Genomic DNA, 121,896 nt, shown 5'->3' with positions numbered 1-121,896 from the left:
ACATCAAACAGCTGTCCATCCTAGATGTTAATGAATGTTCAGAATGATTAAACTTGAATTTATAATTTATGGAAGGAAAGGTAATCCACTAGAATGGGTACTACATAAAGAATTAATATTGCATATTCATATATAATATATATATTTATACATACATATTTGTGTATGCATACAGACACTGAAGCAGCAAGAAAATATAGTAAAACGCTGCTGGTGAATGCTTCCTTGCCATTTCCACATTTTCTTTATTTTCATTTCCCTTTTCACAAGACTTATGTTCTCACCTTTATTTTGCTAATCACATTAACATTTATCATGAAATACTATTTCATGAATTTCTTTTTTTAAAGAAAAATAATGAGAGTAAATTTAGTTTAGGCTGACCAAATAAATAAACCCTTCCTCAGAAAAAATGAAAGTTCAAATGCACCTCAAAGTTCAACTAGAATCTGCTATTTATGTAACCCTGAGAAAGCTATTTGAAACTTTGTCTCTGCTCATCTGTAAAATGGAAGTGTAAGTCAAAACAACTGCTAAGATTTCTTCTAAATCTAACACTAGATGGTTGGATTTTCCATTAAACCCTTAAAGTTTCATTAAGATTTGGCCTGCATGACTGTTACAAGAGGTGTTATATTAAATAAGGAAAATATTCCTTAAATATTAAATAAGGAAAAAAATCCTTAAATAATAAATAAGGAAAAATACCATGCTGAAATGATAATCCATAGTGCAGCTAGCCACCACAGATGTGTTAAAGTCTATAAACAGACACACTCCCCCTCAATACACATACACACACATTCAATACCATCATAGGGCCAGTGTTGCTCAAATTTCAGCAATTTGAGTTTCATGTGGAATTTGAGAACCACCTAAAGTTTTATTCACTTAAAAGTGGAAGTTACCTCATTTTTTAAAATCAGACACACCCTAAGCAATCAAGAGCTTGACTATGTTAGCTTTATGTATTTTTCCTAATAAAATGTATTCAATAAAATAAATGCTGTCAATAAAATAAAGTACAATTAAATAAAATTCCTCCAAGTACTATCTAGAATTTGTTACATACCTTCAATGATAAACATGCTAAACTTTGGAAATACCAGAGTAGCTTATGAAAATTAAGGATATACACACTGGTGTAGAATTTAAGATTTTGTGTTAAAGGAATGTATTGTAAAGTTTCCACTGTATTTATTAGGATAGAAAATCATCAACTGTTACATCCACTGCCTTTCATTAGTTATAGAATCTGACTCCACACATTATTTTCAAAAGGGAGCAATAGGGCCACCTGTTAATGGGTAGAGTTTTCGTTTTACATATGAATTGGCATAAATCCCACTCTCGTCATGCCAAGTGTTGATGCCAAATCTTTTGGAACCATCTAGATCTGTGAACTGAGAACGGCATTTTCTGTGGACAATTGAATAATCATCATCTTGACAAGGATCACCCTGGGGGGGGAAAAGATAATTTTAATATTAAATGACTGAAATATGTATAAAGGAATGATTTCCAAAAGTTGATCTTTTATGTGTTAGTCTTATTATGATCAAAGTTTAATTTTCAAACAATTGATTAATATAATCTCTCAAATTACTAATCACTTCTTGTATTTGGCTATTGTACTTATAAGCATTTCTAATTATGAATGATAAGTCTAATGAATGATTGTCTTAATTATAAAATTATAAATTATTATATGTGCAAAAATTTCTAAACTATAAATATACAGCATAAAGAAATATTTCTACATAAGACAAAAACAATTACAATTTAACTACCATTTAACACTTTTTATATTAATATAATTTTTCCAAAACTAATATCTTGGATTATATTTTTATTTTTTTACCTTTTTAAATATAAATTTATTTATTTTAATTGGAAGCTAATTACTTTACAATATTGTAGTGATTTTGCCATACATTGACATGAATCTGCCACAGCTGTACATGTGTTCCCCATCCTGAACCCTCCTCCCACCTCCCTCTCCATCCCATCCCTCTGGGTCATCCCAGTGCACCAGCCCCGAGCACCCTGTCTCATGCATCGAACCTTGACTGGCAATTCGTTTCGCATATGATAATATACATGTTTAAATGCCATTCTCCCAAATCATTCCACCCTTGCCCTCTCCCACAGAGTCCAAAAGACTGTTCTATACATCTGTGTCTCTATTGCTGTCTTGCATATAAAGTTACCGTTACCATCTTTCTAAATTCCATATATATGCGTTAGTATACTGTATTGGTGGAGAAGGCAATGGCACCCCGCTCCAGTACTCTTGCCTGGAAAATCCCATGGACAGAGGAGCCTGGTAGGGTGCGGTCCATGGGGTTGCGAAGAGTCGGACACGACTGAGTGACTTCCCTTTCACTTTTCACTTTCATGCATTGGAGAAGGAAATGGCAACCCACTCCAGTGTTCTTGCCTGGAGAACCCCAGGGATGGAGGAGCCTGGTGGGCTGCCATCTACGGGGTCACACAGAGTCAGACACGACTGAAGTGACTTAGCAGCAGCAGCATACTGTATTGGTGTTTTTCTTTCTGGCTTACTTCACTCTGTATAATAGGCTCCAGTTTCATCCACCTCATTAGAACTGATTCAAATGTATTCTTTTTAATGGCTGAGTAATACTCCATTGTGTATATGTACCACTGCTCACTTATCCATTCATCTGCTGATGGGCATCTAGGTTGCTTCCATATCCTGGCTATTATAAACAGTGCTGCAACGAACATTGGGGTACATGTGTCTCTTTCAATTCTGGTTTCCTCGGTGTGTATGCCCAGCAGTAGGATTGCTAGGTCATATGGCAGTTCTATTTCCAGTTTTTTAAGGAATCTCCACACTGTTCTCCATAGTGGCTGTACTAGTTTGCATTCCCACCAACAGTGTAAGAGGGTTCCCTTTTCTCCACACCCTCTCCAGCATTTATTGCTCGTAGACTTTTGGATAGCAGCCATTCTGACTGGCATGAAATGGTACCTCATTGTGGTTTTGATTTGCATTTCTCTGATAATGAGTAATGTTGAGCATCTTTTCATGTGTTTGTTAGCCATCTGTATGTCTTCTTTGGAGAAATGTCTATTTAGTTCTTTGGCCCACTTTTTGATTGGGTCATTTATTTTTCTGGAATTGAGCTGCAGGAGTTGCTTGTATATTTCTGAGATTAATTGTCAGTTGCTTCGTTTGCTATTGTTTTCTCCCATCTGAAGGCTGTCTTTTCACCCTGCTTACAGTTCCCTTTGTTGTGCGGGTTATATTTTTAATAACCGCTATCAGGTCATACTTGCAAGTAAATGCCAAGCTGGAAGTTTCATCCTATGAGAAATTTACCTCAGTATAACCCAGTATAATATTTAAGGTATTTATCCTTAGAGTGGGCTTCCCAGGTGGTGCTAGTGGTAGAAGACCTGCCTGCTAATGCACGAGACATAAGAGACACAGGTTCGATCCCTGGGTTGGGAATATCCCCTGGAGGACAGCATGGCAACCCACCCTGGTACGCTTCCCTGGAGAATCCCATGGACTGAGGAACCTGGCTGGCTACAGTTCACAGGGTCACAAAGAGTCAGACACAACAGAAGTGACTAAGTACACACGCATCCTTAGAGTACATCATAAAAACCTCTATCGTAATAAAACAAGACACTATCACTTCCACTTCCCAAAGGAAATACTGATTCACTCAGATTACATCAAGGATAATGGCAGACAAGAAACATAAAGCCCCTGTAATGATTACCTAATTTCTGCTTTAAATTGATACTAATTTTAAAGCACTAGGACAAAATTGAAATTAAATCACCAAAACTATAAAACAATGAAAGAACACCAAAACAGTTCTAATCTTAGATAGGCTTTGTTGAAAACAATTGAAAATTCTAATCTCGTAATAATTATGGTATCTATTTATTTACTGAGTGCCTATTATGGTCTGAACATGGTAGTTGAGTATAACTTTTAATCCACAACTGGCTTTGAAGTAGGAATTATTACTCCCACTTTACATGAAGAAAATATCATTTGCTTAAAATCTCAGGTGGGAATCTAAATAATGCCAGTGATTCAGCCAGGGCTTCAAGCTGTCTGCTTGTAAGACACATTAGTGCACTAGCACCTTCATGAAATTCTTAATAATTCAAAGATAAAATATATAAACAATAAAATCTGAAAGCTACATAATATCCATGTCACTTTCTATATAGTTTGGGGCTTTTGCTTTGTGTTGTTGGGGTTCTATTTCTTTGAGGTTTGTTTGTTTGTTTTGGGTCAGGTAGAGATCCTTTAAATGAGATTAGAGCATCACTTGCCAAACTGCCCTCTAAGTAGGAAGCAGGATCTCCTCGTTCCTACCCCTGTTGCAGTGGAACTGAGGAGAGTTTCGCGTGTAAGTCAACACCTTCCTTTAGCATCTCCTGGGCAGAGGATGATATGTTTTGATGAGATGAATGATAAGAATAAATGTGATGTTTTAGGAGAAGTATTCTGGCAGCAGAAGGTGCTAAAGACTGAAGATGAAAAAGACTGGATCCCAGAGCTATGATTAGAAATGGATCTCAACAACTTACATGTCATTAACTCACAGATGCATAAACAAAATGTGGTCTATTCACACAATGGAATAATTTATTTGGCCAAAAAAGGAATAAAATACTGGTAGTTCTATAGCATAGATGATCTTTGGAAATATGCTAATTGCATGAAACTAAGCCAAAGCCAGATTGTATGATTCCTTATATGAAATGACAAAATAGGCGAGTCCACAAAGAGAGAAAGTTGCTTTGCCAGAGGATGGTGGAGGGGAAGGAATGAGGAGTGACAGTTAATGAGTGTGATTGGATCAAAAGGCACCAAGATATGTGGCTCAACATTATTTGTGGGTTGTCCCCATGGACTGCAGCCCACCAGGCTCCTCTGTCCATGGGATTTTCCAGGCAAAAGTACTAGAGTGGGGTGCCATTGCCTTCTCCGATCCAGATAAAAGTAGCATTTAAATCGATGGACTCGGTAAGGTAATTTGCCTTCCCCAATGTGGGTAGGCATCATCCAATCTGTTGAGGGCCTGGATAGAAGAGAAAGGCAGAGAAAGTAAGGATTGGCTCGTTTTGCTTGACTGCTCGAGCTGAGATGTTGATCTTATCCTGCTCTTTGGTGCTTCTGGTTCTCAAGCACTGGCTTTCCTAAGATTTCAGCTTTGGTTTGTTTCTGTAAAGAAACCTGACTGGTACACTGGGTACGTGGTTTCTTTGGGGGATGATGAAAATGTTCTGAAATTGACTGAGGTGATGAATGTATGACACTGGAGATATATTTTTAAAAATCACTGAATTGTACATTTTAAAAGGGTGAATCTTATGGCATGTGAATTAAATCTCAGTAAATTATATCTCAGTAAGGCCATTATTTTTTACAAGTGGATAAGAAGGGGTAAACAATGCTGAAGTTAGGAAAACTAATTAAGAGAATGTTTGCTGCCTGTTAACACACATAAAACTGAATGCCTCCCATGATCAGAGATGGTAAACCAACCTCCCCACCCAAAAAATCCCCACACAACTGATCTGTAGTATTTGACAATTTCTTCATTGTCTATACTCCTACCATGGTTGATTTCAAGTGAAGTCAGAGTGAACACTGAGTTGGGAATACATGAACATACTCATCTCATCCAAACTTTAAGAGGTGACTCCAGCTCACCCTCAATCCACGTTTCTCATTTCCCATTAAGCAGCAGCCATGCGATGTGTAGATTAAGCCCCCTCTAGGTCTAGCGGCAGAATCTAACTAGCCTAAGACAATCAGGATAATCTCACTCTACTCTCAACGACAGTGATTAGTTCAGTGTTAGACATGTGACTTCAGTTTGTCCAAACAGCTTAAAGCCTGAGACTTCTGTTCAAGGGTTTGGGGAAGAAAACATTCTTTTTTCACTACTGGATATAAATAAGGGAGCATCTAGCTCAGGCTGCTGTTGGCAGCTGCCTACAATCAGTATAGCATGAAACCAATACCATAAAAAGGCAGATATGAGAGTCAGTAAAAAGTATGATGACATTGCTGTATCAATCCTTTCCTGAAGCCAGGCTTTTCAAAAATATATGGGCCAATAAATTACTTTTACTGCCTAATCTAGTTTGAGTTGGTTTTTGTACAACCTACTAAAAGCATCCTATCTAATATATACGTGAATAATCTGCAATATTGGAACACTGAGGTACTGAGATGTAGAGCAAGCAAATGGGTCAAAAACAAGGGAGATGGAATTATATAAAAAAAGTAGGAGTAAAGGCAAGCAGTAAAAAGGTTTTCAAAAATAAGAACAAACTATTAGAAACCATGAGGGTATAATTACTATAAGGAAGAAGAATAAAGTGTGTTTTTCAAAGTTTAGTACAAAAGGCACCAAATAGAATAGAAAAAAGCAGCTTCATCAACCAAGATGATCCTACATCAAAGGACCTTTTATATTGACTGCAGCTCATACCCAAGGCCAAATTGAGATGCTGGAAGTTTTGGACGAGCAAGTAATTTGGTCTACCTCTGAAACTAAATATATAGGGAGGTAGTAATCATTTCAAAATTGTTAGTAGTTTTCTCTTTTCATTGTATGTAATCACCCATTTTCCCAACGGGTGATCAAAATTTGTTTTAGAAAAAAATGACAAGGAGCAAAGTAATATCACCTTCTAATGCAAAATGCAGTTTTTCCTAAAGACAACAGCCTTGCAATCCAATGCACACTCTTGAGGATTTTAGACCATCAATGACCATACCTGGAAGATTCAAATCATAGATTTCTCCAAGCATGGAGAGAAAACATTCTTTGCCATGAAGCCTTAAACAAGAGTTGGAATAGAGAGTAGGAAAATACAGAAGTCTGGGGCATTGTAGAAAGATGAAAATAAGGGGAAAGCAAAGAAGGACAGGAGAAATAGTTGATGCATTTCCCAGTTTTCCCATCCCTAGACTTAAATCAGGGCTTCCCTAGTGGCTCAGACAGTAAAGAATCTGTCTGCAATGAAGGAGACCCAGGTTCAATCCCTGGGTTGAGAAGATTCCCTGGAGAAAGAAATGGCAACCCACTCTAGTATTCTTGCCTGGAGAATTCCATGGACAGAGGAGCCTGGCAGGCTATAGCCCATGGGATCACATAGAGTTTTACATGACTAAGCAACTAACACTTTTCACACAGTTTCATAAACTTCCCCGGTGGCTCAGTGGTAAAGAATCCACCTGCCAATGCAGAAGATGCAGGAGACGTGGCTTCAATCCCTGGGTCAGGAAGATCCCTTGGAGGAGGAAATGGCAACCCACTCCAGTATTCTTGCCTGGAAAATCCCATGGACAGAAGAGCCTGGTGGGCTATAGTCTATGGGGTCGCAAAGGAGTCAGACACAGCTGAGCTTGCAGCACAGATTTAAACCAGATAGGGTCTCATTGATATGGACAGAGAGAAGTACATTAGATACATGAAAATAATGGCAGAAAGGCATAGGGGTCTCCTGGCCCTCATTTCTCATGAGATCTTTAAACAGACCACCTCTCACGCTGTTCTTTCATTTGACTGGGGCACAGCCAAACCCAAACCAGTGAAGCAGCCTGGTCAGGCAGAGGGAGGCCTGAGAATTATCAGTCCTGATGCAAGTTTGGTATTCTGTGGCACAAACAAGGCCCTGAAAGTAGTTGCAAGTCTGGAGAGAGGGTTCAACTTTTAGCTGCAGAGCTGAGCACTGAAGCTAGGTATTGAATGGGAATCACAGAAGGCTTCTGTGGGGTCAACAGTATCTATGGAAGTGTAAGTGAAGTTGAGTCATCTCAGACAAGCCATGGGGGCTCCAACCAAGCCCGGAGAAAAAGAGTGGGAAATAGAAAAAGACTGAAAGACTCACAGACTATAGCCACTTATCCCAGTAAGAAAAAGAGCAGCCAGATAGACTTGGGATATCATCCCAGAGACTAGATGTTGATGGAACAGCTACACAACTCTTTGTGCCTGCCTGGGCTTCCTCACAGCATGGTGACTAGGTTCTAAGAATAAGGTTGGCACAAAGAGAACAGGAGGAAGCCGCATTGCTTTTAAACAGCTACTCCAGAAATCATATAGCATCACTTTCATCACAGTCAGAGTTCACCCAGATTTGGGGGGAGGTAACATGGACTCTACCTCGCAAAGTGAAGAGTGTCCAAATCACATTGTAAGAGCACACGCCATGGCAGCACACGTGGCAAGCATTTTGGGAAAATAGCAATTTGCCACAGGGAGGAAAGCAGGGTGTGTTGGGATTGCCAAGACCACCACTAGATTCAGTGACCTTCTCAGAGGGCTCATGAAACTCAGCATATAATTGTACTTGTGACTATGATTAGGGCTTCCCAGGTAGCACTAGTTGTAAAGAATCACCCTACAGATGAAGGAGACACAAGAGACATGGGTTCGATCCCTGGGTCAGGGAAGATGTCCTGCAGTAGGAAATGGTAACCCACTCCAGTGTTCTTGCCTGGAAAATCTCATGGACAGAGGAGCCTGGCAGGCTACAGTCTGTGGGTTGCAGAGTCGGACATGACTGAGCAAATGCATGCACGCACTTGGCTATGCTTGATTACAGCAAGTTGATTCAAAGCAAAGTGAGCAAAGGGAAAAGGCACAAAGGCTAAAGTAAAAAACAACAAACAGACAAAAAAACAGGTATGAAATTCTGAGATCAAAAACCTTCCCCCAGTGAGTCACATGGGATGCACTTGATTCCCTCCAGCCATGAGGTATGAGATGCTATCTACCGGGGAAGCTCATTAGAGACTCCAAGGCCAGGATTTTTCTTAGGAGCTGGTCACATAAACACCCTCTGCCTAGCATATACCAAAATTCCAGACTCCTAGAAGGAACATAAGGCACATTGTTTGTGCCAACAGTTTAGACACTGTGAGCTACTTTCATTAGGGAATTCTTATCTCCACATGCCAACCAAAGGCCAACCTTGTAAGCAGACCTTTTAACAGATAACAGTCTCAGTTCTTTTCTACACATTGAAAGTGGGAGAGGATCCCTGAGAAAGTGAGTTTTTTTATTTTCAAGAAAGATTCAATTTTCTTATAGGAGCTATTTAAATCATGGAATCAGACTACGCTTTATGTTGATTACGAATTTGTATTTTCCCACTGGTGATGGGCTTAGGAAGAGGGCCAATGATCATTTAGACATACTTCCTCTGCATATGCGAACTGCAGACAAATAGAGTTTTGACACCCTAACATAGTATTTAAAGGATTACTCAACATCCATTAAGTGGGTTGGGAAGAAGTGTTTAGAAATTGTATATAGAAAGAGATTTGTGAATTATCTCACATTATTGGTTGACCCACTATTCTGGCGCCACACAGACCCTGAGTTCTGACAAAGTACTCTTAAGATAGGACTATCACTGAATTGTCTGAATCTTCTGGATACATAAGGGTAACAGAATTCGTCTGAAGTGTGGAATGGGTGGGCAACAGAGCACAGCAGCTTAAGCAGAGCTGTACTAGAGGAGACATTTCACAGGAAGAATTTAGAGGATGTACCAGCCTAACTGGGGATAAAGAATCAAAGATGCTCATACCTTCAAATCTGGATGACTGGGAGAGTTCTAACACCATTAAAAAGAATTAAAAAGACACGGAGATGAGGAGGACTTGTTTAAGGGGGCAAATGATGAGTCACTTCTCAGACATTTTTAATTAGGGATGATATCAGTACAAAATGCTTATTTGAAAGGTAATTCTGTTGGACAGATGTCCTAGAGAGAAGTCAGTGCCCTATGCACAGCAGTGCTGATTGATTGGGTAAAATAGTGATAAAGAATATCACTAGGACCATGGATTGTATTTGAATATGAACTCTGGCTTTCACAATTATCCTGTATCAATTTTCTGTGAGGCTGAAAACTTTACCATGGCTATGCGTCTGTTATTAAGAAATGCACGTTGAATTATTTATAGGTAAAGAAGCACAAAGTTTCCAATCTACTCTCAAATGGTAAATAATTGGTAACTACTCTCAAATGGTAAATAATTGATTATATGGGAGCTCCTTGCGCTGGTCTTATAAACTTCCTGTAAGTTTGAAATTATATAAAAATAAGTTACCCCTCAAAAGTCATGGTTACAGAGCCGTGGGAGTGGATTAATTTTCTGAGATTATATAAAATGAGAGGAGCCAATATATATAAAATTCTGGGACCCAATTCTCGGGAATACTTAAGGCTGGCTTCAGAAAGAAGCCATGAAAGACAGAGACAAAAAGCCATGGAGAGAGCATTGCAAAGCCAGAGATGCTGAAGAAAGGCCGGGCACAAAGAATGTAGTGGTAGCCAATGACTACTCACTTCCAAAGAGGCATCATAGAGGGCACGACCTGATAAAACACAACCAACTGTAAGAATCAATCTCTTGTCATCTTTGAGTGTGCTGTTTCAGGGAATGGTTGGGGAAACTGAAACTTCCTGACAGAAGATGGGGAAAAAGTGTCAGAGAAAGGAACACAGAGGGCAAACAGGCCCTGTAGCAACAGGAACTACTAAAGACTCAGCAAGAGAATCACCGTACAGAAAATCTGCATTAAGGCTAATAAAGTTTTCTTTTTCCTTTCCTTCTCTTTTTCTTCCTTCTTCTTTTTAACAGATAACAGAAAAACAGGTTAGGATATTACAGAAGGGTCCTCTTGAGTGCCCAGTCAACCTTCCCTCATTGCGAAAGACAAGTAAGACATGGTTTTACTACTTACATCAGTAAAATGTATCAGTAAGTGATGGGTATTCAATTCTTAGAGTCCCATCCCTTTCCCACCTGATTCCCATAACCTCTAAGCATCATTTATCTTACAAACCATTTTTTCAGGATAAAATGACATTGCTGTTTCTTAGTCAACCATAAACCCAGTCCTTACCCATTTCTGTGGTTTCACTTATTCTTATTTGATTTCATCCTGTTTTTTTAGGACTTTTTATTTTTCATAGTTTTATTTCTCAAGGTCATTTTCAGTTTTAGGCCTGCCTTCCAGAATATCAATAACTCTACCTAATTTAATATCACTAGATAATTTGAGGGCAGTCTCAGTTCCTTAATCTAGAGAGCTCATCCATAAAAATACATAATGGGTTATGTTTCCTGCCCAAATCAGTCACTGCGAACTAACCTTGTGTCCACCATTACAGATAGCTATTAGCCACCTGGCATTTATACAGCAAAGATCATTCTTCCTTAGCATGCCTTTAAGCATCCTCTTTTGGTGTACTCCATTTACTCTTTAAAATGTATGGAGGCAACAAGCTTATTTATCCAAATGTCACACTGGATGGAATTAAAAGAGATATTACAATAGATTGCTGTGATATTTTGTTTAATTTCAGTATATATCACATATAAAATTATTCCCTACTTACATGCACTTGACTGAAGACCTGTCTTCCCCTAATAAGGCTGTCTTCTAAATATACACACAGAGTGATGCGGGAAGAAAAGAACAATTCCCCTACAGCCAAAATTACTTTACTGACTCTGGGAATCACAGGGCATAGACATTTTAGACAGATTCCTTTGTTCATTTTCCTACATTACTTTTAAATTGATTTCATTTCTATTGGATATTTTTTCCTCAATGATTGAATAAGAGTAACTGGCAAATGCAGCTGTAAAGAACATGCAAATAGTTGGAAATATTTTTATTATCTATTTAAGAAACCTTTAGTATATCTTTTTATTTGGTAAAATTTTACAAAGGAGAAACATTTGTAACAAATAAAGGTATTCAACTAAAGAAAAATAGTCATGGGAAGTTCAAGGAAGTATAGACTGTGAATATAAGTATAAACATCTATATCATTAATGAGTTAGGGTTAGAGTCATCCCAAAGAAAAATATGGAGGTCTATATGAATAGTCACATCAAAAAATAACCAGACTTTTCAGTGCTCAGTCATGTCCAACTCTTTGTGACCCCATGGACTGCAGCATGCCAGGCTTCCCTGTCCATCACCAACTCCTGGAGTTTAACCAAACTCATGTCCGTTGAGTCGGTGATGCCATTCAACCATCTCATCCTCTGTCATCCCCTTCTCCTCCCACCTTCAATCCTTCCCAGCATCAGGGTCTTTTCTAATGAGTCAGTTCTTTGCATCAGGTGGCCAAAGTATTGGAGTTTCAGCTTCAGCATCAGTTCTTCCAATGAATATTCAGGACTGATTTCTTTTAGGATTGAATGGTTGGATCTCCTTGCAATCCAAGGGACTCTCAAGAGTCTTCTCCAACATCACAGTTCAAAACCATCGATTCTTTTAATTTTATGGCTGCAGTCACCATCTGCAGTGATTTTGAAGCCCAAAAAACTAAAGTATGTCATTGTTTCCATTTTTTCCACATCTATTTGCCATGAAGTGATGGGACCAGATGCCATGATCTTAGTTTTCTGAATGTTGAGATAGAGAGGATAGATATGATAAATAGATTATATATCTTATCTATCTCTCCATCTTATCTATGTGTCTATCCATCTCTATATCTAAATAAAGATCAATGAGAGAGGCTGGGGAAGCCTATATGAGCAACTGCCAAATGATCCTAGGTTAAAGCTTATCGTTGTTGCTCAGTCGCAATCATGTCCACCTCTTTTCGACCACATGGACAACAGCATGCCAGACTTCCCTGTCCTTGACTACTTCCTGGAGTTTGCTCAAACTCATGTCCATTGGGTCAGTGATGCCATCTAACCATCTCATCTTCTGTAGCCCTCTTTTCCTTTTGCTTTCAATCTTTCCCAGCATCAGAGTCTTTTCCAATTAGTCAGCTCATCACATCAGGTGGCCAAAGTATTGGAGCTTCACTCTTCAGCATCAGTCTTTCCAATTCAGGGTTGATTTCCTTAAGGGTTGGTTGACTGGTTTGATCTCCTTGCAATCCAAGGGGCTCTCAAGAGTGTTCTCCAACACCCCAATTAGAAAGCATCAATTCTTAGGCCCTCAGACTTCTTTATGGCCCAACTCTCACATCCATGCATGACTATGGAAAAACAATAGCTTTGACTATATGGACTTTTGTCAGCAAAGTAATGTCTCTGCTTTGTAATAGGTAGTCTGGTGGTGGTGGTTTAGTCACTAAGTCGTGTCCAACTCCTGCAACCCCATGGACTGTAGCCTGCCAGGCTCCTCTGTCCATGGTATTCTACAGGCAACAGTACTGGAGTGGGTTGCCATTTCCTTCTCCAGAGGATCTTCCTGACCCAGGAATTGAATCCAGGTCTCCTGCATTGCAGGAAGAGTCTTTACCAACTGAGCTACAAGGGAAGATTTTTGTCAAAACTTTCCTTCCAAGGAGCAAGTGTCCTTTAATTTCATGAGTGATTTTGGAACCCAAGAAAATAAAATATTTCACTTTCCCCCCATCTATTTGGCTTCCCAGGTAGCCTAGTTGGTAAAGAATCCACCTGTCAATGCAGAGTATGTAAGAGACACGGGTTCAACCCTTGGGTCAGAAAGATCCCCTAGAGTAGGAAAGAGCAGTCCAGCATTCTTTCCTGGGAAATCCCATGGACAGAGGAGCCTGGAGGGCTACAGTCCATGGGGTTACAGAGTCAGACATGACTCAACACACACATATTTGCCATGAAGTGATGGGGCCAGATGCCATAATGTTAGTTTTTTTGAATGCTGAATTTTAAGCCAGCTTTTTCACTCTCTTCTTTCAACCTCATCAAGAAGCTCTTGTTAGTTCCTCTTCACTTTCTGCCATTAGAGTGGTATCATCTGCATACCTGAGGTTATTGATATTTTTCCCAGCAACGGTGATTCCAACTTGTGATTCATCCAGCTTGCCATTTCACATGATGTACTCTGCATAGAAGTTAAATAAGCAGGGTTACAAAATACACAGCCTTAATATACTCCTTTCCCAATTTTGAACCAGTCCATTGTTCCCTGTCTGGTTCTAACTGTTGCTTCTTAACCTGTATACAGGTTTCTCAGGAGACAGGTAAGGTGATCTGGTATTCCCATCTCTTTAAGAATTTTCCACAGTTTGTTGTGATCCACACAGTCAAAGCCTTTATAGCATAGTCAGTGAAGCAAAAGTAGATGTTTTCCTGGAATTCTCTTGCTTTTTCTATGAGCCAATGAATGTTGGAAATTTGATCTCTGGTTCCTTTGCCTTTTCTAAATACAGCTTGTACATCTGGATATTCTCAGTTCATGTACTATTGAAGCCTAGCTTGGAGGATTTTGAGCATTACCTTGCTAGCGTGTGAAATGACTGCAATTGTATGGTAGTTTGAACATTCTTTGGCATTGCCCTTCTTTGGGATTGGAATGAAAACTGACCTTTTCCAGTCCTGTGGTCACTGCTGAGTTTCCAAACTTATTGGCATATTGAGTGCAACACTTCCACAGCATCATCTTTCAGGATTTGAAACAGTTCAACTGGAATTCCTTCACCTCCACTAGCTGTGTTTCGTAGCGATGCATCCTCAGGCCCACTTGGCTTCGCATTCCAGGATGTGTGTGTCTAGATGAGTGACCACAGCTTCATGGTTATCTGGGTCATGATCTTTTTTGTATAGTTCTTCAGAAGGCAATGGCAACCCACTCCAGTATTCATGCCTGGAAAATCCCATGGACCAAGGAGCCTGGTAGGCTACAGTCCATGGGGTCGCAAAGAGTCAGACACGACTGAACAACTTCACTCTGTGTATTCTTGCCACCTCGTCTTGATCTCTTCTGCTTCTGTTAAGTCCATACCATTTCTGTCCTTTATTGTGCCCATCTTTGCATGAAATGTTCCTTTGATATATCTAATTTTCTTGAAGAGATCTCTGGTCTTTCCCATTCTATTGTTTTCCTCTATTTATTTTCATTGTTCACTTAAGAAGGCTTTCTTATCTCTCTTTGCTACTCTATGGAACTCTGCATTCAGTTGCATATATCTTTTCCTTTCTTTCTTGCCTTTCAGCTCTCTTCTTTTCTCAGCTATTTAGAAAGCCTCCTCAGACAACCACTTTAACTTCTTGCATTTCTTTTTCTTTGGGATGGTTTTGGTCACAGCCTCCTGTACAGTGTTACAAACCTCTGTCCATAGTTCTTCAGGCACTCTGTCTACCAGATCTAATCCCTTGAATCTATTCATCACCTCCACTGTATAGTCATAGGGGACTTGATTTAGGTCATACCCAAATGGCCTAGTGATTTTCCCTACTTTCTTCAATTCAAGCCTGAATTTTGCAATAAGAAGCTCATGATCTGAGCCATAGTCAGCTCCAAGTTTTGTTTTTGCTGATTTATAGAGTTTCTCCATCTTTGACTGTAAGGAATATAGTCAATCTGATTTGAGTGTTGACCATCTGGTGATGTCCATATGTAGAGTCATTTCTTGTGTCATTGGAAGAGGGTGCTTTTGCTATGAGCAGTGTGGTCTCTTGACAAAACTCTGTTTGCCTTTGTCCTGCTTCTTTTGTACCTTAAGCCCAAACTTGCCTGTTATCGCAGGTATCTGGACTTCCTGCTTTTGCATTCCAGTTCCCTATGATGAAAGGACATCTCTTTTTGGCATTAGTTCTAGAATATCTTATAGCTCTTCAAAGAACCATTCAACTTTACCTTCTGTGGCATTTGTAGTTGGGGCATAGACTTGGATTATTACTGTAATGTTGAATGGTTTGTCTTGGAAATGAACTGAGGTCATTCTGTCATTTTCTGGATTGTACCCAAGAACTACATTTCAGACTCTTTTGTTGACTTTGAGGGCTACTTCATTTCTTCTAAAGGACTCTTTCCCATAGTGGTAGATATAATGGTCATCTGAATTAAATTCACCCATTCCTGTCCATTTTAGGAAATGTGGTCTCTTAGAACTGGGAGAATGCCATGAGACTCAGATTCAGAATTATTTGCCTATAAGCTACAAAATCATGGCCATATGTACATGTTTCAGGTCAGCACACATATGTACAACACACATTGAGATCTTTCAGGTATGAATATACATCAAGGAAAGCTACCATCTCCTTCTGAACCCAAGTAAGAGAAGGCTGTTTCTGTGGTTAACTAGAAGCAGGATTTTGAAACACCTTGACATCAACCAAAAAATACTAGTACAATCATGTGACCTCTCTTCCTCCTTCTCCAATTCCACTCCCTCACCACTACACCTCTTTTGCAGAATGTAAACTTCTCTCTCATTTCATTTCAGTCAACAGTACATAATAAGATAAACAAGAGTATTCAGCAAATGGCCATGATTATTCTCTTTGTAGACAGTGAGTCAGAACCTTAACAGAAGAAAAAAGAGAAAATTAAATAGTGGATATATTAAGATGCAGTACAAAGTGAAGTAGTACTAAAATAAAAATCATGAAGACACATTATGGACTCTGAAACATTACCTAATTAAAGTTCAACCTTAATTTTTTGGATGAAAGCTTGGCAAAACTACAGTCTGTTCTAGACTACAAGGCTTACACATGATTATTCAGTGTGACCAGATTTACAATGAACAACTTTTCATGCTATTACGTTTTTAAAACAATAATAATAACAACAAAAGAACAAGAAAAAAAATAAAAAGACTATCTACACTGGAATTATGGAAGATCACAGGGAGACAGAATGGAGCACAGATACAAAGAGAAGGACTTAAACAGAAGTGGTAATGAAAGCTAATTTAGTTCAGACAGGTACCGTTTCCCACAGAAACCCCAACCTGTTCTAGACTCACTTTCTGACCCAGCTATTGGTGGTTTTCGGTAAGTCACTCTTTACCTTATCTTCTTTTTAAAGCCCCTGTTAGACATCCCTTCCTGGGAAGCAGGAAACTAAGGGTAATTCCAGCCTTTAAGGAGTTTATTTCATGTTTCTGAGCCTGATCGAACAATAAAAGGCTCTTGATGGTGCTCAAGGTGATTCCTAGCTGAGGTGAATCTTGGTTTGGGATGATATCAAAGTGTTTATAAATCAATACACACCAAGCAGGATGGGCAAGTTTTAGATGCCCCTATCAGGCAGGTGTTAAGCTACCAGAAAGAAAATCCAGGCTCGGCCCACTCAGGCATGAGGCACAGAAAGCCCAGTGTCTAAGGCCCATAGTATTTTAAAGTTCCCACAAAAGTGTTTAAATTTATTTTAAAATCAGAATTTTCAAAGTGACTATAACAATAATGTGAATGTACTTGGTGCCACTAAATAGTAAACTAAAAAAAAAGGTTAAAATGATACTTTTATATTCTATATATGTTTTACCATAATGAAAAATGCAAATGCCATTTCAAAAAACTAACTCTATTAAATGATAGAAACTCATATTGAAGCCAGGAAATGATGCCAGTAATTTAATACCCATAAACATCTCAAGGCAGTAGGCAATGGCAGCTATTATACAGAAAATTTTGCTTAAAATAGAGTACCAAAGTCCAAAAGTATTTCTCAGGAAAAAATGAGTGTTGTATGATTTAGTTTTATGTGATAACACCCACTGGACTTCCCTAGTGGCTCAGCAGTAAAGAATCTGCCTGCAATGCAGGAGACACAGGTTCAGTTCCTGGGTCAGGAAGATCCCCTAGAGAAGGAAATGGCAATTCACTCCAGTATTCTTCCTGGGAAATCCCATGGCCAGAGAAGCCTGGCAGACTATAGTCCATGGGATCACAAAAGAGTTGGATATGACTTAGCATCTAAACAATGACAAAAATAACACCCATAGTATACTGACAATTTCAGGAGGGTTAACAATAACATGATCACATAACATGGCTATAAAATACAATAATATAATCACAAATAGTCAAAAATAGGCAAACAGGCAAAACAGTATAAAAATATAAAAGAAAAAGATAGGTAATCTTTACAAAATACCAATGAGAAATGCGGCCTAAAAATACATCTCTTCAATAAGCCTTTAAATTAACAAAAATGAATATAATCCAACCTGGATTATATTTGCCTTTATGGCAATACAGTTGTAAAATAAATTAATTTTTTTTCTTTCAGTGGAAGAAGGAGCCCATGAAAGTCCTTAGGGCCCAGGTAAGTCATAATGCACCCCTGGGTCCTGGGAGTCCAGAATCCTGGGCTACTGAGGCAGCAGGGTTCTGGAGAACACAGTTCAGTTCAGTTCAGTCGCTCAGTCGTGTCCGACTATTTGCGACCCCATGAATCGCAGCACGCCAGGCCTCCCTGTCCATCACCAACTCCTGGAGTTCACTCAGACTCACGTCCATCGAGTCCGTGATGCCATCCAGCCATCTCATCCTCGGTCGTCCCCTTCTCCTGCCCCCAATCCCTCCCAGCATCAGAGTCTTTTCCAATGAGTCAACTCTTCACATGAGGTGGCCAAAGTACTGAAGCTTCAGCTTTAGCATCATTCCTTCCAAAGAAATCCCAGGGCTGATCTCCTTCAGAATGGACTGGTTGGATCTCCTTGCAGTCCAAGGGACTCTCAAGAGTCTTCTCCAACATCACAGTTCAAAAGCATCAATTCTTCGGCGCTCAGCCTTCTTCACAGTCCAACTCTCACATCCATACATGACCACAGGAAAAACCATAGCCTTGACTAGACGGACCTTAGTCAACAAAGTAATGTCTCTGCTTTTGAATATACTATCTAGGTTGGTCATAACTTTTCTTCCAAGGAGTAAGCGTCTTTTAATTTCATGGCTGCAGTCACCATCTGCAGTGATTTTGGAGCCCCCAAAAATAAAGTCTGACACTGTTTCCCCAGAACACAAGTCCACAGCAAATTTCTAAACAGCACAGAAATATCAATATTTTAACAATGCTGTATCTGTACCAGGGCATAGAATCCCGGTGACAGGATAGGTCAATCCTACCATTGTTGGGAATATTTTAAACAGATACAGCCTCTTTCTTACCTACTGGCCAACACTGCTTAGGTTCCTTGTAATCAATTTGGAATGCATGCCAGCTTTAATACATAACTCTCTAAAAGGTTCCTCAGTTTTTTATCTCTGAAAGAACTGAGATATGCAACATTTTTGGCTTAAAGCTACACATATGCCTGGAAAGATAATTCAATAGACAGCTCTATTTAGGAAAAAGGATGGTAATTCACACAGTAAAGACCAATCTTCTTCTTCTAAGTCGCTTCAGTTTTGTCCGACTCTGTGACCCCATAGATGGCAGCCCACCAGGCTCCCCGGTCCAATCAGATGTACTCAAATGGCAGCTGCACGGCTGGGAGGAGCCATGAATCTCCAAAATGCTCCCACCGAGGGACTGGTCATTTGACTCAGTCTTTGGTCCTACCTTTCTTTCCTACTATCTTGTAGGCTGACATCAACACTCATATTTAGAATCTAGCCAACACTCTCACTTACCATTTTTTCACCTTCTCAAGTCAATGGCTTAGATTCCATTTTAACACCTCATTCCCATGACCACATCTTGGGATCTATCATTCCCTCAAATTGTTCTAAATCAGAAATATCAATAAATTCCAGTACATCCCCTTCACTCACTACCTCTAATTCTTTTAGCTCTCTCACTCCTTCACTATTGCCATGCTTGTTCTTTTTTTAATTCCCCAGATTCCTCAACTTCCTGAGTTTGCTAGTCCATGCCTGAAATAGTTATTTTCCTTACTAATCCTGAGTGTGCTCAGTTGACTCTCCACCATTACCCTCTCCTCACTTGTCCTTTGTCTAAAAGATTCATGTACCCTACAAACATCCAGTCTTAGACCAATCTTCTGATGTAATATCTCTGTGACTTTTCCTTTATTTTGGTTCTTTGGGAGAAGGATAGGGAAGATTTTAAGAGAAGGTATCTTTCATTGAAATTAAAAACCCCCTTTAGGAAGTGGAATTCTGAAGAAGTAACTTGCAATTCTCTTTCATTTCCCTCCTTAGAAATAATTTCATAGCTTCCTAATATTTTGGATTTATTCATTCATATGGGGAGATAATTTGCATTCCCTTAAGACTTCTTATAATTCTATCCTACTTTATGCAAATATGAATTAAACAAATGTAAGAGACCACAATATAAAAATTTATAAAGCCTCAATTCATGCACAAAATTTGAGATAACACAAATCAAAATATTTTATGATTTCTTCAGAAACTGCATAATTGCAAAAGTGATAGGCAAAGTGAATGGTGAGTTGTATTTATGCAAAGGCCACATGGTAAGGTCTCTAGCAAGTAAAAAATATTCTCTTTATTTTGTCAGTATTTTATGAATTATACTTTTTTATGTGAATGATATCTTCTGAGTTCAGTCACTATTCTGCTATTACTTAACCATTCACTGTCATTACAATTTAAAATAGTTGTTATATTCTATAACAATGTAATGCAAGCATTAAATGCAAGTGCTAGAAGCAGTACTGAAAACATGCCTCAAAGTCAATTACTTTGACAAGAGACTTAGAAGTAAATGAACAAAACTCTAAATAAAGCCAAACAACTGCCATCACATGCTGCAAGCTGTGCTGTTAACGTGGAAACAAGCAACATGAGAAATACTAGACATAATGCTGAAAAAATTAAAAGCACAAATACATAACACAGTGGCTGCTAAAGAGTTATCCACCCAAAAAATACATCCCACATTCTTTATATTTATGCTTATGGGAAAATTAGTCCTTTGGATTTTGTGAGTTTTTAATTATGTGTCTTGCAACTTCCTTTTTTTAGAGATGGGGCCAAATCCCATGCAAATAAGGAAATGAGCCTGAAATTCATTTTTAAATAATACTCGTTTCCTTGTGGTTCTGATTATAAACCACCATGCTTGCTACACTGAAAAATACTGAAAAGTATAATGATGAAGGAAATCACCTAGAATTTCACCATTCACTAGCCAGCTTTTCTAGCATTTAACAGTTTCTTCAGGCTTTTTTCCTCCATACTTTTGGATAAAAGTATGGAGGAAAAATATACATACAATTTTGTATCTTAATGATTTTTCTTGTCCTTAAATAAGAAGATTTATCAAGACACTAAGAACTATCCATGGACTTTCTAAAGTGTGAAATATATAAGTACATAAAATATCTCATTATATGATTACAACCTATTTAATTAGTACTGTCAGAAAGGAAAACAAAACTTTCCTTTACACTTAGATTCTTCTGATTAGTCTAAGAATTAAACTGACATAAGACAGATTAGCCAGAAAAAGTCTAATTTAATTTCATACATACAGGAACCTGACATACATGAGAAGGTTTAAAGACAGAAAGATAAAATGAGGTATACATGTCATCCTGAGCTAAGGAATGGGATAGAGGCCTGGGGCTTCCAAGAATAGGAATTGTCTTATTTCAAGACAATAAGAGCAGATGTTTGGCCATTAGACATTTGCCCTGCAATATAGATGCAGCTACTTAGCTAAAATTTATCTCCAGTAATAACTTTTTTTTCCCCTGAGAAAAATTCCCAATTTTAACTCTTCTAGGTAGTTAAAGGAGAGTAGGTTATCTTAACCCACAGGGTCTTTGGCTCAAAAAAATCCTCATGCAGGAGTGATACATTTTTTGGAAACTCATTCTGAATCCCTAGAGTACTGTACCCAATTCTAAAACATTTCCAAGTTTGCCATAATAAATAATTCAATGATGAATATCATTGGATATAAACTTTATCCCTGGATTGAATTATTTTTCTTGGGGAAATCCTTAGAATTATTAGATCAAATAGTATATCAATTCATATTGCAAAATTCCTTTCCAGAAAGACAAGCAAGTTACAATATGTCTGGTAATAGAAAAAAAGAGCAGCCATCTCACCCCAGTGTCATTCAATAGACTATTATTATTTTTAAAAATATCATTGAAACATGTATAATATCATATAAGAAATGAATCGCCAGTCTAGGGTCAATGCAGGATACAGGATGCTTAGAGCTGGTGCACTGGGATGACCCAGAGAGATGGTATGGGGAGGGAGGTGGGAGGGGGGTTCAGGATTGGGAACACATGTACACCCGGGGCAGATTCATGTTGATGTATGGCAAAACCAATACAATACTGTAAAGTTAAAAAATCACCAATTTTACTAGCAAAAAAATGTACTGTTTTAATTCACACATTCTGTTATTTGTAGACTGGGATTTGCCCTGTATTTGTCAGTTAACTAATAATAATTATTTCCTAATTTGTGAATTGTGTTTATATGCCCTTGGCTCATTTCCCTATGGCTCTAACAGTTTTCCTGCCAATAAATCTGAATTCTTTATATATTAAGCATATTAATCCATAAGCCATATTTGCTTTTCTAACAGCTTAATTTCTATTTTTTAATAAGCAAAAATAAATAATATTATAACATTAGTAGTATCAGGAATCTTTTATTTCCATAAATGGTTATGCCACTGTTTCAAGAAACTTTTGATTATTCTCATCTGTTTATACTCTCAAATAACTTTCAGAATCTTAGAGTTCTCAGATAGTAAAATCCATTGGGATTTTTTAATGTAATTATATTAAATTTATAAATTTAACTTATAATTAATTGTTTTCCAGTCCCCTAAACAGTAGTTATTCCCTTGTACTTGAGATTTCTGTTTCAGTTACCTTTGGTGTGTATTTATTAAAAAAAAAAAAAAAAACACCCAAAACGTAATGCCTTCAAATAACAGTTTATTATTATTTTCTTGCAGTCTCTTGTGGTGTGTAGTCAGATGACAACTGAAGCTTCAGTCTATGCCCACTAGGCTGGATGTCCAAGATGGTTTCACTGTTCATTAGTTAAGCTCATCATTATCCCTCCTCATGGCCTTTCCCTTGAGCAGAGTAGCCTAGATTTCCTAGCCTCGTTGGCTCAGGGCTCCAGGAATTGGAAGCAGTCTTATTAAAGCTAGCCTAGATTTGGCATAGGGTTACTTTTGTCGTGTTTTATTGATCAAATCTGTCACCTGACAACCGTGATGCAAAAGATGGAGGAACATTTAACTCTTGGTGGGTAAGTAGCCTGTCTACCATCTTTGGAGAGGCGCTTCCACATTTTCTTTATTGATCTTTATCTGAGAATTTTCTTCATAAAAGTACTTAAAATTTGTGTTGCTATAGCAATTTGTATATTTTTTTCTTTTATGGCTTGCTTCCTAAGCAGTTATTGCTAATATGAAAGAAAGATATTATCTTTGACATATTTATTTTATATTCAATCACCTTACTAAGTGGTCTAAACTGATTCTAATTACTTATTATTTTAACATCCTGGTTCTCCTGAAAAGAAATCATACTATCTGAAAATAAAGATTTTTTTCTCCTCTTTTTCAGTAGCTAAGTCTCTTATCTATTGCACCAGTTAGGACTTCTAGAACAAGACTAATAGGAAGCAGCCTTGTTTTGCTTTTGTTGTGTAATGTTTTAAGTACAAGTATACTGAAGTTGTAAACTGGACATATTTTATCAGCATACATATTTCCCAGGGCTAAATTAAACCACTTATTTTCATATGCTAATATAATACAAATGAAGAGAAAGGTAGATTCTTATTCTAGATAAATTGAATTTATGGAGCAGGACAATAAAACAAAGATGAAGAAGGAAGTAACTAATATATTTTAGATACTGCAATATTTTCTCCCTGAAATCTATAAACTTGTTCCCAAAATAAATCATAACCATAAAATATTCCATTAACTCCCACAAATAGCTAATATCTCTAAATATAAAACATCAGAAATCTCAACAATTTGTCCCTTCTTCTCAAGCTTGACTATTTACACTAGATGTAAAGAATCATAAAGCACAGAAATATTAGAATATGGATTTTCAGCTCTCTTATACTCACAAGTGGCTGATATTCATATGGTGGAGCATATTCTTCAGCATATGTCGTCAATGTACACCTAAGAAAGATAAGTCAATATCTGAGAAAAGAATTACTCCAAAAGAAAAATATCTTAATTTTTTAGTAGTATGTGCTTTAAACAAAATAAAAATATTTCAAGGAAGATTAGCCCTAATAAAAATTTTTAATTTTTTTTAATTCCCAGGCCTCATTTATAGTGTTAACTATCACCAGCAAGGTACCTTCCTTCAATTACTTCCAATACCACCAACTATTCTTCTGTACTAATGATATGCTATCACGTCCCAAAGCTCAGGTGCATTCCAGACAAGGATTCCCTTTTCCACTCACTTCCTACTTTTCAAACTTTTTGACCCTATACCCCATGTTCTCTGCTAGATGGCAACTGAAAAATAATACACAACCAGGTAGTCTGAGATTACATAGTTTCCCCAACCTCCACTCCATGAAATACATAGAAATGCTGAGTGAAATACATCCTTCTTCCCCAAGTCTACAAACACAGCCTAAGACTCAAAGCTAGAGTTTGAACTGCCTATCAAGGGCAGGAGACATGACCTTGGGTTCACAGAAGGTACAGAGCTAAATTGCTACTTATACAAAGGAGTCTGTAAAGGCTGTACCTCCATATGTGTGCATGCTAAGTGTCCAACTCTTTGTGACCCTATAGACTGTATCCTACCAGAGCTAAACTACTGCTTCCAGTCAAGAGTCTGTAAATGTTGTACCTACATATAAAAGAGACCAAAGAAACTCTAGCCATCAGACTAGGGAAACTTGCAAGAAAGTTTCTCTCATCTGGTACTCAGAATAGGGGAAAATTTTTTTCTCCTATGAGAAATTACTGTCCTGATTCTGCTCCTGGCAATATTATGGGATTAGATGGTCAAAGAAATTCATCTGAGAATTGCAAACCTAAAAATACCAGGAAAAAGGACATTTAAACATTTTAACATATGACTGAGCTGATGGGAGGGTAGAGAACAAGTAGAAGAATTCAAAAATAACTAGGATGTCAACTAAGAATGGTTACTGGGTACAGTTGCTAATATTTATCTGGTGGTAACCACCAACTAATTACTGTCAGACTTTCAAGATGTGATTTCCAGAGGCACAACATTAGCATTATCTGGGGACTTGTAAGAAATGCAAATACTTGGATGTCACACCAAGTCCACTGAATTAGAAATTCTAGGAGTAGGCCCCACAATCTTCTTTAACAAGCCCTTTAGGTCAGTGGTCCCCAACCTTTTTGGTAATAGGGACCTACTAGACTGGGAATGGGGGGACATGGTTTGGGGATGATTCAAGCACATTACATTTATCATGCATTTCATTTTTATTATTATTACATCAGCTCCACTGGAGACCATCAGGCATTAGATCCTGGATGTTGGGGACCCCTGCTCTAGGTGATTCTAAATATATGAGTATTGGCAATGAAAAGAACAAAAATTAGAAGTGTAACTTTCAAACCAACAAATAGGATATTCTTTAATATTTTTAAAGAACAGTCTAATAGAAAGCAGGAAAGGATTAAAAAAAAAGTCAAAAATTTTTCTGCTCAGAAGACAAATTAAAATCATAAAAAATTAACACCTTGGCAATCACAAAGAAAGTAAAGGAATTAAACCCATCAGTGAAAATATTTTCTCAGACTTAAATTGAAAATCAAGTTGTATTATATAGCCCAACTCTATGGGGTGTTTTTTTGTTTTGGTTTTGGTTTTTGGTTTTCAAGTATAGTTATCTATAATATTATATTAGTTTTAGGTACAGCATAGTGATTCAGTATTCTTATAGATTATACTTCATTAACAGTTTTAACAAAATAATGGCTATAATTCCCTGTGTTGTACAGTCTATACTTGTTGCTTGTTTATTTTATACATAGAGGTTTTGTATATCATACTCCTATCTTACTCCTCCTCTTTTCCTTCTCCCCATTGGTAACCCACTAGCTTGTTTTCTATGGGTCTGTTTCTGTTTTCTATATACATTTGTTTATTTTTTTACATTACACATATAAGTGATAACATACAGTATGTCTTTTTCTGTCTGACTTTTCTCACTAAGCCTAATATTCTCTAGGTCCACCCATGATGCTGCAAATGGCAGGATGACATTCTTTTATGGCTGAGTAAAACATACCATTGTATATATATGCCATATCTTTATTCATCTGTTGACAGACATTTTGGTTGCTTCCATATCCTAGCAAGTGTAACAGTGCTGCTCTGAACATTACAGTATATGTATCTTTTCTTTTTTTTTTTATTTTTTAAATTTTAAAATCTTTAATTCTTACATGCGTTCCCAAACATGAACCCCCCTCCCACCTCCCTCCCCACAACATCTCTCTGGGTCATCCCCATGCACCAGCCCCAAGCAAGCTGCACCCTACGTCAGACATGGACTGGCGATTCAATTCTTACATGACAGTATACATGTTAGAATTCCCATTCTCCCAAATCATCCCACCCTCTCCCTCTCCCTCTGAGTCCAAAAGTCCGTTATACACATCTGTGTCTTTTTTCCTGTCTTGCATACAGGGTCGTCATTGCCATCTTCCTAAATTCCATATATATGTGTTAGTATACTGTATTGGTGTTTTTCTTTCTGGCTTACTTCACTCTGTATTATTGGCTCCAGTTTCATCCATCTCATCAGAACTGATTCAAATGAATTCTTTTTAATGGCTGAGTAATACTCCATTGTGTATATGTACCACAGCTTTCTTATCCGTTCACCTGCTGATGGACATCTAGGTTGTTTCCATGTCCTGGCTATTATAAACAGTGCTGCGATGAACATTGGGGTACATGTGTCTCTTTCAATTCTGGTTTCCTCAGTGTGTATGCCCAGCAGTGGGATTGCTGGGTCATAAGGTAGTTCTATTTGCAATTTTTTAAGGAATCTCCACACTGTTCTCCATAGTGGCTGTACTAGTTTGCATTCCCACCAACAGTGTAGGAGGGTTCCCTTTTCTCCACACCCTCTCCAGCATTTATTGCTTGCAGATTTTTGGATCGCAGCCATTCTGACTGGTGTGAAGTGGTACCTCATTGTGGTTTTGATTTGCATTTCTCTAATAATGAGTGATGTTGAGCATCTTTTCATGTGTTTGTTAGCCATCTGTATGTCTTCTTTGGAGAAATGTCTATTTAGTTCTTTGGCCCATTTTTTGATTGGGTCGTTTATTTTTCTGGAATTGAGCTGCAGAAGTTGCTTGTATATTTTTGAGATTAGTTGTTTGTCAGTTGCTTCATTTGCTATTATTTTCTCCCATTCAGAAGGCTGTCTTTTCACCTTGCTTATATTTTCCTTTGTTGCGCAGAAGCTTTTAATTTTAATTAGATCCCATTTGTTTATTTTTGCTTTTATTTCCAGAATTCTGGGAGGTGGATCATAGAGGATCCTGCTGTGATTTATGTCTGAGAGTGTTTTGCCTATGTTCTCCTCTAGGAGTTTTATAGTTTCTGATCTTACATTTAGATCTTTAATCCATTTTGAGTTTATTTTTGTGTACGGTGTTAGAAAGTGATCTAGTTTCATTCTTTTACAAGTGGTTGACCAGTTTTCCCAGCACCACTTGTTAAAGAGATTGTCTTTACTCCATTGTATATTCTTGCCTATCTTTTCAAATTAAGGTTCCTGTTTTTTCTGGAAATAAACTCATGAGTGTAATTGCTGGATCATAAGGTAGTTTTATTTTTAGTGTTTTGAGAAAACTTCATACTGTTTTCCACAGTCTGTACCAATTTACATTCCCAAGAGTGTGCAGGGGTTCCATTTTTTCCACATTCTCACCCACGTTTGTTATTTGTGTTATTTTTTAATGATACCTGTTCTGATAGGTGCAAGGTGATATCTCATTTTTGTTTTGATTCAGTCAGTTCAGTTCAGCTCAGTAACTCAGTCATGTCCATCTCTTTGCAACCCCATGAACTGCAGAACAGGCCTCCCTGTATATCACCAACTCCCAGAGTCTATCCAAAACCATGTCCCTCGAGTTGGTGATGCCATCCAACCGTCTCATCCTCTGTCGTCCCCTTCTCCTCCTGTCCTCAATCTTTCCCAGCATCAGGGTCTTTTCAAATGAGTCAGCTCTTCGCATCACATGGTCAAAGTATTGGAGTTTCAGCTTCAGCATCAGTCCTTTCAAAGAATACCCAGGACTGATCTCCTTTAGGATGGACTGGTTGGATCTTCTTGCTGTCCAAGGGACTCTCAAGAGTCTTCTCCAACACTACAGTTCAAAAGCATCAATTCTTCGGTTCTCAGCTTTCTTATAGTCCAAATTTCACATCCAAACATGATTACTGGAAAAACCATAGCCTTGACTAGACAGACCTTTGTTGGCAAAGTAATGTCTCTGCTTTTTAATATGCTGTCTAGGTTGGTCATTACTTTCCTTCTAAGGAGTAAGCATCTTTTAATTTCATGGCTGCAATCACCATCTGCAGTGATTTTGGAGTCCCCCAAAATAGCCACCTTTTCCACTGTTTTTCCATCTATTTCCCATGAAGTGATGGGACGAGATGCCATAATCTTAGTTTTCTGAATGTTGAGCTTTAAGCCAAATTTTTCACTCTCCTCTTTCACTTGCATCAAGAGGCTTTTTAGTTCCTCTTCACTTTCTGCCATAAGGGTGGTGTCATCTGCATATCTGAGGTTATTGATATTTCTCCTGGCAATCTTGATTCCAGCTTATGCTTCCTCCAGCCTAGCATTTCTCATGATGTACTCTGCGTAGAAGTTAAATAAGCAGGGTGACAATATACAGCCTTGACGTACTCCTTTTCCTATTTGGAACCAGTCTGTTGTTCCATGTCCTTTTCTAACTGTTGCTTCCTGACCTGCATACAGGTATCTCAAGAGGCAGGTCAGGTGGTCTGGTATTCCCATCTCTTGAAGAATTTTCCACAGTTTACTGTGATCCACACAGTCAAAGGCTTTGGCATAGTCAATAAAGCAGAAACAGATTTTTTTCTGGAATTCTCTTGCTTTTTCCATGATCCAGCGGATGTTGGCTATTTGATGTCTGGTTCCTCTGCCTTTTCTAAAACAAGCTTGACATTCTGGAAGTTCATGGTTCATGTATTGCTGAAGCCTGGCTTGGAGAATTTTGAGCATTACTTTACTAGCATGTGAGATGAGTGTGATTGTGCAATAGTTTGAGCATTCTTTGGCATTGCCTTTCTTTGGGATTGGGATGAAAACTGACCTTTTCCAGTCCTGTGGCCACTGCTGAGTTTTCCAAATTTGCTGGCATTTTGAGTGCAGCACTTCCACAGCATCATCTATCAGGATTTGAAATAGCTCAACTGGAATTCCCTCACCTCCACTAGCTTTGTTCGTAGTGATGCTTCCTCAGGCCTATTGACTTCACATTCCAAGATGTCTGGCTTGAGGTGAGTGATCACACCATCAAGATTATCTGGGTCATGAAGATCTTTTTTGGACAGCTCTTCTGTGTATTCTTGCCACCTCTTCTTAATATCTTCTGCTTCCGTTAGGTCCATACCTTTTCTGTCCTTTATTGAGCCCATCTTGGCATGACATTTCATTTGCATGACATTTCATTCCCTTGGTATCTCTAATTTTCTTGAAGAGATCTCTAGACTTTCCCATTCTATTGTTTTTCTCTATTTCTTTGCATTGATCACTAAGGAAGGCTTTCTTATCTCTCCTTGCTATTCTTTGGAACTCTGCATTCAAATGGGTATATTTTTCCTTTTCTCCTTTGCTTTTCACTTCCTTTCTTTTCGCAGATATTTGTAGGCCCTCCTCAGACAGCCATTTTGCTTTTTTGCATTTCTTTTCCATGGGGATGGTCTTGACCTGTCTCCTGTACAATGTCACATACCTCCATCCACAGTTCATCAGACACTCTGTCTATCAGATCTAGTCCCTTAAATCTATTTCTCACTTCCATTGTATAGTCATAAGGATTTGTTTTAGGTCATACCTGAATTGGTCTAGTGGTTTTCTCCACTTTCTTCAATTTCAGTCTGAATTTGGCAATAAGGAGTTCATGATCTGAGCCATAGTCAGCTCCTGGTCTTGTTCTTGCTGACTGTATAGAGCTTCTCCATCTTTGGCTACAAAGAATATAATCAATCTGATTTTGGTGTTGACTATCTGGTGATGTCCATGTGTAGAGTCTTCTCTTGTGTTGTTGGAAGAGGGTGTTTGCTATGACCAGTGCGTTCTCTTAGCAGAACTCTATTAGCCTCTGCCCTGCTTCATTCTGTACTCCAAGGCCAAATTTGCCTGTTACTCCAGGTGTTTCTTGACTTCCTACTTTTGCATTCCAGTCCCCTATAATGAAAAGGACATCTTTTTTGGGTGTTAATTCTAAAAGGTCTTGTAGGTCTTCATAGAACCGTTCAACTTCAGCTTTTTCAGCATTACTGGTTGGGGCATAGACTTGGATTACTGTGATACTGAATGGTTTGCCTTGGAGACGAACAGAGATCATTCTGTAATTTTTGAGATTGCATCCAAGTACTGCATTTTGGCCTCTTGTTGACCATAATGGCTACTCCATTTCTTCTGAGGGATTCCTGCCCGCAGTAGTAGATATAATGGTCATCTGAGTTAAATTCACCCATTCCAGTCCATTTTAGTTCACTGATTCCTAGAATGTCAATGTTCACTCTTGCCATCTCTTGTTTGACCACTTCCAATTTGCCTTGATTCATGGACCTAACATTCCAGGTTCCTATGCAATATTGCTCTTTACAGCATTGAACCTTGCTTCCATCACCAGTCCCATTCACAACTGGGTGTTGTTTTTGCTTTGGCTCCATCCCTTCATTCTTTCTGGAGTTATTTCTCCACTGATCTCCAGTAGCATATTGGGCACCTACCAACCTGGGGAGTTCCTCTTTCAGTGTCCTATCTTTTTGCCTTTTCATACTGTTCATGGGGTTCTCAAGGCAAGAATACTGAAGTGGTTTGCCATTCCCTTCTCCAGTGGACTACAGAAACAGATTTGCATTTCTCAAATAATTAACAATGCTGAGCAACTTTTCATGTGCCTCTTAGCCATCTGTGTGTCTTCCTCAGAAAAATGTCTATTCAGGTCTTTTGCCCATTTTTTAATTGGGTTGTTTGTTTTTGATATTGAGTTGTATGAGCTTTATATATTTTGGATATTAACCCCCTGTTGATCACAGCATTTGAAAATATTTTCTCCTATTCAATAAGTTATCTTTTCATTTTGTCAATGGTTTCATTCACCATGCAAAAGCCTTCAAGTTTTATTTGTTATCCTATTTGTGTATTTTTGCTTTTATTTATTTTGCTTTAGGAGACAGACTCCAAAAAGCACTGCTATGATTTATGTCAAAGACTGTTCTGCTTATGTTTTCCTCTAGGAGTCTTACGGTATCTGGTCTTACGTTCAGGTCTTTAATCCATATAATTTATTTTCTGAATATGGTGTTCGAGAATGTTTTAATTTCATTCTTTTACATATAGCTGTCCAATTTTTATGTCCAGCACTACTTATTGAAGGGAGTGTCTTTTCTCCACTGTATATTCTTGCCTACTTTGTCATAGATTATTGGACGATAGATGCATGGGTTTATTTCTAGACTCTCTAGTTTGTCTCACTAATCTATGTATCTGGTTTTATGCCAGTACCATGCTCTTTTGATTACTGTGGCATTTTAGTAGATTCTGAAGTCAGCAAGAATGATACCTTCAGCCTTGTTATTTTTTCTGAAGATCATATTGGCAATTTTTGCCACACATTAACACACATTAGTCTTTTGTGGTTCCATATAAATTTTAGGACTATTTGTTCTAGTCCATGAAAACTGTCATGAGTATTTTAACAGGGACTGCATTAATTGCTTGCTTTGGATAGTATGGCCATTTTAACAATATTAATTTTCTAATCCATGAACATGGGTTATCTTTCCATTTTAAAATATCATCTCTAATTTCCTTTATATATTTTAAATATCATCTTCAATTTAAATTTATAAAAATATCAGTGTTTTATAGTTTTCAGAGTATAGGTATTTCACCTCCTTGGTTAAGTTCATTCCTAGGTATTTTATAATTTTTTATTCAATTTTAAATGAGTGCCCCCCTTTTTTGCTTTCTCTTTCTGAAAGCTCATTATTAGTGATTAATAATATATAAATTTCTGTATATTAACCTTGTATCTTACAACTTTACTGAATTTATTTATTAGTTCTAATAGTTTTTTGTTAGAGATTTTAGGGTTTTATATACACAGTATCAGGGCTTCCCCGTTAGCTCAGATGGTAAAGCATCTGCCTGCAATGCAGGATACATGGATTCGATCACTGGGTTGGGAAGATGCCCTGGAGAAGGAAATGGCAGTCCACTCCAGTACCCTTGCCTGGAAAATTCTGTGCATGGAGGAGCCTGGTAGGCTACAGTCCATGGGATCGCAAAGAGTTGGACATGACTGAGCAACTTCACTGGTTCACTGGATACACAGTATCATGTCATCTGCCAATAGTAACAATTTTACTTCTTCCCTTCCACCTTGGATGCCTTTTATTCCCTTTTCTTATATGACTACTGTGGCTAGGACTTCCAGTACCATGTAAATAGAAGTGGCGAGACTGGGCATCCTTGTCTTGTTCCAGACTCTTGGCATATATTGGGGCATGAGCTGTGGTAGACTAGCCACGGTCACAGTACTGTTCTGGGCTGTCTCTGAGGCATTGCTTGAGTAAGCATTAACAATGGCCATTGTGCCTCCACTGAGAACCAAGTTACTTTTGTATCCCATGGCCAAGCTTTATCCCTGGTCTTGGCAGTCCTAGATCTCTGTGATGTGAAGTAAGTGAGGCTAGAGCATTTGCTCAGCTCAGGCTTGGGCACATGCCAAAGTGTTTGCAGGAAACTCAGCAACCACTAGAGCTGTTTTTGAAGGACTTCCAATACCATGTAAATAGAAGTGGCGAGACTGGGCATCCTTGTCTTGTTCCAGACTCTTGGCATATATTGGGGCATGAGCTGTGGTAGACTAGCCACGGTCACAGTACTGTTCTGGGCTGTCAGCTGACCTCCGATCTGCCTCAGAATCCAGGCTTCACATAACCCTTCTATTAGTCTCAGCGGTCCTCCAGCCAGCCAAGGGGGCTCATCTCTCCTTTTCTGAGCCCTAGGACTGGGGTACCCAATGTGTGACTTGAACCATTCAGTCTCTGGGACATGTCTCCACTCATGCAATCTTTTTCTTCTGGGTCCCCTCCCAGGGGCACAGATCCCAGGTTAACTGCTTTTCTTTCCTCTCTACTTGATTACATGTGCATTTTTGTTATAGTCTTGGTTGTACAGAGGTCTTTCTGCCAGTTTCCAGTTAGCTTACAGTGAGAATTTTTCCATGTGTAGATGTATATTTTAATGTGTTCATGGGGGGAGGAGAGTTCCATGTCCTCCTACTCTACATCTTGGTTGATCTCCTCCCAACTCTATGCTTTTTACACCTAAAATAAAATTATTTTCCAAAAAATGTTTGAAAATAAAAGGATATAAAAATATATATCCAGCAAATATTAACCAAAAGCAAGTGTTCTTATTAATATCATATGTAATTGATATTGAATCAAAAATTATTAATTATAAAGATCATTACCTACTGATTAAAGGAATAAGTCACTAAAGAAGACATAATAATCCCAAATCAATAAACCTAACAACACACAGAATATGTAAGACAAAAAATGACAGAATCACTAGGATAAAATGACTAATTCACAGTTATAGAGGAAGAATGTACCACATGCCTAGAACTTGGGTTTCTTAAACCTAAATCTACATACAGCTTCCAATACCGTATAGATTAACAGCAAACAAAATCATGTAAGTGATGATGCATAGAGTGTAACAGAGGCTAGAAAAGACTACAAACTTCTGTTTACACATAGGTGGGAGAACAATCCAGAATCAGCAGAACCAGATCCAGAGCCCTTTAGGAGCAAAATCACGCAAGGATTACATGGAAGAGGAGAAAGAGAAATACTGAAAACAAGTTGGGAAAATGCTGAAAACAAGCCTGAGACTAGAGAATTTGAACAACGGCTTTCTAAGAAAGCTGGGCTTTCCTGGTGGCTCAGAGGTTAAAGCGTCCCGCCCGCAATGCGGGAGACCTGGGTTCGATCCCTGGGTTGGGAAGATCCCCTGGAGAAGGAAATGACAACCCACTCCAGTATTCTTGCCTGGAGAATCCCATGGACGGAGGAACCTGGTGGGCTACAGTCCATAGGGTCTCAAAGAGTAGGACACAGCTGAGCGACTTCACTCACTCTTTGCAAGAAAAAGACTTGGAAAGTATGCAAGACCACAATAACAGTCTTGGGAAGGCACTGCCTCTAGTAAACCAACAAGGTAAAGAAAAATAAGAAATTAAGCCCACAAGTTAAGCGTCCTAGAACCACCATTCTTTCATAAAAGATGCCATTAACGAAATAAAGCTAATTTCACTGATTCAACAGAAGAGGGCACTCCTGAACCAAGATACTGAGGAAACTGCCCAACTTTGACTCCCTCTTTGTACAATTACATGGTTGCTACTATTCCAAGAAAACTCAACATACTTAAACAACAAAAGGCAACATTACTATGAGAAGAAAACAATAAGTGAAAATCAAAACTAAACTGATGGAAATCCTCCCAAGAAATATTTTCCCAAATGGTGACAGAAGTTCTCCATCAACATTTCTATTCAATGAAGTACTAAAGATTCTGGCAGATACAGTAAAACAAGAAAAAGAAGCACAAATATACTAATGTGAATGGAAGAACAGTATTCTCATTTTCCAACAGATGATAAGGTTGTATGTTAGACTACCCAAAAGAATCTACAAATCATAAAAATAGGCAACTTTCAGGGAGGTTGTTAGATATAAGATCAATACACAGAAATATAATAGCCATACACCAATAACAAGAAATTAGTAAGTGTGGTAAAAGTGGTAAAATCCCACTTACAACTGCAATAAAATCTCTGAGCTTACTATAGGAATACAATGGAAGATTGACATTTATGAAGAAAATGTATAAAAGAATCAAAAGGACATAAAAGAACTGCTTTATTTATAATGAATGACTTAACATATGTTACATATGTGTATGTGTGTATATATAATTTCTAAAAGGTTTAATGTCTGATATTTTATATATAGGTCTTGATTAAATTTTAATTTAAAAATTCCATAGCTCAAAAGACAGTATAAACAGTTATAAGACTAGAAGGAGTTATTATAATATAAAATTAACTAAAGCAAGATTAGCCCAGATTTTTAAAATTCTTGCAAATCAATAAAAGACAACATCTCATAAAAATGGGGTTTTTAAATAACCAGTCAATTCATAGTAGAAAAATCAGAATGACTAATAAAATTTTAAAATTAATTAAAGCTTAAAATTCAGACAAATTTAGTGATTAGTGAAATGCAAAGTAAAACTACAATGATATACCATGTTATATCCATTAGATTGGTAAAAACTAAAATTTTTCTAAATGTTGATAAAAATATAAAAGAATGAAATATTCATACACTATTGGTGGCAATATTTTTACAAAATTGAAGATGCACACCTCTTAATACTCAGGAATTCTGAGTATAAAGAAACCCTTGCATATATATTGAAGGAGACATATGTACATGTAAACATATTCAGTGAAGCCTTATTTGCAATAATAAAACTTTGGAAACTATCCAATGGGTCCATCAACAGGGTGATATATTGGATAACTAGATAAATCATTTTTTAAAAACAATTATAAAGCATATGTGATTAAAAATATTAACTTACATTGTAACCAGATAATGAGTTGATGAGTGTTTGAAAGTATTTTATTTGGAAATATTCCATCTTAAAAAATTTAAGTGTGAATAGATGGCTATGAATAAACTTATTCTCCTGTTTTATTCTCACCTGATGTTATGACTCAAATATGATTATTATTCAAAGTTTGCTTTCGGCAGGTCGACCTTGAAAGCTAGCACTGGGCATTTTTCAACTCACTTAAAGCAGGCAGAAACCCATCCCCCGAGTTCAGGCCCTTTTGAGTTCAGTTCAGTTGCTCAATTGTGTCCAACTCTTTGTGACCCCATGGACTGTAGCACTCCAGGCTTCCCTGTCAATCACCAACTCCCGGGGTCTGCTCAAACTCATGTCCATTGGGTCAGTGATGCCATTCAACCATCTCATCCTCTGTTGTCCCCTTCTCCTCCTGCCTTCAATCTTTCCCAGCATCAGGGTTTTTTTCCAGTGAGTCAGTTCTTCACATCAGGTGGCCAAAGTATTGGAGTTTCAGCTTAAGCATCAGTCCATCCAATGAATATTCAAGACTGATTTCCTTTAAGGTGGACTGGTTGGATCTCCTTGCAGTCCAAAGGACTCTCAAGAGTCTTCTCCAACACCACAGTTCAAAAGCATCAGTGCTTTGGTGCTCAGCTTTCTTTATAGTCCAACTCTTACATCCATACATGACTACTAGAAAAACCATAGCTTTGACTAGACAGACCTTTTTTGGCAAAGTAATGTGTCTGCTTTTTAATATGCTGTCTGGGTTGGTCATAGCTTTTATTCCAAGGAGCAAGTGTCTTTTAATTTCATGGCTGCAGTCACCGTCTGCAGTGATTTTGGAGCCCAAGAAAACAAAGTCAATCATTGTTTCCATTGTTTCCCCATCTATTTGCCATGAAGTGATGGGACCGGATACCATAATCTTAGTTTCCTGAATGTTGAGCTCTAAGCCAACTTTTTCACTCTCCTCTTTCACTTTCATCAAGAGGCTCTTTAGTTCTTCTTCACTTTCTGCCATAAGGGTGGTGTCATCTGCATATCTGAGGTTATTGATATTTCTCCCAGCAGTCTTGATTCTCATGATGTACTCTGCATAGTAGTTAAATAAGCAGCATGACAATGTACAGCCTTGACATACGCCTTTCGTGATTTGGAACCAGTCTGTTGTTCCATGTCCAGTTCTAACTGTTGCTTTTTGACCTGCATACAGATTTCTCAAGAGGCAGGTTAGGCAGTCTGGTATTCCTATCTCTTGAAGAATTGTCCACAGTTTGTTGTGATCTATACACTCAAAGGCTGTAGTGTAGTCAATAAAGCAAAGTAGATGTTTTTCTGGAACTCTCTTGCTTTTTCAATGATCCAATGGATGTAGGCAATTTGATCTCTGGTTCCTCTGCCTTTTCTAAAACCAGCTTGAACATCTGGAAGTTCATGGTTCATGTATTGCTAAAGCCTCGCTTGGAGAATTTTGAGTATTACCTTGCTAACGTGTGAGATGAGTGTAATTGTGCAGTAGTTTGAACATTCTTTAGGATTGGAATGAAAACTGACCTTTTTCAGTCCCATGGCCACTGCTGAGTTTTCCAAATTTGCTAGCATTTTGAGTGCAGCACTTTCACAGCATCATATTTTAGGATTTGAAATAGCTCAACTGGAATTCCATTACCTCCACTAGCTTTGTTTATAGTGATGCTTTCTAAGGTCCATTTGACTTTGTATTCCAGGATGTCTGGCTCTAGGTGAGTAATCACACCACTGTGGTTATCTGGGTCATGAAGATCAGGCCCTTTTCCATTTTTTATCACCTCCAGGCATAGAGTCTGATACAAGGTAGACACTGGAAAGTATTTACTAAATGAATAAAGCAATAAAATAAATTAAAACATAAATATAGAGAATTCAATTCAATGAGAATTCAAAGTAAACAGAGGTAGAAGATTAACTGAAAAGGCAATGATATAGCTAGACAACATGGAAACTTTTACAGTACTGAATAATGAGTTTCAGTCAGTTATGGCTACTTATAAACTCTTAGTGATTCTCCTTTTCTTTTCTATAAATCTGAAGAAGAAAGTAACAATCTTTAAGTGATGTATTTAATCGAATTATTGTTTGAGGATAAAAATATTAAAGACCAACATGAATCTTCCTCTCAGATATCAGCTTAAAGCTGTACCCAAATAAAGAATATAAGGAAGGAAAGAAAAAGTTCATAGAAGAGAAATGGCCTTCAGAGAAACTCAGGAAAGCAAAAGGTGAGCGAGATGAAGGAAGCATTGGTTCTTGGCATATCCAGGGGAAGGGGTATTCTGGCTCATGAATAGAACAGAGCTGGAACATATCAATGTCAGGGCTCCAGTCCAACTTATGGCAGACAACTTTGACTTTAATTCACATCTGGAGTCATAGGAGCAAGCCTATGCTATGCCTCCTCTACCACTCCATCACCATCCATAGCCGAGAGGGCCAAACATCAGCCTCCAGCCCATGTCTGTCAGAGCTTTCCCCTGAAATATCTTAAGAAACACTAATGGGAAAGGGTCACTCTCCTGTGATGAGAATCATGGGCTATAATGTCCCTGTCCTAAGAGGGAGCAAATGAAGCCAACAGGAAGAGAATCCTGGAGGTTTTCTAGTCCTAATTTCAGCAGTCTCTGAAGCTCAACTCTTCAGTGCACTTTCCCAGAGTTCCATGAGGTACTTGGGTGCTGTTTTCAATGAACTCCCTTTCGGGCCCAAGGTAATTTTAATTGTGCCTTCTCTTACATACAGCCAAAAGAGTCCTATTACATTCAGGCATTCAAAGTCTGAGGCCATTGATCACTGTAATCATATAGCTAATCCCCTTCACTCTGATTCCAAACAGATTGGCAACCTTCTGATTAGAGTTTGGCTTTTTATACAGTTTTTTTTTTTTTAATGCGAGAGAATGCTTTTATTAGGCTGACATGACTGGTATGCTTGAAGATTTTATTTCCCATTATAAATTAACTAATTAGAATTCTGGCTTTTCTTGTAAGTTTAATGTGTACAACTCAATTTCCATGAGTCAGATAAATTCTGAAGCCTAGATGAAATTGTCTTTCTGGAAATGTAAAACTGAAGACCAGATGCTGGTAAATTCACCAAGACATGCCATGCTGAAAGGACACTTGGAAGTTCACCAGCTGGCTTTAATCCAGCACCACCCACAGTTTGCCCCTCATGCCCTCTTCAACCTTTAACAGTTGAAACGTAGAGAACAACTAAAAGTGTTTTGCAAGATGAGAAAGGAAAAGGAGTCTGTTATGGCAGTTATCATTAAAGCCGTGTATTATTTAAAATACCAACACCCAGTAACATCAGTGATAACATGTATGACTCTATAAGACGATGCACCAAAATCTAGGATAAGATGATATACCATGGAATCACAGCTTCTTAAATCTGGAAAAATTTTAAAGGTTAACTACTTCTTTTCTTTTTTGTCAAGAAGAGGGGCAGATTTTTTCTCACCCCACTTCCCAACAGCCAGAAAAGTGACATGTGACATCTATTCAACTAATCAGATGGTCCCACCTAAGAACCTGAATCTAAGTTACCAACTCAATTAATGAATTAATTTGGAATCAATCCAATCACTGACAGCAGTAGAAGCAGCATCCATTTTTAGAACGAGTATAGCCACAGAGGGCCTTGAATTCTACTTGACGCTCTGTGATACAAGGGAGGGGAGATCTTATAGCCACTCTGGGAAATCTGTCTCACCCTCAACAAGCAACCATCATTTTAAAAAATCTCCTATCAAGCTAAAATGGATATCCCTGTCATTTCCTCCTCCTATTTACTGAGGAAGCTGTGAAGACAAATCTGATAGTTCTTCCACAACTGCTGAATGCCAAGACTATTTTTCAGAGACCAACCTTGAAAAAGCTAGTGAGCAAGAGGTGGGGAAGAAAGAAAAAGTGGAGGATAATTTGAATCTGCTTTTACTCCTGATCCGACCCAAGCCGTGGTTTAGTTCCATAGCAGCTTAGAAGCAGTATTCCCCTCTCATGAGGAACACAGAACTGAACCCCAAAATTCTAATCTCTGCTTTTACAAGCAAGTGGTCATGGGACTTTTGGCAAGTAACTTAAGCCTTCTGCATCTTAATTTCCTTTATTAGTATCTGACCCATATGTATTTATAGAATGGATGGATTAATTAATGAGGAATTGGAGTCCTTTATTACCTCTGTGCTTTGATTTATTCATCTATACAATTAATAAAATGTCTATCCAAATGGCCTTATAATGATGTGAGGAGGAAAATGATAGAGGATCATGCATACTTTGAAGGATATGGAGTGCTCTTATCCATTTAAGCATGAAAGACAATGTACTAGAAGGGTTAAGAACAGACCCTGCAGTCAGATAGACCAGACACGAAGTTAAAACCCAGCCCTGGTGCTTATTAAGTAAGGACCAGAGGAAATCCTGGAAAGTTACTTTACTTCTCTGAGCCCCTTTGTAATGGAGATAGTAGCAATATCCATCTCAAAGAATGAGGATTAAATGAAATAAGGTATGAAAACCCTTAGCTCAGTGCCAGAGTGTGTACTTAATTAACACTAAAAGAAAAAAAAATACTGTAATGATACTAAGTAAACAGAAGAACATGATTTACTTTTCATTTTAATTGTATTATTCAAGCTGCTTAATGGAGAACAAACTGAAAGGGACAAGACTGGAAGCAGAGGAACTAGTTAAGATATTTGTATTAGCAACAGGGTCTGGGTCACTGACTCTTCTCATCCTCCAGTCTCAAATATCCACTTGCTATCTAACATTTACTTTTCCTCCCATCATCACTGCCTCAATGAATGGCCCCATTAAGCCCTTGCTGCCTAAGCCAGAAGCCTGGTATTCAACTTTGAATCTTCTCTACCTCCATAACTAACCAATCATCAAGTAAATGTTTATTACTCTCTCTTAAGATGTCTAAAATCTGCGCCCTTCTTTCCCTCCATGACTACTGGAAAAGCTCAGGCCTTTATTGTGTCTTGCCTTGATTAGTTCAGCAGTCTTTTGACTGTAGTCTCAGGTACCTACCAATCTGTTTTCTGCTTTCTGAACACAAATCTGATCTTTCCTACCCCTCAGGTGAAAACTTTTCATTCCTGCCTGCATGATAAAGACCATATTCCTTAACATAGCTTTCAGGCCTTGCTTTGTCCCCAGCATCTCTCTCCAACTTTGGCTATCACCAGGGCAAATGTGTACTCTGAGCCAGGCATGTTCATCATAGGTCCCATGTCTGTATGGCCAATATTCTCTGCCTGCACTGCCCTTCTCTCCTGTTGATCTCAGTTCAGTTCAGTCGCTCAGTTGTATCCAACTCTGTGACCCCATGAACTGCAGCACGCCAGTCCTCCTTGTCCATCACCAACTGCCAGAGTCTACCCAAACTCATGTCCATTGAGTCGGTGATGCCATCCAACCACCTCATCCTCTCTCGTCCCCTTCTCCTCCTGACCCCAATCTTTCCCAGCATCAGGGTCTTTTCAAATGAGTCAGCTCTTTGCATCAAAGTATTGGAGTTACAGTATCGTGGTCAAAGTATTGGAGTTTCAGCTTCAACATCAGTCCTTCCAATGAACACCCAGGACTGATCTCCTTTAGGATGGACTGGTTGGATCTTCTTGCTGTCCAAGGGACTCTCAAGAGTCTTCTCCAACACCATAGTTCAAAAGCATCAATTCTTCGGTGCTCAGCTTTCTTCACAGTCCAACTCTCACATCCATACATGACTACTGGAAAAACCATAGCCTTGACTAGAGGGACCTTTGTGGACAAAGTAATACCTCTGCTTTTTAATATGCTGTCTAGGTTGGTCATAACTCTCCTTCCAAGGAGTGTCTTTTAATTTCATGGCCGCAATTACCATGTGCAGTGATTTTGGAGCCCCCCAAATAGTCAGCCACTGTTTCCACTGTTTCCCCATCTATTTCCCATGAAGTGATGGGACGAGATGCCATGATCTTAGTTTTCTGAGTGTTGAGCTTTAAGACAACTTTTTCACTCTCCTCTTTCACTTTCATCAAGAGGCTCTTTAGTTCTTCCTCACTTTCTGCCATAAGGATAGTGTCATCTGCATATCTGAGGTTATTGATAGTTCTCCTGGCAATCTTGATTCCAGCTTGTGCTTCCTCCAGCCCAGCATTTCGCATGATGTACTCTGCATAGAAGTTAAATAAGCAGGGTGACAATATACAGCCTTGACGTACTCCTTTTCCTATTTGGAACCAGTCTGTTGTTCCATGTCCTTTTCTAACTGTTGCTTCCTGATCTGCATACAGGTTTCTCAAGAGGCAGGTCAGGTGGTCTGGTATTCCAATCTCCTTCAGTATTTTCCACGGTTTATTGTGATCCACACAGTCAAAGGTTTTGGCATAATCAATAAAGCAGAAATAGATGTTTTTCTGAAACTTTCTTGCTTTTTCGATGATCCAGTGGATATTGGCAATTTGATCTCTGGTTCCCCTGCCTTTTCTAAAACCAGCTTGAAGATCTGGAAGTTCATGGTCCACGTATTGCTGAAGCCTGGCTTGGAGAATTTTGAGTGTTACTTTACTAGCGTGTGAGATGAGTGCTTCTGTTGGTCTAGCTAATTCCAACTCCTATTTCATGATTCAACTCAGGTTTCACTATGTTCACCCTAGCATGTTGTAGGGTATAGAGTGGCTTTAGTTCAGTTCAGTCACTCAGTTGTTTCCAACTCTTTGAAAACCCATGGATTGCAGCATGCCAGGCTTCCCTGTCCATCACCAACTCCCAGAGTTTGCTCAACCTCATGCCCATTGAGTCAGTGATGCTATCCAACCATCTCCATCTCTGTCATCCCTTTCTCCTCCTGCTTTCAATCTTTCCCAGCATCAGGGTCTTTACCAATGAGTCAATTCTTCACATCAGGTAGCCAGAGTATTGGAGCTTCAGCTTCAGCATCAGTCCTGCCGATGAACATTCAGGGTTGATTTCCTTTAGCACTGACTGGTTGGATCTCCTTGCAGTCCAAGGGACTCTCAAGAGTCTTCTCCAACACCACAGTTCAAAAGCATCAATTCTTTGGTGCTCAGCTTTCTTTACAGTCCAGCTCTCACATCCATGCATGACCACTGGAAAATCCATAGACTATACAGACTTGGTCAGCAAAGCAATGTCTCTGCTTTTTAATATGCTGTCTAGGTTGGTCACAGCATTTCTTCCAAGGGGCAAGTGTATTTTAATTTCATGGCTGCAGTCACCATCTGCAGCGATTTTGGAGCCCAGGAAAATATAGTCTGTCACTGTTTCTATTGTTTCCCCACCTAATTGCCATGAAATGATGGGACCAGATGCCATGATCTTCATTTTTTGAATTTTGAGTTTAAAGCCAGCTTTTTCACTCTCCTCTTTCACTTTCATCAAGAGGCTCTTCAAATCCTCTCTGCTCTTTGACATAAGGGTGGTGTCACCTGCATATCTGAGGTTACTGATACATTTCTCCTGGCAATCTTCATTCTAGCTTGTGCTTCATCCAGCCCAGCATTTCACATGAGGTACTCTGCATATAAGTTAAATAAGCAGGGGGACAGTATACAGCCTTGATGTACTCCTTTCCCAATTTTGAACCAGTCTATTGTTTCATGTCCAATAGATTGGCTCAACCTCTATTCCAACTTCCCTTGTCTTTCTCTACTTTGAAGACTTGTAGCCAAGGGTGGCCATGTCATGATTTATCCAATAGATATAAAATGAAGATCCTCTTCATTTTCCAACGTCCTCCTTTCTAGAACAGATTGCTGTTGGGAGACATAGTAACCATCTTGAGACTATGAGGATGAAAGCTAATTAGCAAAACTGGTAGAGAAGAAAGACAAAAAGACCCTGTATCCTTGATGGCATTGTTTAGGTGCCACATCAGTCTTGAGCTTCCTTATATTTCATGCCAAATGACCAAATTCCTTAATTATTTAAGTAGCTTCTAGTTAGGTTTTCTATCACTTTCAGCAAAGTATATCTCCTACTACTACACAAGAAACGACTAGTTATTTTTCTGTTGTTTATGTTGAAAGAATAAACTCAGATATATGGAACAAATAAAATTTGTTTAGGCCTAATAATTTTTGGAAGCTATTTGAAAGTGATATATTGTTCTTACATGTTAGGGTAATAAGTTAACTATGTGAGCAGTAAATATGGGACCAAATTAAATATGGATAGTAGCAAAGATTTCTGTAATTCTGGAAAGTTCATATTCTTGTGAAATCACCTCTGTGGCTCAAAGATGCATAGTGTTGTACTATCCACTGGGACCCACTGAAGACTTACTTTAAGTAATTATAAATAACAATAAATTTATGACAATTACATAAACTTCCAATATTATAAAGATTAATACAAGCTCATCATTAATGGGCATAGGAAGGAAACAGGATTAAGTACAAATTACACAATATTGACATTTTGAAAAACTTTACCACTCATTTGTTTTATTAGCTCATCAGTCTCAAAAGTTTGAGCTGCTTGCATGCCTTATGGATTAGCTATGACAAAACTATACCTATAGGCCAAATAATGGTATAAGTAGCCATATAATCATGGTAGTTAGAGACATGAAGGTTGTTTTCAATTACCTATTGCTGTGGCTTAAATGTTCCTGGCTTAAAATAACAATCGTGCTATTATCTCTGATTATTATGTGGGATGGTGAGCTCCACTGGGTGGTTTTTCTGCCCCATGTGATGTCAGTGAGAGCTAAAGTCATTAGGTATCTGACTACACTGAATAGTTCACTCACATGGCTGGCAGCTGGTTTTGTCTGTTGTCTGGGAAGCTCAGCTGGAGCTGTCAAATACAGTGCCTTTGTTCTCTTCCATGTGTCTTGGTTACTTACAGCATGTCAGCTAGAGTCCAAGAATCAGAAAGCAGCAACTACCAGTCCCTTTAAAGTCTGCACTCAGAAGTCTTAGGACATCAGTTTTGCTACATTCTACTGATCAAAGCTAGTCATAAGGCCAGACAAGAGAGATAACCTCTGCCTCTTGATGGGAGCATGCATATACAGAGAGAGAAGGAACTGCTGGCAGCCATCTCTGGAGACTAGTGACCACACTTTCACCAGTACTTCCTTCAAGAGCTTAGTGCTCAAGGCTAAATGTAGCAATTATCATCTCTGAGTTAGCAAAAGAAAGTGATATTCAGATATCACCTAGTTGATCTATCATTCAGAGAAGCAGCTTAGTAGAGTAGCTAAGACCATGAACTTTGATGTAAGAACTTCTCAGTTCAAATTCTGGCTCATTATTACTTACCAGCTTGAACATGTTACTCAACTTCTCTATACCTCTTATTTTTTCCCTTCATAGAATGTGGATGATGACGGACTCAACTCATAGTGAGTAAATGAGTCAGTATATATAAAACCCTTAAAATGGTGCCTGGTACGTAATAAACATCATATAAATATTTGCTATTAGTAGTGTTACTCTTAAGTTATAAATTATGTAAACTCCATGAAGAGGAAAAAAAGAAAAATACCAGCACAGGTAAAAAGAATATAATCAAACTCTTTTCCCACACCTCTGTTCAGTTTCATTCACAGACATGCTCCACTAGCAGCAAGATGCCCTCTATAACTTGTTACCTGGAACACCAGAGGGCACTTTGCCCAAAACTCTGATTACTATACTAGAGTGCATTCTGATTGGCCTGGCCTGCGTCATATGCCCAGGTGTTTGTGGGTTTGTGAGGAGGTGAGAGTGGAGAAGAGAATCATCCCATTCATCACACAGTCTAATTGGATTGCACTGAATGGGAGAGAGAATGTTATCCAAAAGAAGAAAGTTGGACACAGAAACAAAAGGTCCTACAACAAATAAGAAGAATGAAAAAAAGATATATACCTGCACATTCATAGCAGCACTGTTCACAATAACCTAAATGTCCATCAAAAAGATGTGGTACATGTATACAATGGAACATTACTCAGCCATAAAAAATAAAGAAAAAATGCCATTTGCAGCAATATGAATGGACACAGAGATTATCATACTAAGTGAAGTAACTCAGAAATAGACAAATACCAGGTTGGCCAAAAGGTTTGTTGGATTTTTCCACAAGATGGTATGGAAAAACCAGAACAAACTTTTTGGCCAACTCAATACTATACATCACTTACACTTGGGGTCTAAAATATCACACAGTGAACTTCCTATTTACAAAACAGAAACAGACTCACAGACAGAGAGAAACAGATTTGTGGTTTGCTAAGAGAGAAGGATGAATTTGGAGTTTGGGATTAGCAGATGCAGACTGTTATGTACAGAATGGATTAAATGACAAAATCTGAATGTAATATAGCACAGGGAACTATATTCAATAACAAAAAAGAATATGAGAAAGAACATACGTGTGTATATAAATATGCACATATACATCTGAATATATATATCTGAATCACTTCGCTCTACTGTAAAAATTAACACAACATTGTAAGTTAACTATATTTTGGTAAAATAATTTTTTAACAAAAGAAAGTAAGTCAAGAATTGAATTCAGATGCTAACAAACATAAAAGGGGAAATCAACAGTAACACAATAATAGCAGGGGACTTTAACACCCCACTTTTGCCAATGAATAGATCATCCACACAGGAAATTAATAAGGAAACACAAGCCTTAAACCAGATGGCTTAATTGATATCTTCAGGACATTTCATTCCAAAACAGCAGAATACACTTTTTTCTCAGGTGCACATGAGACATTCTCCAAATCACATTAGTTGTTGTTCAGTCACTCAGCATGTCTGACTCTTTGTGACCCCATGAACTACAGCACACAAGGCTTCCCTGTCCCTTGCCATCTTCTGGAGTTTGCCCAAACTCATGTCCATTGAGTTAATGATGCCATCCAATCATCTCATCCTCTATTGCCCTCTTCTCCTCCTGCCCTCAGTCTTTCCCATCATCGAGGTCTTTTCCAATTTCGGCTCCTCGCATCAGGTGGCCAAAGTATTGGAGCTTCAGTTTCAGCAACAGTTCTTCCAATGAATATTCAGGGTTGATTTCCTTTAAGATTGACTGGTTTGATCTCCTTGCTGTCCAAGAGACTCTCAAGAGTCTTCTCGAACACCACAATTGGAAGGCATCAATTCTTTGGTCCTCAGCCTTCTTTATGATCCAACTCTCACATCCGTACATGACTAATGGAAAACCCATCATTTTGACTATACAGACCTTTGTTAGCAAAATGATATCTCTGATTTTTAATATACTATCTAGGTTTGTCATAGATTTCCTTCCAAGGAACAAGAGGCTTTTAATTTCATGGCTGAAGTCACTGTCCACAGTGATTTGGAGCCCAAGAAAAAAAGTCTATAACTGTTTCCATTTTTTCTCCATCTATTTGCCATGAAGTGATGTGACCAGATGCCATGATCTTCGTTTTTTGAATGTTGAGTTTTAAGCCAGCTTTTTCACTCTCCTCTTTCACCTTCATCAAGAGGCTCTTTACTTGGGTCACAAATCAAACCTCAGTAAACTTAAGAAAATTAAAATCATATCAAGCACACTTTCTAACCACAACTCTGTGCGCTTGCCGCTGTGGTTAGTCCCTCGGTTGTGTCTTGACTACTTGCAACTCTTTGGACTGTAGCACACCAGGCTCCTCTGTCTATGGGATTTTTCAGGGAAGAATACTAGAGTGGTGTGCCATTTTCCTTCTCCTGGGGATCTTTCTGACCTAGGGATCAAACCTGTGTCTCCTTTCTGAGTCATTGGGGAATGAGACTAGATATCAATTACAGGAAAAAAATCAGTTAAAAAAAAAAACAACAAACACATGGAGGCTGAACAGCACACTTCTAAATAACCGAGATGTCACTGAAAATATCAAAAAAAAAAAAGAAAGTTAAAAATACCTAGAAACAAAAGACAATGAAAACACAATGACCCAAAACCCATGTGTGCGTGCCAGGTCCCTTCAGTCATGTCTGATTCTTTGTGACCCTACAGGCTGTAGCTTGCCAAGCTCCTCTGTCCATGGGATTCTCCAGGCAAGGATACTAGAGTGGCTTGCCATTTCCTCCTCTGGGGAATCTTCTCAACCTAAGAACTGAACCTGCACCACTGAGGAAACCCATATCTTTTTGTAGATGATTTCTATGTAAAGTTCTCCAAAAGTTTTCAATATATATCACTGATCTTCCAAAAACCTATGGGATACAGCAAAAGCAGTTCTAAGAGGGAAGTTTATAACAATATAAGCCTACCTCAAAAAATGAGATATATATAAATGGAATATTTGTTGTTTTTGTTCAGTCATTAAGTTGTGTCCAATTCTTTGCAACCCCATAGCCTGAAGCATGCCAAGCCTTCCTGTCCCTCATCATCTCCTGGAGTTCACCCAAGTTCATGTCCACTGAATTGGTGATGCTATCCAACCATCTCACCTCTGCCACCTTTTTCTCCTTTTGCCTTCAACCTTTTCCAGCATTAGTGTCTTTTCTAATGAGTCTTTTCTGGGCTCTTCACATCAGGTGGCCAAAATATTAGAGCTTCATCTTCAGCAGCAGTCCTTCCAATGAGTAATCAGGGTTGATTTCCCTTAGGATTGACTTGTTTGATCTCCTTGCTGTCCAAAGGGCTCTCAAGAGTCTTCTCCAGCACCACAGCTCAAAAGCATCAATTCTTTGGCGTTCAGCCCTCTTTGTGGTCCAACTCTCACATCTGTACATGACTACTTGAAAAAGCATAGCTTTGACTATATGGACCTTTGTCAGCAAAGTGGTCTCTGCTTTTTAATACTCTGTCTAGGTTTGTCATAGCCTTCCTTCCAAGAAGCAAGAGTCTTCGAATTTCATGGCTACAGGCAATCTGCAGTGATTTTGGAGACCAGGAAGTGAAAATCTATGACTGTTTCCAGTTTTTCCTTTTCTATTTGCCATGAAGTGATGTGACCAGATGCCATGATCTTAGCGTTTTGAATGCTGAGTTTTAGGCCAACTTTTTTGCTCTCCTCCTTCACTTTCATCAAGAGGCTCTTTAGTTCCTCTTTGTTTTCTGCCATTAGAGTGGTATCATATATATATTTCTCCCAGCAATCTTGATTCCAGCTTATAACTCATCTATCCCAGCATTTCACATAATGTACTCTGCATATATGTTAAACAAACAGGGTGACAATATACAACCTTGTTGTACTCCTTTCCCAATTTTGAATCAGTCAGTTGTTCCATGTGAGGTACTAACTTGCTCCCTGACCAGTATACAGGTTTCTTAGGAGACAGGTAAGATCGTCTAGTATTTCCATCTCTTTCAGAATTTTCCACAGTTTGTTGTGATCCACACAGTCAAAGGCTCTCATGTAGTGAATGAAACAGGTGTAGATGTTTTTTTTCTGTAATTCGCTTGCTTTCTCTAAGATCCAGTGAATGTTGGCAATTTGCTCTCTAGTTACTTTGCATTTTCTAAACCCAGCTTGTACATCTGGAAGTTCTTGGTATACGTACTGCTGAAGCCTAGCTTGAAGGATTCTGAGCATAACTTCACTAGCATAGGAAGAGGGTGCTATTGTCCAGTAGTTTGAACATTCTTTAGCACTTCCCTTCTTTGGAACTGGGATGAAAACATTGACATTTTCCAGTCCTGTGGCCACTGCTGGGTTTTTCAAACTTGCTGACATATTGAATGCAACACTTAAACACCATCATCTTTTAGTATTTTAAATAGTTCAGCTGGAATTCCATCACCTCCACTAGCATCATTGGTAGTAAGGCTTTCTGAGGTCACTTGACTTCACCCTCCAGGATATCTGTCTCTATGTGAGTGACCACACCACTGTGGTTATCCAGACCATCAAGACACAGAATATTACTGTTTGTTATCACTGGAATGCAGAAGTAGGAAGTCAAGAAACACCTGGAGTAACAGGCAAATTTGGCCTTGGAGTACAGAATGAAGCAGGGCAGAGGCTAATAGAGTTTTGCCAAGAGAATGCACTGCCCATAGCAAACACCCTCTTCCAACAACACAAGAGAAGACTCTACACATGGACATCATCAGATGGTCAACACCAAAATCAGATTGATTATATTCTTTGTAGCCAAAGATGGAGAAGCTCTATACAGTCAGCAAAAACAAGACCAGGAGCTGACTGTGGCTCAGATCATGAATTCCTTATTGCCAAATTCAGACTGAAATTGAAGAAAGTAGGAAAAACCACTAGACTATTAAGGTATTTGACCTTAATTCAGATTTGACCTAAATCAAATCCCTTACGATTATACAGTGGAAGTGAGAAATAGATTTAAGGGACTATATCTGATAGAGTGCCTGATGAACTATGGACAAAGGTAAGGAGAGGGTGGGACAAATTGAGAGAGTAACACTGAAACATATACGTTGCCATATACAAAGTAGACAGCTAATGGGAAGTTGCTGTATAACATAGGGAGCTCAACTCTGTGCTCTGTGACAACACAGAGTGCTGGGATGGGGTGGAAGGTGAGAGGAAGGTTCGGAAGGGAGGGTACATATATATACTTATGGCTGATTCACATCATTGTATGGCAGAAAGCAACACAACACTGTAAGCAATTATCCTCCAATTTAAAATAATTTTTTTTATTTAAAAAATAAAAGAATTCAGTTCAGATCTGTCTCCCTCTCATTCCATAATCATTTCACCAAACAACTCTCCTCTCCACATTTTCTTTGTTGTTATCCTCATCGCCATCACCATCAGGCAATTTTAAACTTTTTTCTTGTAGGAAAATGTTCAACAACTTGGTGTTATCTTACCAAGAAACAAGCCACAATCCAAGTGCCTGAGTAGGAAAAGACAGTAAATGCCTTACACACTGAGGGGGAAAAAAGACCCTCCTGCTCTTCATATTCAGTCCCTTTCCTCTGAAGAGTGCCAAAGGTTTTACAGATGTTATATGCTCCAGGGAGAAGAGTGAATTGGAAGTTTAAATCGTGCCCTAAGCTTGCTACTGCGACTGTGAGGTGATCATTGCACACATATATGGATAAGTGCTCTGTGCCAACAATGAAAGCTTAACTGTCTGAACTACTTTTTGGCCTCATTTAATTTGTCCATTTATGCAGCTATAGATGCCTTTCTCCTTCAGAAGCATAAAATTTTAGAGCAGGAAAGGACTTTACAGATCGTTTGGTTCAATCCTTTCATTTTCCAGATGGAAACAACTGGAGCCCAGAGAGGGTTATCAGCCAGCACAAGGTCACATAGTAGGTTTAACACATGTCTGAAAGTAGAATCCGTGTCTCCTATTTTCCTATACCATTCCCTTTCTTAAAAACCACACTATGGCCAAAAAGCTATCCAGTGATCTAAAACACTACTGATTTCTTTCTTCTCCAGTCAGGTGGATCACATAAATGTTTGGACAATTCTGGAAACAAGACACATTTATCATAAAATTTCAACAATAAACACTAATCACTACCACAAGAAGGCAATGAAATTTGGCAAAAATGACAGGACACATTAGTTAGAGCTGACCTTGTAAGAGATCTACCTTGCTTTTTCTCCACCCTCTAGTAGGTGATTAATACTTCTGGGCTGCCCTCAAACTGGCCCAGAAGCCCATGGATCTGCTTTTCACCCAGCAAATATGTTATATTAGAATTGGCTTTTTCCTATTAAAAAAAGAAAAACTTCTCCTGTGAACCATTATTCCAGGACCATATATAGTTATGTACATATGTTTAAATAAGGGCTTCTGAGAAATAAGATCTTAAAATTATATTTATACCACACCTCTCAAAATTGGATTTGCTTTATACAGTTTTTGCGGTTGTTTGTTCTGTTAGTTTGGTTTCTGTTTTTTTGTTTGTTTAATGGTCATAGACACAGTCAAGACATTATATTGTACATGAAAAACCTTACTTCTTAGAACAAATCAGCTACAACTGTCTGGTTCTATGGACAAATCATAAAATGATTTTGTATTAGATAATAGATATCCACGAGCCTTCTGACAGTGAGTTTTTCATCCCTCACAAAAAGTACTTTCAAATTAAGTGAAAGCTCCTTGAGGAGTCTTAAGAATCAGGTAGAAGGGCAAAGAAAGACCTTTAACTTTTTACAGCTTCATGTTTCTATCCACTTTTCCTATATGCCTTAAAAGAAATGTGCCTCATTATTTTTCTAGACCTTTAGTCTCTCTATCCATGTAGTAAAAGTAATGTATGTTAGAGACCCCTAAACATGCAACTGTATCCATTTGAGACCATAAGAGCACTGTTGACATCTTTGAGCTTTCTCGACTCTCACCCCTTCCATCACTGGCTAATGCCAATTCCTTGGTTATTCACTGATAGAAATGCAATCAACTCTCAAGAGAAGCAATAACTCTAGTTCTGGATAAGCTCACTCCAGCCTCAAGGCATATCAATCTCATTTTTAAAGTGTAAGTTATCAATATCACTTTTGGTCTCAACCTGACCACTCTATATATTGCAGTTGTCAAAAACATATCTCCATCTGGATGTGTGGAAGGAATTATTCACCAAGCCCTTTTCTCTAGTTAAGGTCAGGACTGATAAATCCAGTGATGTCAAACATTCTGGTTGTTCTGATTTTCAAAATGTTCCACTGAGATGTTTGCTGCCAGTTTAAGGAAGAGAGGTGTGTCTTCTTCACATTGGCTCAAAATAAAGTAGGTGGGCTACTGCTTTTGAGTTGCAAGAAAAGAAACAGACTGTCAAATGCTATCACAACATAATGAATGTTATCTAAAATTAAGATAAATGCATCTAACTAATGTCTCCTGAATAACAAAGCTATATCTGTATTCTGATTTTTTTCCATCAGGGTAACCTGAAGTTTAAATTTACATTATGATTATAGCTTTTATTTTACGAGTTAAGGGCACATTATTTTGGTCCATTGAGCAAACTCATTTTTATTCATTGCCTTTTAGAGTTGACATTTAACTTCTACAGCTGTACAGTTGGCAAGAAGCAAAAGAATATTTAATATTCAAGAGAGCAGATTCTACAACACCAGAGCATTCTATTGTATACAATGCCCTATAATTAGTGTACATTAACTGAAAGAAAGAATTACGTATGGAATTAGTGGGGGATGGATGAAGGTACTCATGTATTCATTTCCTTGCTAATACTTGTGAATCAAAACAAACAAGTAATTCTAGTAATTCAAACTAATAAGAGCTGATTTTCTAAAAGACTGTGTCTTTTTTAATATATTTACCAAACTAACATTGAGAACTTTAGTTCTTCAGGACTTAAAGTTGTAAAATCAAGCAAAATAGGAATTAGTTATACACCTTTTCCAGTATAATTTGCTGTTCAATATCAGAAATAGTTTGTTCGAGAAATTAATTATACCTACAGTAGGTCAGGCTCTTTATTAGGACTGGGGAGAGCTGCAACAGCCTTTGCTTCAGAGCACTGATTTCAGTAAGAAAGACAAATAAGAAGGTAAGTAACAGCAACCTAACTGGATAGGGATAAAAGAAGTACATGGTACTATGAACACCCACAAGAGACCTACCATGAGGGCTGGGAGTGGCAGTAGAAAGGGAAGGTCCTTCAGAAGAGGTGAAATTTCAGATGAGACTGAATGACTTCAAGGTTAAGATTGAATGTACACTCTGAATCTTGCTTCCTCAAAAAGCTTCACTAAAATCAAATTAAAGAGACTAAAAAAATAAAAATAAACCCACAAGAACAAGGAGAACAGAAAAAGGAACATGAGAAATGAACACTCAAAGCTGGACAAGTGGTCTCTGACTTAACAGAATGCTGACCAAATCCTAAGGCAGCAAAGGAAGATTGGGGCAGAGCTTTTTGAAAAGCACATAAACTCCAGGCAGGATATTCCTCCACACCCCATTACTGAATAACCGCCCCTCCCTTACTCCCTTACTTCAGGAGGAAGCTAGAAATTTATTCACTTGAAATGATAAAAGAGAAAGTCCTTGACCAACAACATAGTTCAGCGACCATGCACAGTGAAGGATCAACATGGATGTCCAAGCTAATTGCCCTGTTTACTCCAACACCACAGGTACTAGCGCAGATGGGCAATTTGGGGAACTTCCTCTGGGGAATGTGACGAGCCCATAAGGAAAGACTAAAATACTGATACCAGGGCTTCTGCCAAAAAAAAAAAAAAAGACATGCTTAGATCCCTCCAGTGAAGCTCCAAATAAATAAGCCTCACACACAGGCTCTGAGCCTCATCTCTTAATTATGAGCAGGAATGCTTAGGTGCTCAGTCATGTCCAGCTCTTTGCAACACCATGGACTGTAGCCCACCAGGCTCCTCTGTCCATGGGGATTCTCCAGGCAAGAATACTGGAGTGGGTTACCATGTTCTCCTCCAGGGGATCTTCCCAACTCAGGAATCGAACCCAGGTCTCCCACATTGCAGGCGCATTATTTACCAGGTGAACCACCGGGGAAGCCCATGAGCAGAGAACCAAGAAGTAATTACCAAACATCTAAGGAAAGCTTCTAGTATCAAAGATAGACACCAAACAAACAAAAGGCAAACTAATAAAAAGCATCTTGGAGGAAATAGATACTACGCATAGATAAAAATTTAGTAAAACTAACTATTACTAACATCCTCAAATAGATATTTGTTTGTTTCATGAAACAAACAAAGAATTCTATAAAAACCAAAGGATTCAGAAAACAAAAAGAGAACTCAATAGTAGGGTTGAAGACACAGAGAGTAAAGTAGACAGTAAAGATAAATATGAGAGAGAAGACAAGAAAATTAGAAGACCAGGCCAGGCAAACCAACATTTAAATAAAGTATTTCCAAAAGTGAGAACAGAGAAAATGGAAGGTATAAATCATCAATCAGTGAAATAAATGAAGAATATTTTCCTGAACTGAAAGATAGGAGTTTCTTAACCAAAAGTGTTTGCCAAGTGGCTGGACCAGCAGATCTGCTTAGCATTTAACATATATGCACGAATTACTGTTCTGTTTCACATGTATTAACTTACTTAGTCATCCCAACTCTATAACTCAATCCTCATTTTACAGATGAAGAAACCAAGGTACAAAATGGTTAAGCAACTATTAATAGCCCAAGTTCACATAGCTAGTAAGTGTCAGAGCCAGGATTTGAAAGTAGGTAATGTAGCCCTGAAGTTCACTACACAATACTACCATGCAGGAAGGGGCAGCACTGTGAAATTTCAGAAAACACTATAGACAGTTTCATTTGATTTTTTAAAAGCAGGAGTATGTTCTATTTTGATAGTGTATGCAGAGCCGAGCAATTGACTAACAACCTGAGGGAAATTGCATGCAGACTTCTGTTCCTACCTCCAAACACAACATCCTTCTGTGCAATAGTCTGTCCTACAAATTCCAATTACATCAGAAGCTCTAAATTCCTATTCCCCACCCCCAGCTCAACAATAACACTGCTCTACTCTTGGGCTCACCTCCCTGCCCTGTAGCCAGGAAAAGTGACCTCAGTGAGTAAGTGATCCTCAGTTCTCATCTTCAGGAGCACAGAACCCCACTGGTTGCTATTCAATCCTTGACAACAGTTGCATAACATTTTATGCAGTTCTATCATTATCCGTGTCAGGACAGTAAGTCTGAAACTAGTCCTTGTATACCTAAAAGTATCTTTATTTGACTTGCACATTTAAATAATGATGGGTTCAAAATTCTTTTCCTTCAATACTTTAATATTATGCTCTTGCATCCAATGTTGCTGTTGGGAAACTAATGTCAACCTGATTTTTATTATTTTGCCTTATATTTGCAACCATTTTCTTTATTTCCCTAAGTAATTAAGCTTTCTATTTTTGTTCCATCGGTTTTGAATTCCTGTTACATTTGTTCCATCAGGTCTATTTCATCTGTTAGAAGTTATCTATGTCTTTTCATTCTTCATGATGCTTTTGTTCTTTAGATGTGTCATGATATTTTTAAGACCAGGAATTCAGCTGCATTATTAATAAGATGATCAGTTGCCTCTGCTTTTGATGACTCTATAAATGGTCCACTGAAAAGGGAGGCTCAGCTGGTGTCTTCACTGTAAGTATAAGAGATATGAGTTGAGTGCCTCTGCTGTACTTCTCTGGGCTTAACTGCACTTATTTTCCCTGGCATTTCTTTCTCCTCAAGATATACTGCCCAGGTCCTCTATATCCGAGAATATTTTCTCTACTTGGAGTTGTAGGAGACAATTCAGGGTCAGCTTACAGCACTTTCCACTACCATCCTACACACACTCTGCAAAATAGGTTAGCTTTAAAGCCAGACAGTTCTCAAAGGAAGCAAAAACAACTAAATTGCCAGTGATGATACATATACTCATGTCTTCATAGTACACAATCCAACACTTCGAATTTTTTCATGCTTATGCTGCTGCTGCTAAGTCACTTCAGTTGTGTCCAACTCTGTGCGACCCTGTAGACGGCAGCCCACCAGGCTCCCCCGTCCCTGGGATTCTCCAGGCAAGAACACTGGAGTGAGTCGCCATTTCCTTCTCCAGTGCATGAAAGTGAAAAGTCAAAGCGAAGTCGTTCAGTCGTGTCCGACTCTTAGCGACCCCATGGACTGCAGCCTATCAGGCTCCTCCATCCATAGGATTTTCCAGGCAAGAGTACTGGAGTGGGGTGCCACTGCCTTCTCCATTTCATGCTTATAATTACCTATATTTCATCACATATATATATATATGTATATATATATATATATATACACATCATTATAGCAATTATGAAAGTTTGTCTTCTTTACAAAGATGAGTAGAAAAGAAATATTTTTTCTATAGTGACAAATCATGTTGTCTCCAAAAGTAATTTCTTTTATTAGTTAAAAAAAATAGTAGTTTCTTCCTATACAGTCAATTCTCAATAGTCACAGGAATGTTCTGCAAAGTCATTGTGAACACTGAATTAGAAAATCTTGAATGTATTAGAAGAAATACAGGGGTAGGTTCCTTCAAGCTCTGGTTACAACATTTTCATCAGCAAATCAATACATATTTTGGTTTCATGCGTGTTTCTGTTTAAAGACATTCTATTCAATATATAGTTTATGCATTAACTTTGAGTATGGCCAGCAGAACTGTAACTCATACCTGAAGGAAGTTTATCTATTTTCTGCATAAATCATATCACAGCCTTCTTGCCCTAGGAACACTAAATAACATTTCAGCACTACACTTAGAAACCATTTCAAACAGCAAAATCACTAAAAAATCACCAAAAAAATGCAAAAAATACATGATTGTGAAAAGGACACTTGCATACACTCTGAAAACTGAAATAAGAAGGTAGTCTCACTTTGTTCCACCTCAGCTGGGAATGTGTGCTTTGGGTGGCTCAAATATTTTGCCACCATTAATGTCGTTATACATATCCATTATTGTCTGCAACAGCACCCTTAGTATTGACTTGGGGGTTACAAATCAGTTTTAGCAGTAAGAGAATTTACAAATATAGAATCTACAAATATTGAGTATTAACTACTGTATTATTATTATTATTGCTTGCATATTGATGGGAAAAGCTTGTTAAAGGAAAGAAGTCTCATGCTAATTTTTGTGTGTACACATACATACAAACACATATATCACTGTTCATATTTTTTAAATGATAATCTACTTTTCTTCTAACAGTCTGATAGTGTTTATAAATTGGAAAAAAACAAACACCATTTTTTTAAGAAAGGAAGGTAACCTGTAAGATACCACATAAAGGGCAGTTTGTTGACTTTGGTCCACCACTAATTCCTTCACCCCTGCAATCAAACCTTCTGAACTATTAAGAAACATTTTTTGCAATCTGCAGCAGTTTAGGGACTACGAACATTTTGCGCCAATCTGGTGGGTGTCTAGTAAAGAGAGCTCCAAAACCTGTGGCAGGCAATCCAGTGTCCCTGGAAACAAGATAACAATTTTTAGAAAACATGTCAAACTGACATTTACAAACTTTCAAAGCCATATAAAACTAATTTGGGAGCTGAATTTTTATTATAAATTTTATTATAAATTTTTATAAGGATTTCCATGTTTGCAAGTTTAATGTACTTTGCAAAATATTAATAAAATGTCTCAATAAGTAAATGGAAAATTTCAGCATTCTGTCCAATAACTACAATACAAGAGGAAGTCTATGTCATGCATTTCCATAGAAACGCACTAACTTTTAGCAATAAATTGTAGAGATGGGGTTCAAACCTAGGTTGTCAGAACGATGACCAGAAAAAAACACGTAAAGGGAAAAAGACACTTTAATTGGACCTATAATGCACAGAGCTGACTGGAAAACAACCGAGGGAAAGAGAATTCCAGACAGAGGGAGCAGCATGAACAGAAAGCATGGCAGCTTGAGATGCAGTGTCCGTGCTTGCTGTAGTCCAATAATGCGTAGCTGGGGCCAACCTACCTCCTTCACTGCTTATATATTAGCCCTTTCCTATAGATGCCAGTTCTAAGCAAAGGGCTATATTAAGCATACCTTTCAATAATTCCAGAGTTCATCGTTTCCTCATTCAATAAAGCCTTACTCGTTATTTTGGCCAGTTTTGTGTTTAAACAAACTTGTGCCATTTTTTCACGTGTTTCTGATATCCAAGTCTGAAAAAAATAAAAAATCACATATAAAGAAAATAAAGTTAAAAATTCTCACTTACTAAAATATATTTCTGCTGAAGTACATTCTGATTTTAATTGTTGACTCTATTCATATAAAAAAAAATGTCCCATAGTAGTCAATGATTTCATCATAAATATGTGAAAATGGCAATTTCTTACAGTGTTTTGTTGGAACAAAAATCAGATTGGTTGTTTCTGTGAAATGGAAAGTACTTCATTCAACTAAATACTAACTCTTGTTTGCTTTCTATTTCTTTCTCAAGGTAGTATATTTTAACTTCCCTAAGTAAGAAAATGTAACAATCACTTTGTAAATCACACACAACTTTAGATACCATCATTATCATTGTTATCCATTCTCTATCACAGAAGATAATTCAATGAATTATCAAACAATTATTACTATGAGAAAAACCTGATAATTATAGTGTATAGTCAAGTCAATTGCAGAAGCATCATGGGTAATGTCTAGAGGATCCTAGGAATAAAAATGTATGCTGAGGATTCAATATTTGTCCCATACAAAACTCTAGAAGATCACAAATATGGAGGTTCACAGCAGAGATTCAGAACTCACTACCACCAAGAGAATCAATTACTTGCTACAAACCTGAAGACAAGTTTCCCTAAGATATCCAATGAAGCCCCAGATCACATCAATTCCACTAGATTTTGTTCAAAAAAAAAAAAAAAAAGAGAGAGAGAGAGATAAAATACTGTTTAGAAAACTGAAGACCTTAACTGCAACAGTATCCAATAGCTAGAGTCAAATTCCTTTGGTCCATTTTTGTGGAGAATAAAGAGGCTCTGTAAAGCTAAGAACCCATCCTATTCAAAGCAATTTTAGCTATAGTCTCTGATCTTGGTTCCTTGGTCCACTCCATGGCTTCTATGATTTCTGTCCCCTAAGACCTCAACCTCCTGAATCATCAGCCTCCCAGCCTAATTTCCCAGCTCTGACTCTTATACTTGTAACTCAACTGCTCTTCCTCAGAGATTGCCAGTTTCACAAATCAACAGGAGAGGACTCTGTATTGGGCTCCATATTTTACACTCTAATGAAAAATAAAGCATTATCTTTTAGGGAAAAAATTACTAGGTATAATTTTGTTTTTAAGGTGTAAATTGGCCCAACAGTTAATCTTAGATATGCTCTAATCATTTTTGACAGTAAATATTTCAATAAATCAATCAACACCATTGACACTTATATAAAACAAAGGTACTGCCAAATTGAAATAATGAATAGTAAAAGGAAACAGATAATAGCATTAGTGGCTCTTAAGTTTACTGACTCCTTATTCTGTATCAGGCACCATATTAAGCATTTTATATACATTATCCCTCTAAATACTTAAAGCAACACTGAGTGTTATGTATTAATTATGGTGGCAGAAGGAAAAGAAAAATCATATGGGGGAAATGAAGAAAGTTTAATAGAGAATCTACTTATAAAAGTGTGGCCAGAATTCAGAAAACCAGCAAACAATGATGAAGCACCCTGACGACAGCAATACTGGTGAGTCACAGGGGAGGGCAGTTATGGAACCCAGATCTACAGCTGTAAAGAGAGGGTCACTTGGTAGTTGTGGCTTTCAGAACAGAAACAGTGTTTTAGTCTGCTCAGGCTGTTGTTACAAATATCATAGACTGAGTGACTTATACACAATAGGAAATTATTTCTTAGAATTCTGAAGGCTTAGAAGGCCAAGATCCAGGCACCAGCAGTGACTGATGAGAGTCTACTTTCTAGCTGACAGACAGCCATCTTTTCACAATGTCTTCATAATGGCAGAAGTGGGGAAGAGCTCTTTGGTGTCTCTATTATAAGGGTATTAATCTCATTCATGAGGACTCCACTTTCATGAACTAAACATCTCCCGTATGCCCCATCTCTTAATTGCATCACACTAGGAGTTAGAATTTCAACATTTGAGTTTGAGAGGGACACAATCATTTAATCCATAGAAGACAGCCACTGCCAAAATGGCCTCTCAGAAGGAAAGCAAAGAAATGTCCAAGCCAGCTCTCCTCCCATTGCTGATCACCTGTCAGTGCCTTCCACAGGACAGTTCCTGGCAATTCACAGAAAGCCAGAGGGCAAAAGATCTCACTGACTAATCCATAAAGGTCAGCCTCCTTGGTACACACAGCAGGGTTGAGAAGGGTGGGGAGTAGATCTGGAGGGAGAAAGGAAGGACTCCTGGCTTATTTTAATCTTCATTTTAAGGAGGGGAAAACTGAGGTTGAAAGGGATTAACTAATGCTCAGATAAACCAGAGAGAAAAGAAGTTCCACAATATAAAACAAGCAGTCTGACTCATTCAGTCATTCATCCATCCGTCCATATCTGTGAAATGCCAGGAATCCTACTAAGTTCTAGAGCTATAAGCTAAGTCACTTCAGTTGTGTCCGACTCTGTGCGACCCCATAGACAGCAGCCCACCAGGCTCCGAGGTTCCTGGGATTCTCCAGGCAAGAACACGGGAGTGGGTTGCCATTTCCTTCTCCAATGCATGAAAGTGAAAAGTGAAAGTGAACCCAGAGACTATACGGGCTGTAGCTTCAGTTCAGTTGAGTTCAGTCGCTCAGTCGTGTCCGACTCTTTACGACCCCATGAATCGCAGCATGCCAGGCCTCCCTGTCCACCACCAACTCTCAGAGTTTACTCAGACTCATGTCCATCGAGTCTGTGATGCCACCCAGCCATCTCATCCTCTGTCGTCCCCTTCTTCTCCTGCCCCCATTCCCGCCTAGCATCAGAGTCTTTTCCAATGAGTCAACTCGTCGCATGAGGTGGCCAAAGTAATGGAGTTTCAGCTTTAGCATCATTCCTTCCAAAGAAATCCCAGGGCTGATCTCCTTCAGAATGGACTGGTTGGATCTCCTTTGCTGTCCAAGGGACTCTCAAGAGTCTTTTCCAACACCACAGTTCAAAGCATCAATTCTTAAGCGCTCAGCTTTCTTCACAGTCCAACTCTCACATCCATACATGACCACTGGAAAAACCATAGCCTTGACTAGACGGACCTTAGTTGGCAAAGTAATGTCTCTGCTTTTGACTATGCTATCTAGGTTGGTCATAACTTTTCTTCCAAGGAGTAAGCATCTTTTAATTTCATGGCTGCAGTCACCATCTGCAGTGATTTTGGAGCCCCCAAAAATAAAGTCTGACATTGTTTCCACTGTTTCCCATCTATTTGCCATGAAGTGATGGGACCAGATGCCATCTTAGTTTTCTGAATGTTGAGCTTAAGCCAACTTTTTCACTCTCCTCTTTCACTTTCATCAAGAGGCTTTTTAGTTTCTCTTCACTTTCTGCTGTAAGGGTGTTGTCATCTGCATATCTGAGGTTATTTATATTTCTCCCAGCAATCTTGATTCCAGCTTGTGCTTCTTCCAGCCCAGCATTTCCCATGATGTACTCTGCATATAAGTTAAATAAGCAGGGTGACAATATACAGCCTTGATGTACTCCTTTTCCTGTTTGGAACCAGTCTGTTGTTCCATGTCCAGTTCTAATTGTTGCTTCCTGACCTGCATACAGATTTCTCAAGAGGCAGGTCAGGTGGTCTGGTATTCCCATCTCTCTCAGAATTTTCCACAGTTTATTGTGATCCACACAGTCAAAGCCTTTGGCATAGTCAATAAAGCAGAAATAGATGTTTTTCTGGAACTCTCTTGCTTTTCCCATGATCCAGTGGCTGTTGGCAATTTGATCTCTGGTTCCTCTGCCTTTCTAAAAACATCAGGAAGTTCATGGTTCACGTATTGCTGAAGCCTGACTTGGAGAATTTTGAGCATTACTTTACTAGAACGTGAGATGAGTTCAATTGTGCGGTAGTTTGAGCATGCTTTGGCATTGCCTTTCTTAGAGATGGGAATGAAAACTGACCTTTTCCCGTCCTGTGGCCACTGCTGAGTTTTCCAAATTTGCTGGCATATTGAGTGCAACACTTTCACAGCATCATCTTTCAGGATTTGAAATAGTTCCACTGGAATTCCATCACATCCACTAGCTTTGTTCGTAGTGATGCTTTCTAAGGCCCACTTGACTTCACATTCCAGGATGTCTGGCTCTAGATGAATGATCACACCATCATGATTATCTTGGTCTTGAAGATCTTTTTTGTATAGTTCTTCTGTGTATTCTTGCCACCTCTTCTTAATATCTTCTGCTTCTGTTAGGTCCATACCATTTCTGTCCTTTATCGAGCCCATCTTTGCATGAAATGTTCCCTTGGTATCTCTAATTTTCTTGAAGAGATCTCTAGTCCTTCCCATTCTGTTGTTTTCCTCTATTTCTTTGCATTGATCACTGAGGAAGGCTTTCTTATCTCTTCTTCCTATTCTTTGGATCTCTGCATTCAGATGCTTAAATCTTTCCTTTTCTCCTTTGCTTTTCACTTCTCTTCTTTTCACAGCTATTTGTAAGGCTTTCCCAGACAGCCATTTTGCTTTTTTGGATTTCTTTTCCATGGGGATGGTCTTGATGCCTGTCTCCTGTACAATGTCACGAACCTCATTCCATAGTTCATCAGGCACTCTATCTCTCAGATCTAGTCCCTTAAATCTATTTGTCACTTCCACTGTATAATCATAAAGGATTTGATTTAGGTCATACCTGAATGGCCTCGCGGTTTTCCCTACTTTCTTCAATTAAGTCTGAATTTGGCAATAAGGAATTCATGATCTGAGTCACAGTCAGCTCCTGATCTTGTTTTTGTTGACTGTATAGAGCTTCTCCATCTTTGGCTGCAAAGAATATAATCAATCTGATTTCAGTGTTGACTATATGATGTCCATGTGTAGAGTCTTCTCTTGTGTTGTTGGAAGAGGGTGTTTGCTATGACCAGTGCATTTTCTTGGCAAAACTCTATTAGTCTTTGCCCTGCTTCATTCTGCATTCCAAGGCCAAATTTGCCTGTTACTCCAGGTGTTTCCTGACTTCCTACTTTTGCATTCCAGTCCCCTACGATGACAAGGACACCTCTTTTGGGTGTTAGTTCTAAAAGGTCTTGTAGGTCTTCATAGAACCATTCAACTTCAGCTTCTGCAGCATTACTGGTTGGGGCATAGACTTGGATTACTGTGATATTGAATGGTTTGCCTTGGAGACAAACAGAGATCATTCTGTCGTTTTTGAGATTGCATCCAAGTACTGCATTTCGGCCTCTTTCGTTGACCATGATGGCCACTCCATTTCTTCTGAGGGGTTCCTCCCCACAGTAGTAGATATAATGGTCATCTGAGTTAAATTCACCCATTCCCGTCCATTTTAGTTCACTGATTCCTAGAACGTCCACGTTCACTCTTGCCATCTCTTGTTTGACCACTTGCAATTTGCCTTGATTCATGGATGTAGCTTAGTGAGTTGCAATAAACCATGGAATAATGGCAATAACAGTATCACATTGACCAGACACCATTCTAAGTGTCTTCACTTTAAATGCTCATGAAAACTCTATTCCCACTTTTTACCCAAGGAAATAAAGAAACAGAAAATTGTAAACTCTCGACCAAAGTTACAACCTAGAAGGTGGTGGAGCCAAGAATCAATGAGAAGCAATCTGTCAGCAGAGCCCACACTTACCCTCTGTGTGTCCCATATCAGAGGTAAATAGTATCTTCCAATATTAGACTTCCCATTCTGTTATTCATCAATAACAAAACCCTCAAATTTTAGTTGGGCCCATGAGGTTTCAGACTACATTTCTAGCCTCCCTTATACTTAGAAATGACCGGTGACTGGTTCTGGACAATAGGGCATAATGGAATTAATATATACAACCTCCAGCTTCTATTTCTCTTTTTATGGCATGGAATGTGGACATAATGGCAGATTTCCAGCAGCCATATTGGGCCTTTTGTAAGGGATGGCAGAGCAGAAAGCAAGAAGAAGTAGGTGTCTGACAATTTATCGAACTTTCATATCACTCCTGGCCTGTTATCCTCTAGACTTTTTTTTTTTCATTTTTCATTTTTTTTTATTGCTGCTAATTCAAAGAAAAAAGGTTGCATAAAATCCTATCTTTTCTAGAAATATAAGTGGCCTTTCCAGTACAGAACATTTCAAATATCAAAGTATATGGTAAGCATACAAATAAGGAGAAGGTAACATACCTCCTATATATAGTACAGTCTTTTAAATCATAAAATAAGCTCCATAAAATACAACTGGCAAGTGATTCACAATGCGGTCCATACAAGGCTTATCAAAACTCTCACTTCCACAACTCGACTGCAGCTTAACAATTAATTTAATAATATGGTCCAAAAACACCTAAATAAAATATATTTAATCAAAAGAATTTCCTTTCATTGAACTTTCTTTTTAAATTAAAGCTTTCATCTACCTCTTCACCCACCCCACCCCTTTCTTCCCCTTTTACTCCCACCCCTGAAAGAAGGTTTCAAAATGTACATTGGTGCTATAAATATAAACTCTACCTATGAAGCTTTACAGGAAGCTTCTTACTTCAAGTGTTTCCTTTTGTCTGGCAATCTATTAGGTTTCTGAACCAAGGCCAGATATTTAAGTTCCTCTGCCGCCCACCAACGTGACCCCACAGAAACACCTGCCGTCTCTGCTCTGTACTGAAGGTGGGGCACAGCACACCCAACCCCAAGCCCTTACACCCACGGCTCAACACCGGGGGCTGCTTGGTGCCATCGACCTTTTATATAAAAGAATAAAACCTTATGTGAACAGCCACTGTTGATTTTTGGTTTCTGTTGTGTGTAGGCAAACCTAATCCTACACCATCTTAATGTGAAAAATCACTGTGGTCTAGAAATGTTCATAACCTGACATAAGGGTGGATAATTTATAAAAACACTTCATATGTTTAAAAGTCTTTTGGGCTTTATATATATGTATCACAAACTGGAGATTGGCAATTTGATATGTGCAGTTATCATAGCACAAGCTTACAGGATAATCATTAAAATTTCCATTTAATTTGCATAATAAAATCTAGCTTGAGTAAAATAGTAATATAAAAAATATCTAATATGTATACAGGAAGTACACATCATAATATCATTATTATTCCCCATTTTCCTGATTATCAATTTTTTAAGTCTCTATTTCTAATCTTCCAAAATGAACTCTTCCAGTATGGCTACATTTAAGAAAAGCCAGTAGGTGTATAATCTGGGTAATGGCTACAGGAAATGAGTAGGTCACTTAGGACTTCCCCTCAAGTTTCACATTTGAGTGTAACCAGCCTATTTGTGCTGAGGAAGACTTACCCCCTGGGAGAATCTCTCTCAGCAAGATTCATTTTAAATGATGCCCAACAGACATTTCTTTTTGGGTTCCTTATAGGGTTCCCTGAAAGCATGCTCCTCTAAATCATACTGAAGGACTGAATCAACTTAGAACACACGCATGCACTCAAGCAAATTGACACGTATGAAATATTAAAAGCTAGTTTCTCTAGAAGTTAAATTAGGGCATGACTGTGCTCAATCGCTCAGTCGTGTCTGACTCTTTGCAGGCCCCATAGGCTGCAGTCCACAAGGCTCCTCTGTCCATGGAATTTTTTAGGTAAGAATACCGGAGCGGGTTGCCATTTCCTACTCCAGGGGATCTTCCCTATCCAAGGATCAAACCCGCATCTCTTGGGCTGTCTGCACTGGCAGGCAGATTCTTTACCTCTGAGCCACCTGGGAAGCTATGTGACATGACTATTGACACAGAAAGAGTCACAAAGGAGAGTAACAGGATCAAAATGGCAGATACCTCCTTTCATTCACATTCCAAGTGCCAAGAAATGATACTTGACAGAATTCCCAAGCCCATAGCTGAAGCATAAGATAAGGAAAGTACGGTCGAGTTGGCCAAAACTTATACAGAATTCCTGAAACAGGAAAGTCAGATGCAATTGCACTGACATAGGAAAAGCCAAAATCCAGGAGAGCATGCTGGAACCTGTGGCATCAACTTCAAATTCAGAGATGATGGAGACAGAAAGCAAGAGAGGGCCCTGACTAAACAGTCCACTATCTTCCAAACATCTTCCTTCTCCCTGGTTTAAGTGGATCTCTTTCACTGACATTTAAAATTATTCCATTTATAAAAGATTTGATCCATATGCGTTTTTCAGGTAGTACTTAGATCTGAATGCAGGAAGCATCTGTCAGATTGCAGTGCTCAAAATACTATTCTACTATGTCAATCAAAGAAAAAGAAAATACCTGAACCAATAAGTAAATGACAATTTAATTCCTCAAATCCATTATAATTATATCCCTTTTAGAGTCTTTAATTTTTAAATGTTGTATTTTCATCCACCAAAACAGCTCGTATTTGAGACCTACTTAGTATTCATCTGTTCATAAAATGAATCTTAGCACACTTTTGTCCTATTCATTTATTTGCCATTTTAAGCCCAAAATGACTGTGATGTTGTTAATACTAATCTAATATTAGCCTAATTTGCTCATCAGTTTTATCCTGTTCCAGAAATGCCTTGGCATTGATCCATTAGCTGTATAAGAAAAATCTGCTTAATAAAATTACTCAAGTTTCTCTTTGTTCCTTTCTATCTGACATTTCTTATCTTCTGTGACACAACATCAAATTTACTCTGTATTTAATCCCTCTGAGTTTATGGGATTCAATGTGCAACTTCCTGTGAGTTCCTTAGAAGTGGTCTTACATAAGTGATTGTGACAGGGGGTCATAATCTGCCATGAAGTCCTTGGGTGAGGGATTTAACAAATGAAGAAACAATGATAGATGTACTCTTGATCATTTACTTTGCATGGAACTCACTCTGTTATAGCTAAGTAATACCTCAATGAAGTCCAAATAAAATAACACAAACTATTATAATTAAAATAAAATACTACTTCCCATAATCACTTAGACTACTATTAACACAACCAGAAATTCCAGTGGCTTGAATGACTGCTCCCCTATGAATCCGTGGCTCCACTCAGCTTCCTGAAGCCAGAGGGGTCACTGGGGTAGGAATTCAACTATGCTACCACTGAAACTTGGGTAATATTTTTCCAGATTCCACCAACAGAAAGTTCCTTTAAACATTCAGCCCAGGAGCTTCAGGTGGTCACCTCTACCGGGAAGCCATACTTTTCTTTGGCCACACCACCACACAGCTTGTGAGATCTTAGTGTCCAACCAGGGAGTGAACCCAGGTTTCTCGGCAGTGAAAGCACTGAGTCCTAACCACTGGACCACTAGGGAATTCCCTAGGAAGCCATCCTTGACCCTCTCCTCAACTTATCTCAGTTCAAGTGCCCTGCACAGCATCCTGGCATTCTTCCTGTCATATTATCCATCATACATACCACCACTGTAGTTGCATGCACCCATTACCTGCCAAAAGCCTGTGAGTTCCTAATGTAGAGTGACCTTGCTTTGAATTATGTTTCTTACCCTAGCACTCTTCATGATAACTTGGCACAACATTTCTTATCCTAGCACTTAACAAAATAATAGGAACTTAATACATGTTTGTGGAATACAGTCTTCCTTTCTTTCCTCCTTCCATAAATATTTATTGTGTACCTACTATGTGCCAGCCCTGGAGAAGGGAATGGCAACCCACTTCAGTATTCTTGCCTAGAGAATCCCATGGCCTGGCAGGCTACAGTCTATGGGTCACAAAGATTCAGACATGACTGAGTGACTAACACACACACACACAAACACACACACACACACACACACACACACACACACACACACACACACACTATGTGCCAGACACCATTAGAGGAAATGGAGATATAGCAGAGAACAAAAAAGACCAACATCTGTTCTCCCATAAAGCTTGTATTCTAGTAGGGAGAGGCAGATAATTAATAGCTAACAAGTCTTAAATATGTCCAGTCATTGAAGCGCCATGAAGAAAATTAAAGTAAGGGAAGGGGATGGAGAGGGATGATGTGAATAGACTTCTATTTTATATACAAATGGGCAACTGGCTCATTGAACAAGTAGGTCTTGTAAGTAGGTACAATCAGAAAACAAATCTATTCTTCTTTCATTGCTGTCCATCCATAGTTACTTGGAAGGGATAATTCCTTTTTATGCTCTTAGCTGAAATATAGGACAGGCTTCAGGACTTTTCTAGTCACTCAGATATTATAAAAACCTTTTGGCTACTTCTGTCCCAAGAACAGTTTTACTGAGTGAGTAAAACACCAGTCCCATGTACCAGCCAAAATTTCACTTAAAATGAAAGGTTCTCAAGAAGCATGTGTGTCAGTCTGGTCTACTTCAGCTGGCTTCTTCCCAACTGTCCCCCTTGGAATTCTACCCTACACCCCAACTCCTTCTGGCTCCTTGAGGGTTTGAGTGTGAGAAGACATGAGGAAGGAGAAGCAAGCGCAGGAAAAGTGGGCATGCACTCTTGTTTTGGCTTTCTCTGGGTTTGCCTGTGTCTGACCCTCTCTGGCACTGAAGGATGTTCAAAACCGACTTTCTTGAGGTGTTCTAATAGAAGCTGAGAACCCTTCTGGGAACATTCAGTGGTGCGTTTCACGATACAAGATGCCAATCTCTGCACTTCGATCTCCTGGCTCAGCTCATGGGAATACAGTCAATCCCTCTCCCATTCCTACATGAGGTGCTCTTGGGCAGGCACTAAAATGGCTCTTTGTCATCTTTCTCTTCTACATGGCCCATATCTCATCTCCCAAAGCCAAATCTGGGCCTGATTACTCACTTATCTTTGTCCCACCACTGATGAATATGTAGCTAATTCCCTTCTTGCTGCTCTGCTACTTTAGATAGATTACCAGAGCCTCACATCTGTAACTTAGTTTTGCAGATGAGACTTATAGCACACCTTTTACAAAATCCTGTCTCTATTTTTAAACTGAATTCTGGCTTTGCTGCAGGTTGGGAAGTGGATCCAAGTTCATTTCAGTAACATTCCTATCTAACACACACTGGAAACCTGGTAGGACAAGGTTTCAATGACTATGAATGAAAGTCATAAAGAGGGTAAATACTATTTCATTTATACATTTTCTATTAAACCTGAGATTTAACTGCTACAATGCATGGAATATAAGGAATGAATGCTTGAGGTCCCTACTCCTTATATTTCACTTCATCTCACTTCCTCCCACAATCTAGAGACCAAGAGCATTTTCATTTAGGAATCAAAAATAAATGCTTTTAAGGGTCAAAGATGCTAAGTGCATGCCAGACAATGCCTGCATTGTCCACATTGCTTTCATCCTCACCATGCTTAAGAAAGCAAGGGTAAGCTGGGTTTGGAGAAGTGGGAAGGGGTGGTTATTTTCTGAGTTGGGCATTATACTCAAGAGCTCCATCCATGTGCTGGCTAATGACCAATTAGGCAGCCTTATGCAAAGGCAAGAGGGCAGGGTAGAAACTGGGGAAACTGACAGAATGCCCCTGAGATTTAAGCTGTGGGACTAAAGGAGGACAAAGCAGAGAGAAATAGAGACACTGAGAGAGTGTGTGTGTATCAGATAGAGAGAAAACAGAGAGGGGGAGAGGAGGAGAGAGGGAGAGAGAGAGATGACTTACTTTAGAGCTGTCTTGGTTCCAATAAGTGTCCTTGTTCCATATCCAGGCAGCTGCATCTTTATAATAAATTCCCATTTTCAGGCTATGTTTATTATTCTCTGCCTATGATAACTATAAAAGGAATGGGGAACAGCATAGGTTCTGCTAAGCTAATTTATTCCCATCATCTTGCAGAACAGAGAATTTTCTAGAGCCATTCTCAATGGTAGAATTATGGATCTTTCTAGGCTTACCCTTTTTTAAAGTAGCCCAGCCTTTGAGGGGAAGAATGTGATCCAAACCCAGATGTCCGTGAAATTACCAACTCTTCAGGCCCCAAGGCCAAACTAAGAAGTTGAACTGAGCCGTCAGCTAGTCCCAAATCTCTTGACACTGTAGGACAGAATTTGGGAGGCTCCTGCCTCACACTGATTGAGCAAACACCTAAATAGTTTGAGAAAGAAGAATGGAGCTGGAGGAATCAAATTTCCTCACTTCAGATTATACTGCAAAGCTACAGTCATCAAGACAGTATGGTACTGGCACAAAAACAGAAATATAGACCAATGGAATAAGATAGAAAGCCCAGAAATAAACCCATGCACTTATGGGTACCTTATTTTTGACAAAGGAGGCACGAATATACAATGAGGCAAAGACAGCCTCTTTAATAAATGGTGCTGGGAAAACTGGACAGCTACATGTAAAAGAATGAAATTAGAACACTTCCTAACACCATACACAAAGATAAACTCAAAATAGATTAAGGACCTAAATGTAAGACCAGAAACTATAAAACTCTTAGAGGAAGACATAGGCAGAACACTTGATGACATAAATCAAAGCAAGATCCTCTATGACCCACTTCTTAGAATAACGTAAATAAAAACAAAAGTAAATGGTGAAGACCTGATTAAACTTAGAAGCTTTTGCACAGCAGAGAAAACTATAATCAAGGTGAAAAGACAACCCTTGGAATGGGAGAAAATAATGGCAAATGAAAAAACTGACAAAGGATTAATTTCCAAAATACACAGCAGCTCATACAACTCAATACCAGAAAAACAAACAATCCAGTCAAAAAGTGGGAAAAAGACCTAAACAGACATTTCTCCAAAGAAGACATACAGATGGCTAACAAACACATGAAAAGACGCTCAACATCACTCATTACTAGGGAAATGCAAATCAAACCCACAATGAGATATTACCTCACACTAGTCAGAATGGCCATCATCAAAAAGTCTACAAACAATAAATGCTGGAGAGGGGGTGGAGAAAAGGGAATGCTCTTGCACTGTTTGTTGGTGGGAATGTAAATTGATACAGCCACTATGGAAGACAGTATGGAGATTCCTTAAAACACTAGGAATAAAACCATCATATGACCTAGCAATCCCACTCCTAGGCATATACTTGAGGAAACCAGGGTTGTAAAAGACACATGTATCCCACTGTTCATTGCAGCACTATTTACAATAGCTAGAACTTGGAAGCAACCTAGATGCCCATCAACAGATGAATGGATAAAAAAATTGTTGTACATATACACAATGGAATATTACTCAGCCATAAAAAGGAACTCATTTGAGTCAGTTCTGATGAGGTTGATGAACCTAGAACCTATTATACAGAGTGAAGTGAGTCAGAAAGAGAAAGATAAATATCATATTCTAACACACATTTACGGAATCTAGAAAAGTGGTTCTGAAGAATTTATTTACAGGGCAGGAATGGAGAAACAGACATACAGAATAGACTTATGGACACGGGAGAGGGAAAGACAGGGTGAGATGTATGGAAAGAGTAACATGAAAACTTACATTACCACATGTAAAATAAATAGCCAACGGAAATTTGCTGTATGGCTCAGGAAACTCAAACAGGGCTCTGTATCAACCTAGAGGGATGGAATGGGGAGCCAGGTGGGAGGGAGGTTCAAAAGTGAGGGGATATATGTATACCTATGGCTGATTCATGTTGAGGTTTGACAGAAAAACAGCAAAATTCTATAAAGCAATTATCCTTCAATAAAAAAATAAATTAAAAATAAAATAAAATAGGAAAAAAATACCCAGTACAGCTAATAAATAAATAAACAAAATTATCTTTTAAAGAAAGAAAGAAACAAACAAACAAACAAAAACACCTAAATAACAATGGAGTAATCCATCCACAACAATTCAAACAGGAAGTACTTATGCAATGAATCCTCCTTTAGTAACTTGATTGTACAGATGTTATAAGAAATAATAGCATGTTTAAATTACTTACAACTCTGTCATCTTAAATACAAAAGATATAAAATCAAAGAAATGGGTTCAAACTCTGACTCTTTCAGTCCCTGGCTGGGTGACTTTGAGTAAGTCATTTAATGTCTAGGAGTTTCTCTGCATTTATAAAATAGAGATAATAATACCTACTTCATAGGGTGATGATGAAGGTTAGAGGAGACATCTAGCAAGGTATCACAATAGCAGTAATAATTTCCTGAGCACTTGCTATGTGCCAGGCACTGAGTTAAGCACTTTATTTGCTTTATTTACCCAGTAAACTTATGAAGAGTTCCCATCTTATAGGTAAGGTCACTGAGGCAAACAGTGGCTAAGCCACCTGTCTAAGTAACTAACACAACTAACAGGAGCCCTGAGAAAGTGTTCCTCCCTCTACTTTCTCATGTTTCACTAGGAGGAAGATTTGGACTTAGAGAAATTAGTGGTTACTACTTACTAGGGGTTCACTGGTTCCAAGTCGACGATATGTTGAATTACATAGTTTTTTCACTTCTTCAGGACCCTCTATATCATAATCTTTGGGATAAGTTTCTCTGTCACGGTGCCTTAAGAAAAAAATTAGAATCTGTTAAAGGACAAAGCTTATTTATCATGTATTGCATTTAAATATTTTTAAAATAATGCAGTGAAAGTTTACTATATTTGTGATATTGTTCTAATGATAAATTTACTGGATTTGGGACATATATTGCCCATCTCTTTTCAGGTAATACTGAGACTACTTTCTAAAAACAATTTAGCATATGTGATAAAACTAATGTCATAAAACAACACTTATCCAACACAGTGATTATTCAGTGACTCCAGTGAAGTGAATCTTATTTAATAATGTAAATTAGTTACTGAAAGTAAGAATTAAAACAAGACAAGGTAATATCTTAGAAAGGCAGCTTACCACTTTAGAAATTGTTCTACCGTGAAATTTAATTACAATTCTTCTCAAAACAAGAGACAGTAAAATATTTACTCATATGGATTTATAACATGTGGTCTCTGCTTCTAAAGAGGGTTTAAAGGAAGTTAACAGTTAAACATAACAGTTCTTAAAACATGTAGATGAAAGAGGAAAAGTATTCTGAATATTTTGACTAAAACAGTGGTGGAAAATAATAATAAAAGAAAGGTTTGGGAATAAGGAAGGAAAGAGGAGGTGAAGTGGCCCACAACAGAAGGAGCTATTTTCACAAAGCTTTCTCAAGTGAGATAAAGGAAACTGAACCCAAACACCCATCAAAAGAGGCTTGCTTTTTTATCAAGAGATATGGAACTAGGACTATGTGAGGGACACTGAGGTACGCAGGAACTTATTATCCATCCATCCACCTAATCTGCTCATTCATTCAGCAAATATTTTAAATACCTATTACATGCCAGGCATTCTGTTAGATGCAGGAGATACAAATGGGGAGAAAATGTGGTGTAATTACTGCCTTCAGTTGCTCATAGTCTGGAAGGGGGTGGGCAATTAAACAAGAAAAAATCTACAATGTTGTTTAGTGTGGGCACAGGACTGTAGAAGCAGAACAGCATTGACTAACCTGGGTGGGGCACCCAGCCTAGGACCTGACCACCCCATCTCATCCCACTGCATTGGTGCTGGGGCCCTGTACTGTATTCAGATTATACCCTTACCTCCCCACCATCACTCATGGAAGCAGAGCTCTGCATAGAACACAGCAGAGAGGGAGCCCAGGGCATGTTAGCAGAGCTCCAGCAGACGAGCCCTCAGCCCTCCTCACATCTCAGCATTAACTGCAAAACACTAACAGCATTTTGGTACCAATACCATTTTTTGAGAGCCTGAGAGAAAGCTCTCACTGAAGTTCTTTAGGTGAATTTTGGACATTAGGAACCAGGAGTAGGGGGCTTCCCTGGTGGTCCAGTGGTTAAGAATCTGCCTGCCAATACAGGGGACATGGGTTCGATCCCAGGTCTAGGAACTAGGATACCACATGCTGCAGGGCAGCTGAGCCTGTGCACCATAACTATTGAAGCCCGAGCACTCTAGAGCTCATGCTGCACAAGAGAAGCCCATGTTACGAGAAGCTTGTGCACCACAGTTGGAGAGTAGTCCTAGCTCACTGCAACTAGAGAAAGTCCACACACAGCAGTGAAGACGCAGCATAGATAAAAATAATTAATCCCCCTCCCAAAAAAATCCCCACAAAACAGGAATGGTAGAGTGAATGGGATCATGGGCTTGAGTCACTGCTCAGCAAAATGCTAGCTGTGTGACCTTGGGAAAGTCACGTAACTTTTCTGTGCCCTTTTTTCCTATGTGTAAAATGAGGACAGAAATTATACCAATACATTTTAAGATTTTTAGAAGAGTTAAAAGAAAAAAAATAAAGGTGGAAGGTCCTGCAAATAATGTAAAGAACCCATATAAACCTACATATAGTGAATACTAATCTGGCTTCAAAAAATTCTAAGGTACAAAATTTGTAACTTAATTTTTCCATTATTGTACTTAATTTCTTTTCCAAGTGCTCATAATTTCAGGTGAAAAAAACCTAATCTCAGTCAATTCTGGTTCTCGTCCAACTCTAAAGAGTTCGTGTGGTACCACAATACCAAGAATCCATCTTTGTTGGCATCATTGGAACCCATGGAAACATCCTCGTTCTCCAGTGTTCTTCCATTATGGATCCATGCAGAGCTCTGCTCTGCCTACCTCGTCCTGCCACACAGTCTACACAGACTGGCACTTTGCCAGAAGGGTGAAAGTGAATTAGCTCAGTTGTGTCCAACCCTTTGCAACCCCATGGAATGTAGCCTACCAGGCTCCTCTGTACATGGGATTTTCCAGGCAAGAGTACTGGAGTGGGTTGCCATTTCCTACTCCAGGGGATCTTCCCAACTCACGGAGCAAACTCTCGTCTCCTGCATTGCAAGCAGACGTTTCCCATCTAAGCCACCAGGGAAGCCTGCCACTATCCAAACCACCAAAAACCTTTTTGTGTCCTTCTCCAACTAGGGTTCCTAGAAACCCAGATGCCATCCCTGAGTTGTTTGCCTTGCCCACCAAGAAGGCGCTTGTTTAATGTCTCCAACCACACTGGGCTTGGGAGACACATCAGAGCCCCACACATCAACAGCTCTGGAAACATTACTCTGGGAGTAAAATATTAGGTAGTGATAGGTCCCATCTACTCTAGGATTTCCAAAGTTTTAATCAAAGTTTGGGATCCCAGACAAATCCACATATTCTCAATTTCTCTGGCCTCTTTCATCTTCAGTGCATGAACTCTTCATCTACTAAGGGACAGAATAGCCCAGCTCTTCATTCATTCTTCCAAATCTACAGTGCTATCCCAAGACCTAAGGTTTTGAACCTCAAAGCCAAGAATTTGGCTCTTTTGTTGCCTGCTGGGTCATTCCCCTGAGGCAATAAAACCAGAATACCTCCCTAGGAACACAGGAATGAAAGGCCAAAACACCAAGTAATATTTCAATGTATTATTTCCAGGGTCCATCTCTATCTTAGGCAATATTGGATCCCTGGGTTGGGAAGATCCTCTGGAGTATGGAATGGCCACCCACTCCAGTATTCTTGCCTGGAAAACCCCACAGAAAGAGAAGCCTGGCAGGCTACAATCCGTGGGGCTACAGAGAGTTGGACATGAATGAGTGACTGAGCGCACACACACAGGCCAGTGTCCAGGGCCTGGGAAACTTTTAGGGGCCGAGGAAAGTGTTTTAATCACTTTTAAATCAGTAAAAAAGAATATAATCAAGCTTGAACAATATACATCTTTATACCAAAGCAATCATAAACTATCATTTAAAACTTTTTTAATGGAGGAAGGGACCCATGAAGGCAAAGATAGTGTCCATGAAAGTCAGAATGCAGCCTTGATTATCCCACTATGTATTTTAAGTTGTACTATAACTAGATTATTACCAAAAATACAGAAACATTCCTTTTCTTACCACAATCTCAGACAACAATCAAAAGCCCAGCATTAAAACATCAATCTATAGTGAAACTTTGGAGAACTAAGCGAATGCAATTGGCATTCCATAAAGTCTTCTGGCTGCCCACAAATGATGTGCTCAGAGCCAGCAGGTTCTGAGAGATGCACAGCTGAAGACCTGCCCCTATTTCCTAGATGCTGCCAACCCAGCAAAAATAAACATATGTGTTCAAAAATGTAAAATGTAAAATATGCAAAATGTAAAATTAACAATAAAAATAAATTTATAATAATACTAAATGTATACATGGGGGCTTATTTGCCGCATATAATAACAGTAAAAATGATTAGGGTAATATGAAGGATAAGGGAGGCCTAATTATTCCTGATTTTATCATGTCAGTTGAACATTTACTTGCACCTCAGTTTCCCCAAGATGAACTGGGAATCATACATTAAGGACACACATCAATTGAATGAGAGTCTCAAGTGAAAAGTGACATAAAAATGCAAATGTTATTATGGGTAATAATATTATATCTATCTACAATATGCTTTGTTGGGGATTTTTAAATACTTTGTCAATATCAATTAAGCTTTATAGCATCTTTATAATACACATAGATATGCATAATCAAAGTATTATATACATAGACATATATATGTCTATATGTATACATATATTTTATATAGCCTTATTTCACCCGCTACCTGAGTTTATTTATGGTTGCCATGACTTCTCATTTATTGCAATAAAAATTCTTTATGAGAAAATAATGAATATAGTGAAATAAAATTTACAATGTCTGTAGAGTAGTAACTTTCAAACTTTTTGATCATAGTCCCCACCTATACCATTAAAAGCTACCTGAGACATTTTTAATTGTTGCATCTGGGTGGAGTGGTTTGCTACTGGCATTTAGTAGAAAGAGGCTAGCAATGCTCCGCTAAATATCCTATGGTGCACAGGACAGCCCACACAATAAAGTACTATCTGATCCAAAGTGTCAAAAGTACCAAGGTTGAGAAAGAGCTAGAGAATGACTGTATACCAGATTCTTAGGTCAGTCAGTTCAGTTGCTCAGTCATGTCCAACTCTTTGCAACCCCATGGACTGCAGAATGCCAGGTCTCCCTATCTGTAGTCAACTCCTAGAGTTTACTCAAACTCGTGTCCATTGAGTTGGTGATGCCATCCAACCATTTCATCCTCTGTCATCCCCTTCTCCTCCTGCCCTCAATCTTTCCCAGCATCAGGATCTTTTCAAATGAGTCAGCTCTTCACATCAGGTGGCTAATTGGAGTTTCAGCTTCAACATCAGTCCTTCCAATGAACACCCAGGACTGATCTCCTTCAGGATGGACTGGTTGGATCTCCTTGCAGTCCAAGGGACTCTCAAGAGTCTTTTCTAACACCACAGTTCAAAAGCATCAATTCTCTGGTACACAGCCTTCTTTATAATCCAACTCTTACATCCATACATGACTACTGGAAAAACCATAGCCTTGACTAGACAGAACTTTGTGGGCAAAGTAATGTCTCTGCTTTTTAATATGCTATGTTGGTCATAGCTTTTCTTCCAAGGAGCAAGCGTCTTTTAATTTCATGGCTGCAGTCACTAACTGCAGTGATTTTGGAGCTCCCCCCTTCCCAAAATAAAGTCTGTCACTGTTTCCACTGTTTCCCCATCTATTTGCCATGAAGTGATGGGACCAGATGCCATGATCTTAGTTTTCTGAATGTTGAGTTTTAAGTCAACTTTTTCACTCTCCTCTTTCACTTTCATCAAGAGGCTCTTTAGTTCTTCTTCACTTTCTGCCATAAGGTCAGTGGTCCCCAAACCTCAGCATTTCATGGAGCAGAAAATCTTTACCCCCAAATTTGTAAAACCAACAAAAAATTGCCAACACTTTCTCTTAACAGGAACATTAAAAATAAAATAACTATCTATCACCTTTAATAAGAAGGCTTCCAACAGCAAAGGTAAATAAAATCAATCTTAAAATCCTTTAAATTGAATAAATTTAGCTATGTGAAAAACTTGCTACATTGTCTTTATAGCTTGCACATCACCTTGGATTAGTATAAAGGTCATTATTGACCAGCCCTGGTATAGTCTACAGACTGGATCTGCAGATGTTAGTTTTCTCCAGACATGAATTTGACAGCAGAAGTCAGTTCAAGGCTAAAGCAGCTTGATACAGGTATTCTGTGTTGTTCACTGGAGGAAGAGCTGCGTTTTTGATGTCAGGTGTGCAGATACAGACTAACATTCTTGCTGGGAGGAGCGCTTCTAGGACCTCCTGACCTCCTGCCAGCAGGGCCAGAATATTCTTTGACAGTCAGCCTTGCTTCTGCTCTGTCAAGCCCAAAGCTAAGCTGTGGCTATTTTTTTATATGAGAAATCTTTATGTAAGACATCCTTATTTACAGAAAAGGAAATTTGCTTTCTCTACCCTACTGTGGGAGAAACAGTATGAATATGAACAGAATCACAAATGAGGAAAGGGCTGACAAGACAGGATCAGAGCTGCCAACTGTATAAAAAGGCGCTTGCTTGGAATGATGACCCTAATGTCAAAAATGCCACTTGGACTGATTCAGAGAGGATTAAGGTCAATTGAATCTAGTAAGGCAAAGATAGCACAAGTAGGCTCCACTGTAGAAAACATTCCACTACCAATTCTACAATTACCTGAATGCTCTAGATCCTGTATTTCCTGTCTCCTCCAGTCTAACATAGTCCCAAGTAAAACTTCGTGAAAAACACTTTCTGGATTTGTTTCTGGGGTCCTTTGGGAGCTTGGATTTCCTACCATAAGAGCTGGATGATTTCACATCAAATCAAATCTGTAAGCCCCAGTCGACTGAACACATATAAATTCCCAACTGAGTTACCGGACTAAACAAACTCAACTCCAGAACATACTTGGGGCAAGGATCTGAAGATTCTCTCAGGCTGCCCTAAGCCATAGTGGTCCAGCTCTCAGAAAAGGACAAGGTTGGGTTAGATCACAGGATTCTTCTTGCAGGAGAGGAGACCAAGTTACTCCCTAAGGTTTCTTTCTGTGGTCTCAAGACTAACTGAGGGAAGTGTAGTGGGGTTTTTCAAACAGACCATTATCTTTATCACTTCTCCACCTTTCACGTTTTGAAACAATTATCCATTAATGAATCTTCCTTTTCATTAGAATAAGAACATCTTAGACACAGGGATCATTTTTTTTTTAACTCATTTTTGTGATCTCAGTGCCTGAAGACTTACATGTTGTAAATGCTCATTAAATCTTAAATGATTGATTAATTGAATTTCTTACATTTTGTTCCTGTCACCTTAATATAAATGCTGAATGCAAAGGCTTTCAAACATGTCCATAAAAATAAAGAGCATCCCAGCTCACTCAACAAAAATGCACATAAAAAAGGAGTGATTATGCCTATAGAGATGCTAGTTCTTTTCAACAAAAACTTGTCTCCAGAGGAATTATAAATCTGCATGCTGAATGGGAAAAGTCTCAGCATACATATGCATAACACTGATTGCAAAGGGGGTGTGAACCTGAACAATATCTGACAATGAAAATCCGAGCTGAATTCTGGTTTCTGGTTTCTTGACAAGAAACACATTTTCTTCGTGAATTTCAAAGATGTTAAAAATGTTGACTCCAGATGGGAGAATATATTAATTTTACATTTTAGAACTATTAATGTAGTTCACAACTACTCTGTCAGCTATTGTATTTCTGATGTAAATCTGAGCCAACCTTTTCTATTAGGTTTTATAATCAACTGCTATCTAGGACTTTACAAGAAAATTACCCTAGAGACTCAGCTATATTTCCTGGCACATTAGAAGCATTAAAACTAGTAGAATCATAGACTACAAAGAAATGTTTGCCAATCCTCTTCAAAGATTTCAGAGGCAAGTGATTTATATGCCAAGGTAGTGCTATTTTGTGACACATTTCTCAAACTGACAAATGAAGACTTTTAGATATATTTGCAAGAGTCATAAAGAAAATTTTATGTCCTTGGGAGAAATGGTGACATTTAGGACTTATGAAGAGAGACTTTGTTTTTCAATGTGTCTCATACTCTGTGTGATTTGTGTATTTATAACTATGAAGCCACAGAATTTGAAACCTAAAAACTGCACTAAAAAGAAAAATATTTGATGGAGACAGATAAGTGAGGTCATTTTCCTCACTCAGCGTATATTGAACGGCATGTAAATAAGACCCATCATTATTGTGAAATTTTTTATAAGAAATTTTAGAAACAGGAAGCCCCATGGAGAATATAGGAAGTAAACAAAAGGAATACAGCATGGGAGACTGTCTGTCTTAACAGTTGAAATGTTAAATGTTGTCAGTATAATTAACTGCCAAACATATTGCTGTAGCCATGCGTTCTGGGAAACAAACTCACTCAGAAGGACAATGCAGATAGTGGAGTGAAGTTTATTACACTGACGGGCCCAAGACAGAGTCTCCACTTAGCCAAGGATCCCGAACAGTTTTTGTGAAAACCTTATATACCCTAAGTGTACGTGCTCAAAATCACCTCCCCAAATTCTCTGAAACTATTTTAAACAAAGGAAAAGAAAGATACAATCAAAGTTAACTTATGATTCATATGCCTTAAACCTGTGATTCATATGTCTTAAGCCTAGGTAGTTAACAGTGGACAATTATCAATAGGCCTGTGGTCATACCCCAATAAGCATAATAGAATTCATGATTCTATTCAGTTACACAGATAGTTAGGGTATTCTTTTAGGCGAGGGAGAGTCTAGGTATAAGCCCTAGAGCTCCTCCATTCAGGGGGTCTGGTTTTCCAGTAGGTATGTCGTTTCCATAGATACTGAGCATATAGCTCAAAGTCCACAGTCCAGCCCAAGATGGAGTCCTGCTTTCAAGATGGAGCTTGTTCTGTTTCCTCCTTCAATACGACTTTGAAAAGAGCTGGAGGAACATGAATTAAATGGAGTGACACTATAATTGATTATCCCACCTGGGACACTGTTAGAGGGAAATCAGGTACTAAGTACACTGAGAGTGGTGAAAACCAGCATTGTCCTGGTCAAATCAGGATTGGGACATTTTGTTAACCAATGTTTTTTGACTACTGAATCTCAATTATCTTCAGATTCAAAGATACTTCTTACGGTTCCTTTGATCTCCCCTCCAGAAACAGCTTAGGTTGTCTGGCCAAAGACACTTAGGGTGGTAGAATAGTAAGACTAAAAAGAGACTGAGTCTTTAAGGTGTGTTATATATTGGTAATTACTGTTATCCAAAGAACACGGTGATAGTATACTGGCATGAATGGCATGAAGACTAATTTGGCCCCTGCAAACTAGAAACAAATGCTTGATTACCTGCATAAACTCCTATACCTACAGTCTTAATGTTACTGGCTTCGATAACTTGAAATAATTACGGTATAGTAGCATAAAATGGAGTTCCCCAGATGACGCTGGTGGTAAAGAATCTGCCTGCCAGTGCAGAAGACACAAGAGACACGGCTCAACATCTGGGTTTGGAAGAGCCCGTGGAGGCAAGCGTGAAACCCTCTCCATAATTCTGGCAGGGAGAATCCCTTGGATAGAGGAGACTGGCGGGCTACAGTCCATAAGGTCACAGAGTCTGACACAACTGAAGTGACTGAGCATGAACATGCAACATGAAATGATTATATTATGTGAGCTTAAGGACCATTTTAATGCACATTTCTACGAATCCATGAGCAAAGTATATTGAGTAGATAATACAAGGTTCTTTCATTTCAAAGCAATTCATTCTATTAATATTGAAACAAATGAAAAAGCCTTTCTTCATAAACAGTATCTACAGCTAAAACAGTCTTTCATTATGAACATAGCTACATAGTTCAGTTCAGTTCAGTCACTCAGTCGTGTCCAACTCTTTGCAACACCATGAGCCACAGCATGCCAGGCCTCCCCGTCCATCAACAACTCCCGGAGTCCACTCAAACCCATGCCCATTGAGTCGATGATGCCATCCAACCATCTCATCTTCTGTTGTCCCCTTCTCCTCCTGCCCTCAATCTTTCCCAGCATCAAGGTCTTTTCAAATGAGTCAGCTCTCTGCATCAGGTGGCCAAAATATTGGAGTTTCAGCTTCAACATCAGTCCCTCCAATGAACACCAGGACTGATCTTCTTTAGAATGGACTGGTTGGATCTCCTTGCAGTCCAAGGGACTTTGAAGAGTCTTCTCCAACACCACAGTTCAAAAGCATCAATTCTTTGGCACTCAGCTTTCTTTATAGCCCAATTCTCACATTCATACATGACTACTGGAAAAACCATAGCTTTAACTAGACAGATCTTTGTTGGCAAAGTAATGTTTCTGCTTTTTAATATGCTGTCTAGGTTGATCAGGACTTTCCTTCCAAGAAGTAAGCGTCTTTTAATTTCATGGCTGCAATCACCATCTGCAGTGATTTTGGAGCCCAGAAAAATAAAGTCAGCCACTGTTTCCACTGTTTCCCCATCTATTTGCCATGAAATGATGGGACCGGATGCCATGATCTTAGTTTTCTGAATGTTGAGCTTTAAGCCAACTTTTTCACTCTCCTCTTTCACTTGCATTAAGAGGCTCTTTAGTTCATCTTCACTTTCTGCCATAAGGGTGGTGTCATCTGCATATCTGAGGTTATTGATCTTTCTCCCTGCAATCTTGATTCCAGCTTGTGCTTCATCCAGCCCAGCATTTCTCATGATGTACTCTGCATATAAGTTAAATAAGCAGGGTGACAATATACAGCCTTGACGTAATCCTTTTTCTATTTTGGAACCAGTCTGTTGTTCCATGCCCAGTTCTAACTGTTACTTCCTGACCTGTATACAGGTTACTCAAGAGGCAGGTCAGGTGGTCTGGTAGTCCCATCTCTTTCAGAATTTTCCACAGTTTATTGTGATCCACACAGTCAAAGGCTTTGGCATAGTCAATAAAGCAGAAATAGATGTTTTTCTGGAACTCTTGCATTTTCAATGGTCCAGCAAATGTTGGCAATTTGATCTCTGGTTCCTCTGCCTTTTCTAAAACCAGCTTGAACACCTGGAAGTTCACAGTTCACGTATTGCTGAAGCCTGGCTTGGAGAATTTTGAGCATTACTTTACTAGCATGTGAGATGAGTGCAATTGTGCGGTAGTTTGAGCATTCTTTGGCATTGCCTTTCTTAGGGATTGGAATGAAAACTGACCTTTTCCCGTCCTGTGGCCACTGCTGAGTTTTCCAAAATTGCTGACATATTGACTGCAGCACTTTCACAGCATCATTAGCTCCACAAATGAACACTTTTTCCATTTCTTCCTAAAAATCATTCAAAAGCAGCAAAGGAAATGGAAAAATTAAAAGAAAACTAATTTATGGCAAAGTTATAATCCCTAGATTACATCATGTATAAGGGCTACTTTAAGCAGTCAAGATCCAGTTGAAGACAAGTGGAAGAAGCAGAGATAGAGCTGATAATCTCAGTAGAGAGATTGCAGAGAAGCAAGAACTCTCAGAGCACCAGCCAGAACACATTCTCATAGTTTTGCAGATAAACTCTTTCACCAAAAACAATGGAAAATGCTAGATCAATATATATATATACACATGTGTGTGTGTGTGTGTGTGTGTGTGTGTGTGTATTTTAAATTCCAACACAGTGAAAGTACGTAAGAGTTGATAATCCAGTGGGGAATTTAAAGGCCAATTTTTGGATGAACGCCTGTAACCAACGGGATAAATAGAATTTTAAAACACCAAACCTGCTGATGCCTTTGGGACATTTGCTAATATGCACAGGGGCAATGGCTTCAGGGCTGGAGGTACTAAAGTCTAGCCCTGGAGCCCATCTAGGATGGGAGTTTTACAAGGAAGTCTTCCATATGTGACAGATATTATGCCTGCCAATACAATTTCTCCTTTTTACTGTAAGTATAAGCGATTAAAATTCCCAGCTCCTTTGCAGTTAGTGAGGTTCATTTGACTAGCTCTGGCCAATAAAAAAAAAAAAAAAGAGCAGAAATGATACATTTAATTTCTCCAGTAGAATTGTCAAATCTTTTTTCCCTGCCAAAGCAAAAGACTTTCTAGATGATGGCACCTCAGTCAGCCTGAATCCCAGAGGATCTCTGTGGAGGAATGCCAAAACTTCACCAGAAACCTAAAGAAACTTTTGTGTGAATAGGAAATACACCTTTATGTGTCAAACCATTGAGATTTTAGGAGCTGTATGTTATCACTGGAATGCAAAACTAGGAAGTCAAGAAACACCTGGAGTAACAGGCAAGTTTGGACTTGGAGTACAGAATGAAGCAGGGCAAAGGCTAAAAGAGATTTGCCAAGAGAACGCACTGGTCATAGCAAACACCCTCTTCCAACAACACAAGAGAAGACTCTAGCCATGGACATCACCAGATGGTCAATACTGAAATCAGATTGATTATATTCTTTGCAGCCAAAGATGGAGAAGCTCTATACAGTCAGCAAAAACAAGACCGGGAGCTGACTGTGGTGCAGATCATGAATTCCTTGTTGTCAAGTTCAGACTTAAATTGAAGAAAGTAGGGAAAACCACTAGACCATTCACATATGACCTAAATCAAATCCCTTATGATTATATAGTGGAAGTGACAAATAGATTTAAAGGATTAGATTTGATAGAGTGCCTGAAGAACTATGGACAGAGGTTCCTGACATTTTACAGGAGGCAGGGATTAAGACCATCCCCAAGAAAAAGAAATGCAAACAGCAAAATAGCTGTCTGAGGAGGCCTTACAAATAGCTGTGAAAAGAAGGGACATGAAAAGCAAAGGAGAAAAGGAAAGATATACCCATTTGAATGAAGAGGTCCAAAGAATAGCAAGGAGAAATAAGAAAGCCTTCCTCAGTGACCAATGCAAAGAAACAGAGGAAAACAACAGAATGGGAAAGACTAGAGATCTCTTCAAGAAAATTAGAGATACCAAAGGAACATTTCATGCAAAGATGGGCTCAATAAAGGACAGAAATGGTATGGACCTAACAGAAGCAGAAGATATTAAGAAGAGGTGGCAAGAATACACAGAAGAACTGTACAAAAAAGATCTTCATGACCCAGATAACCATGAAGGTGTGGTCACTCATCTAGACCCACACATGCTAGAATGCAAAGCCAAGCAGGCCTAAGGATGCATCGCTACAAACACAGCTAGTGGAGGTGATGGAATTCCAATTGAACTGCTTCAAATCCTGAAAGATAATGATGTTAAAGTGTTGCAGTCAATATGCCAACAACTTTGGAAAACTCAGCAGTGGCCACAGGACTGAAAAAGTTCAGTTTTCATTCAAATCCCAAAGAAAGGCAATGCCAAAGAATGTTCAAACTATTGCACAATTGCACTCATCTCACACTCTAGCAAAGAAACGCTCAAAATTCTCCAAGCCAGGCTTCAACAGTACATGAATCATGAACTTCCAGATGTTCAAGCTGGATTTAGAGATGGCAGAGGAACCAGAGATCAAATTGCCAACATCCACTGGATCATCAAAAAAGCAAGAGAGTCCCAGAAAAGCACCTACTTCTGCTTTATTGACTAAGCCAAAGCCTTTGACTGTGTGGATCACAACAAACTGTGGAAAATTCTTCAAGAGATGGGAATGTCAGACCACCTGACCTTCCTCCTGAGAAATCTGTATGCAGGTCAAGAAGCATCAGTTAGAACTGGACATGGAACAACAGACTGGTTCCAAATTGGGAAAGGAATACAACAAGGCTGTATATTGTCACCCTGCTTATTTAACTTATATGCAGAATACATCAGGTGAAATGCTGGGCTGGATGAAGCACGAGCTGGAATCAAGATTGCTGGGAGAAATATCAATAACCTTAAATACACAGATGACACCACCCTTATGGCAGAAAGTGAAGAGGAACTAAAGAGCCTCTTGATGCAAGTGAGAGAGGAGAGTGAAAAAGTTGGCTGAAAGCTCAGCGTTCAGAAAACTAAGGGCATGGCATCTGGTCCTGTCACTCCGTGGCAAATAGATGGAGAAACAATGGAAACAGTGACAGACTGTTTTTAGGGGCTGCAAAATCACTGCTGATGGTGACTACAGCCATGAAATTAAAAGATGCTTGGTCCTTGGAAGAAAAGCTATGACCAACATAGACAGCATATTATAAAGCAGAGACATTACTTTGCCAACAAAGGTCTGTCTAGTCAAAGCTATGGTTTCTCCAGTAGTCATGTATGGATGTGAGAGTTGGACAATAAAGCTGAGCGCCGAAGAATTGATGCTTTTGAACTATGGTGTTGGAGAAGACTCTTGAGAGCCCCATGAAACACAAGGAGATCCAACCAGTCTATCTTAAAGGAAATCAGTCCTGAATATTCATTGGAAGGACTGATGCTGAAGCTGAAACTCCAATACTTTGGCCACCTGATGTGAACGGCTGACTCATTTGAAAAGACCCTGATGCTGGGAAAGATTGAGGGCAGGAGGAGAAGGGGACGAGAGAGGATGAGATGGTTGGATGGCATCACCGACTCAATCCACATGAGTCTGGGGAAGCCTCGTGAGTTGGTGATGGACAGGGAGGCCTGGCGTGCTGCAGTCCATGGGGTGGCAAAGAGTCTGACATGACTGAGCAACTGAAGAGAACTGAATATATTGATGATTTCCTACATTAGCTATTATTTTGACTTTAAACTTCCCCACTCACCCACCCAACTGGAACCCACACATGCAGTTTTCAAAAATTGACCTTAGGGACTTCCCTGGTGGTCCAGTGGTTAAGAATCTGCCTGCCGATGCAAGTGACATGGGTTTGATCCATGGTCCAGGAAGATCACACACGCTGTGAAGCAACTAAGCCAGTGTGCCACTACTACTGAGCCAGCTCACTAGAGCCCAGGAGCTGCAACTACTGAAGCCCATGTGCCTAAAGCCCATGCTTCACAACAAGAGGAACCAGTACAATGAGAAGCTTGAGAATCTCAACAAAGAGTAGCCCCTGCTCCTCACAACTAGAGTAAGCCTGCACATAGCAATAAAGCAATAAAGACCCAGCAGAGCCAAAGATAAATTTTTAAAAAACTGAATCTTTAAAAAATAATTTTTAAAAAATTGACCTTAGGTATCACAGATAGAAGATAAAAATCTTGTGTAGAGATTTGGTGAACAAAAGATTTTGTGGTGTTTTGAAAAATTTCTGAATAAATTTGAGTATTGCTGCTTTTAATAGACACATCTTCTATTACTGTTTATAATATTTAATTTTGAAATACAATTACATTTTAAGTGATATTTGTCACACTAAGTATTTTATTTTGATCACACTAAGTTTTGATGCATTAACAAAGGTAATTATTCACAGAAAAATTATGTTTATTTGTTGAGACGTTAAATCCTCAATCAGATAGTTACAGGTTCAACCAAATGGAAGAATTAATATAATTTCATTTATTTATTGCAAAGAATTTATCTTCCTTTTATAGAAAGTGGTAGGAAGAATATTTTGAATTTAAAATTTATGAATCATTTGTCACAATTTTTAGAACACTTGGGAAAACACTGAGCTGTTCAGCCAGGACCCAGAAGCATGAAATGAGCTTTTTTTTTTTTTTTAATTTTTTTAATTTTTTTAATTTTAAAATCTTTAATTCTTATGAAAACAAAAAGCAAAATACCAAATAACCCCTACCCCCTCAAAAAAAAAAAAGTTTTTTTCTAAATAAAGCAATGACACCCCACTCCAGTACTCTTGCCTGGAAAATCCCGTGGATGGAGGAGCCTGATGGGCTGCAGTCCATGGAGTCGCTGAGGGTCGGACACGACTGAGCGACTTCACTTTCACTTTTCACTTTTGTGCATTGGAGAAGGAAATGGCAACCCACTCCAGTGTTCTTGCCTGGAGAATCCCAGGGACAGGGGAGCCTGGTGGGCTGCCATCTAGGGGGTCGCACAGAGTCAGACACAATTGAAGTGACTTAGCAGCAAATAAAGAGATCTCTTATGAATGGCATCAACTGGGTTTCAGATTTGACAGTGAATAAGATATTCTCCCTGCCCTTAGGAGGTCAAGATTACTGTGAGACAGTAATAAGACTTATAATAAATCACATTACCCTAAGAGGAGTCTTGCTGGGCAATTACTATGTACTGTAATACTTGCTAGGACTGAAGTAAGCAGAGTGCTCTGGAGACGTCTAAGAGGAGCACTTAGGCCTATTGGACCAGGGAAAGTTTTCTAGAGCAGGTTGTCCTAACTCCTAGGATTCACATGGATAACTAAAGATAGTTTTCAAAGTGAAGCAATTACTTGTCCTTCCCCTACAGTGTTTGAAAATATGTGTACCTTTGTATATCAGTTAATTTCAGTTGCTCAGTTGTGCCCAACTCTGCGACCCCATGGACTGCAGCACGCCAGGCTTCCCTGTCCATTACCAACACCCAGAGCTTGCTCACTCATGTCCACTGAGTCGGTGATGCCATCCAACCATCTCATTCTTTGTCATCCCCTTCTCCTCCTGCCTTCAATATTTTCTAGCATCAGAGTCTTTTCAAATGAGTCAGTTCTTCGGATCACGTGGCCAAAGTATTGGAGTTTCAGCTTCAGCATCAGTCCTTCCAATGAATGTTCAGGACTGATTTCCTTTAGGATGGACTGGTTGGATCTCCTTGTATTTCAAGGGGCTCTCAAGAGTCTTCTCCAACACCATAGTTCAAAAGCATCAATTCTTCAGCGCTCAGCTTTATTGTCCAACTTTCACATCCATACATGACTACTGGAAAAACCATAGCTTTGACTAATTAATCACTTTTAATTTCATGGCTGCAGTCACCATCAGCAGTGATTTTACAGCCCCTAAAAACAGTCTGTCACTGTTTCCATTGTTTCTCCATCTATTTGCCACGAAGTGACAGGACCAGATGCCAACTTTTTCACTCTCCTCTTTCACTTGCATCAAGAGGCTCTTTAGTTCCTCTTCACTTTCTGCCATAAGGGTGGTGTCATCTGTGTGTTTGAGGTTATTGATATTTCTCCCAGCAATCTTGATTCCAGCTCGTGCTTCATCCAGCCCAGCATTTCACCTGATGTATTCTGCATATAAGTTAAATAAGCAGGGTGACAATATACAGCCTTGTTGTATTCCTTTCCCAGTCTGGAACCAGTCTGTTGTTCCATGTCCAGTTCTAACTGATGCTTCTTGACCTGCATACAGATTTCTCAGGAGGAAGGTCAGGTGGTCTGGTATTCCCATCTCTTGAAGAATTTTCCACAGTTTGTTGTGATCCACACAGTCAAAGGCTTTGGCTTAGTCAATAAAGCAGAAGTAGGTGCTTTTCTGGGACTCTCTTGCTTTTTTGATGATCCAGTGGATGTTGGCAATTTGATCTCTGGTTCCTCTGCCATCTCTAAATCCAGCTTGAACATCTGGGAGTTCATGATTCATGTACTGTTGAAGCCTGGCTTGGAGAATTTTTGAGCGTTTCTTTGCTAGTGTGAGATGAGTGCAACTGTGTGGTAGTTTGAACATTCTTTGGCATTGCCTTTCTTTGGGATTTGAGTGAAAACTGACCTTTTTCAGTCCTGTGGCCACTGCTGAGTTTTCCAAAGTTGTTGGCATATTGAGTGCAGCACTTCCACAGCATCATTTTTTAGGATTTGAAATAGCTCAACTGAAATCCCATCACTTCCATTAACATCAATATATTAATGGATTATATTTTAAACTTGTGTTATAAATTTGGGTATTTGGGATTTAGAATTCATTCTCCACTGCAGTAACTTTCTATAGGATATAGTATTATATCATATAAATATCTACAAAATAGGATGGGACATAGCAGATATCTATGGGATTATTGGGCTTCCCTGGTGGCTCAGATAGTAAAGAATCTGCTTGCAATGCAGGAGACTCAGGTTTGACTCAGATGTGTGGGGGAAGATCCTCTGGAGAGGGGAATGGCTACCTACTTCAGTATTTTTCTCTGGAGAAAACCAGGGATGGAGGAGCTTGGTAGGCCACAGTCCATGGGGTCAGCCTAGTACTCTTTCTTTCTTCTGGAAATGTCCATTGTGCCCTATGGCTATTGGTGAGCTGCCATTTTCTACCTAACCTTGACCAGTCAGATGACCCCAAACAGATACTTGGCCCAGTAATGGACATCTGACCTGAAATTTTAAAATTCAGAACTTAAACTATCTTAAAACCAACTTTTTTGTTGGTTGAAGATCTAAGTTATAAATTACAGAACCATAGCGGCCATGTTTCCCATAGTCTTCAGTGATAAAATGAGGGTAAACAAAGAGGAGAGAGGAGAAGTGAAGCAAGACCTGGAGGCAGTAGCATCCCTTACACCTGTTTTTCCTGAGGTTGAGCTGCATCCCTGCACTTCTTCTTATCTAGTGATCAATCATTCTATGAATATCATGACCTAATTCATTTCTTTCCTTCCTTACGCTAGTGCAAGCTCAGTATTTGTCAACTGCAGTCTGATCAGTACACACAGAAAATAGTACTGATGAGGTGGCTTCTCAGGCCAACTTAGAGAAGTTTATCAAACAGTGCTCATTCTAGTCCTATTGAAAACCTTGAGCCCTGAGCCTGGGTATCCTGGGGTCCGTAAGATTGAACCTCTCCTTATCAAAATATCACTAAGCCCCACCTTCTTCTTACCTCCTCCCTCACACCCTACACATCCTTACCTGGAAAAGTACCATCATTAAGGGAAAGAAAGCTGGTGAAAAAGCACGTGTGACTCTCTGTGAGGAAGAGTGCAGTAGCATTATGACAAGGCTCTGGTGACTCCTGTAGCCCAGGAGAGAGATGGTCCCAAGAACAGGAGGGAGTTGGCTCTGGCAGAGGTACTTGTATACAGCAATGTTCTTTTCTAATCCAAGTACACCCATATGAGGAAATGCCTGTCCTAATAATATCTGCCCTACAGGTCAAGGGTTCATCTTGCAAGTAAAACTGTTTTATTTTGGCCATCAGATAAATTAAGCAAAACCTCACACAAAGGTCAAGGTACAATTTTATAACCACTGGTTTTCAGAAAATGAATTTGGTTGGGATTTCACAAAGAGAGAGTAGCACTGAAAGTAAAATACAGTCAGGACAAAAAGATGCACAATGTCCTGCATCATTCTGAAAAATAGAAAATAAGATGTTTCCCTCCCCAAAACTACTACATTCAAAAGCATTTGTGGGCATGTGCGTATGTTGAGGAATAAGAATGTAGCACTAAGATTAAAAATAACCATCGTGTAGGACCGACCATTATAGAACACAGACAAGAATGAAAGGGTGGTTAAACTAAATGAATGTGAATAGCATCATCCTTTTTATCCAACATAAACTGGCAATTAAAAAGATATTTTTAAAAGATCCATAATAAACCATGAAGAATGACTCAGACTATGAAAGAGATGAAGTATTGTGTTTAAATTCTGATCATTTAGAGAATGTTTGCTCCAAGGGAAAAGCTGTTGAAAGCGATATCAAATTTTTTAAAGTACTTTTACTTTATTCTTACTATGAAAATAATACACATTCATTATGGAAAATGTAAAAGTGGCAAATAGGAAAGAAGAAAAGGACAAATAATCCGTAAATCCACCATCCAGTAATAAAATATCTTGTGCTGCATAGTAAATATCTTTCAGCCTCTTTCCAATGCATATAGACATATATATTTTTTTAATTTTTATTTTTACTTTATTTTACTTTACAATACTGTATTGGTTTTGCCATACATTGACATGAATCCACCACAGGTGTACATGCGATCCCAAACATGAACCCCCCTCCCACCTCCCTCCCCACAACATCCCTCTGGGTCATCCCCGTGCACCAGCCCCAAGCATGCTGTATCCTGCATCGGACATAGACTGGTGATTCGATTCTTACATGATAGCATACATGTTTCAATGCCATTCTCCCAAATCATCCCACCCTCTCCCTCTCCCTCTGATGTTTTTAACAAAAGAATTTATTACATGCTGTTTCTTTTTTTTTACTTAAAATGAGATTATATTTTCAAATATTACCCTTTACGTTTTTCTTTGCTTAACTCTTTAGTCTTTATTCTAATAAATCAGAGGCATCCACATTCACACTGGGAAGATCTAAGACTGTTCCGGATATCAAGAAAAATAAAGTGTTGATGATTAACTTCTGAATAACAATAAATTCCTTACTCCTGCTGCTGCTGCTGTTTAGTCGCTAAATTGTGCCCAACTCTTTGTGACTCCACGGACTATAGCCCACCAGGCTCCTCTGTACATGGGTTTTCCCAGGCAAGAACACTGGAGTGGGTTGCCATTCCCTTCTCCAGAGGACTTTCCAAACCCAGGGATCGAACCTGCATCTCCTGTTTGGCAGGCAGATTCTTTACCACTGAGCCACCTGGGAAGCCCTCTTTAGTCCTGGGTCAGACGATTTTATTGAAAGTCAGGAGCTGTTAAGAAATAAAAGGGCTAAATTTCTTAAACTTTGAGAGTCAGTGGGCCAGCTACAGGACCACTATGTTCTGGGATGAGGTACCCCTACCACAGTGCTACTACCAACCTAAGTCAGGGGACAGGGGAGGATGAGCTGACATGGGGATCTATAGTGCTAAGGAGAGCCAAAATGGAAATGAGTCTGTAAGCAGACCCCTCAGGTCTTCAACGAACCAAGTGGATTAGTCAAAAATTCACCAATAGCTAGGACAGAAGTTGGATAAAGGATGAAGTGAGCAAGAACAAGGACCCACATGTAGATCTGGGAGACTCACTACCCCATCACCAAAATACCATATAACTTCAGTCCCTCGTGCACACACAGATCACACCCGGAAAAGGAGAGGGTGGAGGAGGTAGAACTCAGAAGATTGGGCACTGTTCTGAAAGAGACTATTTTAATCTAAAACAAACTGTTTAAACTCAGAGATAGAGAAATCCTTTAATTGGCATGTTTGAATTTTTCTCTAATAACCAACAGAACCTTGAGGATCAGTTTTAGAAAACAAATTTTATATATGTATCTGTTTACATGAAAATTTCTAATTCTGCTACCAACTAGATAGTAAATATATTTCCACACCATTGATCTACTATTAGTTCAGTTCAGTTCAGTCGTTCAGTCGTGTCCGACTTTTTGCGACCCCATGAATTGCAGCACGCCAGGCCTCCCTGTCCATCACCAACTCCCAGAGTTCACCCAAATTCTTGTCCATCAGGTTGGTGATGCCATCCAGCCATCTCATCCTCTGTCGTCCCCTTCTTCTCCTGCCCCCAATCCCTCCCAGCATCAGAGTCTTTTCCAATGAGTTAACTCTTTGCATGAGTTGGCCAGAGTATTGGAGTTTCAGCTTTAGCATCATTCCTTCCAAAGAACACCCAGGACTGATCTCCTTTAGAATGGACTGGTTGGATCTCCTTGCAGTCCAAGGGACTCTCAAGAGTCTTCTCCAACACCACAGTTCAAACGCATCAATTCTTTGGCGCTCGGCTTTCTTCACAGTCCAACTCTCACATCCATACATGACCACAGGAAAAACCATAGCCTTGACTAGATGGACCTTTGTTGGCAAAGTAATATCTCTGTTTTTGAATATGCTATCTAGGTTGGTCATAACTTTCCTTCCAAGGAGTAAGCATCTTTTAATTTCATGGCTGCAGTCACCATCTGCAGTGATTTTGGAGCCCCCCCAAAATAAAGTCTGACACTGTTTCCACTGTTTCCCCATCTATACTATCACATCATCTTAAACAGTCACACACTATTATAACTTGAAATGTTTTTTAAAGCCCGAGTTAAGGCACAACTACTGAGACTGGGCACTCTAGAATCTGTGCCCTACAAGAGAAGCCCATGTATTGCAACTAAGATGTCCTTGCACCACCACAAGAGAAGGCCCGCACCCTGCAATGAAGACCCAGCGCAGCTAATTTTTTTTTTAAGTATGAGTTAAGAAATTAGAATGCCTCTTTAAAATGTGACTATCATTTGTCCCTATACTAACTAAAAATTTCCTAAGTACCCGTTAGTCATGTACCTGTCATTAACAGTACATTCCTGGTAATTCGTGTACTACATCTAGGAAGAGTACATGTTTAGCTCCCATTTTTAAATTCTTTACCATTCTAATCAAAGCCTAACGTTTTATAATCCTCTAATCTTACCTCTACAGAAGTGACCAAACATGCTTCAATGTCATCCTGCTGTATCAGGATCACGGTTGTGCACATGTAGAAACACAGACGGACTTAGAGATTTATTATGCCAAACCAATTAAGTCAGGAAGACAAAGATTAAAACCACATACTATCACTTATATATGGAATCTAAAATAGGACACAAATGAACATTTCTATGAAACAGACTCACAGAGTACAGACTTGTGGTTGCCAAGGGGGAGGGCGCTGGGGGGAAAGAAGGATTGGGAATTTGGGATTAGCTAAATATAAACTATTATATACAAGATAGACAACCAACAAGGTCCTACTGTATAGCACACGGAACTATATTCAATATCATTTAATAAATCATAATGGAAAAGAATTTGAAAAAATATATATGTAAAACTGAGTCACTTTTCTGTACAGCAGAAATTAACACAATATTGTAAATCAACTATGTATAATTTAATTTAAAAAAATTTTAAGGGTCAGGACTGTGAAAATCAGCTCTGGATTTATTATGGATTTGCATTATCCTATAGTCCTTTACCTTAGGGCCTTTTTAAAATATAAAATAGAGGCCCCCAGCCTGCAATGCCTTTTGTGTTTGTGTGTGTGTCCTTTCTATCTGCTCATTTGTTCATTTCTTTGATAAACATTATTTGAGCACCAACTGTGTTCTTATAATTTACCCTGAGGCTTGCTCTTCTCACTTCTCATTACTGACCAAAAACACTCTTTAAATTCGCTTCTTTCCTCTCCATATAACCAAACATTTAAAATGCACAAAAGAAGAGTTAAAAGCTTTTGACTGAGGGTCTAAGTTGTTAAAGTAAAAGAATGGAGGCTTGCTGGAAGAGGAAGCATTTATGGATTTCAAAAGAGGCAGGCTGCAATATGTGGTTACTAAAGAACTTTCTTTATTTTCTTTGCCTTTTTATCCTGAGTGTGTGTTGGAGATGTGAGAAGATGGGATTGATGGATAGAGAAGATCTGTTTAACTCTAGCTTGGTCCTTAGCAGTGCGAAGGACTCTAAAGACTTCCAAGTTAGTCCACGAGAAAACTGCTGATTAAATGTAAGACGAACATACAGCACATTAGAAAATTTATCTCTATTTTCTAATTATCATACTAATGATATCCTAGTGCCTTGAAACTGGATTCTCCTCTCAATGTGAAGTACCTTGAATTCATATGAACTCCTTGTTCAAACAGCACAATAGAATATAAGTCTGAAGAGCATCATAGAAAGTTCTTTAATTTCTTTCCCCTGCCCAAATGGTTTTCTGTAAAAAATTTTAAAACTATAAAATTCCCTACCCTACAATTATCACCACATTTTAATTTTTCTTACTTTCTCCCCTTTCTCTTTCTGTTTTCTTCCTATAATGGGGGTGGTGGGGCAGGAGAGTAAAATACCCTTTAATTTAGGACTCAGGCAGGAGAGAGAAGAATTGAAATTACAAATATATAAAATTAACCTGAGTGAGTCCTTAAAACTCTTTAAATGTCACCATGGAGACCAGAGCATGAACTGTCTCCATGGATACTTGAGTGAATTTTTTTGGCTCATCACTTACTGCTGCTGCTGCTGCTAAATTGCGTCAGTCCTGTCCAACTCCATGCGACCCCATAGATGGCAGCCCACCAGGCTCCTCCGTCCCCGGGATTCTCCAGGCAAGAACACTGGAGTGGGTTGCCATTTCCTTCTCCAATGCATGAAAGTGAAAAGTGAAAGCGAAGTCACTCAGTTGCGACTGACTCTTCAGGACCCCAGGGAATGTAGCCCACCAGGCTCCTCTGGCCATGGAATTCCCCAGGCAAGAGTACTGGAGTGGGTTGCCATTGCCTTCTCCCATCACTTACTACCATATGTCAATTTGGCCAAGGAAAAAGAGATAAGTATAATAAATAAATAAATAAGAAATAGCCTCACACTAGAGAATTTATTAAGGGCAAATCTAGTTGTCCTGGTTCTTAGTATTTAATTATTCCAATGAGTGGGAAGATATTCCAAGAGGAAACTTCCCCTCAACTCATAATTTCCAATGGAAACATCTGATGATATAGGTCCATAAATGCTACAGGAATGAATAAGAAAGATAATTTCTAGAAAAAATATTTCTCTTCAGAAGCATAAAAGGTATAATGCAAGTGATATGCCTCTCTATTCACCACTCCAACTGCAAGAAGACAAGGCTCCTATACAATTTCTTATCCAGTAATGGACCAGAAACACTTTTAACAACCATTCTGGGTATTTCAGCTTATCATGTCTATTATACACAACTGTTTTTAATGTGTAGTGAAGTCAAACAGACTTGCATTACATTCTGCATAAAAAGGAACACAGGAATCACTTAAATGTTTATTGAGAGGTACCTCAGAATTTCTCCCAGTTAGATTATATTTTGCAAACCTATAGGCACAAGTCCCTTAGTTGATCAACTACTCAACTGAGAGGCCACCAAATGATTATTTTATTTTACGTTTTATTTTATGCCACACCAAGAAACATGAAGAATCTTAGTTCCCTGACCAGGGATTAAACCTGTGGCCCCTGCAGCGGAAGCATGGAGTCTTAACCACTGAACCACTATTGACGTACCCTCAAATGGTGTATTTTAGATAGTAGGTGTTCATCAATTAATCACTAACATAAGGTTAAAATTCAATAAAAGTCTTTTAAAAATTCAATAAAAGTTTTAATATATAACAAAATAAGTCAAAAGAAAGCAAACAGTAATGACCAGAATACATAAAAACAAAATGGTCAATGACATTTATTCATCTAGAAATTCATACAATTTGAACTTTATATAGTTTTTTTTTTAGGAAAGATCTTGGTGAATGGATATGGAAGGAAAACAAGGATGCCAGCAGCACAGCCAGCTCAGAGAAATGCGAATGTTTCTCAGATTTGACAACTGATTCTCATTATTTGAGGCTGTTATGTTCTAAAAAGTCACAAACAATTAGAATATACTGAATCATTGTTCCTAGGGGAAATAGAGGATTAGGTTCCCATGAGCCTCAGGTCACATTTTCATCAACTAATCAATACATGACCCAGTTTTATGTGTGTCCCTGGCTTAAACACATCTTGTTTAATATATATTGTTGACTCACTAACATTGAAATTACAGCCAATAGCATTGTAACTCAAGTCCGAATGAAGTTTATATAACACACATACTTTCTTCATGAGGCACATAACAGCCTTCTTGCACTTAGGAACATTAGACAGCACTTCAGCACTGTGTTTGGGGGCCACCTGAACAATAATATCACCAACAAAATTTACAAAAATGCAAAAAACATGGCACTAAGTAGACTGTGAAAAAAATACTTGTTTACAGGAAGAGGAGCTAAAACAAGAAGGCAGAGTGTCTGACATCAACTGAGACTATGTGTGTGGGATGATTCAAATTTTTTGCCTCTCAGCACATGTCCATAAATGACCATGAAAGCACTGCAAGTAATGACTGGGGTTACATATAAATTTTTGCAAGGAATTTGCAAATACAGAATCTACAAGGAATGAGATCAACTGTATTTACCAACTAGAGAGAACCTCTTCTATTTCCCTCTGACACTGCTTCTTCCTATTACATTGCTCTTGTCTATTCTCTTTTGTGTACCTATAGAACCCCTATTCTTCCTTCTAAACCTTGCTCAGAAAACCATGTGCACACTAACCACCCCCTCCTATTACATTTGCCTCTTACATTCATCTCTATTTTGCACAAATCTAATTATACTGAATTTATTGACATTCTCCTTTATTGGCCAATGAAATTCATTGAGGTCAATGATCGTGTCCTAATACATGTATATAATCTTTACTCTGTTTACCTGCTAGGCTATCTGTCAAAAGATGCTTCGCATATAATACCTTGTTTAATCTTATAATAATACTATCAACCCCATTTTACAGAGGCCTAGAATAGTCATGTCACTTACCATATCACAAGGTGCAGAACTGGTATTGAAACCTAAAATCCAAGCTTTTAATCATTATATTATGCTAAATAAATATGAGTTACTATGTATGTTTGACTCCTTATATGCACAGGCATGGTATTAAATGCTTTATATAAATTATCTCATTGAACCACTTTATCCATCTCTGTATCTCCAATACATAGCAAAGTCCATGACATAAAAATATTTGTTGGGTTGAATTTATTTCTTCCTGCTCCCAAACCTTCTTTCTAAAACCAACAACATGAGAACTCTCTACAGTTCCAGCAGTGATCAGAATGACTTTCAGTTACACCACCCTTTTCTCCCACCAAGATCCTCATCCTCTTTCTCATACATATTTTTCTGTGTTTTGTTACTGATGTCTGTGATGACCACAAGCAAAATCTTCAAAGCAAAAGAGGTATAGAAGGGAGCAGAAGAACTGTCCACTTGAAAAATGCCTTTCTCCTTAACAACAATTTCTGGCAGTGATTTACTTTATGACCTAAATCCTTATGGAGTAACAAAATCATGGAAGAGTTAAGTGTTTTGCCTGAGGCCTGTGGGGTAACCCTTCTATGAGGCTAAAGAGGATTTTTCTACTTCCCAGTGTAGGTTTTGATTTCAAATTAATATAACCTGTCATAGTGAGTTCAAAGTAGGCAAAGAGTTGGTTCTAGGGATAAGAAGTAAAAGTAAGGGAGAAAGCTCATGGGAAAGGGAGTAGGCTATAAAAATTTGCAAAACAGAAACAACAGGAGTCACATACATTACATGAATGAAGGGATCAAGGAAAGTTTAGCCCTGGGCTAGAGTCAAAATTATTTTCTTTCAAAAGTGAAAGTATAAAGAGGACAAGATATGAAATTTCACTTCAGATCTTCCTCTTTCCCAGAATATTCCAAATAATCCAGAAACAATAATTCTCAACAATACATCCAGGAAAACTGACCCAAAGGACAGAATTCTAAATGATCTAAAAGGCCTCATTTTTTCCTCCCAATTATATGTGTCATGTTTTTCTACTGGGCACTGTCATAGTTAATAAACAGCAGAATCTCTAAGTGAATTCCAAGCCCAAAACTTAATGCAGGGAAGTAAATGTTTCCTGAGGTCAGGCAAGAAGTCAAAATTACCAAAGAAAGGAGTAGACTCATCTTAAACAGTAGCCAGTGTTCAACTCCCCAGTACATTCATAGTTGCCAGAAAGAATAAAATTCTTTGTTGCCAAGGCTTTCATCTTTTTAAAAGAAGACACAATCCTCTATTTCCATGTGAAATCTTCTGGTTTTAAATGTGGTGAATTAATTTAAAAGAAAAAATGTAAACACAGTGCATGTCAAATAAAGTATGTTTGCTGGTTTACCCAGTGGGGGACACAGGGAATATTTTAGGGACCTCTTTCAAATCATTCATTGTGTTTCACTGCCCCCAAGAAATGGCAGTCCTGAGGCCATCCTCTGAACAGACATCTCCTCCTGTGCCTTGGTCTCTTAACAGACTCTGCCATGATTCCCTGGCCTCTGCAGAAACCCTCCACCTCCACTCTCTGTGTGGGTGATCTGTGACCTCTGGCAGACAGGGTCTGGTGGCAGCAGGTCTCCGTGTGTGCTAGGGAGCTGCTCTTGGAGGCCTCTTCTACCTCTCGTCTGCCCTGCCCAAACTCTCAATCCTACACTCTCCATTTCTCCTTTGAAGATCTGTTTCCCTTTCTTTTCTCTCTTCTGATTTCTCTCTCTTGAATGATGTTTTTCTTTATCTGCTCTTCTTTTCCTCTTTTCTTATTCTTTCCTGTTTATTTCATGCTCTTCGCCCTCGTCCTCTGTCTCTTACTCTCCTTTCCTCCTCCGTCCCCCATCCCTTCCCTTCTTCTCCATCTCCCAGCACCTAGGAACCCGAAGAGAGCTCGCTCACCAGGAATGCACCAATACTGGCTTCGAGTATTTCTTGTGATGGGAGCGGAGGGTTAGGGAGCCCTTGCGCTCCATTAAGTCCGTGGGTCCGAGTTCCAGCAAGTATTGTCCATGGCTGCACCATTCCTGGCAGGAACTGTCAGAGCTATCCATGGCGGCCCTGACCAAGACCTCGAAGGATTTCTCTCTGTACCTATGCTGTTCCCTGTGCTGACACAGTCCAAGATTCTGCGTCTCTCATCTCCTAAGCAACCTGGAGCGGGGGTCAATGGAGGGGCGGGGTCAATGGAAGGGCGGGGCCAATAGAGAGGCTGCTGCAGCTGCTATGTCGCGTCAGTCGTGTCCGGGTCTGTGCGACCCCATAGACGGCAACCCACCAGGCTCCCCCGTCCCTGGGATTCTCCAGGCAACAACACTGGAGTGGGTTGCCATTTCCTTCTCCAATGCACGAAAGTGAAAAGTGAAAGTGAAGTCGCTCAGTCGTGTCCGACTCTTCGCGACCCCATGGACTGCAGCCTGCAGCCCACCAGGCTCCTCTGTCCATGGGATTTTCCAGGCAAGAGCACTGGAGTGGGGTGCCATTGCCTTCTCCACTCAAAAAGAAAGTCGCTCAGTCGTGTCCGACTCTGCGAGAGGCCGATCCCTCTAACTTAACAGCCCTGGTTTCCTAGACAGTGTGCGCAATTACTGATTAGGAATAAACTGCACTCCCCAGAGTGCAGTGAGAGGAGTGAGCAGGCTACCCACAGCTTGGGAGGGACAACTGCATCCTGGGATATGTAGTTTCACCCTCCTAACAGCCTACGCCTTTGAGCGCACGGAGTTAAGCAAGAGCGCTGGGTCAGTTAAGGCCTAAGTGGACCTGAGCCCCAGGCCGGTCTGTTCTGGCTGTCCTTGGGGAAGTTTCTCTTTACCATTCATCATCTGTTGCCACCACACCTTCTGCTTACAAGTTACATAAATTTGACTAAAAGGAGCTAGAGAACACCCCTCAAACCATAAAATATGTCTTTTCCGTACAACTTTTCTGAGAAAGAACCTTAGGCTTCAATACATTCCAGAAGTTTCTTGTGTAAGACCACATTACACAAGCTTAAAAACACAAGAGCTATTTCACATTACAAATAGGTTCTCTAGTTCTCAAAAGATTTATCATGGTATGCCTAATAGTGTTCTGGATTAGATTCCACAAATTTGAATACACACAACTACTAAGCGCTTTTCTGTGGCCTGCAGTGCCCAGTGTGGGCACCTGTGGTATGTGTAGGCCCCTATTTTACTGACAGTCACAGTTAAACCACATTTCTTAGAACCAAATAAATAGCCCACTGTCACCTGCCTAGTGCTAGTAGAGCATTGATTGGTATTTTAGCTCATTACTTCTTGAAGGAATGAAAAGAAAATCAGAAGTGTAAACAAGATCCATGCTAAGCTCAATTCTGTCCAATCAAAGCACAGCACATTGCTGTTGCTCCAAAAATACTAATCATATTATCATTTGGTTTATTTTATTTTACTTATGTTTAAAGTGTATTTGTTTTAAGTGGTGGCAACATATCCAAGATGTCAGGTCTCTCTAGCCAATTTGACTGAGAGATGGAAGCTGCCCAGAGCCAAGTCTCTTTTCTTGTGCTGCTGAGATTTAAAAGCTCTTTAACACACCAACTAGCAATATATTACAAAAACAAACAAAACAAATATAATTCATTATTTTAGAGTTCTTTAAGCCAAACAGACAGCATTTTGAAGCCTAAGAATTTGCTTTTTTGTTATACTCTTTCCCTTTATACCAACTTTATAAACTTTATTGTCTTGTGTCTACTAAATACTTTTCAATATCCCAAGTTGAGATGTATGAGATTAACTCTCTGATACCCTCAAGTTCAGGCATAATCTATTCTCTTTGTATACAGCAGTACATTCCATAGAATTTTCTGTTGCTAATTCCATCCTTACAAAACAGAATAATAGTTACAGTAATAGAACAGTATTTATTTCAGAGGGGTTTTGTGTGAATTACATAAGATGGTAAATATATTGAAAGCAGAAGGAACGGTGCCTAACACATGCTCAGTCCTCAATTAAATTTCAAATTACTAATGTTATAACTACATACTAACTTTGTTCTTATCATTTTAGAAAAAATACTCTAAACTGCTTGTTCTTTGTGTAGAGTTTCCTAAGTATACTTCACTATTTTTCAAGCTTTGTCTATAAGGTCTATTTAATAAATATCTTTTTATCATATTTTAATATGAAATTTAATAGCCTGAGTCAGAAGAATGTTGGCAGATATTTTTATATATTGTTACCAATGTATGTTTGTGTTCATATGGAATCTTTTCAAGATCATTAATAAGCTTTATTTTTTATAACTATGAAGTCACTGATCTTCAACATACTTGAGTTATTCTTGTTTTCCTCAGTCTTCATCAAACCAATGACGTGTAGGGCTTAATGGAAGGCCTTCTCATATAGTAATCTCTTTTCAACATAATATCCTTGGAGTGAGAAAATTACAGCTCAGGTGGCTGAATCAGTACTTCTCTGTAAGATACGTACAGGCAGACCAACTTGCAAAGTGGGAATCCCTTCATCTGAACCTACTCCAGTGTATTTCTTTATTAGCTTTATCAGATCAATAAAGAGGTTCCCAAGGAGACCCAACCAGGACAGCAAACCTAAAACAGATGTAATCCAGCCAGATGTAAATAACCATGGTGGTTAACCTCCTTACCATCTCCTTTCCTGTCTTAACAGTCTGCTCTATTCTTGGAAAAGCCCCTGCTCAGGACCTTCCAAAGTCACGATCAACTTATCCTCTCCTATCATTAAAATTCTTCTACCAAGTGTCATGCAATTATTTGAGAGAAAAAATTTTTAATTACATAAGAACATTAGTTTGTACTATCTTCATGCTGCTGCTGCTGAAGTTGCTTCAGTCGTGTCTGACTCTGTGCGACCCCATAGACGGCAGCCCACCAGGCTCCCCCGTCCCTGGGATTCTCCAGGCAACAACACTGGAGTGGGTTGCCATTTCCTTCTCCAATGCATGAAAGTGAAAAGTGAAAGTGAATTCGCTCAGTCGTGTCCGACTCTTCGAGACCCCATGGACTGCAGCCCACCAGGCTCCTCTGTCCATGGGATTTTCCAGGCAAGAGTACTGGAGTGGGTTGCCATCGCCTTCTCCTATCTTCATGATGAGTCTAGTTTAAATCTATTAAAAAACTTGTACTGAAATTGTATAATACTTAAAAGTTTGAAACAAGTATTGATGTCCTAATTAAGGATTGCATAGAATTTCTTTAGTTCTCCAGAAATGAGGAACTCCCGTCACCCACCATATACATATCTAGGGGCTCTCTTTCAAATATTTTGTATAAAAAATTTAGGATCAAAATGAATGAGGGGTGCCTGGTCCTCCCTGTTCCTGCTGTCCCCTCTGCTCCTGCTGTCCCCCCATGTATCTCCTATTCTCTCTCCCTTCTCTCCTTCGTTTCATTTTCCCCCCTTTTTCTCCCTTTATCTCTTCCTCTTCCATCACCACTCTTTATTTTCTTTCCTTCTTTCCTCTTCTTTCTCTCTTCCCACCTTCCCCTCCCTGTTTCCTCCTCTTCTTCTTCCTCCTCTGAGAAGTGGTATGGATTTTAGAGTCAAAAACTACTGCTGAGCCCTCAAGACAATTTGGTACAATTCAATTACATGAAAAATATAAAAGGAAAATAGTATGACCTGGAAATCAGGGCCAAAATTTATTTGAATAAGTTCATATTTAAAGGAGTAATGCTAATGAAAGCTTCAATCTTCTTGCCTTTCCTTTAGCTATTCACAACCACCAGCAGTCTTTTTAGAGGAATTTAACCTTGAATATGATTCTTCAGTGCTTCTAATTTGGATTGCAAACATATCAGGCATTGACCTGCTCTCAAGTCATTATTAACTAGTATTGATTAAGTCCTGTCATACAGCAGACATTATTTCTGGAACTCCTACTGTCAACATGGGGATTAATTTATTAAATATTCAATGTATCAGTTCAGTTCAGTTCAGTCACTCAGTCGTGTCTGACTCTTTGCGACCCCATGAATCGCAGCACGCCAGGCCTCCCTGTCCATCACCAACTCCTGGAGTTCACTCAGACTCACGTCCATCGAGTCAGTGATGCCATCCAGCCATCTCATCCTCTGTCATCCCCTTCTCCTCCTGCCCCCAATCCCTCCCAGCATCAGAGTCTTTTCCAATGAGTCAACTCTTCACATGAGGTGGCCAAAGTACTGGAGTTTCAGCTTTAGCATCATTCCTTCCAAAGAAATCCCAGGGCCGATCTCCTTCAGAATGGATTGGCTAAATCTCCTTGCAGTCCAAGGGACTCTCAAGAGTCTTCTCCAACACCACAGTTCAAACGCATCAATTCTTCAGTGCTCAGCCTTCTTCACAGTCCAACTCTCACATCCATACATGACTACTGGAAAAACCATAGCCTTAACTAGACGGACCTTAGTTGGCAAAGTAATGTCTCTGCTTTTGAATATGCTATCTAGGTTGGTCATAACTTTTCTTCCAAGGAGTAAGCATCTTTTAATTTCATGGCTGCAGTCACCATCTGCAGTGATTTTGGAGCCTCAAAAATAAAGTCTGTAATTCAGCATTTCCCTTATTTTGATATGTAATCCAGCCAATAAGTGAAATTCTTCAGTAGAGTTGCTCATAGATATCATGTTAAAACTTTAATCTGGGTTAGTAATGACATACTCTAACATAAATGTAGATTAGGGATTTCTTTAGTATCCTACAAGTTGGATATCCTTAATTATTCAAAGACTGAATACCCATTTTCACAAATGATCGAAACCCTTAGTTTCTTCCACATTTCTTCTGTGCTGCTTTGGTGTTTTGGCACCTTCACTGTTTATTAGCAGCAAGAATGAGATAATTTAGCTACCAGTTACTAGTTCTTACGTAAAAGTGGCACTGGAAATTAAGTTCAATATCTTTGTGACTTTCTTTGTTCCCTGTGGTCTTTAATCTAGATGAAGGAACATTTTCTCCCAGGGAAGAAGCTCAGAGGAAAGAAATCGGATTTGGGCTCCTTTCTGCTCCTGGTGGTGGTAAACATTTTCCTGTGTTCCTCATAAGTCCCACCTCCAGCTGCATGACGAGCAGGCTGATAAGAAACTTGCAAAAAGGCTTTTCCCAGAGGGTCAAGTCTATGCAGAAAGTTTCTAGTTGTTGAGTAATCCAAGCACATAGCTGATGGTTCTGAGTCATCAGTCTGGGGAAGAGAAGGGGAGCTTAGGGCAGAAACTGAAAAACTTTCTGAATCTGTAGGGTCTTTCCCAGGGTTGCATGATTTCGAGTTTCCAGTGTTCAGTTGGCTTATGTCAGGCTTATGACACTCTTTCCTCTGTTAATTAAATCTCTTTCTATACCATGATGTTTAGATTGCTTTAAGTAGGGAGGCTCAGGCTATTTCAGAAGGATCATTTTCTAAACAGTCAAAAAGTGAAAGTGTTCCTTACTCAGTCCTGTCTGACTGTTTGCCAGAAGGGGGCTAAAATCAAGTAAGATAACATTAAAAGATAATAATAAAGAAAATAAGGACTTATGCGTAAGGATCTTTAAGACAGAGGGTTTGTTTACTTTTTTGCCACTAGTCTATGACTAATTAGTATACTTCTTAAAATTTGGAGCATGGCTCAGGTTGGGGAAGAGTTGAAATGTTTCTTTTCACAGGAAGCTGGAAGTACTATTCAACAAATAGTGTTTGCCAGAAAAGGAGTGTTTGGGGGGTAAGCCCACCATGGAATTCGAGGCAGGGTCAGCTGTATACTATTCCTTCACCTTAATAACTCCTCTCTTCCTCCTGGGTTTGTTATGCAGCTCCTTTCCTTGTTAGGATTGAGGGTTGGAGGAGAGCTAAGGGGGAGGGGGTGGGAAGGAGCATCTTATTTGACTGCTGACCTTGTAATTTCTGTCAAGGCTCTCTGGGTGTTGATGCCTAAATGTTGGTCATAGGGAATTTTTGTAGGTTCCTCAAAGGCCCCCTTAGAGGACTGCATTATTGCTAAGAGCAGATTATGTATCCTGATTATTTAGGTCATCTTACCCTTGCCCTCATACTTCTTGGGCAGAGTCCTTTGAAATCAGCCCATCCTCAGTTAATCTTTCCAGTGTCCACTCTTGCCCATGGAAAACAGCATGTTTGGTGCCCTCTAAATCCTGGAAGCACAAGCTGCTCCACTTTAGGCTCTGCTACTGTATAAAGCTCCAGAATGCCTCTAACCTTCAGATATTTCTAGGCTAGAAACTGGGCACCACTCACCAGGTCCTCCAAATTGCTGGGTAACATGTCAAGCTCTCTGAGAGAATTCTAAACCCTTCTCACTTGATAAAGGTTTTCTGCACTCAGTTGCTCTGTGGGAGTTGGGAAGCAGGGGAGAGCCCAGACCAACAAGCAATTCTCCGGATACCAGCTGGGCATCCTATAATTCAGCTCAATTCTGACACTATCTACCCAGAGATAGCATTGGATATCATGGGTTAAGGGTTCATCCCTACAAGACTGGCCCCCACTCACCAGTCACAAGTCCAGGTTATTACCTGTACTTCTGACCAATCTGGCTATAAATCAGAGATTATATGTTCTCCTTGAGTTCACTTAGATTGCTAGAATAGCTCACAGAACTCAGAAAACATTTTACTTACTAGAACACCAGTTTATTCTAAAAGAATATAGCGTAGGAACAGGCCAGTGGAAGAGAGGCAGAAGGTAAGGTACAGGAAAGGGCACCGGAGCTTTCATGCTCTCACCACGTGAGCTACTCTCCCCGAATCTCCACATGTTCGCCAAATCAGGAGCTCTCTGCACCCTGTTCTTTTGGATTTGGGGGGAGGCTTCATTACATTGTTATGACTAACTAAATCACTGGCCATTGGTGACTGATTCAATTTCCAACCCACTCCCTTCTCTGATGGTCAAGGATGGGACTAAGTTCCTACCCTTACTTTGCTGGTTCCCCTGGCAACCTGCCCTTAACTTCAGATGAGGGCCAGAAGTCACCTTATTTACATAACAGGAGACACCTTTGTTGTTGAAGGTCTGGAAGGGCGGCAGTGAGGAGATACCCCTCGTCCAAGGTAAGGAGCAGCGGCTGTGCTTTGCTGGAGCAACCATGGAGAGATACCCCACACACAAAGTAAGAGAAACCAAAATAAGATTGTAGGTGTTGCAAGAGGGCATCAGAGGGCACACACACTGAAACCATACTCACAGAAAACTGGTCAATCTAATCACACTAGGACCACAGCCTTGTCTAACTCAATGAAACTAAGCCATGCCCGCGGGGCAACCCAAGACAGGCGGGTCATGGTGGAGAAGTCTGACAGAATGTGGTCCACTGGAGAAGGGAATGGCAAACCACTTCAGTATTCTTGCCTTGAGAACCCCATGAACAGTATGAAAAGGCAAAATGATAGGACACTGAAAGAGGTACTCCCCAGGTCAGTAGGTGCCCAATATGCTACTGGAGATCAGTGGAGAAATAACTCCAGAAAGAATGAAGGGATGGAGCCAAAGCAAAAACAATACCCACTTGTGGATATGACTGGTGATTGAAGCAAGGTCCGATGCTGTAAAGAGCAATATTGCATAGGAACCTGGAATGTTAGGTCCATAAATCAAGGCAAATTGGGGGTGATCAAACAAAAGATGGCAAGAGTAAACGTCGACATTCTAGGAATCAGTGAACTAAAATGGACTGGAATGGGTGAATTTAACTCAGATGATCATTATATCTGCTACTGCGGGCAGGAATCCCTCAGAAGAAATGGAGTAGCCATCATGGTCAAAAAAAGAGGCCGAAATGCAGTACTTGGATGCAATCTCAAAAACAACAGAATGATCTCTGTTCGTCTCCAAGGCAAACCATTCAATATCACAGTAATGCAAGCCTATGCCCCAACCAGTAAAGCTAAAGAAGTTGAAGTTGAACAGTTCTATGAAGACCTACAAGACCTTTTAGAACTAACACCCAAAAGAGATATCCTTTTCATTATAGGGGACTGGAATGCAAAAGTAGGAAGTCAAGAAACACCTGGAGTCACAGGCAAATTTGGCCTTGGAATGCGTAAAGAAGCAGGGCAAAGACTAACAGAGTTTTGCCAAGAAAATGCACTGGTCATAGCAAACACCCTCTTCCAACAACACAAGAGAAGACACTACACATGGACATCACCAGATGGTCAACACCGAAATCACACTGATTATATTCTTTGCAGCCAAAGATGGAGAAGCTCTACACAGTCAACAAAAACAAGACCAGGAGCTGACTGTGGCTCAGATCATGAACTACTTATAACCAAATTCAGACTTAGACCGAAGAAAGCAGAGAAAACCGCCAAACCATTCAGGTATGACCTAAATCAAATTCCTTATGATTATACAATGGAAGTGAGAAATAGATTTAAGGGCCTAGATCTGAAAGATAGAGTGCCTGATGAACTATGGAATGAGGTTTGTGACATTGTACAGGAGGCAGGGATCAAGACCATCCCCATGGAAAAGAAATGCAAAAAAGCAAAATGGCTGTCTGGGGAGGCCTTACAAATAGCTGTGAAAAGAAGAGAAGTGAAAAGCAAAGGGGAAAAGGAAAGATATAAGCATCTAAATGCAGAGTTCCAGAGAATACCAAGAAGAGATAAGAAAGCCTTCCTCAGCGATCAATGCAAAGAAGTAGAGGAAAAGAACAGAATGGGAATGACTAGAGATCTCCTCAAGAAAATTAGAGATACCAAGGGAACATTTCATGCAAAGATGGGCTTGATAAAGGACAGAAATGGTATGGACCTAACAGAAGCAGAAGATATAAAGAAGAGATGACAAGAATACACAGAATAACTGTACAAAAAAGATATTCATGACCCAGATAATCACTATGGTGTGATCACTCATCTAGAGCCAGACATCCTGAAATGTGAAGTCAAGTGGGCCTTAGAAAGCATCACTACGAACAAAGCTAGTGGAGGTGATGGAATTCCAGTTGAGCCATTTCAAATTCTGGAAGACGATGCTGTGAAAGTGTTGCACTCAATATGCCAGAAAATTTGGAAAACTCAGCAGTGGCCGCAGGACTGAAAAAGGTCAGTTTTCATTCCAATCTCTAAGAAAGGCAATGCCAAAGAGTGCTCAAACTACCACACAATTGCACTCATCTCACATGCCTAAAGTAACACTCAAAATTCTCCAAGCCAGGCTTCAGCAATACGTGAACCATGAAACTTCTAGATGTTCAAGCTAGATTTAAAAAAGGCAGAGGAACCAGAGATCAAATTGCCAACATCTGCTGGATTATGGAAAAAGCAAGAGAGTTCCAGAAAAACATCCATTTCTGCTTTATTGAGTAAGCCAAAGCCTTTGTCTGTGTGGATCACAATAAACTGTGGAAAATTCTGAAAGAGGTGGGAATTACCAGACCACCTGACCTGCCTCTTGAGAAATCTGTATGCAGGCCAGGAAGCAACAGTTAGAACTGGACATGGAACAACAGATTGGTTCCAAATAGGAAAAGGAGTACGTCAAGGCTGTATATTGTCACCCTGCTTATTTAACTTATATGCAGAGTACATCATGAGAAACACTGGGCTGGAAGAAGCACAAGCTGGAATCAAGATTGCTGGGAGAAATATCAATGGCCTCAGATATGCAGATGACACCACCCTTACGGCAGAAAGTGAAGAGGAACTAAAAAGTCTCTTGATGAAAGTGAAAGAGGAGAGTGAAAAAGTTGACCTAAATATTCAGAAAACAAAGATCATGGCATCCAGTCCCATCACTTCACGGGAAATAGATGGGGAAACAGTGGAAACAGTGTCAGACTTTATTTTTTTTGAGCTCCAAAATCACTGCAGATGGTGATTGCAGCCATGAAATTAAAAGATGCTTACTCCTTGAAAGGAAAGTTATGACCAACCTAGATAGCATATTCAAAAGCAGAGACGTTACTTTGCCAACACAGGTCCACCTACTCAAGGCTATGGCTTTTCCAGTGGTCATGTATGGATGTGGGAGTTGGACTGTGAAGAAAGCTGAGTGCCGAAAAATTGATGCCTTTGAAATGTGGTGTTGGAGAAGACTTTGAGAGTCCCTTGGACTGCAAGGAGATCCAACCAGTCCATTCTAAAGGAGATCAGTCCTGAGTGTTCATTGGAAGGACTAATGCTAAAGCTGAGACTCCAATACTTTGGCCACCTCATGCGAAGAGTTGACACATTGAAAAAGACTCTGATGCTGAGAGGGATTGGGGGCAGGAGGAGAAGGGGACGACAGAGGATGAGATGGCTGGATGGCATCACCGACTCGATGGACATGAGTTTGGGTGAACTCCGGGAGTTGATAGACAGGGGAGGCCTGGCGTTTTGCAATTGAAGAGGTCGCAAAGAGTCGGACACGACTGAGCAACTGAACTGAACTGACTGAACTGAACTGTGCACCAGGAACCAAGGACAAAGACCAAATATATATTTCTTATTATAAATCACAATATCATATTTGACTTGAATGGAAAGGGGAGAAGAGAAAATTATAGCATTATGCCAACTCTCTCCAAAAAAATCCTCATTGCTGCTCTTCCTCCCCTCCATCAGTCTGACCTTCATATATGTGTGTGTGTGTGTGTGTGTGTGTGTATGTGGATAGATAGATGATACATATTATCGTATCAACTTCTCTTTGAAAGTCTGTCACCTCTGCCCACAGCCCACCCTACATTCTCTGGCTATAACTGATCACTCTCTCTTCTCTGTTTTGAAGTATCTTGAACACCTTTTTATGATGGTGCCTATCACACTGTAGAAAAGTTAATTTTTTATATGTTTTTCTTCCCCACTAGAGTGATTTGAGGACACCATCATTTTGGCATCCCTAATGTGTGGCTTGAAACTCAACATTCAAAAAATTAAGATCATGGCATCCTGTCCCAACACTTCACAGCAAATAGATGGGGAAACAATGGAAACAGTGACAGACTTTATTTTCTTGGGCTCCAAAATCACTGCAGATGGTGACTGCAATCATGAAACTAAAAGATGCTTGCTCCTTGGAAGAAAAGCTATGACAAACCTAGACAGCATATTAAAAAGCAGAGACATTACTCTGTCAGAAAAGGTCTGTCTAGTCAAAGCTATGGTTTTTCAGTAGTCATGTATGGAAGTGAGAATTGGACCATAAAGAAGGCTGAGCACCAAATAATTGATGCTTTTGAACTGTTTTGTTGGAGAGGACTCTTGAGATTCCCTTGGACTGCAAGGATATCAAACCAGTCAATCCTAAAGAAATCAGAATTGAATATTCACTGGAAGGGCTGATGCTGAAGCCAAAACTCCAATACTTTGGCCACCTGATGTGCTGACTCATTGGAAAAGACCCTGATGCTGGGAAAGATTGAAGTCAGGAGGAGAAGTGGATGACAGAGGATGAGGTGGTTGGATGGCAACACCAACTCAATGGACATGAATCTGAGCAAGCTCCATGAGTTGGTGATAGACAGGGAAGCCTGGCATGCTGCAGTCCATGGGTTCACAAAGACTCAGACACAACTGACTGAGTGAACTGAATGTGTGGCATAATGCCTGGAACCTGCATGGTAGCAGAGAAAAAGCACTGTCAGAATTCACTGGGTACTTTCTAGTTGTCACATACTATACCAAGCATGTCAATATATATTATCTCAATCATCATAGCAGCTTTATGAAGTTGCATCTATTTTATATTTATTATAAGATGAAAAATAGGGCTCAGTTAATTTAATGACTCCCCAAATCATGAAGCTACATAGTGAAGACAAGATTTGAATGCAGTCAGTTGGACTCCCAATCCAGTCTTTACTCAATTTTGTCTCCTAGGACAGAAAATTATTACAGTTAAAGTTGTGGATTTCTAATTTATTTTTTATTGAAGGATAATTGCCTTACAGAATTTTGCCGTTTTCTGTCAAACCTCAACATAAATCACCCATAGGTATACATATATCCTCTCCTTTTTGAAACTCCCTCCTGTCTCCCTCCCTATCCCACCCCTCTAGGTTGATACAGAGCCCTGTTTGACTTTCCTGAGCCAGACAGCAAATTCCCGTTGGCTATCTATTTTAAATACTGTAATTTAAGTTTCTATATTACTTTTTCCATACATATCACCTTCTCCTTCCCTCTCTCCATGTCCTTAGTCTGTTCTCTATGTCTGCTTCTCCACTGTTGCCCTGTAAATAAATTCTTCAGTACCAATTTTCTAGATTCAGTATATATGTACTAGAATACACTATTTATCTTTCTTTCGGACTCACTTCACTCTGTATAATAGGTTCTAGCTTCATCCACCTCATTAGAACTGATTCAATGCACTCCTTTTTATGGCTGAGTAATATTCCATTGTGTACCACAACTTCTTTATCCATTCATCTGTCAATGGACATCTAGGTTGTTTCCATGTTCTAACTATTGTAAATAGTGCTGAAATGAACAATAGGATACATGGGTCTCTTTCAATTTTGGTTTCCTCAAGGTATATGCCTAGGAGTGGGATTGCTGGGTCATATGGTGGTTTTATTCCTAGTTTTTTAGGGAATCTCCATACTGTCTTCCATAGTGGCTTTATCAATTTACATTTCCACCAACAGTGCAAGGGCATTCCCTTTTCTCCACACCCTCTCCAGCATTTATTGTTTATAGACTTTTTGATGATGGCCATTCTGACCAGTGTGAGGTGACATCTCACTGTGGCTTTGATTTGCATTTCTCTAGTGATGAGTGATGTTGAGCATCTTTTCATGTGTTTGTTAGCCATTTGTATGTCTTCTTTGGAGAAGTGTCTGTCTGGTTCTTTTTCCCACTTTTTGATTGGGCTGTTTTTCTGGTATTGAGTTGTATGAGCTGCTTGTGTATTTTGGAAATTAATCCTTTGTCAGTTGTTTCATTTCCTATTGTTTCCTCCCATTCTGAGCACTGTCTTTTCACCTTGATTATAGTTTCCTTTGTGGTGCAAAAGCATTTAACTTTAATCAGGTCCCACTTGTTTACTTTTGTTTTTATTTCCATTACTGTAGGAGGTAGGTCATAGAAGATCTTGCTTTGATTTATGTCATCAAGTGTTCTGCCTATGTTTTCCTCTAAGAGTTTTATAGTTTCTGGTCTTATATTTAGGTCTTGAATCCATTTTGAGTTTATCTTTGTATATGATGTTAGGAAGTGTTCTAATTTTATTCTTTTACATGTAGCTGTCCAGTTTTCCCAGCACCATTTATTGAAGAGGCTGTCTTTGCCCATTGTATATTTGTGCCTCCTTTGTCAAAAATAAGGTACCCATAGGTGCATGGGTTTATTTCTGGGCTTTCTATCTTATTCCATTGGTCTATATTTCTGTTTTTGTTCCAGTATCATACTGTCTTGATGACTGTAGCTTTGTAGTATAATCTGAAGTCAGGAAGGTTGATTCCTCCAGTTCTATTCTTCTTTCTTAAGACTGCTTTGGCTATTTGGGGTCTTCCGTGTTTTCATATGAATTGTGAAATTTTTTGTTCTAGTTCTGTGAAAAATGCCATTGACAATTGGATGGGACTCACATTAAATCTGTAGATTGTGTTTTGTAGTATAGTCATTTTCACAATATTGATTCATCCTACCCAGGAACATGGACTATCTCTCCATCTGTTTAGGTCATCTTTGATTTCTTTCATTAGTGTCTTATAATTTTCTGTGCACAGTACTTTTGTATCCTTAGGTAAGTTTATTCCTAGATATTTAATTCTTTTTGTTGCAATGGTGAATGGGATTGATTCCTTAATTTCCCTGTATGATTCCTCATTGTTAGTACATAGAAATGCAAATGATTTCTGTGTATTGAGTTTGTATCCTGCAACTTTGCTAAATTCACTGGTTAGCTCTAGTAATTTTCTGATACTATCTTTTTTTTTTTTTTTTTTGGGGGGGGGATAAACAGTCTTTATTTCACCAGCAAATAAATTCAGGTCATCTCAGGTTTGGTAACCAAACGGATCATAAGAAAACATGTTTTAGGGTTTTTTATGAAGAGTATCATGTCATCTGCAAACAGTGAGAGCTTTACTTCTTTTCTGATCTGGATTCCTTTTATTTCTTTTTCTTCTCTGATTGCTGTAGCTAGCACTGCCAGAACTATGCTGAGTAATAGTGGCAAAAATGGACTCCCTTGTCTTATTCCTGATCTTAGCGGGAATGCTTTTAGTTTTTCACCATTGAAAATAATATTTGCTGTAGGCTTATCATATATGGCCTTAACTATGTTGAGGTAGGTTCCTTCTATGCCCATTTTTTGAAGCGTTTAATCATAAATGTGTGTTGAAAGTTGTCAAAGGCTTTTTCTGCATCTATTGAGATGATCATATGGTTTTTATCTTTCAATTTGTTAATATGGTGTATCACATTGATTTATTTGCATATAGTGAAGAATCTCTGCATCCCTGGAATAAACCCAACTTGATCATGGTGTATGAGCTTTTTGATGTGTTGCTGAAATCCATTTGCTAAAATTTTGTTGAGGATTTTTGCATCTATGTTCATCAGTGATATTGGCCTGTAGTTTTCTTTTTTGTGTTGTCTTTGTCTGGTTTTGGTATCAGGGTGATGGTGGCCTCATAGAATGAGTTTTGAAGTGTCTTCCTCTGCAATTTTTTTGAAAGAATTTTAGAAGGATAGGCATTAGCTCTTCTCTAAATGTTTGATAGAATTCTCCTGTGAAGCCATCTGTTCCTGAGCTTTTGTTTTAAGGGAGATTTTTGATCACAGCTTCAATTTCAGTGCTTGTAATTGGGCTGTTCATAATTTCTATTTCTTCCTGGTTCAGTCCTGGAAGATTGAACTTTTCTAAGAATCTGTCCATTTCTTCCAGGTTATCCATTTTATTACCATATAGTTGTTCATAATAGTCTCTTATAATCCTTTGTATTTCTGCACTGTCTGTTGTAAACTCTCCTTTTTCATTTCTGATTTTGTTGATTTGATTCTTCTCTCTTTTTTTCTTGATGAGTCTGGCTAAACGTTTGTCAATTTTGTTTATCTTCTCAAAGAACCAGCTTTGGTTTTATTAATCTTTACTATTGTTTCTTTCATTTATTTCTGCTCAGATGTTTATGATCTTTCCTTCTACTAATTTTTGGGTTGCTTTGTTATTCTTTTTCCAGTTGTTTCAGGTGTAAAGTTAGGTTGTCTATTCTATGTTTTTCTTCTTTCTTGAGGTAGGATTATATTCCTATAGATTTCCCTCTTAGAACTGCTTTTGCTGCATCCCATAGGTTTTGAGTTGTCACGTTTTCATTGTCATTTGTTTCTAGAAATTTTTTGATGTCCCTTTTACAGGTTTCAGTAACCTGTTGGTTATTTAGAAATGTTTTGTTTAATCTCTATGTGTTTGTGTTTCTTATAGTTTATTTTCTTAACATTGATATCTAGTCTCATAGCGTTGTGGTTGGAGAAGATGCTTGATGTGATCTGAATTTTCTTAAATGTACTGAGGTTTGATTTATGACCCAAGATGTGGTCTATCCCGGAGAATGTTTCATAGGCAGTTGAGAAGAAGGTATATTCTTCTGCATTTGGATGAAATGTCCTGCAGATATCAATAAGATCCATCTCACCTACTGTATCATTTAAGACTTGTGTTTCTTTATTAATTTTCTGTTTGGATGATCTGTCCATTGGTGTGAGTGGGGTGTAAAGTCTCCTACTATTACTGTGTTAATGTCAATTTCTCCTTTTATGTCTGTTAGTATTTGTCTTATGTATTGAGGTGTTCCTATGTTGGGTGCATAGATATTGACAATTGTTATGTCTTCCTCTTAGACTGATCCCTTGATCATTATGTAGTGTTCTTCCTTATCTTTTGTAATCTTCTCTATTTTAAGGTCTATTTTCTCTGATATGAGGATTGCCACTCCAGCTTTCTTTTGCTTCCCATTTGCATGGAATATATTTTCCCATCCTCTCACTTTCAGTCTATATGTGTCTTTAGGTCTGAAGTGGCTTTCTTGTAGACAGCATATATATGGGTCTTGTTTTTGTATACATTCAGCAAGCCTGTGTCTTTTGGTTGGAGCATTTAATCCATTTACATTGAAAGTAATTATTGATATATACGTTCCTATTGCCATTTTCTTAATTGTTTGGGGTCGATTTTGTAGATCTATTTTCTTCTCTTGTATTTCTTGACTATATAAGTCCCTTTAACATTTGTTGTAAAACTGGTTTGGTGGTACTGAATTCTGTCAAATTTTGCTTGTCTGAAAAGCTTTTTATTTTTCCATCAATTTTGAATGAGATCCTTGTCAGATGCAGTAGTCTCGATTGTAGATTTTTCCCTTTCAGAACTTTGAATATATCCTGTCATTCCCTTCTGGCCTGCAGAGTTACTGCTGAAAGATCAGCTGTTAACTGTGTGAAGTTTCTCTTGTATGTTACTTGTTGCTTCCCCCTTGCTGCTTTTAATATTCTTTCTTTGTGTTTAGCCTTTGTTATTTTGATTAGTATGTGTCTTGGTGTGTTTCTCCTTGGGTTTATCCTGTATGGGACTCTTTGTCCCTCTTGGATTTGATTGACTATTTCTGTTTCCCTGTTGGGGAAATTTTCAACTATAATCTTTTCAAAAATTTTCTCATACCCTTTCTTTTTCTCTTCTTTTCTGGGACCCATATAATTCAAATTTTTGTTTGTTTGAGATGGTTCCTGAGATCTCTGAAACTGTCCTTAGCTCTTTTAATTCTTTTTACTTTATTCTGCTCTTCAGAAGTTATTTCCACCATTTTATCTTCCAGCTCACTGATTCGTTCTTCTGCTTCAGATATTCTGCTATTGATTCCTTCTAGAGTATTTTTAATTTCAGTAATTGTGTGGTTTGTCTCTGTATGTTTATTCTTTAATTCTTCTAGATCTTTGTTAAGTGATTCTTGCATTTTCTCCATTTTGCTTTCAAGGTTTATTATCATCTTTACTATCATCATTCCAAATTCTTCTTCAGGTAATTTGCCTATTTCCTCTTCATTTATTTGGACTTTTGTGTTTCTAGTTTGTTCCTTCAGTATTTTTCTGACTTTTCATTATTAATTTTTTTCAGTTATTGTGTTTGAGGTCTCCTTTTCCCAGGTTTGAAGGAAAGTTGAATTCTTTCCTTGAAGAAGGATGAATTCTTTCTTCCTTTTGGTTTCTGCCCTCCTAAGGTTGGTCCAATGTTTTGTGTGAGCGTGTATAGGGTGAGATTTGTGCTGAGGTTTGTTTGTTTGTTTTTCCTCTGATGGGCAAGGTTGAGTGAGGTGGTGATCCTGTCTGCTGCTCATTGGGTTTGTATTTTTGTTTTGTTTGTTGTTTAGATGAGGCGTCCTACACAGAGTGCTACTGGTGGTTGGGTGATGCTGGGTCTTGTATTCAAGCGGTTTCCTTTGTGTGAGTTCTCACTATTTGATAACCCCTAGGGTTAGTTCTCTGGTAGTCTAGGGTCTTGGAGTCAGTGCTCCCACTCCAAAGGCTCAGGGCTTGATCTCTGTTCAGGAACGAAGATTCCACAAGTGGTTTGTTATGCATTAAGTGAGATTAAAACAAATATCCAAAAATGAGAGAGCAAAGATGAACCCCAGACAAATGGCAGTTACAAAATCAGGGAAATAGTAATTAAAACAATCGAATATATACATATACACCCATGAGCAAAGTTAAAACAGTCCTACAAAAATATAGTAGATTGACCCAGTGAACAAAGGAAATAAAAAATTATATTAGCCAGTTAAGAACAAAACTAACTTGAGCACAAACTGGAAAACAATTCTAAAGCAAGGTGCCAAGTGGGGAATAAAGCAATGAAAACAAAACTAACAAATATGTTGAGAGTAAAGGAAAGAAAGAAAAGAGAGAAAGAATAGATATGCTAATAGGTAAGTTAAATAGAGGTAGATGAAGATTTCTATACATTAAAGATTAACTGCAAGGGGAAAAGAACAGTAGGAAAAGCAAACAAAGGAATAAATGTAGAAAAAATATAATAGGTTAAAAAAATTAAACATTAGAGTTATAAAAAAGAAAAAGAAGAAAGAAAAAAGGGGGGAAAAAATGAAAACTCCACAGAACTGCAAAAGCCCAACATAGAGGCAGAGGTTTATAACAACAGTAGAAAGTGTGACTGAATATACACATATACCTATACAACCATAAGCAAAATCAACACAGTCCAAGAAAAATGAAGTACAATAGATTGACCTGGTGAACAAAGGAAACCAAAAATTATATCTACCAGAACAAAACGAATTAAAGAACAAACTGGAAAACAAAACTAAAGCAAGGTGCCAACTGGGGAATAAAGCAATGAAAATAAAACTAACAAACATGTTGAGAGGAAAGAAGAGAAAGAAAAGAAAAAGAATAGATGTGCAAATTTAAATGAGGTAGATAAGATTTACGGAGAAGGTGATGGCACCCCACTTCAGTACTCTTGCCTGGAAAATCCCATGGATGGAGGAGCCTGGTAGGCTGCAGTCCACGGGGTCACAAAGAGTCGGACACGACTGAGTGACTTCACTTTCACTTTTCACTTTCATGCATTGGAGAAGGAAATGGCAACCCACTCCAGTGTTCTTGTTTGGAGAATCCCAGGGACGGGGAAGCCTGGTGGGCTGCTGTCTATGGGGTCACACAGAGTCAGACACAACTGAAGCGACTTAGCAGAAGTAGCAGCAGCAGATAAGATTTATATATGTTAAAGATTAACAGCAAGGGGGAAAGAACAGTTGGAAAACCAAACAAAGGAATAAATGTAGAAAAATAATAATATGTTTAAATAATTACAATTTTAAAAAGATAAAAGAAAAAAAAAAGGAAAACTAGAAAACTCCAACGTAGAGGCAGAGGTTTATGACATGAACAAAAAAATGTGACTGAGGAAAAAAAAAAAGCTCAAAAGCATAATCGGATTTCTTAGTGCCAATAAAATCAACAACTACAACAGACGGGGTAAAAAAGGAAAACAGAAAAGACCAAAAAAAGAAAAATTCAGAAGGATCTAGAGAATAAGTAAAAAAATATGAATAATGAATGTTTTTCTTGAGTCACTGCTGTCAGAGTCCTTTCCCTTGCTGGGAGTCACAGTCCACCTCACTTCCCTAGGATGCCCTCCAACACTGTGCTGATCTCTGGATCTGCTGTGGGGGCAGCTCAGATTCTAATCTGGTCCTACTACTGTATGTTCTTGCCTCCAATGTCCACAGCTATCAGAACCATTGCGTTTTCTTTTGTGGGAGCTCTCAATGGCCTTTTATATATTCCATAGACATGGAATCTGCTTAGTTGGCCGTGTGGATTTAATCCACAACTTGTACAGCTGGTGGGAAGGTTTTGGGTTTTCTTCCTTAGCCACATTGCCCCTGGGTTTCAATTGTGGTTTTATTTCCACGTCTGTATGTAGGTCATCCACTGGGATTTAGTTCCTGAGGCTGCCCTGAAGGGCTTGAGCTTGCCCCATGAGGGCCAGGTATGGAGGTGGTGCAGCTGCTTGGGTTGCAGGGGTTCTGGAAGCACCAGGTACCCAGGGGAGTTGGTGTCTAGGGCAGCAGGAAATATGGTGCTCTAGAAGGGTATGGCAGAGAAGGCAATGGCACCCCATTCCAGTACTCTTGCCTGGAAAATCCCATGGACAGAGCCTGGTATGCTGCAGTCCATGGGGTCACTAAGAGTCAGACACGACTGAGCGACTTCACTTTTACTTTTCACTTTCATGCATTGGAGAAGGAAATGGCAGCCTACTCCAGTGTTCTTGCTTGGGGAATCCCAGGGATGGGGGAGCCTGGTGGGCTGCCATCTATGGGGTCGCACAGAGTCAGACACGACTGAAGTGACTTAGCAGCAGCAGCAGCAGCAGCAGCAGCAGAAGGGTATGGCAACCACTATTGTCTAATAGACTCCAGTATTCTTGCCTAGAGAACCCCCTGACAGAGAAGCCTGGCAGGCCACAGTCTATAGGATCACTACCTAAGTGACCCTCTGTGCATAGACTAAGACTTTTTTTTTCCTGTGGCAGCTCTGCCCCAGTGAGAGTTAAGTGTGAAGGTGGCACAGCTGCTTCGCTTGTGGGGACCCTGGTGGTACCAAGTGTGCAGGGACACGGACTGCCTTGGCTGCAGGAGTTATGGCCCTATCAGTCTTTTTTCAAGCCTCTTGTAGCTGGTGATCAGAAGGCCTCTTTGGTCAGTCTTTCTCTGTAGCTCCACCCATTCAGGCACTTAGAGGGCTCCCTTGCCTGGGGTTCTTCTCTGTTGTTTGTGGTGTCAGGAACATAGAGGGGCACCCTGGCTGGGGTCCTACTCTGTAGTTCAGGGCGTCAGGCATCTGATTGGCCAGCCTCTCTATTATTCAGCTGCCAATGCTGGTGTGTGGGGAGAGAGAGTCTATGGTAATGGTCCCACCCCCTATGCATGACTCAGCAGTATCGCCTTGCTTCCATGGATGCCTGGCCTTCCTCCACCGGCATTTCCCACCACAATCTCCTCCCTCACATCCCCTCAATCCGTCTCTCCACAGTCAACAGCAGTCCTCACCCTAGGATTGCTCCACAATCCCTGAACTCCAGCTCCCAGCCACCGCGCCTTCCAGAAGATCGGTGTTCCTGTCCGGGGTATGTATGGCTGCAAAAAGGATTATCTGATTCTCATTCCATTTAGGCTGCCACAGATCAGCTGTTTCACTCTCAGCCTTAAATGTTTCTCCTCTGACTCAGACAATTGCCCCAATATGGGATCAGACCTTTGCTTCAGTACCCCCACCTGCTGAGGGCAGGTTCAGTCCTACCAGCACTCCTGTTTTCCTCCCTAGTTCCTTCCTCCTGCTGAATTTTGTGTAGTTCTATATATTTTTTCCACTGGTCAGGTACTCCTGTCCACTCTCAGCAGGTGTTCTGAAAGCACTTCTGTGTCTGAAGGTGTATTCCTGATGGATCCATGGAGAGAAGTGTACTCCATGTCCACCTACTCCACTGCCATCATGTTCTCCATGGCTTCATTTCTAATTGATTAAAATTAATTTTTAAATGTTGATCAAAATTAATTTTTAAATTTCATCTAAATATAATTTTGCTATGACCAGTGCATTTTCTTGGCAAAACTCTGTTAGTCTTTGCCCTGCTTCTTTCCGCATTCCAAAGCCAAATTTGCCTGTGACTCCAGGTGTTTCTTGACTTCCTACTTTTGCATTCCAGTCCCCTATAATGAAAAGGATATCTCTTTTGGGTGTTAGTTCTAAAAGGTCTTGTAGGTCTTCATAGAACCATTCAACTTCAGCTTCTTCAGCGTTACTGGTTGGGGCATAGACTTGGATAACTGTGATATTGAATGGTTTGCCTTGGAGACGAACAGAGATCATTCTGTCGTTTTTGAGATTGCATCCAAGTACTGCATTTCAGCCTCTTTTGTTGACCATGATGGCTACTCCATTTCTTCTGAGGGATTCCTGCCCACAGTAGTAGATATAATGGTCATCTGAGTTAAATTCACCCATTCCAGTCCATTTTAGTTCACTGATTCCTAGAATGTCGAAGTTCACTCTTGCCATCTCTTGTGTGACCATTCCAGTTTGCCTTGATTTATGGACCTAACATTCCAGGTTCCTATGCAATATTGCTCTTTACAGCATCGGACCTTGCTTCTATCATCAGTCACATCCACAGCCGGGTATTGTTTTTGCTTTGGCTCCATTTCTTCATTCTTTCTGGAGTTATTTCTCCACTGACCTCCAGTAGCATATTGGGCACCTACTGACCTGGGGAGTACCTCTTTCAGTATCCTATCATTTTGCCTTTTCATACTGTTCATGGGGTTC

General features: G+C 39.1%; 1 protein-coding gene across 1 annotated transcript; it reads right to left on the bottom strand.

Annotated features, from left to right (window-relative positions):
- Positions 1,275–100,312, bottom strand: C8H9orf135 (chromosome 8 C9orf135 homolog). Its single transcript, XM_018052825.1, has 6 exons — positions 100,028–100,312; positions 72,495–72,603; positions 58,113–58,231; positions 57,463–57,531; positions 23,786–23,843; positions 1,275–1,460 (listed from the first exon to the last, which is right to left on the bottom strand). The coding sequence occupies exons 1-6, from the start codon at positions 100,177–100,179 to the stop codon at positions 1,275–1,277; spliced, it is 693 nt and encodes a 230-aa protein (XP_017908314.1). The 5' UTR covers positions 100,180–100,312.

This window comes from Capra hircus, chromosome 8 (genome assembly GCF_001704415.2).
Source record: "Capra hircus breed San Clemente chromosome 8, ASM170441v1, whole genome shotgun sequence".
NCBI classification, from domain to species: domain Eukaryota; kingdom Metazoa; phylum Chordata; class Mammalia; order Artiodactyla; family Bovidae; genus Capra; species Capra hircus.
The sequence above is the reverse complement of the archived record's forward strand: the minus strand, read 5'-3'. Positions and strand labels throughout refer to the sequence as shown.

Bases quoted from the DNA above. Each gene is read 5' to 3' on its own strand.
- C8H9orf135 (XM_018052825.1), bottom strand. From the start codon at position 100,179: ATGGATAGCTCTGACAGTTCCTGCCAGGAATGGTGCAGCCATGGACAA. The intron at 23,844-57,462 runs GTTCGTAGTCCC...TATCTTTCTTAG, and splicing joins CCACCAGATTGGCGCAAAAT to GTGTACATTGACGACATATG. The intron at 1,461-23,785 runs GTGAGTATAAGA...TTCCCCCCCCAG, and splicing joins CATATGAATATCAGCCACTT to GGTGATCCTTGTCAAGATGA.